Below are 144,179 nucleotides of genomic sequence, written 5' to 3'. Positions count from 1 at the left end.
AGACTTGCAAGGCCCGGGTCAGAGGTGGCTTTGGCTTCCGGCCGGGGTGGCACGCGTACTGTTGATTCTGGCAGGCTTGCCTCTGTTGTCTTTTGGCCACAGTTACAGCAGCGTTGTAACTGTGAGTGTTGAGTCTGACACTTGTAGTCCTACAGGGATGCTTCCCTGGTATTTCTAGGGTTAGGGTTTTGAGATGCCAGAATGTCCTGGCTGAACGTTGATGGTGGGTGAGGCATGTGGGGGCCTTCTCTGGGAATGCTGGCTTTTCTGTATGAGGGTGCCCCCCCCTCCACCCTCCAGTCTGAGAACCATACTGCCCATCACCCCTTGAAGTTCTTGGACTCCTTTCTCAGCGTTCTCCAAAGATGGTGTTAATTCGATAGCCCTTTTGAGGTCTAGGGTGCGTTCTTCCACAATTATTTTTGTATTGCGACATTATTGATCCCACACACTAGCCAGACGCGTCGTATCTCAGTCAGGGATGGGCCAAACTCACAGTATTCGGCCAGCTTCCTTAATCTAGTCAGGAATTCTGTCATGGGTTCCCAAGGGGTCCTCCCAGCCGTGTTGAATCAGTAACCAGGGGGGATTTTGGACAGTTTTGGGTCAGAATGGTTCTTTATCTATAAGCGCACTGAAGGTTTCGGTGTCAGGGGCTGCAGATAAGTTAAACTCTTAATGCTGAATGTGGGGACCCCGCATGCTGTCAAAAGGATTGTTTCATGAAGTTAAACTCTTAATGCTGAATGTGGGGACCCCGCATGCTGTCAAAAGGATTGTTTCATGTCTGTCATCCCCTTCTGTTGCTGTTGGCGTGAAAGAAGTAGCGAATGTGTTCAGCATACTGTGGCCAGTCCTCCACATCCGTATCCCAAACAAGGGCATTGCCAGGTTTTTCTTTTTGCTTGGTTCCTTACTGGAGTTGTCATCGGGGAGTTTCGAAAAGGCCGCTCAGAATGCCATGCTTGATCCTCAGCGCCAATGTAATAATTCCAGGAGGCACGGAGTGAAAGGTCAAATTGGTTTATTTCAAACAGAAAATAAGGTCGCTACCACGGCACACAGGACAAATGTGCCAACCCAGGACTATCGGGAATTGCCGGTCCGGGGCTGGGAGCTACATTTAAAGGTCCCATTAACAAAGCCACATCCTGCCCGCTCGCCATGGGATCTGTATTCGAAGAAGTCCATGTGAGATTAATCAGTGATTCCCCATAATCACGAATAACATTTGTATTGGCAGCACGGTGGTACAGTGGTTAGCCCTGCTGCCTCAGCGTGACAGGGTCCCGGGTTCAATTGTGGCCTCGGGTGACTGTGGATTCTTCATGTTCTCCCTGTGTCTGCGTAGGTTTCCTCCGAGTGCTCCGGTTTCCTCCCACTATCCAAATAATAATCTTTATTATTGTCACAAGTAGGTTTACATTAACACTGTAATGAAGTTACCGTGAAAAGCCCCTGGTCGCCACACTCCGGCACCTGTTCGGGTACATTGAGGGAGAATTCAGAATGTCCAATTCACCGAACAGCACGTCTTTCGGGACTTGTGGGAGGAAATCGGAGCACCCGGAGGAAACCCACGCAGACACGGGCAGAACGTGCAGACTCTGCACAGACAGTGACCCGAGCCGGGAATTGAACCCGGGGACCCTGGAGCTGTGAAGCGACAGTGCTAACCACTGTGCTACCGTGCCGCCCATCAAAGATGTGCATGTGAGGTGGATTGGCTATGCCAAATTGCCCCTTAGTGTCGGAAAGTGGTGTTATGGGGATAGGGCAGAGGAGTGGGCCTCGGTAGGGTGCTCTTTCAGAGGGTCGGTGCAGACTCGATGGGCTGAATGGCCTCCTTCTGCACTGTGGTGATGCTATGATCCTGTGCTTCTTTTGGTCATAATGCCACGTATGGAGTGTGCATCAACACAGATGGCGTTGGCACCACGGAAAGGCTGCTCGTGGGTCAAACAGCTGCTGTGAACAATAATAATGGGCAATCAGGATAATGTGGTCACGTCAGGAGCAGACTTGCTTTCAGGATGTGACGTGCTGCAGGGTGCAGAGCTGGCCCAATGCGAGCAGGGAGGAGGAGGGGGTGATAGACTGACTGAGAGGTGGAGGAGAGTGAAGCATGCGGCTGTGTGCTGTGGAGTTGCTGCTGGCTGCTGCAAGCGGAATGCTGAGTGCCCAGAGCTATAGCTCCAGGGGGCTGGCAGGAGGTGCGGGCAGTGCGCCTCCCAGGGCCGCTGCAGGTGAGCATGTTGAAGGCTGCAATGGGCAGATTGCAGCCCTGTCTGGGCATCTCTTCCGCTTTGACTGGTGCACAGCTTCCCCTCTGCAGCAACTCTTCGTCCAAATTTACATTTTAAATCGAGCACTTAACCTAACCGACCACCCCTCTTTCTTTATATATATCTGTCCCCAATGAATTATTCTGGATGAGTTTGCCAACTTTCAAACTTGGGTTTTGAACTTTGTGGAGCTCCTTTTGCAGCCTGCGTTGTTTACTTTCACTTTCTCCCTTCGCCCACTGTCGTGCCTTTCGCTAAACTTAAAAAATAGATGTGAGTGACTTGGAAAGAAATGACTTTGCGCCAGTGTGGTGACTTTCACAGGGGTGGTGGGATGTGCCTCCCCTCGCCCCCAAGCGGCTCCGCCAATCTGCCCGAAACTCTCCCAGGGGGACAGCTGACCAGTTGCCAGCAGGGCTTTGTGTCGGTGTCTCTGAAATTGACCGGGCCGGCACAGAACGCTCCGGAAGTTTGAGGGTAGATTGTGTTGGACGCGAATTGAGTTTTTTTTTGCGACTTTTGCCTGCTGGTTTTAAAATGTTGGCCCCCACCCACAAACCTGGTCGTGATCGAAATTGTCGGGAGGGTGGTGTGGGGATTGTTTACTTTTTGCTGATTGGGCTGGTTTGTGGGGAGATTGAGTTTATCATAGTTTCCCAGATACCAGAAAGCAGGTTTTAAAGTTTTTTTTTGCATGTTCAATTTGGAATTACTATGCATAAGTGCAACTATTAAATGGCTCAGTGTAGTGTGTCATTTCTGCGATTTAAAATTAGGGTGCAGATGTTGGACTTGTCATTTAGTAAAATGCTTTTTTCTGTGTACCCTGTTTTGAGTAAAACTGCAACTTTTCATTGTGTAGTGAGATCTCTTGCACACACCTGAGAGGGCAGGTGTGTGACAATGCACTGTGTATACTGGGCTCAGCGTGACACTGCACTCTGTATACTGGGCTCAGTGTGACACTGCACTCTGTATACTGGGCTCAGTGTGACACTGCACCCTGTATACTGGGCTCAGTGTGACACTGCACCCTGTATACTGGGCTCAGTGTGACACTGCACTCTGTATACTGGGCTCAGTGTGACACTGCACTCTGTATACTGGGCTCAGTGTGGCACTGCACTCTGTATACTGGGCTCAGTGTGGCACTGCACTCTGTATACTGGGCTCAGTGTAACACTGCACTGTGCATACTGGGCTCAGTGTAACACTGCACTGTGCATACTGGGCTCAGTGTGACACTGCACTCTGTATACTGGGCTCAGTGTGACACTGCACTCTGTATACTGGGCTCAGTGTGACACTGCACTCTGTATACAGGACTCAGGTGACACTGCACTCTGTATACTGGGCTCAGTGTGGCACTGCGCTCTGTATACTGGACTCAGTGTGACACTGCGCTCTGTATACTGGGCTCAGTGTGACACTGCGCCCTGTGTATACTGGGCTCAGTGTGACACTGCACTCTGTATACTGGGGTCAGTGTGACACTTCACTCTGTATACTGGGGTCAGTGTGACACTGCACTCTGTATACTGGGCTCAGTGTGACACTGCACTGTGTATACTGCGCTCAGTGTGACACTGCGCTCTGTGTATACTGGGCTTAGTGTGACACTGTACTCTGTATACTGGGCTCAGTGTGACACTGCACTCTGTATACTGGGCTCAGTGTGACACTGCACTCTGTATACTGGGCTCAGTGTGACACTGCACTCTGTATACTGGGCTCAGTGTGACACTGCACTCTGTATACTGGGTTCAGTGTAACACTGCACTGTGCATACTGGGCTCAGTGTGACACTGCACTCTGTATACTGGGCTCAGTGTGGCACTGCACTCTGTATACTGGGGTCAGTGCGACACTGCGCTCTGTATACTGGGCTCAGTGTGACACTGCGCCCTGTGTATACTGGGCTCAGTGTGACACTGCGCTCTGTGTATACTAGGCTTAGTGTGACACTGTACTCTGTATACTGGGCTTAGTGTGACACTGTACTCTGTATACTGGGCTCAGTGTGACACTGCACTCTGTATACTGGGCTCAGTGTGACACTGCACTCTGTATACTGGGCTCAGTGTGACACTGCACTCTGTATACTGGGCTCAGTGTGACACTGCACTCTGTATACTGGGCTCAGTGTGACACTGCACTCTGTATACTGGGCTCAGTGTGACACTGCACTCTGTATACTGGGCTCAGTGTGACACTGCACTCTGTATACTGGGCTCAGTGTGACACTGCACTCTGTATACTGGGATCAGTGTGACACTGCACTCTGTATACTGGGATCAGTGTGACACTGCACTCTGTATACTGGGCTCAGTGTGACACTGCACTCTGTATACAGGACTCAGCGTGATACTGCACTCTGTATACAGGACTCAGGGAGGCACTGTACTCTGTATACTGGGTTCAGTGTGACACTGCACTCTGTATACTGGGCTCAGTGTGACACTGCACTCTGTATACTGGGCTCAGTGTGGCACTGCGCTCTGTATACTGGGTTCAGTGTGACACTGCACTCTGTGTATTCTGGGCTCAGTGTATCACTGCACTCTGTACACTGCGCTCAGTGTGGCACTGCACTCTGTATACTGGGCTCAGTGTGACACTGCACTCTGTATACTGGGCTCAGTGTGACACTGCACTCTGTATACTGGGCTCAGTGTGACACTGCACTCTGTATACTGGGCTCAGTGTGACACTGCACTCTGTATACTGGGCTCAGTGTGACACTGCACTCTGTATACTGGGCTCAGTGTGACACTGCACTCTGTATACTGGGCTCAGTGTGACACTGCACTCTGTATACTGGGCTCAGTGTGACACTGCACTCTGTATACTGGGCTCAGTGTGACACTGCACTCTGTATACTGGGCTCAGTGTGACACTGCAATCTGTATACTGGGCTCAGTGTGACACTGCACTCTGTATACAGGACTCAGCGTGATACTGCACTCTGTATACAGGACTCAGGGAGGCACTGCACTGTGTATACTGGGCTCAGTGTGACACTGCACTCTGTATACTGGGGTCAGTGCGACACTGCGCTCTGTATACTGGGCTCAGTGTGACACTGCGCCCTGTGTATACTGGGCTCAGTGTGACACTGCGCTCTGTGTATACTAGGCTTAGTGTGACACTGTACTCTGTATACTGGGCTTAGTGTGACACTGTACTCTGTATACTGGGCTCAGTGTGACACTGCACTCTGTATACTGGGCTCAGTGTGACACTGCACTCTGTATACTGGGCTCAGTGTGACACTGCACTCTGTATACTGGGCTCAGTGTGACACTGCACTCTGTATACTGGGCTCAGTGTGACACTGCACTCTGTATACTGGGCTCAGTGTGACACTGCACTCTGTATACTGGGCTCAGTGTGACACTGCACTCTGTATACTGGGCTCAGTGTGACACTGCACTCTGTATACTGGGATCAGTGTGACACTGCACTCTGTATACTGGGATCAGTGTGACACTGCACTCTGTATACTGGGCTCAGTGTGACACTGCACTCTGTATACAGGACTCAGCGTGATACTGCACTCTGTATACAGGACTCAGGGAGGCACTGTACTCTGTATACTGGGTTCAGTGTGACACTGCACTCTGTATACTGGGCTCAGTGTGACACTGCACTCTGTATACTGGGCTCAGTGTGGCACTGCGCTCTGTATACTGGGTTCAGTGTGACACTGCACTCTGTGTATTCTGGGCTCAGTGTATCACTGCACTCTGTACACTGCGCTCAGTGTGGCACTGCACTCTGTATACTGGGCTCAGTGTGACACTGCACTCTGTATACTGGGCTCAGTGTGACACTGCACTCTGTATACTGGGCTCAGTGTGACACTGCACTCTGTATACTGGGCTCAGTGTGACACTGCACTCTGTATACTGGGCTCAGTGTGACACTGCACTCTGTATACTGGGCTCAGTGTGACACTGCACTCTGTATACTGGGCTCAGTGTGACACTGCACTCTGTATACTGGGCTCAGTGTGACACTGCACTCTGTATACTGGGCTCAGTGTGACACTGCACTCTGTATACTGGGCTCAGTGTGACACTGCAATCTGTATACTGGGCTCAGTGTGACACTGCACTCTGTATACAGGACTCAGCGTGATACTGCACTCTGTATACAGGACTCAGGGAGGCACTGCACTGTGTATACTGGGCTCAGTGTGACACTGCACTCTGTATACTGGGCTCAGTGTGACACTGCACTCTGTATACTGGGCTCAGTGTGATACTGCACTCTGTATACAGGACTCAGGGAGGCACTGCACTGTGTATACTGGGCTCAGTGTGACACTGCACTCTGTACACTGGGCTCAGTGTGACACTGCACTCTGTATACTGGGCTCAGTGTGACACTGCACTCTGTATACTGGGCTCAGTGTGACACTGCACTCTGTATACTGGGCTCAGTGTGACACTGCACTCTGTATACTGGGCTCAGTGTGACACTGCACTCTGTATACTGGGCTCAGTGTGACACTGCACTCTGTATACAGGACTCAGCGTGATACTGCACTCTGTATACAGGACTCAGGGAGGCACTGCACTGTGTATACTGGGCTCAGTGTGACACTGCACTCTGTATACTGGGCTCAGTGTGGCACTGCGCTCTGTATACTGGGCTCAGTGTGACACTGCACTGTGTATACTGGGCTCAGTGTGACACTGCACTCTGTATACTGGGCTCAGTGTGACACTGTGCTCTGTGTATACTGGGCTCAGTGTGACACTGTGCTCTGTGTATACGGGGCTCAGTGTGACACTGCGCTCTGTGTATACGGGGCTCAATGTGACACTGCGCTCTGTGTATACTGGGCTCAGTGTGACACTGCGCTCTGTGTATGCTGGGCTCAGTGTGACACTGCGCTCTGTGTATACTGTGCTCCGTGTGACACTGCGCTCTGTGTATACTGGGCTCAGTGTGACACTGCGCTCTGTGTATGCTGGGCTCAGTGTGACACTGCGCTCTGTGGGTACTGAGGTGTTGACCTAATGTAATTTTGATTTTGAATTCTGTCTGTGTAGGTTACATTAAAATTCCTCTCTTGGAGCCAGTTTCTGTTCTATTGGAGCCTAACGAATGTAAACGCATCGTGGTGACAAACATAAGTAGCCAGACTGCCTTTGTGATTGCCCAAGTATACACTCATATGCAGGATGTGATGGTGTCCCTCTCTCCGGTAAGAAACCATTTCTCCCAAAGGATTACCTTCATCAGTTCTTTTTGACAGGTGTTCAAACCAATCGCAGGTCGGTGTGACGTGAAGTATCTGCTGTTTTATAAACCTTTGACTTCACTTTTTAGGGGCACAGTGAAACAAAATGTTTTATGATCCGATTCTGATTCTTGAGTGAATATTTGGAAAGTGTGTGGGAGATCATCTATTGAGGGCAAACTCAATTTCCGTCTTGAATTTGTGAATTGCGTGGGTTTCCACCGGGTGCTCCGGTTCCCTCCCACAGTCCAGAGACGTGCAGGTTAGGTGGATTGGCCATGCTAAATTGTCCCTTAGTCTCCAAATAGGGTGCTTTCTCCAAGGGCTGGTGCAGACGCGATGGGCTGAATGGCCTCCTTCTGCAATGTAAATTCTATGATTCTATGAAGACTGAGGCACTCTGCTGGCTTTATGATGAAACTCAAGTAAAAGTGGAAATTTTGAGCCAGTTGGAATCTAAGCCAACTTGTTCAGGTCGGATTCAGGTCTACACCATGCAAGAGTTCTCTGAACATGTGGAAATCATTCAAATTACTAATCGACGCATTCTGAAGGTTTTTGTTTGATTGTTATCCAGATTTGAAGGCTGGCGACAGTTTGAATTGCATATTGTATTGAAGATTCAAGTTTAAGAATATTTGAATTTAATAGTGGTAGTTAATGGGGTTGTGAATCCTCTGTCACTAAATTGACATTTTAGACAGGCATGCAATGTCTATCTACCAGTTCTGCATTCTCAGGGAGTTGACTTGTTTCCTTTTATGTCTCAGTCCTTTCCTGCAGATGCATCATATACAAGTCCGAGTGCTGGTGTAGTGCTCACGTTGACGCCAGCCACTTTCTTCATTCGAGCTGGAGAAGAAATGGTGTCGGCAGTTCTGTTTGCTCTCTCCTACACCGCTCTAGGTATGTGAGCTGGTGCAGCTATCTTGCCTTCGTTATGGAAAACTGTAGTTCAAGACCGTCCCAAGCCATCGTGAGTGCGTCATGTACAACCATGGAGTTACGGGCTCCATGTGGAACATTGCTAAGAGCAGCGCTTTCTGAATATTCAGAATCGGACAAAATGGAGAGTAAGAAATAGAGGGGGAGGAATTTGTCTCCTGACCTTTTTTGTTTTGAGTTTGGAGAAATGGGTCACCAGCATTCAAAGGTTAGATAGCTGAGGGTTTGGCCACTTGTCAAGCTGTTCAAGACTGTCCACTGGGCTACCTTGCCACTCCCTCCCGCTCACAAGTTGGCTGGTCGGAACCAGCTGATTTTCTTCCCTCTTGGACTGACAGGCAGGTTGGAGCAGATCAGTTGTCCATGCCCGGCGGTGTTTCAACGGTGTCTGAGGTAATGATTCTGCGAACTTGCATTCAGCAGCTTGAATCACCACAAAAGCCTTGCACCCAGACCAAAACCCTTCAAAGGAACCATTGTCTCTCAACTGCTCCTTACAGCCTATTCCAGTGCAAAACCTCCCAGCATTTTACAATATTCGAAGCACAATATAAATGCAAGTCGAAAAGAAGCAGAAGTGTCACCTATTGAATAGCATATTTAATCTGGGCGACTAAGGAGGGGGAAAAAATGTCATAAGGAGCAAACCTCCCAATTGTCTATTACTCACAGCAGCGCATCATCGTAATTACCAGCTGATGAATGCCTCTTAAATCCATCCCCTTGCCAGATCAGTCTGTTTGTGAAGCCAATGCCATTTTGCTTCATGAAGAAGATTGGGTGCTAATTAAAACCGTGTTGACATTCTTGTGATGTCAGCTCCCAATCTCCATTTATTAGGGTTTCCAGTCAGCATGCTTTCCACCTTTCATCAGCTCTGGAGTTTTCAGTGTGAAAGGGGCAATAATTCCATGTTTAACCTCTAACCCTGTTCGTTGGGGGAAAATGGCAGCCATGGTCTGGAATTGGCTGTAAATTTATTTTACAGTTTATGCGCGTCAGTTTTATCACTGGTCTCCCTTGTGCAGCTGCTTGAGCAAAGATTGTGGAAGAGGACTTGGAGGATATTGGCTGGGTTCAACAGTAGGTGTCACGGTGAGGCTACCTGTGCTGTTATTTATTAGACGGTTGGACAGCAACTTCCAGTAACTGCATATTCACAGTTAAAAGCAGAATTCAGCAGGTTGTTGTCCGAATGTCCTGCCCCTCCAAAAACTGCAAGACTGGTGTCTCACCTTCTCAAAAATGAGTACTTGTCAGAAAACGTTCAGACTTATCCATTCCAGCTTAAGTACGCTTTAAAAAGTTGTCAACTTTTAATTAGTGCCAACGACCTCCCAGGCACGGACACCCTTTGAGTGGAGTCTCGATCCTTCAAATTTTAATTATTTATGAAGATTAAGTTTGTTACCTTTTTATTAATCTCTTTGATACAATCTGTCCCTCGCTTTATTTCACTTTCTGTACTTCAATTGGGGCAGCACAGTAGCATAGTGGTTATCACAGTTGACTCTTCATTTTCACAGCTCCAGGGTCCCAGGTTCGATTCCCGGCTGGGTCACTGTCTGTGCGGAGTCGGCACGTTCTCCCCATGTCTGCGTGGATTTCCTCCGGGTGCTCCGGTTTCCTCCCACAGTCCAAAGATGTGTGGATTAGGTAGATTGGCCATGCTAAATTGCCCTTAGTGCCCAAGAATGTTAATTGGGGTTACTCGGTAAGGGGAGGAGGAGGTGTGTGCTTGAGTGGGGTGCTCTTTCCAAGGGCCGGTGCAGACCCGATGGGCCGAATGGCCTCCTTCTGCACTGTAAATTCTATGATTTGGCATTGAATTCATTATTAACATTTCTATTGCTCTTTTCTCTTTCCCTTCCCCATCTGTGGTAACTAATGGATGGTGCCTTGCAGGGTTTATAGGTTTGACCGTGCTACAACAGTTTATTGATGGATAATGAGGCATAGTGTCTTGCCTATAATTAGCGTTCAGATCTCATACTGTGCAAATCAGGAATCTCTGAATTTCCCGCCGTTTTTGTGTCCCTCCCAGGTCTTGCTCCATCCTAGCCCTCCTGCATCCACTTCTGTGCCTTTAAGTCTGCTGAAAGTTCTTCACACTTCCTGCTCCATTGTTAGCAACTGAACCTTTAGAGAACATGCTTTCACTCTGTCAGTCACTCTGCAATGCAACATTGAACCTCCTTCAACCAACATTTTACACAATATTTTGGTCACCTTTAATTTCCTCAGTACATTGGGATGTTTTGCTACATTTAAGGCACAGTATAAATGTAAACATTTTTTTTGTCTTGCACATTCCAATGCAAGCTACTTACCAATCTACTGTTGACATTTGATGGTAGATTGAAGCGTCTTTTTGCATTTTAACCTCAAATGGAAATGCCTGCAATCTGATGAACTGCACAGTGAGGTTAAATAGGGCATTGGTTTAATTGTAAATGTGAAACACTGTAAGTAGCTCTTTATACATCCTTGACTAAAGCCACTGGAAAGCACACTTGAATAAGGTGTGTAATGGGTGGTCAATGTGCTATTGGCTGTTTGCACCATACCACAGTTTAATTTAATCCCCAGTGTTGGGATTATAACTTAAAAATGTAATATTCAACAAATATTCTATTCACATAATATTTATTATTTTCCCCTCTTCCGTCAGATCCTATACCTGGTGCCTGCAACACAGAGTTTTCCCTCGAAAATGATCCAAATTTGCATTTGACGTACGATAGATATGAAACTGCTGTTACGTTTGCACCAGCTAACCTGGGCACAGTGAGGTAAGTCAGCAAGTAGCAAGATACTGAAAATGTGTCGACTGAAAATGACCCTTTTCTGATTTTTGGCTGAATAATAGGAAGTCGAGAGTAATAGTCAATGGATATTTTTCAGGCGAGGTATTACGATCCCAGACCAGACCCCAACAGTGGCTAGAATACTGGACCGAAACCCTAATATTTTAAATTATTTTGTAAGACTGTACGGAAAGAATACTTCACTCCAGGAGTGATTGCACGTAGAAATAGGGGGCGGGATTCTCCAATAATGGGGCTATAGAACATCGAACAGCACTGTACAGGCCCTTCGGCCCACGATGTTGTTGTGCCAACCATTTATCCTCATCTAAGGTCAACCTAACCTCCACCCCTTCAATTTACTGCTGTCCATGTGCCTGTCTAAGAGTCGCTTAAATGTCCCTAATGACTCTGACTCCACCACCTCTGCTGGCAGTGCATTCCACACACCCACCACTCTCTGTGTAAAGAACCAACCTCTGACATCTCCCCTATACCTTCCTCCAATCACCTTAAAACTATGTCCCCTCGTGACAGCCATTTCCGCCCTGGGGAAAGGTCTCTGGCTATCCACTCTATCCATGCCTCTCAGCACCTTGTACACCTCTATCAAGTCACCTCTCTGCCTTCTTCGCTCCAGTGAGAAAAGCCCTAGCTCCCTCAATCCTTCTCAAACCAGCCAGGGGCGGTTTAGCACACTGGGCTAAATCGCAAGCAGGCCAGCAGCACGGTTCAATTCCCGTACCAGCCTCTCCGAACAGGCGCCGGAATGTGGCGAGTAGGGGCTTTTCACAGTAACTTCATTGAAGCCTACTTGTGACAATAAGCGATTTTCATTTCATTTCATCCTCAGCTGAAATATTATGTACAGTTCTGGGTGCAATGCCATAGGAAGGATGTGAGCGCATGGAGGAGAGTCTGGAAGAGGTTCACAAGAATGGTTCCAGGGATGAGAAACTATGAGGATAGATTGGAGAGGCTGGGACTGTTCTCCTTGGAGCGGAGAATTTATAGAAATGTTCAAAATCATAAGCGGCTGGACAGAGTAGATGGGGAGTAACTGTTTCTGCTCGTAAAAGGATCAAGAACGAGAGAGCACAGATTTAATGACTTGCAAACTAAACAAATGTGATGTGAGAATAAATGTTTTCACAACGAGTGGTTCGGGTGTGGAATGCGCTGCCTGGGAGCGGAGGCAGGTTCAATCGAGGCCTGCAAGAGGGCATTAGATGATTGTTTCGGTCCATTAATGGGATGTGGGTGTCGCTGGCCCGCCCCTAATTACCCTTGAACTAAGTGACTTTGTGGAACATTTCAGCGGGCATTTAAGAGTCAACCACATTGCTCTGGGTTTGGAGTCACATGCAGGTCAGACCAGGTAAGGATGGCAGATTTCTTTCCCCGAAGAACATTCGTGGATCAGATGGGTTTTTAATGACACTCGCCAATGGTTTCACGGTCATTTTATTGTTTCATTTGAATTCAAATTTCACCATCTGTCCTGGGAGGATTGGAACCCAGGTCCCCAGAGCATTACCAGGATCTCTGGATTATTAGTCCAGCAACAATACCGCTACAAGGGCACGGGGAAAAGCCAGGGGAATGGAGCTAAGTCATGTGACGTTTGGAGAGCCGATGCAGACACGGTGGGCTAACTGGCGTCCTTCAGCACTAATGATTCTGTGACATTGAAAAGGTGATGGTGAACCACTGCCTTGAGCTGCTGCAGTTTGTTTTGTGAATTTACTCCACAATCATTTTGGGTAGGGGTGGAAGGACTTTGACACATTGACAACGAAGGGATGTTTATGTCTGCCCAGGTCCGGATAGTCTGAGTTGGAAGTGATGGAATTCCCAGGCATCTGCTGCCTTTGTCCCTCTAGGTGATAGAGGTTAATACATTTACCAGTTGTTCATTCGGGGAAATGATGAGGCTGAAGCCAGTGATTATGTTAATTCATAGTGAGAGGAATGGAGTTCCATTGTTTCCTGGCTAGCGACTTCAAAGTAGGAGGGACAAAAATCCTTCAAAAGGATAACACTTAGAAGCCTCCCAGGTAGTCTGTCCCATTCTGAACAGGAGAGTACACCAGTGACGTTCTCCCCTCAGGATCACATGATGTCTCTTCCTGGTGAGACTGGCGGCGCTGACTGCCCCTGCCACCTCCTCCCAGACGATGTTCAGGAGGACCGGCTTGAGTCTGCAGCCCACCCTGGGGAAGAGGATGTCCCTCCTCTGCTCATTGACATTGAGCAGTGGGTCCACTTCAGACTCCCGAAATCGTTGGCAGGAGGTTTTCTCTCAGCCATCGTGATCGCTGCAGTGAGTGTGTCATAAGCGGAGCACTTAAAAGCAACTCCCGTCTGACAGGCTCTTCAACGCTAATTCCGGCCCCAGCGGTTACACCGCCCGCTGGGCTGGGAATTGCTTCAGTTTCTCACCGGGAGAGCGCTGGCCCGTTTGCATGTCCTGAATCGAGGAACGAATAGCGCCCCCCAATGGAAACATGAATCACACGCTTTTCAGTTCTGACGCGAACTGAGCCTCCGAAACAGAGAATCCAGCCTTAATTTTCAAGTATTCGAAACAGTGGACGAGATTGTCTTTTTGGGAGACTGGAGACCATGTTTTCCCACCGGATGAGAATTGCTACCAATTTACGTTCCCCCTAGGAGTGCAAATCAGGAAGCAATTCAGTATCCCTTGCGGCTGGTCAACCCACCCACCCATCCCCAGGAAAATGACCCCTGTCTGGAAGCTGGAGAGCAGCCCAGGCAGAGGCAGTGACAGAAACTCCAGTTGTCATTAAGATCCATTAGCATCCTCCCGCTGGCATGTGGCGCAAACTGATCCAGCTGCCAGTGGCAGGGGATGGAATGGGGGGGGGCAGAAATTAGCGATCGGTGTAGCGCCTGTCGCAAACCTTGATTTCAGCCGGATGCCCGATTGCGATCCAAGTTGTCGGTCGTGGGGCAGAGAATCCAGCCCAATGTTTCTGAAACCAATACTGCCAGCTTAATATTCATGTGTATATATATATATATTTTCTTGCATCTGATAGACAATTGGCACCTCCTGCTTGTGATGTTAAGACAGATGTCCACACCCGATGGAGACTGACCTATGATATTTACCAGTATTTTCTACCTGAGAGTGACCTCACCATGGAAAGTCTATCAAAAGGAATGAATAAAATGTCATCTGTACAAGAAATCGAAAGGAATGGAATAAAGGTAATTCAATATATCATTTATGTACGGTAAAATAATTCTCCCGGTTTACAACTTTTAACTTGGCTGAAATCCACCTGTGACACAAGATAGTTGTTACTTTTGAGCTCAAGGTATCCAAATTTATTTTTGCTTCAGTAAGTTGTCGCTTTAGTAAGTTTTTTTACTATCGCAACTTGAACTGCGCCCCATCTTGTTTGTGGATTGTTGCTGTGTGAAAATTAACTGTTTGCAGGCAATATTTCAAAAACGAAGTATTTGACTGAAAAGTACTTGGGAACATTCCGAGGATATATCAGGTGCTCTATAAATTCAAGGTATTTGCTGGTGGAAAGAGTGGCAGAAAAAATGAATGTGATGAAGTGATTCATTTTGGCCTGAAGAACAAGGAGAGACAGCCTAAGAGTACAGTTTGCCAAGTGATGAAGGAGCAGAGCCACAAATCATTGAAGGGATCAGGGCAGATTGAGAAAGAGTTAATAAAGATTGATGGATCCTGCCCGTGATTAACAGGGAGATGGAGGACAAAAGCAAGGAATTTCTGATAAACCTGTCGAAAACACTGACTTGGGTCCTCGGCTGCAGTATCGCAGAATGGTGCTGAAGTTATTTGAGGGGGAAAGTGCAATAAAGCATGGTTCTAGGAATAAGAAACTCTTTTCATTCATTCAAGAGATGTGAGCTTCGCTAGCTAGCCCAGCATTTACGGTCCATCCGTAATTGCCCTTGAGAAGATGGCGATGAGCTACTTTCTTGAACCGCTGCAGTACACGTGGTATAGCTACATGCGCAGTGCTGTTAAGAGAGGCAGTTCCAGGACTTTGAGCTGGTGACAATGAAGGAACAAGAATATAGTTCCAAATCGAGATGGTGTGTGGCTTGGGAGAGGAAATTGTAGGTGGTGAGGTTCTCCTGTATCTGCTGCTCCTGTCCTTTGTAGGTGGTACGGTTTGTAGGTTTGCAAGATGAAGTCGAAAGAGCCTTGGTGAGTTGTTGGTCTGCAGCTTGTAGATGGCAAACTGCTGCTACTATGTACCACAAAGGGAGTGAATGCTTAAGGCAGTGGAAGGGTGCTCATCAATTCTGCTAGTTGGCTGTGAACGGTCTGTATCTTAAGTGTTGTTGGAGCTGCACTGCTCCAGGCAAGTGGAGAGTATTCCATCACCCTCCTGATTTGTGCCTTGTAGATGGTGGACAGGCTTTGGGGCATCAGGTGGTGAGACTTCCCAGCCTGACCTGCTCTTGTAGCCATGGTATTCGTCTGACTAGTCCAGTTCACTTTCGGGTCAATGGAAACAACAGTGATGTTGATACTGGAGGATTCAGTGATGGTAATGCCGTTGAATGTCACGAGGCGATGGCTAGATTCTCTCTTGTTGGAGATGGTCATTGGCTGGCACCAATGCAACTTGCCACTTGTCAGCCCAAGCCTGAATGTTGTCCAAACAGCATGTGGGTATGGACTGCTCCAATATGAATTGCTGCGAATGGTGCTGAATATTGCGCACTCATCAGCGAACATGTCCACTTCTCACCATATGATGGAGGAAGGTCATTAATGAAACAGTTGAAGATGGTTTGGTCTAGGACAATATCCTGAAGAACTCCTGCAGAGATACTGTGGAGCTGTCTGACCTTTAACCGCCACAACCATCTTTCTTTGTGCCAGGTATGACTCAAACCAGCAGAGATTTTTCCTCCGGATTCCCATTGATTCCAGTTTAGCTAGGGCGTGCCATACTCGGTCTAAAGCTGCCTTGATGTCAAGGGCAGTCACCTTCAACTCACCTCTGACATTCAGCTCATTTGTGCATGTTTGAACCAAGGCTGTAATGAGGTCAGGATCTGAACCCAGGCAGAACCCAAATTGAGCGTCAGTCCACAGTTTATTACTAACTACCACTTGATAGCACTCTCCATGACCCCTTCCCTATGTTGATAATTGAGAGTGGACAAACGATGCAGCAATTGACTGGTTTGGATTTCTCCTTTTTGTATATAGGATGCACCTGGATAATTTTCCACATTGTTGGCTCGATACCAGTGTTGTAACTGTTCTGGAACAGTTTGGCTAGGGGCTGGGCAGCTACTGGAGCACAACTCTTCAAGTACTGTTGTTGGGGCACATTAACTTTGCAGAATCCAGTGCCTTCAGTCATTTTGTGGTATTATGTGGAGTGAATCGAAATAGCCTCAGAGTGGCACCTTTGCCTCCTGAGATGGAGGAGATGGATCATCCACTTGCACCTCTAGCTGAAGGGTTGTTGCAAATGATTCAGCCATTATCTTTTCTACAGACATGCTGGGCTCCTCCATCATTGAGGATGGGGATATTTGTGGAGTTCCCCTGCCAGTGAGTTGTTGAATTATCCACCACCATTCACAAATGGATGTGGCAGGGTTACAGAGCTTAGATCTGATCTGTTGGTAGTGTAATTGCTTAGCTCTGTTTATTACTTGTGTTTATGCTGTTGTCATGCAAGTAAACTTAGGGTGTTGTTTCTGATAAGGCAGCACGGTAGCACAGTGGTTGTGCCAGGGTCCCAGGTTCGATTCCCGGCTTGGGTTACTGTCGGTGCGGAGTCTGCACGTTCTCCCCGTGTCTGCGTGGGTTTTCCTCCGGATGCTACGGTTTCCCCCCACAAGTCCCGAAAGATATGCTTGTTAGGTAATTTGGACATTCTAAATTCTCCCTCCGTGTACCCGAACAGGTGCTGGAATGTGGCGACTAGGGGATTTTCACAGTAACTTCATTGCAGTGTTAATGTAAGCCTACTTGTGACAATAAAGATATGATTATTATTATAATTAGCACTAAGTGCAGTTGACACAAACCATCAATGTTAAATGCAGTTTTGTGAGACCAGATAAGGAAAGTCTCTTAATAGTAACTTAGCTTGTTGGTATATTTGCAGACTTAAGGTACTTGCTCTTACTACAACAGATCACCACAAGAAATTCGTTCCAGCAGTCAATAACCTATGGAAACTCTTATATTGGCACTGGTGTGATATACAATGTTATTGTCAGGGACCCTCATTTGAAAACCTCTGCGTCTTATGCTCCTGTATCCACATATGCCTGCAGTTTGTCTTCTGAAGGATACCCGTGTAAGAACTCAGGTAAGGGAAATACATAAGTTAAAATGTAACTTCACATATGTTACCATTGTCGCCATTTTAGCAAATCTAGTCTATGGATTGTGCAAGAACAACAAATGAAAAGCTGAATTGGTGGGAAAGTTTGAATCAGTAAAATGTCCGGGGATATGTTGTCTGATCGCCCAGTCAGCGAAGCAGATGTATGAGATCGGGACCCCAGAGGGATGAAAGTTATTTTTACTTTGGCAGGATTTGACAGTTGTATCATTTTGTTTGCAAATGTCAACCACGACGTTGTCAGGAGATATTCTTGTTTTTGTACATCACCCATAACCTTAGTACAATTTTGAAAACAGCTGATAACAGATGAACTTCAATTTTTTTTTTCTCCAACCACCCCCCACCCCAGGACTTTGAATTTCAGCCAATGTCATTGTGAATTGACCAGTTTCAAATCTTACATCCTTTTAAAAAATAAATAAATTTGAGTACCCAATTCTTTTTTTCCCCAACTAAGGGGCAATGTAGCGTGGCCACTCCACCTACCCTGCACATCTTTTTGGGTTGTGGGGTGAGACCCACGCAGACACGGGGAGAATGTGCGAACTCCACACAGACTGTGACCTAAGGCCGGGATCGAACCCAGGTCCTCAGCGCCGTGAGGCAGCAGTGCTAACCGCTGTCAAGTCTTGCATCCTGACCGATGTTACAGGCACTGACATTTCCTGATCAATTATATTCTTTTGACTTTTTTGGGGACTTAAACAGTTTGGAGACCGGTTCAACTGAAGCCTTCAAAATAGACAGGGTAGAGTCTAATTTATTTATTTATTTTTTAATTTGACATCTGTGATATAAAGATTGTGTTGTGTTTGTTTTAGCAAAAGTCTGTAATATCCAAGTGAGTGCAACAAAATGAATTCTATCAAATGATTTTTTTCTTTACCATAAATTTGAATGACATTTTTTGCCCTTTTTAATGTGACCATGGTTAATGAGATTCTAGTTCTTTCATAAACACGTTCAAGCTCATCCTTTTTTCAACAGTTTCCAGAAATACTGAGGTTGAAATTTGGCACCGCCACAAGCTGAAACATTGGGTCACTGGAGGGCGGTTTTAACAGCAGTGGACAAGAATCTGTAGAATTAACATTGGTGGATACGCATAATCTCAGCGTTTCGTCTCCCATGTGGTTATAGTAATTCATAGAATTTACAGTGGAGAAGGAGGCCATTTGGCCCATCGAGTCTGCACCACCTCTTGGAAAAAGCACCCTACCCAACCACACACTTCCACCCTATCCCCATAACCCAGTAACCCCACCCAACACTAAGGGCAATTTTGGACACTAAGGGCAATTTAGCATGGCCAATCCATCTAACCGGCACGTCTTTGGACTGTGGGAGAAAACCGGAGCACCCGGAGGAAACCCACGCACACACTGGGAGAGCGTGCAGACTCCACACAGACAGTGACCCAAGCCGGGAATCAAACCGGGGACCCTGGAGCTGTGAAGCAATTGTGCTAACCACTGTGCTACCGTGCTGCCCAATAGCATTTGGAAAAATCTAAAGCTAAATAAATTGTAACATTTGGCAGTCTATCCTTAGAATCTATGGGATAGAATTAGATTTATGTAGGTGTATGCAATGCCTACGTAATAGTTAAACCGGCCAATTTAAATTGGAAGTATAAAATGAGGGAGCATGGCAAAGTTAATTTTGCCTGTAAGATTGCTGTGCTATTTTGTTTGTCACAGCCAATCTATCTATTCAGCTGCCTGCACTTTTCTCCACATCCCTTGATCTCCTGGCTTGCCAAGTAAATACCAGCCTCCTCTTTATTTTTAGGCACCCTGTTAATGAGACCTCTGATTTTCCAAGACATCGTGTTTCACAATATCTCACCCTTTCAGTATGAAGGGAGGTTTTTTTTGCATTCCTTCGTACCTGTCAGACATGCAAATGTACGAATTAGGAGCAGGGGTAGGCACTTAGTCCTTCGAGCCTGGTCAACCAGTCAATAAGATCATGCCTGATCCGATTGCAACCTCCAATCCATATTCCTGATGCCCCCCACCCCTCCGAAAAGCTTTCACCCCCATTGGGTCGGATTGGTTTATTGTCACGTGTACAGAGGTCCAGTGAAAAGTATTTTTCTGCGAGCAGCTCAACAGATCATTTAGTACATGAAAAGAAAATGCATAATAGGGCAACAAAGGTACACAATGTAAATACATAGACACCGGCATCAGGTGGAGCATACAGGGGTGCAGTATTAATCAGATCAGTCCATAAGCGGGTCATTTAGGAGTCTGGTGACAGTGGGGAAGAAGCTGTTTTTGAGTCTGTTTGTGCGTGTTCTCAGACTTCTGTATCTCCTGCCCGATGGAAGAAGTTGGAAGAGTGAGTAAGCTGGGTGGGAGGGTCTTTGATTATGCTGCCCGCTTTCCCCAGGCAGCAGGAGGTGTAGATGGAGTCAATGGATGGGAGGCAGGTTCGTGTGATGGACTGGGCGGTGTTCACGACTCTCTGAAGTTTCTTGCGGTCCTGGGCCGAACAGTTGCCATACCAGGCTGTGATACAGCCAGATAGGATGCTTTCTATAGTGCATCTGTAAAAGTTGGTAAGAGTTAATGTAGAGTTTTAAAAAAAATTAAAAAAATTTGGAGTACCCAATTTTCTTTTTCCAATTAAGGGGCAATTTAGTGTGGCCAATCCACCTAACCTACGCATCTTTGGGTCGTGGGGGTGAAACCCACACAGGCATGGGGAGAATGTGAAAACTCCACACGGACAGTGACCCAGGGCTGGGATACGAACCCGGTCCTCAGCGCCGCAGTCCCAGTGCTAACCACTGCGCCACATGCTGCCCCTTCTTGGTGGTAGAGTTGACGTGGGTGGACCAGGACAGATTTTTGGAGATGTGTACCCCTAGGAATTTGAAACTGCTAACCATCTCCACCTCGACCCCGGTGATGCTGACAGGGGTGTGTGCCATACTTTGCTTCCTGAAGTCCGTGACCAGCTCTTTAGTTTTGCTGACATTGAGGGATAGATTGTTGTCGCTGCACCACTCCACTAGGTTCTCTATCTCCTTCGTGTATTATGACTCATCCTTGTTCGAGATCTGACCAACTATGGCTGTGTCGTCAGAAACATATAGATGGAATTGGACCCAATTTTGCCATGCAATTGTGTGTGTACAGGGAGTAGAGGAGGGGGCTAAGTATGCAGCCTTGTGGGGCCCCAGTATTGATGACTATTGTGGAGGAGGTGTTGTTGTTTATTCTTACAGATTGTGGCCTATGGGTCAGAAGGTCGAGGATCCAGTTGTAGAGGGAGGAGCCAAGTCCTAGGTTTTGGAGCTTTGATATGGGTTTGACTGGGATTGCGGTGTTGAAGGCAGAGCTGTAGTCAATAAATGGGAAATCCAGAATCTATCTAGCTCTGTTTCCACTGCCTTTTCAGGAAGAGTGCCTTCAAATGTCTTTTTAAGGTGCAGTTCCAAAGCTTCACGAGCCTCTGGCAAGAAAAAAATCTCCATCCCTGTCTTGAAAGAGCAACCCCTGAAAGAGCAACCCCTTTTTTTTAAACAAGTGAATCCTCGTTTTCGATCCTACAAGAGGAAACTGCCTCTCCACATCCACTGTCGAGACCCCCTCCGGATCTTTATAGATCTCAGTTAATTCACCTCGTGCGCTTCTAAACTCTAGTGGATACAAGCCTAACCGGACCTTTCCTCATAAGACAGTTCTCCCATTTTAGGTATTTGTCCAGTAAACTCTCTCTGAACGGCTTCGAAGGCATTTACGTCTGTTGTTAAATAAGGAGGCCAATATTGTACACTCTACGCCAAATGTGGTCTTACCAATGCCCTGTACAACTGAAACATAACCTCCCTCCTCTTGTATTCCAGACCCCTCACAATAAATGGTAACTTTCTATTAGCTTTCCTAATTATTACTTGCTGCACCTGCATACCAGCCGTTTGTGATTCGAGCACAAAGGCATTTATGTTATGGGTGAGGTGTTTTCAGAACCCCAAAATGTATCATGGGAGTTCAACCAACCTCTCCCTTTAATGGATTGTTGCTTTTGAAGCACGCGGCTTGTTCTCCAGGTGTGGTATTACAATTATGGACACGTGGGTTTTTAAACACAGAACAATGTTTATTGCATGAACTCAACTTAACCTCTTAAATAAACATTGGATCTCTTAACACCCCTTACTTCAAAGACAACCCCAAAAATATTCCAACACTAAATAGTCCTTCAGTTATCCCTTTCAACATCCATGAGACTTAACACCTTTAAACAGAAAAACATCAGGTTAAAGGCTTTACTATTATGAGTTTAAATCACCCAAATGATCCAGAGATAGTCTTTCATGGCAGAGATCACAGCAAATCCAGCTCACTGCAAACACAGACACTCCCCAAGGTCTTTTCCTCAAAAATGAAAACTACAAAATGGCTGAACTGTGCTCAGCTCCACCCACTCTCTGACATCACTGTTTTCTTAAAGGTACATTGCTTAAACATCCATTTCTTAAAGGTACACTCACATGACACTTGGATACCTCTGAAACTCGGAGCTCTGCAGTCTCTCACCATTTGGATAATGTGCTTCTTTATTCTTGCTAAAATGACAGTTGTACATTTACCCACATTATCCGTCAATTGCCAGAACTTTGCCCATTCACTTAACTTATCAATGTCACTTTGTAGCCTCCTTGTGTCCTCTTCAACACTTCTATCCTACCTATCTTTGTGTCCAGTAAGCAGTCTTACAACACCAGGTTAAAGTCCAACAGGTTTATTTGGAATCAGTAGCTTTCAGAGTGTAGCTCCTTCATCAGGCTACGCTCCAAAAGCTAATGATTACAAATAAACCTGTTGGACTGTAATCTGGTGTTGTACGATTTCTTACTGTGCCCACCCCCAGACCAACGCTGGCATCTCCACATCATGGGTTGGATTCTCCACACCCCGACGCCGAAATCACATTCGACGACAGGGCGGAGAATCTGTTTTCCCGTACGAAATCAGGACCGTCGCCTGCTCCGCGATTCTCCACCGTCCCCTGAAAAGGGCCGTACTCGCCGAGTATCCACCGCCCCAGGCCATTGCTCTACGACACCTGCCTGCTAGCCCCCTGCAAGGCTGTGAATCTGTGGCCTTTTGATGCCAGTTTTCCTGGTGTAAAAGACCAGTTTTCACGACGGCGTGGGGACATAATCCCCAAAACAGAAAATCCAGCCCATATCTTTGCGTCATCAGCAAATTTAGCAACCAGAACTTCTTTCCCTTCATCCAAGTCAATTATATAAAGTGAAAAAGGCACTGATCCCTGTAGCAGATCACTTGTTACATCCAGCCAACCAGAAAAAAGACCCAATGATGGCTACCCTCTATTTCCTGTTATCTAGCCAATCATCTATCCACGCCAATAACCCCCATAACATAAGCTTTTGATTCCGCAGTAATCTTTGTTGGATATTATAAGTGCCTTCCGGAAATCGAAGTACAGTAAATTCAGTAGTTCCTTTATATTCACAGCGCTTACCCACCGGTTTCCTTATAGGTTAGATGGGGTTGCCGGGTTACGGGGATAGGGTGGAGGTGTGGGTTTGGGTAGGTGCTGTTTCCAGGCCAGTGCAGACTCGATGGGCTGACTGGCCTCCTTCTACACTGTAAATTCTATGATTCTATGTTTCCCTTTAAAGAACTCCAATAAATTAATTAACTAGTTAGTGATGATTTCCCTTTCACGAAATCATGTTGACTCTGCCCGATTGCATTACAAGTGCCCTGTGATAACATCTTTAATAATAGTTTCTTAACATTTACCCAATGATAGATGCTAAACTACCTGCCTGTAGTTTCCTGATTTCTGTCTGCCTTTTTGAATAAAAGAGTTATTTCGCTATTTTCCAATCTAATGGAACCTACCCTGAATCGAGGGAACTTGGAAAATTAAAACTAACACATCAACTATTTTGTGAGCTGTTTCTTTCGAGACCTGAGGAGGAAGTCCCCCCAAACTCGGGGATTTGTCAGCCCGTAACTCCCAACAGTTTGCTCAATATCTCTTATCTGGTCGCTCTCATTTTCCTGAGTTCTTCCCACCTTTCTATTTCCAGAAACAGCTGTAAAATCAGGAAAGTTATTTGAGTTCTAAAATACCAGTTCAGACCATCGGCAATTTCCTTATTTTCTATTATTCATTCCCCAGACTCACTTTCTATAGGATCAGCTTTATTGATGCTTTTCTTATTTAAACATCCATAGAAACTCTAGCTAGTGTTCTTTATTTTTGTAACTAGCTTTTTCTCAATCTCCAGTTTTTCCATGTTTGCTAATCTTTTTGTCATTCTTTTCTCTTCTTTATGTTCTGTCCAGTTTTCTTACCTTGTTTTGATAAGAGAATTAATCATGTCAATTTTCTATGTTGTTCAGGCTGATTTAATAACTTATCCCTCACTGTACCAAACTCCCTTGTAATAATCGTACACCGCTATGTTCAGCAAGCTACTGTTTCACTTGTAATAATATAACATATTGCCCTGTTCTCGCCCACAAAGAATTATTAAAGCTGTCTATGCAAAGAGTAAGGGATGACAAAATGTTTTCATTCTGAGGAGAATGTTATAGAGTATGATTTGTCAATGGAAGCACATTTTTGATATGTGGCAGTATTAACAAAGATGTCAAATTGCCACTTCAGTGGTGAAGAAAATCTATTGGTATCAGTTTCATTTTTCGTTTTGATGTTGAACAGAATCCCCCCCCCATAGTGAAAGATTTTTAGTGATAAACAGGTTCCATCCAAAACACATGATTTATTTTCTGTTTTACAGATAAAAATGTTGTCTACATAAAGGTTTTGTGCACAGTAATTGGAGTCTATGGCTTAATTCTCTGTTTGATTGGGCATAGAATCTTTGAAGCAGGTAATGTGTTTAAAAATGTCTCAAGAGACTCCTTCCAATTGGATTTCATTTTGCAATGTGTAAAATGATGTTCTTGCTTCTTCGAATCATGTTGCTTCCTCCCTCCCTTATGATAAAAACTCCTTTAGATTTTCAGCAGTGGAATTGGTTTCAGGAAGCGTTTCCCGAGGGATTTAAATATAAAAGAGGGTGGATACTAAATACTCTCTGAGCAAGCAGTCTCTCGCGCTCTGGTTCACTTGCCTCCTCGCTCCCCCCTTGCTCCGAGGGCTAAGAAAGGATTTTCTGTATGTATCACTTTTATGTTGAATTCTGAGTTCAGATTTTAAAAACAAAACTACAAATACTGAGTTCCAGGAGTAATTAATCCACTAGCTTTTAAAAAGAAGGGTTAAAAAAAAAAATCAATGCTACATGTCGCGCGCACAGTCCTCGATACAGAATGATTGCCGACTGGATGATAGAGTTGCTGTCTCCTCTTAGCATTTATTTTGTATTGTTTCTCCTGCACTTGCTATTCAATAAATGTTTAGGCCCCACAACCTAGTTTTGATAGCATTGCACACTGGATTTGACTGTGCACTTTGCAGAATCTCAGATTACAGGTTTTGTGATATTATGGTTACCATCAATGGAGAATACTTACTCTACCAGATTGGGGACGTGATCTACCGGCCGCGTTACGCCCCAACTAGAGCGCGATGCAGCCGGTAGATGCCGGGAGAAACCCCCGGGAGGTTTCCCGGCAGCCAGTATGTCTTGAGAGATGTATCCAGACCAGGATCTGGATCCCATCCTTAATGGTGCACCTAAATCGGTTTTGAATGCACTGAGGCATGCTCACCCGGCACCTAGCGATCTCCCCAGGGAGCCCCAGCCTGGCACCGTTCAGTACTGATCCACGCACTGGACCAGCCGGAACGGCACCCAGCCATATCCCAGGCATTCAGAGGCCCCTGGGTGGTCAGGGCACGGTCCACTCGGTAATAGGAAAGGCAAATAGAATACGGTCCTTATTTTAAAAGAAATGGAGTATAAAAATAGGGAAGTCTTGCCAAAGGTATTAAAGGCACAAGTTAGACCACACTTGGAATGCTGTGAGTACCTTGGCCTTGCCACCTCGGCGGGGTGTCATCACTTGGGGGAGGGCAGGGTTTAGCGTAATGCCCATGTGTGTCAGGGGGTGACATTGCCCATGGATGAGGGTGTGGGGGATCACGAGCCCCCTTCGAGATCGGGGCACCCTTTCAAAATGGTGGCCCGATCTCTGAGGAGTCGGTCTGGACAGCAAGTTCAGCTTCCCAGTGATGGAAATAATTCTAAATGAGGGCTAACCTGGAGAGAAACTCCCCAAGGCCCCAGAAAGTGACTAATTGTGGTTAGGTAGCGGTGGGGAACTCGCTGAAAGAGCTGGTGGGAAATTCCCAGCAAAACCCGCCACAAATGACACTTAGAAAGTTTCCGTTAGATCGCTCCCTAGATTTGTAAAGCAGACTAACCTGTTTTGTTTTTCCAACTGTTTTTATAGAATTTCTGTTCTTTGGATTCTTGATCTTTGGATTTATGAGCTTTGTGTTGGTAACACGATTCTCTGCACTCAACTTCATTCGTAAGTGTGGATTAGGAAATTTGACATGCAGAATATTCTTTAGTTTCCTGTTTCTTCAACTAAATCCTTGTCTGCACCTCGGCCTTTTCAATGTTTTTAAAGCATTTTTGCTATCTATAGGATGTGCTCTTATAATCACACTGGTTAGCTCAACTAAAATTTTAATTGCGCCCTTGGAAAGGTACTAAATAACCAAGGGGCAAAGGGAGGGAAGGCAATAAAGACAATAACTATCATGAGAGAAACAGTACTAGGGGAAACTAATAGGTTTAAAGGCTGATAGGTCCCCTGTGCCTGATGGGTTGCATCCCAGGATATTAAAGGAAGTAGCTACAGAAATGGTGGATTCATTGGTATGAATCTGTGAATCTTCCAAGAATCCTTAAATTCTGGAAAAGCCCCAGATGATTGCAAAATTGTTATTGCAACACCTTTTCTCCAAAAAAAGGAGGACGGCAAACAAAAAACAGTAACTGTAGGCCAGTTAGCTGAACTTGTGTCATTGGGAAAATGTTAAGAGTCCATTATAAAGGATCTAATAGCAAAGCATTTAGAGATGCATAATATAATCAAGCAGAGTCAGCATGGCTTCATGAAGGGGAAATCGTGCCTGACAAATTTATTAGAATTCTTTGGGGTGGTAATGAGCAGGGTAGATAAAGGGGAACCAGTGGATGCAATATATTGGGATTTTCCAAAAAGCGTGCAATAAGATACTGCAGAAAAGGCGACTTAATAGATGAGAGCCCATGACAAAGGATTTGCTAATTGATCGAAGAGTTGGAATAGAGGGGTGTTTTCAGGCCCTGTACCGAGTGGAATGCCACGGATCAGTGCTGGGGCGGCAATTATTTGCAGTATTATTAATGACTTGGACGAGGGAGGTGAATGCACTATTGCCAGGTTTGCAGAGGAGACAGAAATAGGTGTAAAGGCAAGTGGTAAGGATGGCAGACTCTACAGAGATATAGACAGGTTAAGTGAGTGGGCAGAAACTTGGCAGATGGAATATAATAAAGGGAAATGTGAAGTAATGCACTTGGTAGGAAGAATAAAGAAGCTAAATATTATGTCAGTGGAGAATTATGTCAGAAAACTGCACCACAGAGATATGGTTGTCCTTGTCCTTGTCCTACAAAAAGCTAGCATGTATGTCCACTCGGTAATAGGAAAAGCAAATAGAATACGGTCCTTATTTTAAAAGAAATGGAGTATAAAAATAGGGAAGTCTTGCCAAAGGTATTCAAGGCACAAGTTAGACCACACTTGGAATGCTGTGAACAGTTTTGGTACCTTTTTTCTAAGGAAGATGTACTGCCATTGGAGGCAATCCAGAGAAGGTTCACCAGGCTGATCCCGGTATGGAGAGATTTTATCATGAGGAGAGGTTGAGCAGGTTAGGCCTATACTCATTGGGGTTTAGAAGAATGAGAGGCGACCTTATTGAGACACATCGGATTCTCAGGGGGCTTGACAGGGTAGATGCTGAGAGGTTGTTTCCCCTTGTGGGATAGTCTAGGATCAGGGGGCACAATCTGAGTAAGGGGTCACCCACGTAAGATGGAGATGAGGAGGAATTTCAGGAAGAGAATTGAGGGTTATGGGGATGAGATGGGAAAGTGGAGTCGAGGACCAGCCGTGATCTCATTGAATGGCGGAACAGACTCAATGGGCCTACTTCAGCTCCTACATCTCATGGTATTGCAACAAATTTTATCAGATTGCTCAAGAGAATGCGGCAGCTTTGTAAAGTGTAATTAAAGTGTCAATGAACTGACGCCCATGATAGGAAAGATGATATTAAATGTTATTAACATGCATGTTTTATTCTGTGTCTGGATATTTCTACTGCTTTTTGTGATACAAATATGTGTCACCCCTTGATTTGTCAAACTGTTAACAGGGATCTTTTCATAATACAGTTAATGAATGAATGGCCAGATCCATTCTGCAAACAAGTATTCGTGCGTCTACCAAGTAAAGTAAAGTCATCATAGTCCCAGATGACCACTGGCTGCTTTCCCCTTCCAGTGGGAGAGCTGGCTGGTGATGAGGATCACCACACCTCAGGCGAGGGGCAAAGTTGCGAAGACGGGGCCTTCATGAATAACCTCAGCCAATATGGAAATTGAACCCGCTTTGTTGGCCTCACTCTGCATCATGAACCAGCTGTCCAGCCAACTGAGCTATATCATTGAAATACGTGCAGTTGTGACCTGTATTTACCGACTCAATTTACTGGACTTGACTTCGAATTGGTTTTCTTTTTATTCTCATGGAATGCGAGGGTCCATGGCAAGGTCAGCATTTGTTGCCCAACCTGAATTGACATGTAGTGAACACCCTCCTTAAACTGCAGTGCTTCACCCGGCGCAGGTGTACACCCAGTGCTGAGGGAATGGAGATCTAGGATTCTGACCCATCAAAAATGAAGGGGGAAGCAATATCGTTCCAAGTCAGGATGATGTGTGGCTCGAGCTGAATTGGCAGGTGGTGGTGTTGCTGTGCATCTACTCCCCTTGTCTGAGATGAGTTGCTGCAGTGCATCTTGTAGATGGTACATGCTGCTGCAACTAAGTCGGAAGCTCTTCTGTAAACTTCATAGAGCATTGAGAATCTTCTCCGAACCAGAGTAACAAGATCAATGTAATATTACCCTAAAATGAGAAGATTGTGCAAAACAAGTGCACCGTTAAATATCTGTTGATGTTCTAAATTTACACGATGATTATCCGAAAGACTAATTGTGGACCTCATTAAAGGCCTTCCTGTTATGCCAGCTCCATGAAATAATTTGATCAGTTTCACACATGCTATTTCTTCCCCCTCCCCCTCCAGATCGGTTAACCATTACAGTAGCAGCAGGTCTGCTAGGTGGGGTGATCGTGACACTGATTCGGTGTATTTTGGGTATTCCTGTACCCTGTGTAGCATTCGTGGGAATGGTGCTGGGATTTTTGGTGGCAGCAATCGTTTTTTTTACTCCCCTTGGTAAGTCAAAGGAGAAAATCGTTATACCCGTTGGTTTTGTAGAAATAATTGTGTAGCTCCTCATTTATTTCTCGACAATCGTGAACTGGATATTCAGGATATTTGACGTTTAGGAAGGAAAGGAGGTGGAGTCACGCTGGTAATAAGGGACGGGATCAGTGCAGTCGTGAGTGAGGATCTCCGATCAGAAGAACAAGGCGTGGAATCTGTTTGGAGATGGAGTGAAAGCAGCAAAGGGCAGTGGACATTAGTTGGAGCGGTTTATAGGCCACCAAATAATAATGTTAAGGTGGGACATAATATTAATCAGGAGATGAGAAAAGCATGGGCAATACATGTCGTAGGTGACACCAATCTGCTGATGGACCGAGTTGAGATGGATGAAATGCACCAATTAATAAAATTATATTCTGAAAATATGAACAAGAAAGTGGTGACTATCTGTCACTAATGATATGCATGAGAACAGAGGCTTTGCTGTTTCAATGGAATAAATGCTGCCAAATGCAATTATGGCATCCCTACAGTACAGAAGGAGGCCACCCGGCCCATCGGGACCTGGGTTCAATTCCAGCCTCGGGTCACTGTCTGTGTGAAGTTTACACTTTCTCGCCGTGTGTGTGTGGGTTTCCTCCGGGTGCTCCAGTTTCCTCCCACAGTCCATAGATGTGCAGGTTAGGTGGATTAGCCACGCTAAATTGCCCCTTACTGTCTCGGGATCTGTAGGTTAGGTTAAGAAGTTGCGGGGGTTTGACGGGGATTTGTTCCACATTGACGTTGAACTTGCAGCCCACTTGTGTCGAAATTGGTGCCAATTTGTGCTAATCATATGTTTGAGCTTGCAAGATTAGATGCCAGGTTTAGAGGCTGGGTGGCAAGGGGATGGAAGGAATGAGGGGTTTGTTTCTGGAGGGACGCTTTGCGAAGTTAGAGGTTCTGTCAGAGAAGTTTGGGCTTTTGCAGTCAGAACATTTTAGGTATCGGCGGGTTTGGGACTTTGCGAGGAAGGTCTTCACATCTTTCCCAGTCGTGCCCCCATCGTTGCTGTTGGAAGGGGTGCTGTCACTTGCCAGGATGGAGGAGGGGAGTATTTCGGGAATTCACGGGAAGATCCTGGCAGAGGATGCTGTAACCCTGGAGGGGATGAAAGCCAAGTGGGAGGAGGCGTTGGGGGCGGTACAGGAGGAGGGGGTGTGGTGTAAAGTCTTGTGAAGGGTGAATGCCACTTTGTCGTGTGCGGGACTTGGGCTTTTACAGTTGAAGGGGCTACACCGGGGGCATTTAACAAGGTCTAGCATGAGTTCCCTGTTTTAAGGGAGTGGAGTAAAGGTGTGAGCACTGTGGGCGGGGCCAGCAAACCCTGTGTATATGTTCAGGTCGTGTCCTGAGCTTGAGATTTGGGTCTCCTTCTTCAGCACCACGTCTGAGATTCTACAAATTAAATTGGAGCCAGTCCCTTCGGGGCCATATTTGAGGTGTTGGGACTGCCGGAGCTGTGAATGGGTGCCGGGGGTGAATGTCTTATCCTGAGCTCTCGCAGGCGGGTTGTGCTGGAATGGAGATCAGCATCTCCACCCAATGCCTCATGGCTGGGAGATCTTATAGAGTTTTGAGAAAATGAAGTACACCATTAATGATGCAATTGAGGAGCTCTACAAAAGTTATCACTGTTTATTTTATACTTTAAAGAGCTTGTCACCATCAGCTGTTGGGAGGGGGGTAGAGTTCTGAGGGGTGTGGGTATAATTGTTTTTGATTTGTTTTCCTGTTTGATTGTTTTGTGCTCATCAGAAAATGTTCAATATAAATATATTTTTCAAAGGTTAGTGACCTTTTTCTATTCCTTCCAAACAGCAAATTTTACGATATTTCGTAATGACATCAACTTCTGGATTATTTTTTGCTGTGTGATGCTGGTCGTCCCCACGGTTCTGATTCTGCGTCCCAGGGCAGTAAGTACCTACAATTCAAATTGTGATGCTTATAAGGGTAGATATTCAGCACCAGCAGTGGGATAACCACTTGGGGAGGGGGGTCAAATAAGGTGCCCGTTTCCAACTTTTCTCCTCGCTCAAATCAGGCATGGATTCAGCTTCTGTCATTTTCTATAAATATAAAGTATATTATATATAAAGTATATTAAGTATAAAGTCTGCCTTTTTTTGTCATGTTCACTGAAATGCAAAAGCACTTCCAATGTATTAAAGTGAGCCCTATGCCTCTTTGGGTAGATGTACAACAGTCCAAGTACTGCAAGGGCAGTCACTGAACCAGCATGAATCCCTTCATCAAAAGTGGATTCTGGGTCAATGTTCCAGCGGGTTTGATGGAAAGTGCCATTCTCAATGTCCCCTGACTTACAGGCTTCGAATGGTTTGTGCCATTGTGCTCTTACCTAGGCGGAGATCGGCAGCTAGTCCTCCTGAGATGCTGTAATTGCTGTATTTGTGCATTAATCTCAATTAAAACATTTATCTCAATTTAGATGGGGTTAATGGGTTGTGGGGAGAGGGTGGAGGTGTGTGGAGGTAGGGTGCTCTTTCCAAGAGTCAGTACAGACTCGATGGGCCGAATGGCCTCTTTCTGCACTTTAAATTCTATACACTCGCTGCAAAACATTAGGATAGTTAATCGTGAAAGTATATTTTGAGGAGATATTTGTGTTCCCGCAATGACAATCGACCTTTCTGCCCAGAAACTGAACAATTTAAGACAGTGGAGCCTCATTTGTATGGGTGCTAAATTGTGCGAGGATTTAAAAACTTTCCTAGCTCTTATTATTTTCCGAGTTCTTTCTCATTCTCCCCTTTTTATATTTCTTTTGCTACCTGGTTTGACCCTCATCTGTTCCCATCACTTTCTCAATCCTTAACTCTAATTTGTTAAGGAAATTGCCTCTGAGGGTGGTGGTAGTGGATCGGGTTATTCACTAATCTTCTAGATGCCCCGTTGGAATTCCAACATCTTGAGGTGGAGACTGAGGGAAACCGTCCTAACTGTTGAGGTGCCCCAGTCCAGCAAATACTGGGCCTATTAACTGGTCATACTATCGCATGGCAATCTTCGAGACCTCTGCATGCAAACTGGCTGCTGCATCTGCCTGCAAAACCGTGATTTGTGTTTCAACATTGCCTGCCAAATATCTTGAGGATGTCCAAGATGTTCTAAAGTTCAGTACTTTTACATTTTTCTTCTTGATTGGTGTTGGTGTACAAGCTGTTGATTGAGGTTACAATTTGCCTAATGTACACAATCATCAACCAATAAATACTAGGATTTTTCCTTTTTGTCTGAAACCTCGAAGGTTCTTCTGCTACTCCTTCACATGTAGTCAGCACATGCATGGTCATTGATTTCAGAAACATTAATGATACCAAGACTGTTTATTTTGCAGAATAAGTATTACATATATTGCTTTTAATAGTGTTATGTTTTTTTTAATAGTTGAACATCATCACGTGTGCACTGGTGGGCTCTTATGCTGTAATTGTTGCTATTGGCGTATATGTCTACACCAGCCTGACTTACATAGTTCTAAATGTCATCAAACGAACAATACACCCAGATTTTGCAAAGGTGGAAAGTGACGCTCCTTTCCAGCGTACAGGTAGGTATTGAGTGAAACCATCATCTTGGGGTCGAAGAACAAATGAGTATGCTTCTGTTTGGGTAGATATGAATACAAATTAATTGCCTCTTTTTTTAACTAGGGTTAGTTATTTAGATCATTGATCAATTGGCTGAAGTCTGCTTACTTCCATAAATTAATAAGTGGTGTCAGTATTTTCTGATACTTTAAATTCTGAGCATGCTGTTGATCATTGCAATGTAACTTTGTTAAGAAGTTTGGTGCTGTAGTTACATGAATGGTAATAGGACGATGTATTTGTATATTTGGCTAATTGCTTAAGCAAGCACACTTTTGCTTATGCATTTTTGTCCGTATAATGAACGCCACCGGTGGTTGTTAAACTATGTTGATATTTAAGTTTTAATTATTTCTTCTCCAGATTTCATCTTGACGTCAATATGGGCCATGCTGTTTGTTAGTGGTGTATCATTGCAGTTTATTTTGGAAAGAAATAGATTACCTTTTCCACCCTGTCCATATGATAACTGGAGGAGGAGGAGGAACACAACGTATGGAGAACGAACTCCTCTGTTACGGCCGCCTGATATATGACTATATTTACAACCTTTGGCTTTTTATGTGCGTATTTACTCTTTGTCCGTATGTTGATCCTACAGTGATGCTGCGGTGTCCTGCACTAATTATTCTTCAAAATGGAGAATTGCATTGCCCTTGGATCTTTTGAGTTTTTTAAGTCGGAATGTCCTTTCAAGTCTGTGGAAATAATCAATTTTAGATTAATTTGTATTGAATATTCCCCTGTCACTTTGACCAATTTTGTAATGGATCCAAATGGCATTTGACTTGATACCAGGTTATATATCCATTTGCTCACTCTTGTGTCACCCATGCGACCCTTGGCTGCATATTTTACATGTGGCATTTCAGGAGCGCGTCTGAATAGCTTCATTATAGCTATTCGACATCTGACCATCAAAGGTGTGTGAATGCTCCCGTCTGGAAATAGGGGGGGGGAAGAAAAATTCCGTCAGTTCCTAGCACTGCATGTGAAAATGACCACTGATATTTAAATGTTTTAGCTGAATTCAAAGCTTTGAGAAGAATTTCCCAGTGTATATGGAGTATTTAAAAAGGAAGTAATTATTGAATAAAATGAGAATCCGTGTTTCCTAGCTGTATTTTAATGTTTTAACATTTCAAATAAATGGAAAGAGATGGTCTTTTTTGTAACTAACATTAGCACAATGTTAACAAAGTTTACACATTTATAGTTTTTCACATAGCTATCCTAAAATGTAACTGAATTGTTCTGAATATAAATGCATCTTCTTTCCACTTTACATCTGAATTGTACAGCTTCGTACTATATTGTGGTCTTTTATAGAATTCTAATGGAAAATAACAATTGTGAAATATTACATTTTCATTGGATTTGATTATGGTTGTTCAAAGTGCCAAACAGAAAACCACAGTTCAAGACAAATATCTTTTAATGGCTTGTCTTTCATATTGGACTTTACTGCAACACTTTCAGTTCTGAATTTGCAGATATCTGTTGTGGTTGAGTGTTTACAGGTTCAATCTCTGCCAGGTGCTGACTTAATAGATCACTATTGGGCAGCACGGTGGCGCAGTGGTTAGCATTGCTGCCTCACGCGCTGAGGTGCCAGGTTCGATCCCGGCCCTGGGTCACTGTCCGTGTGGAGTTTGCACATTCTCCCCGTGTTTGCGTGGGTCTCACTCCCACGACCCAAAGATGTGCAGGGTAGGTGGATTGGCCACGCTAAATTGCCCCTTAATTGGAAACAATGAATTGGGTACTCTAAATTATTTTATTTTTTTGAATGAATAGATCACTATTAGAATGATGAAGGAATAAGTTAGTTTGGATAATGGGTGGGAATATTATTTGTGCTTTCTAAGTTACTTACTATTCAGCAATCAATAATTTGGAGGGACCTATTTTAACCTAATTGTTCGACTAGATCTTGCACAAGACCCTTTATAGAAGACGGGCACCAATCACTTCCACCCACTCCTTTGGACTTTGTTGCAGAAGTAAAAGGGAATGTTTAATCCACTGTGTAACCCAGTTCCGCATCATTTTTATTAATATATCTTGACGCAAGGAATTATTTCTGTCCTGTTTGAGAGAGATGAAATGTTAATACACATCTTGAATGTGAAATGGCTGTTGTCAGGGTGGGAGACTAGGCAGATTTCAAGTTACTGTGTTAATCTGAATGGTCTGAGAACGTCTTTCCTCCATACCCCAAGACAATAATATTTGGTGGCCTAATAGAGATGAGACCTTCTGCAAACATTCACACCAAACCTGAATGTCTCCTCACTGTGACAATAATGTTAATTTGCTCTTAATTTTGTTTGCATTGAATTCAGAGAATGCTCTTCTAGGCATGGTTAAGTTTTCATTTGACGTTTAGAAATTGTGCAAATTAATTCCTTTGCCCTTTTTCGAAATGGTTTATTTTTTTCTGAACCTCTTTGTTGTTTTGAAGCAATTTATGCCATTAACAAAAACTAGTAAAGAACTCAAATAACTAAGTCTGTGGACATTCCTCACGGCATTTATATATGTAGGAGTAGGCCACTCTCTCCCTCCATGTTCTAATATTGAAATAGATTGTGGCTGATCTGTACCTTGAAGTTATGGGCCTATCGTTTGTTCTGTATCATTCCACCAACTTCCTCAACAGATAACCTCTAGATTTTTTGATTTGTAAGTACTTTTGTCATTGCATCGATTAGAAAAAACAATGGATTGATCCCATCTTGAGCCTTTGTGGTGGTTGATTTTTAAAACGACAAAGTTGAAATGATTTATCTTGATTCTACTGAGGAGGTGCTGCCTCACCGCTCATTCCTCATGGGCACTGTCCCATTGTATAAGTCTGTTTGACAGGTGGGTGCATGCACATTCTGCAGCCCAGACAGTCTCATTGAATGGTTGGGGGGAGAAACACTTCAAAACACGAACTCTGGAAATGAAATCCGAAATTGCTGGACATGCATGTTGGCCTCAAAAGGTATTTTTTAAAAACTTAATGCGTAGGAGGTTCTGCATCTGACAAGTTATGCTGGCTTTTCTGTTTCTGTTCTGTTCAAACTTCTAGAAATTGGGTTTTCAATTAAAAGCACCACAATTGGCGTAAAATTGTTAGCAATGTTTTACACTTGAGTAAATTGATCAAGCAAATTATATAAGTAGAATAAAGCAGAACTTGATGCATGCAGTATTGCACACTTTAAATTTTATTCGTCATTTGCAATGGTTTTTGTACATTTCAAGGGATCTTTATGAACACAACCTTTTGAGTGCTTGTTATTGACTGTACAGATGAAACTAATATAAAACTTAAAATATGGTCACCGAACAGGTACATATGTTCATGTATGTTGATGCAAGTCTGCTTTTACATTTCTATCTTGCCAATAGCTACGGTGTTTTTATTTTCTGTATAGAAATTAATTTGGCCTGAAGTCCGAGAGGTATTTTGTTGACTTGTAAATCGCATGTACTTTTAATTATTCAAATTAAAGTTTCTATTTCTAATAAATGCTAGTATTTTAATTTAATTCTTCCGTTTGAAAGCTGGTTAACAAATTTATGCATATCCAGCTTTGCTGTCATATTGGGCCAGAATTTTCTGGAAAAAGGATGAGATCATTGCACGTTAAAGCGTATCAGCCAGCAGGCTGAGGAGATGATGAGTTGCGAATCTCCAAAACTTGCTAGCTGATTTATCCCACTCCACCATTTACTTTTCACCAACAAATCCCAGCTATGCTATTTTTTAAAAGACTTTTTCGGGATTTGCCCTCTTGCCAATTAAGTTTGAACAAAGAACAAAGAAATGTACAGCACAGGAACAGGCCCTTCGGCCCTCCAAGCCCGTGCCGACCATGCTGCCCGACTAAACTACAATCTTCTACACTTCCTGGGTCCGTATCCCTCTATTCCCATCCTATTCATGTATTTGTCAAGATGCCCCTTAAATGTCACTATCGGCCCTGCTTCCACCACCTCCTCCGGTAGCGAGTTCCAGGCACCCACTACCCTCTGCGTAAAAAACTTGCCTCGTACATCTACTCTAAACCTTGCCCCTCTCACCTTAAACCTATGCCCCCTAGTAATTGACCCCTCTACCCTGGGGAAAAGCCTCTGACTATCCACTCTGTCTATGCCCCTCATAATTTTGTATACCTCTATCAGGTCTCCCCTCAACCTTCTTCGTTCCAGTGAGAACAAACCGAGTTTATTCAACCACTCCTCATAGCTAATGCCCTCCATACCAGGCAACATTCTGGTAAATCTGTTCTGCACCCTCTCTAAAGCGTCCACATCCTTCTGGTAGTGTGGCGACCAGAATTGAACACTATACTCCAAGTGTGGCCTAACTAAGGTTCTATACAGCTGCAACATGACTTGCCAATTCTTACTTGCCAAATTTGGTGCAAACTCTAGTCATAGGGTAAGCACCCTTTAAATGACATTGTTAATGACTAATCAACTTCTGTTATCCAGGAAGTGAATATTTTAAACATTGGGTCTCGTTGCTACAGGAAGTCAATTGTTGACATTTTCACCCACCCAAAAGTGGCCTTTTCTTTCTCTTCTGTCTTTTCTCTTTATCAATCATCATCACTTTTTCATTCCATCACTTTACTTGATTTGATTCTAACTTGTCCATTTTAATTTACCACCCGAGTCATTCCTCTTTATTTATTTATCAATCTTTCTTTCTTTCCTCAACAAATGGGATTTAAAGAAACTTGCCACCCTGTCACCAATTTGCACTTTCAGCAAATTGGGTTGCAGCTTGTTTTTTTTAGCTGAAGTTAGCGGGAAAAGCAAATAACACATGCCAGGCCCAAATTCAGCAAGTTCTGGCCATTAAATCACACTTGAGAAGAATTAAGCTTTTGAATTAATTTTTATTTCTGTTACAGCAGGACAAGGGCAGCATGGTAGCACAGTGGTTATCACTGTTGCTTCACAGCTCCAGGGTCCCAGGTTCGATTCACGACTTCGGTCATTGTCTGTCTGGAGTCTGCACCTTCTCCCCGTGTCTGCGTGGGTTTTCTCCGGGTGCTCCGGTTCCCTCCCACAAATCCCCCCCCAAATACTTGCTGTTAGGTGAATTGGACATTCTAAATTCTCCCTCTGTGTACACGAACAGGTGCCGGAATGTGGCAACTCGGGGATTTTCACAGTAACTTGCTAGCTGTAACTTACATTACAGTGTTAATGTAAGCCTACTTGTGACAATAAAGATTATTATTAAAGCTGGTCCATCCTCGCCTATCTTTTCAAGTAATGATGCTCTCATCCTCATCATACATCTGACTTGCGCTGACTAGGTAGTGGACAGATTTTGAGGAGGCAGGAGGTGAGTTGTTTGTCTCGGGGGTTTCCTAGTCTCTGACCTGCCCTTGTAGGATTGGGGTGACCAGAACTAGGGGTCACAGTTTGAGGATATTGGGTAGACCATTTAGGACAGAGCTGAGGAGAAATCTCTTCACCCAGAGAGTGGTGAACCTATGGAATTAGTTACCACAGAAAGTAGTTGAGGCCAAATCATGGTATGTTTTCAAGAAGTGGGTAGACTGAGAACTAGAGGCGAATAGGATCAAAGGATATGGGGGGGGGGGGGGCGGGAGGTGGATGAAGCTATTGAATTGGATGATTAGCCATGATCATAATGAATGGCGGAGCAGGCTCGAAGGGCCGAACGGCCTCCCCCGTCCCTTTTCTCTATAATGACCTGCTCACTTCTGACAATGAGACTGCCAGATGCAATTAACATACAACACGATTAGTATGAAATGAAATGAAAATCGCTTATTGTCACAAGTAGGCTTCAAATGAAGTTACTGTGAAAAGCCCCTAGTCGCCACATTCCGGCGCCTGTTCGGGGAGGCTGGTACGGAGGCTGGTATGATCTGTAGATTTAATTTTGGTGAGTGGGAGAGTGATTTTTTTTTAAAAATCCATTATTGCACCACCCTTTCGCCCACCCATCAGAAGCTAAAATCCAAGACAAAGTGCGGAAAGAATATTTTTGTTAGTTGCAAATATCACTCCTAAGGTACGTGACCAGTCATCCCAGCTCCAGTCTCTGCCCATATCACAAACTCCCAAGTAATAAATATAAGCTGGAGGACGCTATATGACCTGCCACATCATGGTTAAACCGCCACATCCACTGTACTTTATTGTCCTGTCTCCAAATCCCTTGATATCCGTCATGGTGTCAAAAAAAAATTACTGATCTATATGAACAACATTGTAGCACTAAATTGGCAAACTGTCATTAAAATCCACAAGACAAACTTCTGGAAAATAGAAATGATTCAACAAGCTAGTGATAATTAAATCGTGTAGAGCAGATTAGCAAGCTCATAAACTGGGTTTGCTCTATTTTAAGTCCAGTGTTTTATTCTGATGTGCGGTGGCCAAGTTTGGTTCCGTTCTTGGGAATAGTGTTCTTCAAATTGCTGACCCATCTCGCACTCATTCAAACTACACTTGGATATTTAACAAAATTAAATTTGAAAAACATGAACTTGATGCGCAATGATTTATTGTGATTAGCCAGCAAAGTAGAAATAAGCTGGGAAAAACTTTTTATTGATTTATTTGGAATTTTCTAAAATATAAAGCATGATGATCGAACAGTGAATGAAATGAAATGAAAATCACTTATTGTCACAAGTAGGCTTCAAATGAAGTTACTGTGAAAAGCCCCTACTCGCCACATTCCGGCACCTGTTCGGGGAGGCTGTTACGGGAATCGAACCGTGCTGCTCGCCTGCCTTGGTCTGCTTCCAAAGCCAGCGATTTAGCCCTGTGCTAAACAGCCCCAGTCAGGCCTCCTGATTGAAATTTGTACAGGCACCAACTCTGGAAGTGCAGCGTCACAAGTTTGCAATTAGTGCTCAGAAACTGTGCCAAGTCTCCCACATGCAACGGGAAAAAATGTACTTGCATAAAAATCAATCTTGTTTCATTTTGTGAGCAGTACGTGTATCGAATTTTACATGTCTGGAAATCATTCATAATAGGTATATTTTGCTGCCATTACTGTATGCGTGAGCTAGTTTGTTCCGCATTACAGAATAAGTTGAATAACCTTTTTTTAAAAAAGTATTTTTAACATTTAAAGTACCCAATTAAGGGGCAAATTAGCATAGCCAATCCATCTTCCCTGCACATCTTTGCATTTTGGGGGCGGAACCCATGCAAACACGGGGAGAATGTGCAAACTTCACACGGACAGTGACCCAGAGCCGGGATTGAACCTGGTCCTTGGTGCCGTGAGGCAGCAGTGCTTACCACTGCACCACCGCGCTGCCCCTAAAGTTGAATAACCTTGAAACAAGTATTAATGATGCATGGACTTTACAATAGATGCTGTTTTTTATAATTTCAGATTTGTCTGAAATCCTTCCCAACGCGACTTATTTCAGAGAATGCTAATGTTGTTTTCATGCCATTGAAAGCTGTGGTCAATGTCACAAGACATGCTGTACAACAATAAGTGTTCACCATTTCCCACTGTCAGTGACTTTTCTGATGTGTTTGGCATCTTCAAACATTCTTTCCTTCACCAAATTTGTCTCTACAGTCTACTTCTGTGGCACGCCCCTCTTCTGGTTCCACTCAAAACCAATCAGAAAGAACACATTGAAGTGATTTATTGAAATTTGCCTGCACAATAATCCCATCTGCTGAGTTTTGATCATTTTTATTTGTTACTCCTGGGTGACATCATTTGGATAGTCAATGGACTTGTTTCCACTTAATTTGCTAAGGATACTCCGCTACAATTCTTTACCACCTCAAGAGGTCTATTGACTGTTCCTATATTTTGCTCTTCCAGCCTAACTGTTAATAATGATCTTTATTAGTGTCACAAGTAGGCTTTCATTAACACTGCAATGAAGTTACTCTGAAAATCCCCTAGTTTTCCAAATTTATTATGTGTGTAAGAAGTCCATACTCCTATTTATTCTTATGGAGGGTTCTTGACTTTAGGATATTATAAAGGATAAAATCACAGACACGGTTTGGCTCAACCTCAAACCTCTTGTTTATTGAAAACTCCTAATGCCCTAATACAAAGAGCACTAAACTGGTGAATTTGATAATACACTATACTTAATTAGTTAGTTTAATTTAAATCCTCCCACAATTTGACTTTGGCTTCCACACAAGCACAGGTCACCTCAATTGTAGACAGCATGGTAGCACAGAGGTTAGCACAGTTGCTTCACAGCTCCAATGTCCCAGGTTTGATTCCCGGCTTGGGTCACTGTCTGTGTGGAGTCTGCATGTTCTCCCTGTGTCGGCGTGGGTTTCCTCCGGGTGCTCCGGTTTCCTCCCACAGTCCAATGATGTGCAGGTTAGGTGGAGTGGCCATGCTAAATTGCCCTTAGTGTCCAAAAAGGTTGGTGCGGTTATTGGGTTACGGGGATAACGGGGACAGGGTGGAGACATGGGTCTGTAGGGTGCTCTTTCCAAGGGCTGATGGGCCGAATGGCCCCCTTCTGCACTGTCAATTCTATGATTTATTGGGAAGCCTCTACTTAAAAACCATCAGCAAAAATGCCACGTTTCTGCCCAAACGTGTCTCAATTCAAACCCAAATACCCCCAGGATTTGGTTGTCACCTTTAGGTTACTTCAAAATCCTCATCCCCAATCCTCATCCCCAATACTCCCCAGATTTGGCTGAAAACGTACAATTAGGTTGGTCCTTCCAGCATTAATTGTGGGCCTGCAAGCCAGGTTGACCATTCCTGACCCCTGTCCTGTACTCCAGCGCCAGGCCCTTCAATCTTGACCTTTTTATGAAGATTCTTATTGGAAATCATAAACACATTTCCCGAAGCCACCCTACTGGATAGTCAGTGATTAGCAACTTTCAATCTTTTTACATCCAAACAGACTCATTCAGCACCATAACCAAAAACAATAGACTCCATTAAAGTGAAGTCTCTCTGGCCCCAAAGCTGATCTGCATGTACAAGTTCCCCTCCTTCCTCGACCACTCTGAATGCTGTTAGTGTGATAGCTGTTGTCCTCAGTTTATTAGCTTCAAAAGAAGACTGGCTGATGGACAAAACACAGAGGATCGGGATAAATTGGTCTTTTTCTGGAAGGCAAGGTGTATCTGGTGGGGTGCCACAGGGTTCGCTCCTTTGGCCCCAACTATTTACAATCTATATTAACAACTTTGATACCGGGATAGAAGGTTCTGTAGCTAAATTTGCAGTTAACATTAAAATATGTGGCACATGAAGTTGTAACGAGGAAATAAGAACCTTACAAAATGGATGTAGATGGGTTAGGAGAGTGGACCAAAATGTGACAGATGGAGTTTAATGTGGATAACTGTGAGGTCATGCATTTTGGATGGAAAAATGCAAAGGCAACTTATTATCTAAACTGGGAGAGACTTCAGGGTGCTCCGGGCAGAGGGATTTAGGTGTCCGGGTGCATGAGTAGCAGAAAAATAGGTGTGCAGGTACAGCTGGTAATAAAGAAAGCGAACGGAATGTTGACATCTATAGCTAAAGGAATAGAGTATAAAGATAAGGAAGTGTTGGTCAGGAAGGCACTGTGAGACCACACCTGGAGTATTGTACACCGTTTAGGTGCCCATATTTGAGGAAAGATGTAGTGGCATTGGAGGCGGTTCAGAGGAGGTTCACTAGATTGATTCCGGAGATGAGGGATTGTCTTTCGAAGAGATATTCAGCAGTTTAGGCCTATATTCTCTTAGAGTTTAGAAAAGATTAAATTGAGATATACAAGATGATAGAAGGTATGGATAAAGTGGACGTGGAGCGGATGCTTCCTCTTGTGGGGTATTCTAGAACGAGAGATCATAGTCTCAGGATAAAAGGTAGAAAATTTAAAACCGAGATGAGGAGAAACTGCTTCTCCAAAAGGGTTATGAATCTGTGGAATTTGCTATCTCAGAGTACCGTGGATGCTGGGACAGTGAGTAAATTTAAGGAGGAATAAGACAGATTTTTAATTTAGTAATGGGTTGAAGGGTTACGGAGAACGGGCAAGATGGTAGTTTAAGGCCATGATAAGATCAACCATGAGCGTATTCAACGTTGGATCAGCCTTAAGAGGCTAAATTGACGACTCCTGCTCTTCCAGCTCTTGGTTGGTAGCCCTGTAGATAACAGAACCTCAAGCACAAATCTGGTGTTCTTGATTAATAAAGGGATTTTTTGATTAATAAGCGAATCAAGGGTTATTGGGAGAAGGCAGAAGAGTGGGGATGAGGAACATATCAGCCTTGATCAAATGGCAGAGCAGACTCGATGGGCTGAATGGCCTAATTCTGCTCCTATATCTTATGGTCTTAATTGGGCTATCTGATGGCAGCTATCTTGTGCCACTGTTGTGATGATGTCACATTTTTAGTCCTGTAATAGTGTCAGTTCTGCTTCAATGTTGGAAAGTTTGAAATTAACCCTTTGTAGTATAGCTTGCCTCTGTGTATTTGTGCTGAGAATTTATTTACAGTATGTGTGTCCCTAGTGGTTTTTTTCATATTTCACAAAGCCCAGTGAGAGGAGATTCTGAACCTACATAGTTTGTTTATAATCTGTATGTTCATTGACCTTCAATGTGTCATCATCAAGAATCTTAACAATGGTCACTTAAGATTCTCATGTGTAAAAGCACCACCCTACATGTACAGAGACATGCAGATGAGAAGGTGCCTCGTTTTGTTTGTGTACTAATTACGGTATTCTAATTGGCTTCAGCACCACTGGATTAGGAAGTCAGCCAAGTTTCCCATTGCTGCTTGTTCTCAAGTTACTCTTGTTTGAATGTGCATCTGTTTGAGCAAGATATTGTACATGTTCTCTATGTCACTGAATCACTTAATGTCTTGGCCATTATAATCAGATCATCTGAGGACTTCTGGAATCCATGGAACTGAACCCATGAATGTGCCCTCTGGAGTGGAGGGAAGATGAAGAAAAAAAAAAAAGCAACAGGCTAAATAGGTTGATGCAGAGAAATACATTTATACTTTCTTATGCAAATCGATATGTGTACTCTAGGGCCATGTGCATTTGAGAGTAAGGTTATGGTTTACTGGGCAGTGGCATTTCCCCTGCTCCTATATGCTTCTGACATAAGATGTCGAAGCAAAAGTAGGCCATTCGACCCATCGAGTCTGCTCCGCCATTCAATGAGATCATGGCTGCTCTGACGTAATCCTCAATTCCACTTTCCCACCTTATCCCCATAACCCTTGATTCCCTCACTGATTAAAAATCTGTCTCTCTCAGCCTTGAACATATAACGGCCCAGCCTCTACAGCTCTCCACGGTAAAAAATTCCACAGATTCACTACCCTCTGAGAGAAGAAATTCCTCCTCATCTCTGACTTAAATGGGGGACCCTTTACTCTGAGATTAGTTTCCTGATACTTTTTAAAATCTTGTATTGGGTATTATGTTTATTTTCTCCTCTTCCCAGCAGCCCCCCCCCCCCCCCCTCCACCTTTGCTCCTTGTTTATTTCATGTATTTGGAATGCCATTAGAGTCTTCTACCGTGAATATTAACACCAAGTATTTATTTAACTCCTCTGACATTTTCTCGTTCACCATTATTATTTCCACAAACTCATTCTCTAAGGGAGCTATGCACACTTTGGCCTCTCTCTTCCATTTTATCTATTTAAAGAAGCTCTTACTCTCTGTTTTTATATTGCTTGCTACTTTACCCTCAAAGTTTATCTTCTTCCTCCTTATTATTTTTCAATCATCTTTTCTTGGATTTTACAGCATTCCTATTCCTCTGGCTAACCATTGCCACATTATATGTTTTTTCTTTCAGTTTAATACTATTGTTCACTTCCTTGGTTAACTATAGTTGATCTTTGCCCTTCCTCAAATCCATTTTCCTCACTGGGAAATATCTTTGTTGTGAGCTCCGGTTTCCTCCCGCAAGTTCTGAAAGATGTGCTTGTTAGGTGAATTGGATTTTCTGAGTTCTCCCTCTGTGAACCCGAACAGGCGTTGGAGTGTGGCGACTGGGGGATTTTCACAGTAACTTCATTGCAGTGTTAATGTAAGAGATATTCAGCAGCTTAGGCCTATATTATTATTATTATTTTCATAAACGTCTGCCATTGCTGATCAACAGTCTTTTCTTCAAAACTCCTTTCCCAGTCCACTCCAGCCAACTCTGCCCTCATTCCTTTGTAATGAATCCTATTTCAGTTTAAGGCAGTTGTTTCTGACCCAAGTTTCTCACTCTCAAGTTGAATGCTAAATTCTACCATATTATGGTTACTGTTGCCTATGGGATATTTAAGTCTGAGATTTTTCACTAAACCAGCCTCATTACATATTTCCTGATTCAAAACCGCCTGATCCCTGGTTTGATCCGCAACAGATACTCATGGACAAAGACGAGAGTGGTCCTAAAGGAAGAGTGCTAAATTGGGGAAAGGCCAAGTATAGCAAAATTCGGCAGGAGCTGGGGAATGTGGATTGGGAGCAGCTGTTTAAGGGTAAATCCACATTTGAAATGTGGGAGTCTTTTAAGGAAAGGTTGATTAGAGTGCAGGACAGACATGTCCCTGTGAAAATGAGGGATAGAAATGGCAAGATTAGGGAACCATGGATGACGGATGGAATTGTGAGACTAGCTAAGATGAAAAAGGAAGCATACATAAGGTCTCGGCGACTTAAAACTGATGAAGCTTTGGAGGAATATCGGGAAAGTAGGACAAATCTCAAACGAGCAATAAAGAGGGCTAAAAGGGGTCATGAAATATCTTTGGTTAACAGGGTTAAGGAAAATCCCAAAGCCTTTTATTCGTATATAAGGTGCACGAGGGTAACTAGAGAAAGGATTCACCCACTCAAAGACAAAAGAGGGAATTTATGCGTGGAGTCAGAGGAAATGGGTGAGATTCTTAATGAGTACTTTGCATCGGTATTCACCAAGGAGAGGGACATGACGGATGTTGAGGCTAGGAATGGATGTTTAAATACTCTAGGTCAAGTTGGAATAAAGAAGGGGGAAGTTTTGGGTATTCTAAAAGGCATTAAGGTGGACAAGTCCCCAGGTCCGGATGGGATCTATCCCAGGTTACTAAGGGAAGCGAGGGACGAAGTAGCTGGGGCCTTAACAGATATCTTTGCAGCATCCTTGAGCACGGGTGAGGTCCCGGAGGGCTGGAGAATTGCTCATGTTGTCCCTTTGTTTAAGAAGGGTAGCAGGGATAATCCAGGGGATTATAGACCTGTGAGCTTGACTTCAGTGGTAGGCAAACTGTTGGAGAAGGTACTGAGGGATAAGATCTATTCACATTTGGAAGAAAATAGACTTATCAATGATAGGCAGCATGGTTTTGTGCAGGGAAGATCATGTCTTACAAACCTAATAGAATTCTTTGAGGAAGTGACAAAGGTAATTGATGAGGGAAGGGCTGTAGATGTCATACACATGGACTTCAGTAAGGCGTTTGGTAAAGTTTCCCATGGCAGGTTGATGGAAAAAGTGAAGTTGTATGGGGTTCAGGGTGTACTAGCTAGATGGATAAAGGACTGTCTGGGCAACAGGAGACAGAGAGTAGTGGTGGAAGGGAGTGTCTCAAAATGGAGAAAGGTGACTAGTGGTGTTCCACAGGGATCCGTGCTCGGACCACTGTTGTTTGTGATATACATAAATGATCTGGACGAAGGTATAGGTGGTCTGATTAGCAACTTTGCAGATGATACTAAGATTGGTGGAGTTGCAGATAGCGAGGAGGGCTGTCAGAGAATACAGCAAAATATAGATAGATTGGAGAGTTGGGCAGAGAAATGGCAGATGGAGTTCAATCCAGGCAACTGCGAGGTGATGCATTTTGGAAGATCTAATTCAAGAGCGGACTATACGGTCAATGGAAGAGTCCTGGGGAAAATTGATGTACAGAGAGATCTGGGAGTTCAGGTCCATTGTACCCTGAAGGTGTCAACGCAGGTCAATAGAGTGGTCAAGAAGGCATACAGCATGCTTGCCTTCAATGGATGGGGCATTGAGTACAAGAGTCGGCAGGTCATGTTACAGTTGTATAGGACTTTGGTTAGGCCACATTTGGAATACTGCATGCAGTTCTGGTCACCACGTTACCAAAAGGATGTGGATGCTTTAGAGAGGGTGCAGAGGAGGTTCACCAGGATATTGCCTGGTATGGATGGTGTTAGCTATGAAGAAAGGGTGAGTAGATTAGGATTGTTTTCATTGGAAAGACAGAGGTTGAGGGGGGACCTGATTGAGGTCTACAAAATTGAGAGGTATGGACAGGGTGGATAGCAACAAGCTTTTTCCAAGAGTGGGGGTGTCAATTGCAAGGGGTCACGATTTCAAGGTGAGAGGGGGAAAGTTTCAGGGAAATGTGTGTGAACTTTTTTTTACGCAGAGGGTGGTGGGTGCCTGGAATGCTTTGCCAGCGGAGGTGGTAGAGGCGGGCACAATAGCATCATTTAAGATGCATCTAGACAGATATATGAATGGGCTGGGAACAGAGGGAAGTAGATCCTTGGAAGGATCTGGATCTGCACAGGCTGGGAGGGCCGAAGGGCCTGTTCCTGTGCTGTGATTTTCTTTGTTCTTTGTTCTTTATTAGACTCTTCTAGAAAACTGTCCCGAATATACTCTGTGAATTCTTCCTCATGGCTATCTCTCATAATTTGATTTTCCCAATCCACATGAAGATTAAATTCACCAATGATTAATGTGCAGCCTTTTTTACATGCCCTCATTATCCCTTGATTTATTCTCTATCCTACAGTATAACTACTGTTCGCTGCTTATAGACTACTCCCACCAGTGTCTTCTTCCTCTTGTTAGTTCAACCCATATTTATTCTATGGATTCGGAGACTTAAACAGCCTACAACAGGTCCTTAAAATATTGAGGAAATACAATGAGTCGCGCCTTCACAAGATCCTCTAAATCCAATGGCAAAAATGCAATCCAATGGCAACCTCTTTTTCCAGGTCATCATGCACAGCATCACGGTGCTGATCACTGTGAAAGAGCTCCCCTGGATGGCACGTGTTCACATGCCTGACCTCCTGAAACAACTGTTTTACTTGGAACTAGTGCATGCAAGGGTTCCTCAGCCAGACAACAGAAACGCTTTCTGGATGTCTTCAAAACATTTCTGAAGATCAAACATTCCTGTTGATTCATGGGAGTCCCTCGTATGTCACTGACCAAAATGGAAAAGGTTTATTTGGGAAGGCACTGAATACATTGCGAGCCTTCATCAGGAGCACCAGCAGGAAAGTTGAGGCATCAGAGAGCACATAAACCTGCAAACAATTCATCCGCCTGACCCTTCAAACATCACATTCCCCACATGTGACCGAGTCTGCGGATTCTACAGAATTCTCAGCCATCTCAGCACCAATGTAGCGTGGAAGGAACTCCTCTTCCATCACATGGGATTGCCTAAAAAAGATGATATGTGTTTGATGCACTCTATAAACAAATGTGTTTCATTGTTGTACTGTTTATCTTATATTTTCAACTTTAACTATATTGTAAAGATCGAAAGGGTTGATTGTCCCCTTCCGCAATTTCTGAATCACACGATCATTTAAAAAAAGACACAGTATGTAGTAGCATGACAATATTATGTGTTGGAGCTAGTTTCCTGCATTTTAAAATAATCAAATAAATCATTGAGCAAGGAAAACTGTGTTGGGCCTTTGCTCATGCTGGCCGATCCTGTGTTGAGGATCAGAAGCTATTTTACAATGTGGAACAATTCAGACCGCTTCTGTTTCCATAGAATCCCTACAGTGCAGGAGGAGGCCATTTGGCCCATCAAGTCTCAGAATGAGCACTCTACCTTGGCCCAATCCCCTGCCTATTCCTGTAACCCCGCACATTGATCATGGCCAATCCACCCAACCTGCAATTTAGCGTGGCAATTCCCACCACATCTCTGGACTGTGGGAGGAAACCGGAGCACCCGGAGGAAACCCACACAGACATGGGGAGAAAGTGCAAACTCCACACAGACAGTCACCCAAGGTCGGAATTGAACCCGGGTCACTGGTGCTGTAGTAGTGCTAACAACTGTGTTACCGTGCCACCTCATGGTTCTGTTGGCAAGGTCCAGAAAGGAACTGCAACAAGTGGGAGCCATATCCATCAAGCATAACCCTTAAAAGTTCCTTACAGAGAGCAAACACTAATGTTCAGGGGCTGTTTAGCACAGGGCTAAATCGCTGGCTTTGAATGCAGACCAAGGCAGGCCAGCAGCACAGTTCAATTCCCGTAACAGCCTCCCCGAACAGGCGCCGGAATGTGGCGACTAGGGGCCTTTCACAGTAACTTCATTGAAGCCTACTTGTGACAAGCGATTTTCATTTCATTTTCGGACACTTTTTTCTACTGGCATTAATCACAAGATTATACTGATCCTTGTTTTAGTCCCTACCTCGTGGTAGAAAGGAAACGGTTTAGAGATGTCTGGAGCTCCGCAGTGTCGGTTTCCCAAGGAAGAATGAATGTGAGATTGTGGGAGTACGTCTTGATTTCAACAAAGTGAAGATGTAAAATTTGAGGAATCTGGAGATAGGATGGTGTATAGGTGAACAAAACTACCGATTGGCAGGACTCACCAGAGATCTACATTCCAGAAAAGGATGTGGGGTCTAGTAGAGATCCAATCAATACATTTAATATACTTGCATTAACCCGGTGATGGAAAAGAGTGAAAATATTTCAGAATGTTTTTCTTAAAGAGCATTCGTAAGCTCTTAGGGTGTGTGTAGAAGTTAATATTTGGTGGTTATTTCGACAATGATATTGATTAAAATATGGAATAGAGAGTAATTGAGGCGGGTAATGTTCATCACTCATAGAGATGTTGTGGGACATAATATGGAATTTTGTAATAACTAGTTTACGAAGGTCACACTTTTTCTGCGATCAATTTAAAGCATTGTGTGATAACTGTAAGAAAATCAGCCTGCTTGCCGAATAAGAATCGATATGCAGCAATGCAAGAGTTTTGTTTGCAATATTAGTTTAGAGTTAAAATGTGTAACTCTTTCAGTCGAATGACATCGAAACTTGATTTTTTTTAAAAACTGATATGAAGAGCAGCTCATGTTTCATTTTCCCTCTGCAATGGTTTGCCGTTTGAGCTAGTGTCAGGCTGGGCCACCAGGCGGAGATGTGGATCAGATTGAGTCAGTTCTCAATCAACCAATGTCACTCTTGATGATTGGTGCTGCAACATGTTTGATCTGAAGGTGGCATTTTAAAGTTTGAGACCCTGCATTGGAAGGCAACAACAACAAAAAAAAACAATCACCTTTTCACAATGAAAAGAAAATGGGCTGATCTGTTCGGCCCCCAGATGTGTTTTCCTTTAAATGCCAAACCGTGTTCAAATCAGCGCGTTGGTCTCAAGGGGAATCATGTTGTATATCTGAAAACTATAATTAAGACAAGGGGGGAGTTGCAACGCCGCCTGTATAATGCGCTATATTGCGGAATGACCGTCTTACCTTTGCAAAAGGCGTGTTTGGTCTTGATTTGTTTTTAAGGGAAGGATAGAGAGGTTGCACTGGAGCCTTTCTGTCTGGTCAATGAATTAACAGCCTCAATGCAGGGGGAGAAAGAAAGCCAGATACATTCAAGGCTAAGAATGAATGCTCTGTTTTTTTAGCTTTGTGTCAGCAGTGGGGGTGGAGGGGGGCGGGGCGGGGGAGGAGGGGGGACACATGAGATCTGGAGGAAAACTGGTCAATTTTTTAATAAACTCCAAGCTCCGTGAGGCAGCGACACTGCCTGAAAACCTGTGGCGAGATGATCGAATCTCTGATGCCGTTTCCATAGCATCCGCGACTCAAGAAGGAGCCTGGTGACGGTGAGGGATTTGCTGCGATCCGGTCAAATCCCAGAGAAAGTTAGCGTACACCCACACACACACACACACCCACGCATACCCTCTGGCTCCACCGCACTTTCAGTTGCGCGCCGCCACTGTCCAAGGTGCTGAAAATGCCCCACTCGCCCGTGTAAACTTACTGCAATCATCGATTGTGCCCTCCCCCGCCCCACTTTGTCTTATTTGTCCATTGCTGGCGGCTGCAGAATAAAAAAAAGTCATGCGAATTTCTAGACTTTAATAGCCGAGATCTTCATCTGAGGATTTAACAAAAGAGATTTACAGCAGCATTATATTCCTGAAGCAGGATTCTCTAAAACATCATGGCTGTTCCTGAACCTTCAGTGGTTGGACGCGGGCAGCGGGATAAGACTTTCCCATTTCCTCTTTGAACTTGGAATCAGCAGCGGTAGATGAGTTCTCATGTCGGAGTTCCACGCTCCACTCTAGCTGGAGAGCGCCATATCATCCCAGCGAATTAATTCGAATGAACAGTCATTATCTCTGGCATGAGACCTTCATAAGAGAATATACTTGAGCACCTTCTGGGATGGATACTGTGAAGGAGCGGGTTTTTACTCCCAGCAAGGAGGGACTCAAAAAATTTGCCGGAAAATCTCTGGGCCACCTGTACAGGTAAGATTCTTAACAATACGTGCCAATCTGTTAATCGTTTTTTTTTTGGTGAAAAGGTTTGAAGGTCCCCTGGATTAATATCGCGGTGCAAAAGAGTTTCTGAGTCATTTTTCTTGGAATCGTTGTGAAATGCAAATATTTGCGATAGATATATGGAATTATTAATAAGGTAGAAAAATCTCAAATGCTTATATTGATCTAATTCACGCCCTATAGATGTACAGATTTGACATTTCCCCACTCGGCAATCTTTCTCTCTCATTTCCTTCTTCCTCACCTATTTAGCTCTTCTCCTCTAATAAGACTCAGACATTCGTTTAAATATGGCTGCTGACAATTTTGCCCCTTTAATCGCGATCGCTGCTCTGTTGATCAGGGGCTGCTACAATGCGAAACGTTGTTTTTTTAAAAAGGATTTGCCACGGGTTATGGTTGAAACTGCCGTAATTTGGGAGTTTTCCTTCGGTGCGGGAAAAAAACACACTTTCTGGCATTATTTTTTCCTGATGTGGAGTATGTGTCTCTGCTCACTCTCCACCTTAGGAATCAGCCACCGAACGTGTAAATATTTAATATCAGAGGAGATGTCTGTGTCTGCATTTGGCGCGTTTTTTGTGTGTGGTGTAAACCGCAGAGTTACACACATATCGACCTGTTTAATAACATATACACAAGTGTCCCCTTCCATCAAAACACAATTATACAATGCATATTGTCAGATCGAGGATTATTTTGATGTAGACCTTTGTGACATAACTAACCAAAGCTTTCCATAAAGCAACTAAAGTCCATTCAGTGCAGACGCTAAATCGCCTTGTACAATATGCATAAGTGCAGAGACTTGAATACATTCATTTAAAAAATAAATATTGGGTGAATAAATGTACCGCATTTCAAATACTTCCGTCCTAGACTGGCGCACCCATCCGTTATTTCTTTCTGCTTTATATTTCGTTTCACACTCAAACATCTAACCTTACTTTAATTGAAATCAGATTTGACCATACTTCGGCCAATGAGTCAACTGATGGACAACAAATTAAATATTAAAAATTCAGTTGTGTTATTTTGGGGCTAAAGCTTCTACTCGCTCTAGTTAAACAGAGCCACAGCTTTTAATGCCTAGGAAGTCAACATTTTAATTTGCTATTGTTGCTGCGGTGTTAAATGTTAGCTACATTTTAACCAGTAATATTATTCCCTCTTTAATGCAACAAACATAGATCAGAGTTTACGAATTGTATTTTTCTGCTCTCGTCTTATTAAAGTGGATCAAGATCTACTTTATTCCAGATTAGTTTTCATCCATGAATTTATATCCATTCTGGCAGTGTTATAACATGTTCACTCTTCACTAAAGGAAGGCGTTTACTTGAGAAATATATATTTCAAAAGGGTTGGACTGAAATATGCCCACAATAACATAAACTTTTCATTCTTAACTGGGCGTTTATTAAAACAAACAATCCCAATATGTACCTATCTTTATCCATATATTGTTTTCTAGACTTATGATTGTCCAATTATTAGACTGACATATTGTAGGCGAACACATTACTCTCGCCTGGATGTATATTTTAAGGATACTTAACAGCAACAAAATAATTATCTATAAAACGACCCATGCCAATGTACCCAGACTGCAGATTGCAAAACCGCAAAGGTAGCTGAGCAGAGGGATGGATGTGAGTTTATGGAATTTCGCAAATGTAAGATGCACACGGTAATTAAAGGAAGGTTTCGAATCGGGCGAATGTGATTTTTTTTTTGTTCCCTGGTGCAGAGTCCTCGAGAGGAGGCAGCAACCTGGAGAAAACATCGAGCTGACGGAAGATGGAAGGGTGCAGAATGTGCGCCCGAACAAGCCGCCGCTCTGCGATTGTACCTGCTTCGGGCTACCCCGCAGGTACATCATCGCCATCATGAGTGGCCTGGGCTTTTGTATCTCCTTCGGGATCAGGTGTAATCTTGGCGTAGCCATCGTGGACATGGTCAACAATAGCACCATCCATCACGGGAATTCAATTATCAAGAAGGTGAGGACTCGGGCACGCCCTTTGCCTAGGCAGTTACAATCCAACTCAATCAACTCAATCCCAAAGCAACAAGGGTTCACTCTGTAATCTTCTATAACCAGTCTAGTCCTTTGGGTCCCAGAGCTGTGAAAAGTAAAATATTGGAGAAAAGGTTTACGAGCACAATTTTCGTGTCTTGTATTTTGGATTTGCTCCATTTCAAAGAAAGGACGCTGAATGTAGAACTTGCCAAAATGATGATATGTCGGCCCAATTTAGCCCCCTTGCGGTAAATTGAACAGGTCCCAAATCACAGAGTCAATTCGACCCGAAGGTTGCAACACTCGTTCGATCATTCGGTAACGACTGCATCTCTGTTTGTGAATATAAATTGAGGGATTTATCCCAGTGTAATTATGGTATAATCTGACTCCCACTCCCCTTTTCTCTCTCTCTCTCTCGCGCGCAAGAAAGCGACGTTCAACTGGGATCCGGAGACGGTGGGGATGATCCACGGTTCTTTTTTCTGGGGATATATCGTCACTCAGATCCCTGGAGGTTACATAGCGTCCAGGTTGGCAGCCAACAGGTAAACTCGCTCACCTGAATTAATTTGCTGCATTTCGGCCTGCCAGTGATCTCTCACGTATAGTCCATCCTGACTTCAAACCCTACATGATCGCTGATTTTAAACTAAGCATCTCGAATTATTCGAGGCAAGTTGTTAGACACAAAGGGTTGAACGGAGGATGTGTTCAATTTAAATGCTATTTAACAAATAACTGGCGGAAAGCTGTGTAATTGCAACATCCTGGACCTTCCTTATATTAAACAGTTTCCCTATTTAACGAACTAATGTCGGTCATTGGTGATATTTGCTTTTTAAAAAATATTTCCAGCACAGCTTATTGGCAAAAAGAATCGAATTAGCTTTCAAAACGTTTTATAATCCTATAATGGAATAACACAATTATCCAATACAATCTTATTCTTAGGAAGTGAGGTTAAATGTAGTTTGTCTTCCAAAATCCTATTATATGTGTTTGGGCTCTTTTCCGTGTGCAGAAAGTGAATAATTGAAGCCAATTGTGTCAATATATTTTGAATGAAAGGAATAGTCCATTATTGCGGCCGATTAGCGTTTAACGAAACGCACTTTGATTTAAGAGTGTGAAGGTGGGTGTGAAGGGACGTGTAAAATTCCAAATGTTGTTCCAAACAGAGAGCCGAGTTCGGGAGCAGGTTGTGGGCGATTGCGTTTCTATGGTGCTTGCTAATGTTTCGGTACACAGGGGGATTCCAGCCAACCTGTTAATTAGATCCCCTGAGATTCAAACCTAGTTCATCTCGATCCGAGTCACGCACTGTGTGCCGACTGGAACCGTGGGCCCGTTGATTCCCTCTAAGGCAGCAAGCAAGCGTGCCCATCCTAACTGTAACCGCACATCCCAGTCCCCAGGGGTGCCAAATATTCTACAACCCAGCTGCAGAGGAACGTGTTCGGTGTCAATGTTGCAGACTGCACCATGATTGGAACAACATTGCGCCAAGACCACCCCCCCACCCCCTCTCTCCCCCACCAGATAATAATTATCTGAGAAAGATCAAGCGGTTTTCAAGCTGTTGTGAGTTCAAAGCGATGGTGAGGTGGCCGCATTTCCACAAGTTGCACCATCCACTGTGTCAGGACAAGTCCCCTCTGCACTGACTCAATTCCCTAAAAGGCCTTGTCTCATATCTCCCCCGCCCCCCCCCCCATACACACACACATACACTCCCCACCCACCCAATAACAGGAGACTGGATTCCCAAACCGCAGTCTGTACTGCAGGGTCCTTTTTTTAAAAAAAACGTGAGCCTGCAATTACACTTCGTGACAACACAACCCATGAGGACTGAGTTTTTCATTGAGTCGAGCATGTCCCGCGTCCTGTACATTGCAAGGACAATCATAGAAACGGCGTCTGAATTACAAATAGGAGATTATGGGGATATAACAATATCGGCGGATCCTTGTGAAAGCGCTCGTCTCAAAAGTCGTTAACTTATCCAACGATATTTAAGAATTTCTTAAGATTGAGGCTCTAATAACGGCTTGATATCGTCCAACAGCACCCCCCCCCCCCCCCACTCCCCAATTTTCTCCGAATGAATGTCCAGGAGAACGTCCTGTGTTGGTCTGTCACCTTTGTCACTCCTCCCCCAAGCTCACAATTACATTGACTATATTTTTACACATAGAGCCGGCTTCACATTCTGAATAGGTGTGTGTGTGTGTGTGTGTGCATGTTTGACAGGTCCATTTAACTTCGATTCTAACTTACCGGCCCTCCCGCCAGGATCCAATGTCTCAATACTGCATACGGCCGGGAGGACCTCTGTACATATCAGAGCGGATGTTCGGTGTCGTGAGAACTCGGGAACTTGGGGAGATCCCTTTGTAACAAATAGTTCAATCAGGAGGTCGGGTGGAAGAACGGCTAAGTCCCAAGTCATCTTGTGGACAGTTTGTTTTCCACCTCAACAGAAACTGTTGGGAGGAGGAAGATAGGGATTGGTGTATGATTCAACGAGAGTTAGAATCTCATGTTTTCGATAACACCATCTTCGGGCAGAATCGGGGCAGTAAGGTATCAGAAGAACGCTTTTCGTGTCCATTATCTGTTAGGGGGTTAGGTTCAGGGACTATTATTCACTGTTCTGGGTTTTTATTTTTTTTGGGGGGGGGGGGGGGGCATGAGATTTCTCAGTTAGTCTCGGTTTGCAGGAACTCTGCAGACTGCGAAAGATGTCTTAGCCTGTCCCCGCGGCAAACTGTTAATCAGATGATGCCCGTCGAGACTCACAACAAGAGTAGCGATGAGTTGAAGGACGAAAGCAAGCTTCCTGGTGGTATTGTGGGCAGGGACTCGTCATAACCTAGACCAGGAGTTTGCAATGGACCACGGTGATGCTGGTCATGATGTGCAAGCTCTTGTTGGCCACGTTCGCGCCAGACCAGACGATGGGGATTATTGACAGGCGCCAGACTCTGTTACAGAAAACAGCGGTGTGCGAAAACAGATTTGCTAACTATTCGCCCGCCTCACCCCTCGCCCCCCCCCCCCCCCGCCCCCGCCCCCGCCCCCGCTGCCGTCTGCACGATTCTCAATCTGTGAAATTGTCTACAAATAACAACAGCCAACAAATGATAGTTGCCTTGCAGCTTTCCAATGCCCTTCTCTGCAATCCGATAGGAATTGAGAAGCGTATCACCCGAGAGAGCATCTTATCTATTGAGATGAACTAACCCCAGACTGTAAGCGACAAACTTCCATTGTATCCTCACAATGAATCACATTTGAATTTACAGTAAATTCAAAGTAAACTTGGGAGAATGTTTCAACCGGAGCAACATTCACAAACCCTCGTACCCACATCACTTTGTCCCGCCGCAGAGAAATTTCACACAAAGCAAATGCGTCAATCATGAAGATTTAGTAATCTGTCGCCTTGTGGTCATGGCGAGTTGTTACCCAAACGTTTTATTGGAGCATGTAAAAAGGATACATATATCTTGGTTTTATCAAGAATTACTAAACTTTATATTTGGCAGTTGCCAAAGTGTAATCAATTAGAATATAACATCAGCAACGCAACAGACCTACTATTCGATCTCAGTCATTGGCCAAGTAAGATTCAATTTAGGAAAACACAGTTTGAAAAATATATTTGAGAATATCGAAATGGCAAACGCCTTTTGTTTAGATTTGTCCCGGTTGAGCCAAATGATTGTCTCCATTGACTATGGGATGTCTCGCTGCCATGTCCTGTTTTTGCAGTATGGGTTGTTGGTCAGATTAGGTGACAATATTAACCTGCAGAGAGAAAAAAAATACCAAGTGGAATAAATTGCGCTTTAAAAATGTGATCCTTACTACGCGTGTCCACCTTCCGTCTGTTTACAACACGATAAAGGCACGTTGATTGTGATGTTTAAATGCGTACATAATGCATTAGTATTAATGAGATGTTCAAATTTCAAATCAATCATTTCCCCAACAGGCAGAACCTATTTTTCCTGTAAACTTACATTGGCCACTTCCAGGTGAATTTCACCGGTGTGCTAACAATCCTAAAAATGGAATCTTACTGAGTTCATTGACGAGCCATTGGCATGGTGTCATCTTCTTCCTCTTGCGTACCTTCAGGTATGGAATTTCCCCAAGAGGAATGTTTTGATTCGGCTTAAAAGTCAATATTCCCGCCTTTCAACCTCTTCAATCCCATAATGACCCTTCTCCTTGGTGACGTCATCCATGATGCAATGCATCGTCGTCCAATCACAACCCCCCAAGGAGCCGCTTCCGGTTTACCAGTGGGTAAAGAGTGCATCTCACTTCCGCCTCCGGGTTGCTCAGAAGTGAACAGGAGCAGCCCTGGGTAACTGAGCAAAGCAGAGAGGTTATCAGGAATCCGGGTAGCAGGCTTCCTGCTTCATGCCTTTCCTCGCAAGAAATCTCCCTCCATCTGGAGATGGCAAAGTGCATGCACTGTGTAGGAACAAGCGCCCATGAGCAATGCCGGGGAGGAAAATCCACCTGTGCAAAATAGTCCCATTGGATGGACAAGGGCAACTTTTGAAGAAATAACCTGTGCTCTCAACTTTAACCAATTCCCCAAAAGGTCATTCCATGAACTGCCATGCCTCGGATCAGAAGCTCAGCATTTAAAACTTAAATCATTCCATCAAATCTGATTCGGAACACAATAAAGTGTATTCATAGCTAGAACTCCGTTATTGTATTTGACTTCTGAATTAATTATATGGAGGATGATGGATAATATGAGGTCAGCAGCAGACTGTAATCGAAATTGAAAGTTCCAACTGACATTAACCGCGGACCAACAGTTGAGTTAGTTATTCCTGTCGCCGGGAATATGAAACAGCATTTCCACCCGGAAATCATTCCAATGATGCCTATCTTTTTTGTCTGTTTCTTAAAAATGGTCTGCACCTTTAATGGGTTTTTTTTTGTGCTTGGGTTGAGTTTCTCACGGTAGAATTTCAGTGAGGTCATTCCGTGCACTTGTATGATGAGTTCTTAAGACATTAATAAATGTTACATAATGATGTAATTATTTGTAATAACCCATTGGTAACTCGGAATTAACAGAGCTAGCATAGTATGACATGCGCAGAACGCCACTGTGATACATCACATTAACTATAAGATTTGGGGTGGGAGATATAGGAGGGATGTCCGAGGTAGGTTCTTTACTCAGAGAGTGGTTAGGGTGTGGAATGGACTGCCTGCTGTGATAGCGGAGTCGGACACTTTAGGAACTTTCAAGCAGTTATCGGATAGGCACATGGAGCACACCAGAATGACAGGGAGTGGGATAGATTGATCTTGGTTTCGGACAATGCTCGGCACAACATCGAGGGCCGAAGGGCCTGTTCTGTGCTGTACTGTTCTATGTTCTATTACATTGAGATAATGTGTGATACATTAAAGAGGTGAAAGGGCAGGTTAAAAGGTTTGTCTTGTGTGAGCTTCTCTGAAAATAGCTGCTGAATGCTGTTTTCCAATGGGCAGTTTTAAGAAACACAACGTTTTAGTGGAAATTGTCATAAAACACAAGCCACACTCTTCAAGCAGTTAAGGAGCTAAGGGATTGGCATAAATGATGGAAACGTCATTCAGCCAGTTGTAGAGCGTGCACTATTTATTGACATAAGTTTCATGCAAGTATGTGGAATTGCAATATGCTAACAAGGCCTTTAGTAAGATTTCCCTGCCCCACTTCTGGACCATGTGGTTGAATAAGCTAAACCCCAGATGACGTATTGCTCCTTGAAAACTGACACATCACAATTGCATTGATCGTTTTGTAAAATTGAGGGATTGTTTCTGGAGAAAGAAAAGCCAGTATCTACTAACCATTCTCTGGCAACACCTACTCACGATCCTCCATCACTGCCGTGGCCCAATACCATTAGTAAACAACGGTGTGCTTTGATTTGCTACTTTTTTCTAAACCAAAGCACAGCCTTAATTCAATGTGATAAGAATATATTTGAGATATTTAGGTAAATAACAAAATAACTTCTTGAAGTATAACTCAAATGTTTCATTATGCTTTAGAATTAACTTCATATATCTAAATAATTATCTATCTATCATGGTAGCGCACTGGCTAGCATGTTGCTTCACAATGCCAGGGTCCCAGGGTCGAATCCTGCTTGGGTCACTGTCTGTGCAGAGTCTGCACGTTCGCCCCGTGTCTGCGTGGGTTTCTTCCGGGTGCTCCGGTTTCCTCCCACAAGTCCTGAAAGACATGCTGTTAGGTGAATTGGACATTCTGAATTCTCGCTCTGTGTACCCGAACAGGCACCAGAGTGTGGCGAGTAGGGGCTTTTGGCATTGCAGTGTTAATGTAAGCCTACTTGTGACAATAATAAAGATTATTATTATTGTTAAATTAGAAGCCTATTTCTGCAAATACAAAATCTTCTGTGAAAGAGTGAGCAAGTGTGTGGGGGAATTGATAAATGAATGAAGAATGCAAACAAATGCATAAAATAGGAAGATGCACATCATTGTTTAGGTGGAAACTTCAGATCTGCAGGTATGAAGTGAAGAGAGAACAAAACACTTGGAACCTGAAATTATACTGAAATAATAGCCATGAATGCATATATCTTTATTGAAACAGAGGCATTAAACCATTCAGAACCAATTAACAACTCCATTCAAAAAGTGTTGGGAGAAATTTAAGATAGATGCATTGAACCAGTGTGCTTACCGTCCAATTTTGTAGTGTATAGCATCATTTAGGTTTCTAAATCTTTCCTGACATATATGCAGTCTTCAACAGACAACATGCCAGCATACAACACAGATACACACAATCTCACAGATGCACACAAAACACATGCTTGTATACTTGACTTGTTAGAAATGTATAATTTAGAAGAATTTAGGAGAATGAGAGGGGATCTGATCGCGGTATATAAAATACTAAAAGGGATTGATAAAGTAAACACAGACCAAAAGTTCCCCCTTGTGGGGCAATCTAGAATGAGAGGTCACAGATATAGTCACTAGTTCAAGGAGCAATTAGAAATGCTTCTACAGTTAGCGGCACCCACATCCGATGAAAGAATAAAAAATAAAGAGTGGGTCAGAGGCTGGGAACTCTGCAGTGAGTTACTCATTCTCATTCCCCAAAGTTGGTCCATCTTCTACAAGGCTACAGATGTGTGTGATGGAGTACTCTCCAACTACCTGAATGAGAACACTTGAGTTCAACACCATCCAGGGCAAAGCAGATCACTTGATCAACACCCTATTCATCCCAGTGAACATTCAATCCCTCTACCATCGATGCAAAGCGGCAACAGTGATTTGATTTCATTTGATTTATTGTCACATGTACCAAAGTACAGTGAAAAGTATTTTTCTGCGGCTGAGAGAACGTGCACAGTACGAACATAGTAGACAAAAAGAAGAATCAAAAGAGCACATTGACAAATGGTACATTGACAAACAGTGATTGGTTACAGTGCGGAACAAGGGGCCAAACAAAGCAAATACATGAGCAAGAGCAGCAAATGGCGTCGTGAATAGTGTTCTTACAGGGAACAGATCAGTCCGAGGGGGAGCCGTTGAGGAGTCTTGTAGCTGTGGGGGAGAAGCTGTTCCTATGGCTGGATGTGTGAGTCTTCAGACTTCTGTACCTTCTGCCTGATGGAAGGGTCTGGAAGAAGGCAATGCCTGGGTGGGAGGGGACTCTGATAATGCTGTCTGCCTTCCTGAGGTAGTGGGAGGTGTACACAGAATCAATGTGGGGGTGGCAAGCTTGTGTGATGCGTTGGGCTGAGTTCACCACACTCTGCAGTTTCTTGTTATCTTGGGCTAAGCAGTTACCATACCGAGCTGTGATGCAGCCGGATAGGATGCTCTCTGTGTCACATCTGTGCGCACCATCTACAGACGCAGCAACTCTCCAACCTCCGTCCACAGCATCTCCCAATCCCATGCGTTCTATCACCTAAAAAACGAATTAGGCAAGCTGCTTCCCGGGAAGGCCATCTTTCCACAATGAATATATAACACCACAGTGACGTGCTAATTCCATATTAGCATAATTACTGAAAAAGAACAAATTTGCAGTAATCCCGATTATTAGATTCTCATTTAGTAATTTCATTTTCATTTAATCAAGCATCACTTCCCTCATTCGGAATAGTTATACTCTTAGCTTGTCTTCCCTGTTCTAAAAAACGAATTAGGCAAGCTGCTTCCCGGGAAGGCCATCTTTCCACAATGAATATAAAAGACTATAACACCACAGTGACGTGCTAATTCCATATTAGCATAATTACTGAAAAAGAACAAATTTGCAGTAATCCCGATTATTAGATTCTCATTTAGTAATTTCATTTTCATTTAATCAAGCATCACTTCCCTCATTCGGAATAGTTATACTCTTAGCTTGTCTTCCCTGTTCTTCAGGGGCTGTTTAGCACAGGGCTAAAGAGCTGGCTTTGAAAGCAGACCAAGGCAAGCCAGCAGCACGGTTCAATGCCGGAATGTGGCGACTAGGGGCTTTTCACAGTAACTTCATTTGAAGCCTACTTGTGACAATAAGCGATTTTCATTTCATTTCCTACTTCTTCATATGCCTTTGCTATATTTTCTGATGTCGGTATTCCTCACTAAAGTAAATAGGCCTCCCATCCATCCCCAACTCTAAAGCTATTCCACACCTGCGACCGCGATGTTGGTGACAAATTGCAACGGCCGTTTCCCCCCTCCTGATGTCACAAACCATCAGCGCATCTTTCATCTCGATTCACTTCGGAAATCCAATAAAGATGAAATGAAAATGCTGAGGGGGTAATTAAGTTAGTGTCAGCTTCGCAGTCGTTTTGTTAGACGGCAGGAATAAAATGTGCAGTTCAGGTGGAGGTTCCCAAACGTACAATTACGGAGGTGCTGACTTGTCTTCAGACCGTCTGCTCCAATCTTGTGGCATTGGAGGCACTCATCACAGTCCCAGGATGCCCAATCCGTCTTCTCTTCGAACAAAGATAAGAGGCTGGCTCCCGCAGCCGACATCGAATCCATTTACCTGCCCACCTAGCTACCGTGTTCCCCATGGCTTGAGTTCGGCTTGCCTTGAGGGAGGATTCCCTCTGACAGTGGCTGCAGTGAGGGTCATCATTGTTGCACAGTGCGGTGGAAATGACAGGCAGTTCGTGATCGCCTCCCAGTGACTACACAACAGAAACGGAATAATGCAGAGTGCTGCAGCAAAGAGAAAGGCACCGGAAAATTAGATCCAATAGACATGATTAATCCGTTAAAAAAATCAACACAATTGGAAAAGAACGAAAATAATCAATTTTGCAAATTGAAATTGAAATATCTTTGTTTAAAATTCAACGATTTTGACAAGATAGCTCCTTTAAAATAGTTTAAAATGTTGATAATGCACGCCAAAAAGTTAACTTTTTAACAAGGTTTATCAGGTTTTCAAAATAGTTCACTTTATTAAAAACAAAACTTAAATCCATTTTAATTCCTTGTTGGTGTGGGCTAGGTCATTAACTCTTTATGAATCGAGAGCAGCTCACCTTATGCCTGGAAATAATGGTGTAAATGTTTCAAGTGTAATTGATTGGTAATTAACGGGCAATTAGGCTGGTTCCATTCTGACGGAGTAGGTTAGTTGGGCTCACTGCGGGGGACAAGGGATAAGAAATATGTCCCCGCCTGGAGTTGCAGTGTTCCCCCCCCCCCCCCATCCAATAGCTCAATGCGTCGCCGTTGTATTGGGCCGCACAAAATCGGCCCTCTACAATTTGAGTCAACATACTTTATATTGGATTGGGGCTCAGGTGCATTGCTATTTCATTCCTGGCATCGCTCAATTGTTTACTCGTATACCTTTGTGCCAGTCTGCTAACCAAGAGTATCCCCGGGGCATAAAAATGTTTCCGCAATGTCGAGGACAGATCTTCAGTAGTCCAGCAACAGCATTTCCATTTCTGGTGTTTTATGACACGCTATTCCCCGTTACAGAGATGTGCAATAGCGGTGCTAAGGGAGGCTTCCAGTCATTGCGCGCATTGTACAGTCTGTGGACAATCATTGCGATTCAGTCTCTTTATTAGAAAGAATGATTCTCAGTTTTCGATGGCATTTTGTGTTGAGTAACTGATCGCCGATTGGTTCTTTATGTGCAAACTTTAATTATCATGAACATAAGTTACAAACCAGTTTTAATAAATCATTTATGTGAAGGACCGATGGTACTTATTCAATTAATAATAATTGTTATTACTTTTTATTCAATTGGGTGACAGTAGAGGTTTTATCAGCCATTTTCAGTAGTTAAAGGACATAGAATCTATGATTCTAAATAGGTAAACCTGGAAAATCATGTTCAACAGTAAATTGTCACTGCACTAAGATTGTATCCTTCAACAAAAATCTTATTGCACACAATTTCACAAGGAGAAAATATGCATATATATTCCAATAATTTCATCAATTCGTTTCTCCATTCATTTAGAACCTAGGTCATATGGACAGGCTGCTCAAATATCAGTACATTCCAGCACCTCATTGAGCTAGAGTGTGTGGAAGACCGTACAATTCCAACGGATTTTTTTTAGCAAAACCATTGCAAATCCAGGCTCGTTTCTCACAACCATCTCAATGTTTTCGCATGGTTGGTAAGCGCGCGACTGTTTGCAGAAGTGAGCGGAGAGGCAGTCTGACTTCCGTCCAACTGATGCGGTACTCCTCTGGCCATCCACCGATGCTAAAGCCTGAGCGAGCAACAATGAAAAGGGAAGTTGGTTAAAAAAAACTTAGCTGTGTAGTAATAATACATTTTGCGTTTGATCTACAGTGGCAATAATTTCAAACGCTGGAAGAATGTTTGCATCGGGTCTGATATGAGCTCGGTATCAAACTGTGTAGTAATAATACATGTTACCAATTCCGACACTATGTTAGACACAGAGTGCACTGGATCGATTGTTCGAATTCTCTATACCTGACAGTTTTTTCATAGAAACTGAGCTCAGTTTGACTCTTTTGACATGTGAACGTCACCAGGTCACATGGGGATGGGAATATATTTGTTATATTTAGAAAAAAAAAGGGTTAGAACACCGCAGCATCACTGGACCCGTTTAGATGGAAAGGTGGCTGTGCCAAATTACCAGTGAACGTGATATGATTTACGCACATTGCATATTTAGTCATTGGTGCAAAGGCTTACTGACCACAGCAAAGCATTTGCATAATTATTGGATATTTCAAAATTGCATTCATCAATGAGATTGGACTGCGGGTGATATGGGACAGGAGGCAATTTCCTTGTCTGCAGAATATAGATTCCATGTCAAAAATCGTTTTCCAGATTTCTAGTGGTCCCGGTATTTTGCTTATGTGAACACATGCAAAATAACTGTGAATCAAAAATGATTTTTAAAAGATTATGTTACATCAGCCGTGAGGGAACAGTTCAGTTTCCCTTCTCGACTTAAGAATTCAGAGGAGAGCTTGAAAACAGGTTGTCTGAATTTACCAGGGTAACATGCTGTAGTAACTCGGGAGGCTCGCTCTCCCCCACGGGCTGTAATCTGCCTCAAAGCAATCGAGGCGAAATCGTTTCACTCGTCCGTTTGTTTTATCCGATTGTCGTCACTCCACCTGGGTTAGTAAGAATGTAGTTCTCGCTCAAGGAGGCTGGCAGTCAGGGTGTGGAAACAGCTTCCTGCAAGTCTCCAGTTGCTGTCGTTGAAGGTTTGATGTGGACAGGCGGAGGAACACATTAAAATATGTGCCTCAACACATTTCATTACACCTGGCCTAAATCTCATAAAATAAGCAATGTGTGAAATGTAGTCAGGACAATCTACCCTCTCCCCCTTCCTCCACGCCATCTCTCTAACCTGTCTGTCCCCTTGACGATTTCATTTCTAGATTATGAATTGGCTTATTCACAAACTAAACCCCTGAACTAACCATTCAATCTAACCCGACCCAATTCTAACCAGGGTTGTACAGTTAAATATATTCAAACTACAGCACTGAATATCGAAATCAGAGAATGGATACGGACGTAAGAAGGCCATTCACTCCATTGTGTCTGTGCTGGCTCTCTGTATAATAATGATAATCTTTATTAGTGTCACAAGTAGGCTTACATTAACATTGTATTGAAGGCCACATCCCCTCCTTCCCCTGCAGCCTAGCACGTTTATCATTTTATTTCAGTTCATGATATAGGTAATGCTAAGACCCCAGTTGGTGTCATAACAGGCTGTTTAGCACAGGGCTAAATCGCTGGCTTTGCAAGCAGACCAAGGCAGGCCAGCAGCACGGTTCGATTCCCGTAACAGCCTCCCCGAACAGGTGCCGGAATGTGGTGACTAGGGGCTTTTCACAGTAATTTCATTTGAAGCCCACTTGTGACAATAAGCAATTTTCTTTTCATTTCAACTGCGCAAGAAGAGCCCAGAATGGAACACTGGCTCAAAGGGCCGTAACATTTACTTTTTAAATTTTATTCAACATGAAAAATATGGATTAAATATGGATATTTACTCCCCCCCCTCAGTTTACCAATTACACATTAATTTAAAGATTAACATGGATTACAGAGTACACCTGAAGCTGCATGATCTCATTAACACACAAAGTCCTCTTTAAGCAGACAAGTCAATTGTGGTTAAATACACACACTGCACTCTCAACCCAAGTTAGTGTCTGTGGATTATTCCTCAGAATCCCCCCAGATGATTGTCATGTGGGAGTTTGCAAACTTCACTCAACCCAAAAAACACTTTAAATTTTGCATTGGCAATAATGCTTTCCATCAGTTGTTTGCATTCCAAACTCCAGACCAGGTTATCCAAATGACCTCATTAAACAAAGCTTCCGCTCCATTTTTAACCTTGAATCCAGTCCAGGATTTAAAAACAATATTTTACAGGTTGTGAGCGTCACTGGTTAGGCCAGGATTTATTGCCCATCCCTAGTTGCCCTTCAGAAGGTGGTGGTGAGTTGCCTTCTTGAACCACTGCAGTCCTTGAGGTGTAGGTACACCCACTTTATCCCTTTAAAATGTCTTTGTCTTGACTGCGGCTCAAGATGTAAACAATTGCTTCAATTCCCCAGCTTTTTCCCCATAGCTACAAGACTCCTCAACGACTCCCCCTCGGACTGATCTGTTCCCTGTAAGAACACTATTCACGATGCCCTATGCTGCTCTTGCTCATTTATTTGCTTTGTTTGGTCCCTTGTCCCGCACTGTAACCAATCACTGTTTGTCGATGTGCCATTTGTCAATGTTCTCTGTTGATTATTCTTTTGCCTACTATGCACGTATTGTGTACGTTCCCTCGGCTGCTGAAAAATACTTTAAACTGTACTTCGGTACATGTAACAATAAATCAAATCAAATCAATCAAATAAAAAATCAATTCTCGATTCCCAGACTGGATTAAAATGCCATCAACAGTTTCATGTACCTCTAAAGCCTGCTGCCCCACTTTAAATCTAGTTACAGCAATTGTCTCTTTAACTCATAACACTTTGTTTAACCTTCCTTGAATTCTTCTGAACAATACCTTGGTCTCTTCACTTCAGTTTTAAGACATTCTTTCCATCCAAATTGCCTGATTATCATGTTAGGCTACCAGTCCAAACTCCACCATTTGTTAGAATACCAGACGAGAACCCCAAATATATTTTTTAAATTTGTAAAATTTTGAGGAAAAGGATACTTTTCCCCAGGTGTAATTATTCTGACCAATGGGCATTTTTTAATATTAGAACAAACTTTAATTTAAACATCGAATTAGCCACATTAACGTCACAGAAATAACTTTCCAATTATCAGTTAAACAGTTCTTCAAGACAAGGAAAAACCTAAACTTACTGTCTATAGCTGCTACGAACTCCAATTAAGTTGCCCAACATGGTTCAAATTTAATTTATAAATAAAGTTAACAAAACAAGTTTATTTGCTGAGCTGTGTAGAAATGTTCAGAGAGCGTTCCTTCCAAGAACTGACTCAGTACACCTCTGCTTAACCTAACAGCATTTGACAAAACTGCTGTTCAACTTAAAATCCTTCTGTTTCGTCAGACCCAAATCCCATGGCACACTGCAAAACTACAGACCGGCTTGGCTCCTCCTATTACTGCTAATAACAATGATCTTTATTAGTGCCACAGGTAGGCTTACATTAACACTGCAATGAAGTTACTGTGAAAAGCCCCTAGTAAAGTCTTCATCAGCTTCCTCTTTGCATGGACAGTTGACAGAAATGTCAATCACCTGCCACTCAATTCTGATTGACCAATAAGCATTGAGGCTGTAATGTGTTATTCTCGATAACATTATTGATAGAGTAAAGCCCACCTGTCTCTCAATTCATCTTTAGTGTGTTTCATGCAAAAGCTTTGTTCAAATACATAGTGCACAGTTAAAATACATGTCAGTAGCACAGATTAGACATCTAGAATCTTTGAGTTTCTTCTCTCTGCACCTGAGGTTTTTTTAAGAATATCGGCACGCCATGTGTTCGAAACCAATCCAATTTGCATTTCAGATAATGAGATTGTTTATATAATATGAAGGATTTACTCAAAGAGTTTTCTTTTGGGGAAAGGGGTTGGGATTTAGAATAAAGTATTCACCGGTGGTCACAGCTGTGGCGAGGTTGGATCAGAATCACCTGTTGGAGCTTGGCACAGATTTGAAATGGATGTTTGCAGCTCTGCTTTTAATTAAGCACGGGTTTTCAGTGGTGATCTGAGCCTTGCAAACAGTTCGACTCTGAATCCTTCCCCATCAGAAACACAGCACTCAAATCTACATGGTCAAACCAAATCAAGGGAAGGTGGTGGCATAGTGGTATTGTCCCAGGACTAATAATCTAGATACCCAGGATAATGATCTGGGGACCCAGGTTCAAATCCTACCATGACAGGTGGTGGAATTTAAACTCAATTTAAACTCAATTAACTATCTGGAATTAAAAGTCTAATGATGACCGTGAAACCATTGTCAAAAAAAAATGTCTGGTTCAATAATGTCCTTTAGGAAGGAAATCTGCAGTCCTTACATGGTCTGGCCTACTACATGTGACTCCAGACCAACAGCAATGAAATGACCCAGCAAGCCACTCAGTTGTATTCAACTGGGACAAAAAGACAAAAAAGAAATGAAGACAGACAGACCACCCGGCAGCGATCAAGGCACCGGAAATGACGATGGCAAACCCAGCCCAGCCCTGACTACCCTGCAAAGTGCTCCTTACTAACATCTGGGGGCTTATGCCAAATTTGGGAGAGCTGTCCCACAGACTAGTCAAGCACCAGCCTTACACAGTCATACTCACAGAATCATACCTTACAGATAATATCCCAGACAGCACCATCACCATTTCTGGGTATGTCCTGCTCACCGGCAGGAGAGACCCAGCAGAGGTGGCGGCATAGAGTCGGAAGGGAGGGAATTGCCCTGGGAGTCCTCAACATCGACTCTGCACCCCATGAAATCTCATGGCTTCAGGTTAAACATGGACAAGGAAACCTGCTGATGAATCAGTACTCCTCCATGTTGAACACCACTTGGAGGAAGCACTGAGGGTGGCAAGGGTGCAGAATATACTCTGGGTGGGGGACTTCAATGAGCATCACCAAGAGTGGCTCGGTAGTACCACCACCAACCGAGTTGGCCGGGGCCTAAAGGACATAGCTGCTAGACTGGGACTGCAGCAGGTGGTGAGGGAACCAAGAAGAGGGAAAAACATACTTCACCTTATCCTCACCAATCTGCCTGCTGCATGACAGTATCGGTGGAAGTGACCACCGCACTGTCCTTGTGGAGACAAAGTCCTATCTTCACATTGAGGATACCCTCTATCGTGTTGTGTCGCACTACCACTGTGCTAAATGGGATAGACTTTGAACAGATCTAGCAACTCAAGACTGGGAGTCTATGAGGTGCTGTGGGCCATCATCAGCAGCAGAATTGTATTCAACCACAATAACCTCATGTAACCTCATGGCCCGGCATATCCCCAACTCTACAATTTCCACCAAGCCAGGGGATCAACTCTGGTTCAATGAAGAGTGCAGAAGAGCATGCTGGGGGCAACATCAGACATACCATAAAATGAGGTGTCGACCTGGTGAAGCTACAACACAGGACGACCTGTGTGGCAACAGCATAAATAGCAAGTAATAGACAGAGCTAAGCGATTCCACAACCAACGCATCAGATCTAAACTCTGCAGTCCTGCTACATCCAGCCGTGAATGGTGGTGTACTATTAATCAACTCAGGGAGATGAAGGCTCTACAAATGTCCCCATCCGCAATGATGGAGGAGCCCAGCGCATGTGTGCAAAAGACAAGGCTAAGGCATTCGCAACAATCTTCAGCCAGAAGTGCCGAGTGCATGATACATCTCGGCCTCCTCCGGAGATCCCCAGCATCACAGACGTCAGTCTTCAGCCAATTCGATTCACTCCACGTGATATCAATAAAATTTTTTTAAAATATCTATTTATTAAAGTTTTTTAACACAATTTTTCTCCCTTACAAACAATAACCCCCCCCCCCCCCCCCCCCCGGTAACAAAAAAAAACCGAGAAATCGCGCAGAGCAAGATATATACATGGCAAAATGATATATTTATACAACTTTGTACACTGGCCCTCACCCGTACGTGCCAGTTTCCCCAATCCTTCATTTTATCTCTTGCTCATCCACCCTCCCAGGCAGTCCCCCCTTTGCCCCCCCACCCCCCCTCCCAGGACGTCCCCCCCCCCCCCCCCAAGGTTGCTGCAGCTGACCGACCTTCCTCTAACGCTCCGCGAGATAGTCTAGGAACGGTTGCCACCGCCTGTAGAACCCCTGCGCAGACCCTCTCAAGGCGAACTTAATCCTCTCCAACTTTATGAACCCAGCCATATCATTTATCCAGGCCTCCAGGCTGGAGGGCTTCGCCTCCTTCCACATTGGCAAGATCCTTCGCCGGGCTACGAGGGACGCAAAGGCCAGAATACGTGATATCAATAAATGGCTGAAGGCACTGGATACTGCAAAGGCTATGGGCCCTGATAATATCTCGGCAATAGTACTGAAGACTTGTGCTCCAGAACTTGCCACACCCCTAGCCAAGCTGTTTCAGCGCAGCTACAACACTGGCATCTACCCGGCAACGTGGAAAATTGCCCAGATGTGTCCTGTACACAAGAAATAGGACAAATGTAACCCAGCCAATTACTGCCCTATCAGTCTACTCTCCATCATCAGCAAAGTGATGGAAGGAATCATCAACAGTGCTATCAAGCGGCACTTACTTGCCAATAACCTGCTCATGGACGCTCAGTTTGGGTTCCGCCAGGGTGACTCAGCTCCTGACTTCATTACAGCCTTGGTTCAAAATTGGACAAAAGTGCTGACTGTCAGAGGTGAGGGGAGAACGACAGCCCTTGTCATCAAGACATCATTTGACCAAGTGTGGCATCAAGGAGCCTGAGCTAAACTGGAGTCAATGGGAATCAGGGGGAAATCTCTCCGCTGATTGGGATCATACTTGGCACAAAGGAAGATGGTTGTGGTGGTTGGAGGTCAATCATCTCAGCTCCAGGACATCACTGAAGGAATTCTTCAGCGTAATGTCTGTCCTCGGCCCAACCATCCTCAGCTGCTTCATCAATGACCTGCCTTCCATCATAAGGTCAGAAGTGGGGATATTTGCGGATGACTGCACAATGTTCAGCACTATTCGCAACTCCTCAGATTACTCCTCCCTCCAAATGCAGCAAGACTTGGACAATATCCAGGCTTAGGCTGACAGGTTACATTCATGCCACACAAGTGCCAGGCAATGACCATCCTCTACAATAGAGGATCTAACCATTGCCCCTTGACATTTAATGGCATTACCATCTCTGAATCCCCCACAATCAACATCCTGAGGGTTACCATTGAGCAGAAACTGGACTAGAAACATTAATACTGTGGCTAGCAGGGCAGGTCAAAGGCTAGGAATTCTACGGCGAGTAACTCACCTCCTGACCTCCCTAAAGCCTGTCAATTAACCAAAAGGCACAAGTCAGGAGTGTAATGGAATACTCTCCACTTGCCTGGATGAGTGCAGCTCCAACAACACCCAAGAAGCTCGGCATCATCCAGGACAAAGCAGCCCGCTTGATGGCTCCTCCTTCCACAAAACTTCAAACCCTCCACCACCGATGAACAGTGGCAGCCGTGTGTACCATCTACAAGATGCACTGCAGTAACTTGTCAAGGTTCCTTCGACAGCACCTTCCAAACCCACGACCACCACAATCTAGAAGGACAAGAGCAGCAGATACCTGGGATCCCCACCGCCTGGAGGTTCCCCTCCAAGTCACTCACCACCCTGACTTGGAAATATATCACCGTTCCTTCGCTGTCACTGGGACAAATTCCTGGAACTCCCTCCCTAACAACACAGTGGGTGTATCTACACCTCAAGGTCTGCAGCGGTTCAAGAAGGCAACTCACCACCACCTTCTGAAGGGCAAGTAGGGATGGGCAATAAATGCTGGCCTAACCAGCAACGCGCACATCCCGTAAATGAATAAAAAATTCAAATGAAAAGCAATTGAATTGTTATTATGAAATAATTACTCTGACATTTAGTCATTAATTATTGTGACAGTTATTAGTTGAACAGTAACCCAGACAACATATGTAGGCATCAATGTTACACCTTTAAAATATATGTTTAATCATTCCTGCATCCAAGGCCAACATTTATTGCCCATCTCCAATTACCCTTGAGAAGGTGATGAGCTGCCTTCTTGAGCCACTATAGTCCATGTGCTGTTAGGGCAAGTGTTCCAGGATTGTGACCCAGCAACAGTCAAGGAACGGTGATGAGGTTCCAAGGCAGGATGCTGTATGACCTGGAGAGAAACCTGCTGGTGGTGCTGCTCCGATTCTTCCACAGTCAAGGGCGAGGGTTTGGAAGGTGCTCTCAAAGGTGCCTTTGTGATGCAAACTTCTATATGGTATGCACTGCTGCCACTGTGCACCTGTGGTGGAATGAGTTAATGTTTGAGGTGGCGAACAAGGCACAGGTCTTCAGCACTACAGCTGGATGTTGTCGGGGCCCAGAATCTTGTCTGTACCCAGCACCTTCAGCTATTTCTTGATCTTACATGGAAGGAATTGAATTGCATGAAGAATGGCATCCACGATATAGGGACCTCAAGAGAAGGTCAAAATGGATCATCTACCCAGGTTAGGTTGATGGCAGCTTTAATGGGGGATTTTTGTGGGAGAGAAAAGAGATCTCTAAAATAAAATGGGTCGACGCAAGTCACCAATAACCAAAAAGTAATGCCTGCTCCAAGAAATTGCTGGAGGTCCTAGAAGAGGGACATGATGAGTTGTAAGAAATATGGAAAACCATTTTTTCTCCAACTCCGTTGAAATGATTCAAATGCATTATAAAGATATTATAAAGATTGTTATTTAACAAAAGAAAGGATAAATGGTTGATGATATTGTGAAATATGCACAGGTGGCAGGCATTGTTTGATTAAGGACTAAGAGCACTTGAATCAAAGGGATGATTGGGACTATGAGGCAGAGGTCCTGTGAATAAATCTACCAACAAGGAAATATGTCTTGTTTCATGGATGGTTTGCTTTGCAACAATGGTAGATACAAGATATTACTACAAATAAAGTGTCGTACCCCAACATTTCTGCATGGAATCGCCACTCTTTTCAAACCTTAAAATGTTGTCATCGTTGAACCAAGTAGAACTTTCTTATTCCTTGACCTTACTTCAATCCTTATTATTGACTGAATCTCAATCACATTTAAACCAATCCATTCCACACACCGTGAATGTTGCAGCCACTGTCCAATATTGCTCAATTAAATGAATCTGCGACCAGTACACATTACCAGACTGAAGATTCTTGTGTCCAGTACAATTTCCTCAGACTGATCAATATCATCATCTTCCACTTCTGAACCTTGTGCGTCACCTTGAAACCCCGTTGTCCTAATCTTGACAATTTACTGCATGATGATATTTCAAATCACATCTGAAACAGCTGTTAAAAACACCTGTACTCCTGGTGTTCATTCATCTGTTTTTATTACTCCATTCTTGTCATCTGTCAGAACTGTCATAACGGCCTCCAGCCTCATTTCTTTTGTCTGTGATTCTTCTGTTGTTTTGACTCCTTCACCCCATACCCGAAGACATGAAATGTCAGGAGCATTGACTCCTCCATCTTTTGCGACGCTGCCGAAACGTCTAATTTGTACCACCAAGGCTCCTGGAAGTGACTACCTTCCTGGGAATATCTATTAGAGCCTGAGTCATCTGATCCAAAAGCGTGTTTCATATTGAGAATTTAACTCCAGTTAAGGCCAGGAGCCTATCGATATGTGACACTTCAACACAATCCAATAAATTGAAAGCAAGTTCTGAGCCAGGAATTTCCAAATGGAATTACTGCAATCATGTATCTCGTCTGTTTAATCCCATGATATATTCCTCTGTGAAATACCCATCCACCTGTCTAAATCTATCAAAGTTTCACTTTGCCTCATCGGCACTGGCACCATCTTTCTTATAAATTTTATCCTCGAAATTTAATAAAATACACAATCTTCATCAGTATCCAATTGGCGAGCAGCTAGTTTTTAGAATGAATTTGCTGTGGATTCTGCATTTGTAAGGCCATATCTTGTCTTTCCTTTGGTAAAGCTGTGATCTGTGTCCACATATTCACTCCATTTTTCTACAGGGGAGTGGTGGGATATAAGGTCTGAATCATGGATCATTGGAGGGTAATCGTGCCCTGACATTTTACACTTGGGTTCTGCCATTCTTCTCAAAGTAAGAAGTCTCACAACACCAGGTTAAAGTCCAACAGGTTTGTTTCGAATCACTAGCTTTCGGAGCGCTGCTCCTTCCTCAGGTGAATGGAAGGTGAATTCACCTGAGGAAGGAGCAGCACTCCCAAAGCTAGTGATTCGAAACAAACTTGTTGGACTTTAAGCTGGTGTTGTAAAACTTCTTACTGTGCTCACCCCAGTCCAACGCCGGCATCTCCACATCATTCTTCTCAAAGGTAATTCTGTTCACAATCTACTGTTGGAACAAAAAATGATTTAGTTTCTGATATTCACCTTTCGGTAACTATCCTTTGCAGATCCAAGACAGATGGCGAAGCACATGACAAGACACAGGTGTTTTTATTGATAATAGGTTTATTTGCAGGAGACAACATAACATGGCGACATGGTAGCACAATAGTTAACACTGCTGCCTCATGGCGCCAGGCACCCGGGTTCGATTCTGGCCTTGGATGACTGTCTGTGTGGAGTTTGCACTTTCTCCCGCATCTGCGTGGATTTCCTCCGGGTGCTCCAGTTTCCACCCACAGTCCAAAGATGCGTAAGTTTGTTGGATTGACCATGATCAGTGCATGTGGTTATGGGGATAGAGCAGGGGCCAAGTGCTCTTTTGATGGGTCAGTCCAGACTCGATGTCCCGAATGGCCTCCTTCATCATTGGAGGCATTCTATAGATTCTATGGAGATTTCTGCCTCCTATGAACTTTGTGTCCAGGCCCTCCTCCTTATTCCTACTTTTGAATAAATCAGGTAATCACGTCCCTTTTTATTAGTGCTCTCAGTCCTTGAACAAACCATGTCCATCACCTATGTATCATCAACTAACCATTTATAATTTGAACTTGTATATCATAGAATCAAAGAATTTACAGTGCAGGAGGCCATTCAGCCCATCGAGTCTGCACCAGCCCTTGGAAAGAGCACCCTACTCAAGCCCACACCTCCACCCTATCCACGTAACCCAATAACCCCAACTAACCTTTTTTCTGGACACTAAGAGCAATTTAGCATGGCCAATCCACCTAACCTGCACATCTTTGTACTTGTGGGAGGAAACCGGAGCACCCGGAGGAAACCACGCAGACACGGGGAGAACATGCAGACTCCGCACAGACAGTGACCCAAGCTGGATTCAACCCAGGTCCCTGGCACTGTGAACCAACAGTGCTAACCACTGTGCTACCCTGCCACCCCCCATATAGATTGTGATAAGAAACCTACCTGGTGAGAAAGGCAGTAAATTTATTGAATGTGTTCAGAATTGTTTTGTTGCGATATTGGGCTTGATCCTCTGGTCACCAGATAGTCAGGGGCCTGGGCAGGATTCTCTGGCCTCCCAGCCACGTGTTTCTTAACGAAAGGAGACGGCGCACCATTCGTTGGCGCAGGACTCTCTTCTCCCACCGCTGCCAAGGGAAATTCCCATTGAAGCTACCCCCACGCTTCTGAGAAACCCATAGTTTGGGGGGGGCGGGGGGGAGAGAATCTCATCACCAGCGAATGTTCAAAGAAATCTGGCGCAGATGTATTTTGGAAGATGCGCTAAGGGACCCCTTGGAAGTTTCAATGCATGGAATCCGCGGGAATTGCCCAGGACGTTTAAACTTCCAATGGTTTCCAAAGACGCTTTGCACCATTTTTAGTCTATATTACGGCAGCTGGTGTCTTTATACAAACGTGTGGGACTTCTGAGCTTATTCTCTGCAATGCTCCGTTTGAGGTTTGCTACACTGAGCTGGTCCTGTAGGATCCTCCCTTGGAAGATTAGCCAAAAATATTGCTTTTTTATTGACCAATCAGGGTTGGTATGTGGATTTACAGTCCTGAGCGGAATATGCCCTAGAATCAGCAAGGATCAGTGTCACATTAGATTTAACAATGAGTAATGATCTAGATTTAGTTAATACCCTAATGGTGCATGAACATTTATCTAATAGTAATTACCACTATAATCCAGCTCAACTCAGTATTTATAAGAGAGAAATGCAAAATAAGATATGAAGATTCTAGATTTTCTAAGTTAACTTCACTGTGATGAAATAGAGACTGTGCATACTATGCAAATCTGTTAAGAACATAAGAACTAGGAGCAGGAGTAGGCCATCTGGCCCCTCGAGCCTGCTCCACCATTCAATGAGATCATGGCTGATCTTTTGTGGACTCAGCTCCACTTTCCGGCCCGAACACCATAACCCTTAATCCCTTTATTCTTCAATATTACAGGAAATCATGAGGCGGCATTCAAAAATTAATCTGAGTGAGACAGAAACAATTCAACCCCTGAGGGGTAAAAACTCTGCTTGTCAAAAGAAAATGCCATGGACAGAATGAAACTAAAAGGTCCAAAAATACAACAAAAAAACAGCATACATCCTGGAAACTTGCAAAGCCCACACAATTTCTTTGAACCTTTTTTAACATTTGGAAAAACTGTATTTGCATGAGCAATGTCAGCCCTTTGGAAACTGATCATGGTGATACAAATCAAAATAAGGAAATAGCAGACAGTTGAACTTGTGTCAGAGGAAGGGGATAGCATGATGGACTTCTCAATGAAACCAACATTGAATCAGGAACTCAACAAAATTAATGTACGCAAAATCACAATAATGGAAGGAAGCGATGGCATTGAAGACCAGGAGTAGGTCAGTCATGTACTGAATGAGTGGCAGAACAGACGCCAGGGGTTAAATGACCTATATCTGATCCTGTGTTCAAATGGATTGCACTCACAGGGTGTAAAGGATGTAAGTGAGAACATTGCAGATACCCTAACTATAAATTACCAAAGTTCTCTTGATTCAGGAAAATTGCTCATGTCACTTCACTATTCAAGAAACGTGAGTGGGAAAACCAGGAAATTATGACCAGTCAGCCTGACAGCTGCTGTCTGGAAATTGCTAGTCTATAATTAAGGCTAATGTGAATGAACGCTTTGAAACACATTGAAAATGATCAGTGAGAGCCCGTATGGATTTGTAAAGGGTTGTTGTCAGACCTGCAAAACGTGAATAGTGGCTGCCTCGCTTCATCACTTGTGAAGGACACGACCTGCCTGGCAAACCTGAGTGGAGGTCTTTGAAAAGATGAGTAAAGTAGTGGACACAGGAACGCCTATGGATATTGTTAAGATGGACTTCCAGAATGCATTTGATAAAGGACCTCGTCAGAGATTGTCAGCTAAAGTTTAAGCTTGTGGAATTGAAGGCAAATTAGTAACCTAGTTAGGAAATTCTTTGAGTGAGTGGAAGGAGTCAGAGAGTAGGAATAATAGACAAGTACACAGGTGGGCAGGAAGTGACCAATAGTGTCCTGCAAGGGTCTAAGTTAAGGTTTCAACTATTCACCATTTACTAACAACATAGGTATGGGATTGAAAGCCACATACCCAAGTTTGCTGATGGCACAATGAGAGGTGGCATTGTACACAGTTTAGACGGGGGTATCAAAATTACGAACAGATACTTGTGGATTAAGTGGTATTAAAATATAGAAAGTCATCTTCAATGTAGGCAAAAGTAAGGTCATCCAATTTGGACATAAACTGGGTAGAACGGCGTACTTTCTAAATGATGAAAATCTAGAACCAGTGGAGGTCCGTAGAGAGTTTGGAGTTCGCGGGCTGAATTTTATCAGCCCTTTGGAGAGGCACTGGAAGATGGGAAGGATGGTAAAATTGTGGCGGAAGGCATCAGGTGGGAAGCCTGATATATTCCGCCATTAAAGTGAGAAAGGTAGCAGCTTGGCTACCCACAGATTGGAAGCATGTGGCCTAATGATTGATTGATTGCTTGATTGATTGATATTTATTGTCACATGCACCGAAGTACAGTGAAAAGTATTTTTCTGCGGCCAAGGGAAAGTGTACAGTACGTACATAGTATACAAAAGAATAATCAACAGAGAACATTGACAGTGATACTTCAACAAATAGTGATTGGTTACATAAGAACATAAGAACTATGAGCAGGAGTAGGCCATCTGGCCCCTCGAGCCTGCTCCACCATTCGATGAGATCATGGCTGATCTTTTGTGGACTCAGCTCCACTTTCCGGCACAAACACCATAACCCTTAATCCCTTTATTCTTCAAAAAACTATCTATCTTTATCTTAAAAACATTTAATGAAGGAGCCTCTACTGCTTCACTGCGCAAGGAATTCCATAGATTCACAACCCTTTGGGTGAAGAAGTTCCTCCTAAACTCAGTCCTAAATCTACTTCCCCTTATTTTGAGGCTATGCCCCCTAGTTCTGCTTTCACCAACCAGTGGAAACAACCTGCCCGCATCTATCCCATCTATTCCCTTCATAATCTTATATGTTTCTATAAGATCCCCCCTCATCCTTCTAAATTCCAACGAGTACAGTCCCAGTCTACTCAACCTCTCCTCATAATCCAACACCTTCAGCTCTGGGATTAACCTAGTGAATCCCCTCTGCACACCCTCCAGTGCTAGTACGTCCTTTCTCAAGTAAGGAGACCAAAACTGAACACAATACTTCAGGTGTGGCCTCACTAACACCTTATACAATTGCAGCATAACCTCCCTAGTCTTAAACTCCATCCCTCTAGCAATGAAGGACAAAATTCCATTTGCCTTCTTAATCACCTGTTGCACCTGTAAACCAACTTTTTGCGACCCATGCACTAGCACACCCAGGTCTCTCTGCACAGCAGCATGTTTTAATATTTTATCATTTAAATAATAATCCCTTTTGCTGTTATTCCTACCAAAATGGATAACCTCACATTTGTCAACATTGTATTCCATCTGCCAGATCCTAGCCCATTCACTTAGCCTATCCAAATCCCTTTGCAGACTTCCAGTATCCTCTGCACTTTTTGCTTTACCACTTATCTTAGTGTCGTCTGCAAACTTGGACACATTGCCCTTGGTCCCCAACTCCAAATCATCCATGTAAATTGTGAACAGTTGTGGGCCCAACACTGATCCCTGAGGGACACCACTAGCTACTGATTGCCAACCAGAGAAACACCCATTAATCCCCACTCTTTGCTTTCTATTAATTAACCAATCCTCTATCCATGCTACTACTTTCCCCTTAATGCCATGCATCTTTATCTTATGCAGCAACCTTTTGTGTGGCACCTTGTCAAAGGCTTTCTGGAAATCCAGATATACCACATCCATTGGCTCCCCGTTATCTACCGCACTGTTAATGTCCTCAAAATATTCCACTAAATTAGTTAGGCACGACCTGCCCTTTATGAACCCACGCTGCGTCTGCCCAATGGGACAATTTCCATCCAGAAGCCTCGCTATTTCTTCCTTGATGATAGATTCCAGCATCTTCCCTACTACCGAAGTTAAGCTCACTGGCCTATAATTACCCGCTTTCTGCCTACCTCCTTTTTTAAACAGTGGTGTCACGTTTGCTAATTTCCAATTCGTCAGAACAAAGTGCGGAACAAGGCCAAACAAGAGCAGCATAGGGCATCGTGAATAGTGTTCTTACAGGTAACAGATCAGTCATAGAGGGAGTCGTTGAGGAGTCTTGTAGCTGTGGGGAAGAAGCTGTTCCTATGTCTGGATATGCGGGTCTTCAGACTTCTGTACCTTCTGCCTGATGGAAGGGCCTGGAAGAGGGCAAAGTCTGGGTGTGAGAGGTCTCTGACAATGCTGTGAGCCATTCTGAGGCAGCGGGAGGTGTATACAGAATCAATGGGAGAATGGCAAGTTTGTGTGATGCGTTGGGCTGAGTTCACCACACTCTGCAGTTTCTTGCGATCTTGGGCCGAGCAGTTGCCATACCAGGCTGTGATGCAGCCGGATAGGCTGCTCTCTATGGCACATCTGTAGAAGTTTGTGAGAGTCGATGCAGACATGCTGAATTTCTTTAGCTTCTGTAGGAAGTAGAGACGTTGTTGGGCTTTCTTGACTGTTGCATCAACGTGAGTGGACCAGGACAGACTGTTGGTGATGGTGACCCCCAGGAACTTAAAGCTATCGACCATCTCCAGTTCGGAGCCATTGATGCAGACGGGAGTGTGTGTCGTGCTGCGCTTCCTGAAGTCGATGATCACTTACTTGGTCTTTCTGACATTTGGAGAGAGGTTGTTTTCAGTACAACATGCAACCAAGTGATTTATCTCCCTTCTGTAGTCTGATTCGTCGTTGTTTGAGAGACCGCCCACCACAGTCGTATCATCCGCAAACTTATAGATTGAGTTGGAGTTAAATCTTGCCACACAGTAATGTGTGTACAGGGAGTACAGTAGAGAACTGAGCACACATCCTTGCGGTGCCCCGGTGCTGAGGACTATTGTGGAGGAGGTGTTGTTACCTATCCTGACAAATTGCGGCCTGTTGGTGAGGAAGTCAAGGATCCAGCTGCATAGGGATGGGTCAAGTCCAAGGTTGCAGAGTTTGGTTATTAGTCTTGTCGGGATAATGGTGTTGAAGGCGGAGCTGTAATCTATGAACAGCAGTCTGATATAGGTGTCCTTGTTGTTGAGATGTTCGAGAGTTGATTGTAGGGCCAGAGAGATAGCATCTGCTGTGGACCGGTTGCAGCGATAGGCGAACTATAATAGATCAAGACTATCTGTGAGGCTGGCGTTGATCCATCTCATGACTAGCCACTCAAAGCATTTCGTGATAACAGACATCAGCGCCACCGGTCAGTAGTCATTGAGGCACGCTACCTTGTTTTTCTTTGGTACTGGTATTATGGTGGTCTTCTTGAAGCAGGACCTCGGAGCGGAGAAGTGAGGTGTTGAAGATATCTGCCAGCTGGTCAGCGTAGGCTCTGAGTGCTCGTTCAGGGACTCCGTCGGGGCCCGTCGTTTGCCGCGGGCTTACTTTCAAGAAAGCAGCTCTTACCTCCGAGGCTGTAATAGTGGGTACGACGGCTATTTTATGACCCCAGTGTGATCTCATTGGCATCAGAATGGTCGGGTCATGTGGTATGTCTACCAGATTCATTGAGATGGCCTTCCAGTGGCTTTCATTGGGGGTGAAGTGTTATCTGTAAGAGTGTTTCAAAGCCCTGATGGATAATTTGAAACATTAGTTCTTAGTGGTGTTTTTCTGTTTGGAATAATGTGAGGAACCACATACAACAATTAATTAAGAATATTTATTTGAGTAAAAGAAAAGAAAAAAGACGCAACAAAAGACTAATAAACACTATGACACCCAAGTATATGAATAGCGAAACACTCTGTTTTATCTGAAGTTACCTCCTGTTCCTGTGGTGATATGCATCACTGTAAATACACAAGGGGTTAATGTAAATACACTTAGACTAGATAAACACTAGAGGGAGCACCAGAGACATCATGGCACACAGACATTCAACCAATAGGTCAGTAAGATAGGACAAGACCAATGGGCAGTCAAGACACACACAGAGGTGACACTACCACAAGGGGGCTACCCATATATAAGGACACAGCACACATGCTCAGTCTCTTTCCAGTGGAGACACTTAGTGAGTACAGACAGGGTTGATTGAAGCACATCACACCCACCATGTGGATTGTAGCAGACTGGTTAGTTAGTCTGAGTAGCTATAGCAGGATTAACAGGAGAGTCGAATCCAAGTAGGAGAATTGTTAACAGTTTAATAAATGTGTTAAAGCTATCATTCCCTGAACTCACTGAGATACCACTTTTCACTGAGATGACATTTTTTCCAAGCAACACCTAATTTTAGTAACTCTGTAGGTCAAATCCGTCAACAGTTACCACACAATACTGCTTAGGTGATCAAGTCTGGGAAAGCGTCTCTTCCTGGTTCATTGAGGGCACAAAACTGTGTACTTTAGAGGAGAATATCTGCAATCTGCTGTGGTTCTAAATGTCAAATGGAACTGGCCTCCAGGGCTCAGATCATAGATGGAGCTGGCCTGCCTGACTGTCGGATGACGACTCTAACCTTCTCCCCCAGTGAGGGTGCTCACAGTTATACTGATCAGTCTCTTTGATATTCCTCTCTGTGGATTCTGCTGTCTACCTCACTCAAATTCCTTGCCTTTAGAAGTATAGCCTCACTATTTGCTGGTAAACAATGTTTCAGATATGGCCATTCGCACCTCAATGCCTCTAGTCTCCTGCTAAACCTGTTACTGGGCAAATCGCATCTCATTATTCCTTTAATGTGGAGATGCCGGCATTGGACTGGGGTGAGCACAGTAAGAAGTCTTACAACACCAGGTTAAAGTCCAACAGGTTTGTTTCGATATCACTAGCTTTCGGAGCGCTGCTCCTTCCTCAGGTGAATGAAGAGGTATGTTCCAGAAACATATATACAGACAAATTTAAAGATGCAAGACATTGCTTGGAATGCGAGCATTAGCAGGTGATTACATCTTTACAGATCCAGAGATGGGGTAACCCCAGGTTAAAGAGGTGTGAATTGTGTCAAGCCAGGACAGTTGGTAGGATTTCGCAGGCCAGATGGTGGGGGATGAATGCAATGCGACATGAATCCCAGGTCCCGGTTGAGGCCACACTCACGTGTCTATATATATGTTTCTGGAACATACCCCTTCATTCACCTGAGGAAGGAGCAGCGCTCCGAAAGCTAGTGACATCGAAACATACATTATTCCTTTAGGTGCCTGCTACTGTTGATACTTCTCTGTTACTTTATTTTCATCTCAAGTTCACTGCAAATCTCGTTAACTTTCCACATTCCTGCCCGTGGCTTCATGGCCCACAGAGCAGTCTCGCCAGCAGCAATCATTGCCCCCAAGGCCCCAGTAAGACCGCTGGAAATTTACCATTCTTAATGGCACGCGCACATATTTTTTCTTTTTTGCTGGCCCTTTGAGTATGCCTCAATTTGTCGGCACACACTCCTCCCTGCAGACCACGAGTGGTCACCTCTATCAGCGGCACTGCTAAGACGACAGATTCCCTGGTCCTTTGATGAAGCTGGCAGCCCAGAAAGCCAGGACACCATCTTTAAAGGAGCTGCGTCCAAGTGCAGCTTCTTATTTGGCCTCCATCGGTAAAATTGCCATCACAGGTCTGCTGTTTAACCATGTGGGCTCATGACCTGCATTTGCGGGTAAAAGTCGATGCACAAAGCCTTGGTTAGACCTCACCTGGAGAATTGTGAGTAATTCTGGAAATCACACATTTAGAAAGATATATCAACCTCGGTGTTGACCTAGCAGAACATTATCCAAAGGCTTGAGTTATAAAGAGGGATGAAACAAACTTGGGCTGTGTTCCCAGAATTCAGAATGATTTGATTGACGTTTTGAAGATATTAGGGGGAGACCAGTCGAGAAGGTTGTAAGAAGCTGTTTCTGCCAATTGTGGAGTCTAGGACGAGGAGACATAGAGGGCTGGATTCTCTCACACTGCCCCACCCGCCGCAAGAACACCATGGGCGAGCCGCGTAGAATGGAGAACCCGATCTCGGGCGGGATTCTCCAGTCGCCAGGCGGACACGGCTGGAGAATCCCCCCCATAGTCTAAAAATGAGAGCCAGACCATGTAGAAGTGAAATTAGCAAATAATTCTAAATGAACACATTGTAGAACTTTGGAACTCTCTTCCACGTGTAGCAATTGGTTCCAGATCAACTATTAATTTTAATCTGATATTGACAGAGGGCGGGATTCTGCGGGAATCGGCGGGGCGGGAACCACTCCGGCGTCGGGCCGCCCCAAAGGTGCGGAATCCTCTGCATCTTCAGGGGCTAGGCCGGTGGCAGAGTGGTTTGCGCCCCGCCGGCCGGCGGGGTAGGGGCTTGGCGCCACGCCAACCGGTGTCGAAGGGTCTCTGCCGGCCGGCGTGAGTTGGCGCACGCGCAGGAGCGCCAGCATGTACTGGCGTCATCCCAGCGCATGCGCAGGGTGGGGGTTCATCTCCGCGCTGGCCATCGCGGATCGGTACACCAGCTGGCGCAGAGGAATAGAGTGCCCCCACGGCACAGGCCCGCCCGCGGAGCGGTGGGCTCCGATCAAGTGCCAGGCCACCATGGGGCCCCAAGGACCCTGTAGGCCGCCCGCGGACCAAGGTCCCACCGGCAAATACCTGTCGTAACATACGCCGGCGGGACCCGCCGAAAACGGGCGGCCACTCGGCCCATCACGGGCCGGAGAATCGCCGGGGGGCCGCTGCCAGCGGCTGCCGACTGGCATGGCGCGATTCCCGCTCCCTCCAAATCCCCGGCGCCGGAGAATTTGGCAGCCGGCAGGGGCGGTATTCACGCCACCCCACCTGGCGATTCTCCGACCCGGTGGGGGGTCATAGAATCCCGCCCAGAGATTTTGTTAATCAGGGATGTTCAGCTATATAGATGAGTATATAGAGTTAGGTCACAAATCAGTCACAATCTTGTTAAATGGTAGAACAGGCTCAATGGGTCAAATTACCTCCTCCTGTTCCTGTTAATTTGGCGAGGTTGAAACTTCGGGTGAAAGGAATAATTGGATACTAAATTAAAAATGCCCTGCCCCAGTTTCGGTCTCCAGGTAATTGAAAAAAGGTGCAAGGCCTGAACATATTCCTTTTGTTTGCAGAGAACAGGGCCGGGATTCTCCCCTACCCGGCGGGGCGGGGGGTCCTGGCGGGATGGAGTGGCGGGAACCACTCCGACGTCGGTCCACCCCAAAGGTTTAGGGGCCAATCCCTCACCTTGAGGGGCTAGGCCCGCGCCGGGGTGGTTGGCGCACAGCCGGCGGGAAAGGCCTTTGGCGCCACGTCAGTCGGGGCCAAAGGGACTGCGCCAGGTGGCAGAAGTCCGCGCATGCGCGGGAGTGTCAGCGGCTGCTGTCGTCATCCCGGCGCATGCGCAGGGGGGGTGTCACTTACGCATCGGCCATCGCGGAGGCTGTGGCCGAGGCGGAAGGAAAAGAGTGCCCCCACGGCACAGGCCTGCCCACGGATCGGTGGGCCCCGATTGCGGGCCAGGCCATAGCGGGGGCACCCCCCGGGGCCTGAGCATCCCACGCCCCCCCGCCCAGGAGCCCACCCGCGCCTCCTGTCCCGCCGGTAAGGTAGGTGGTTTGATTCACGCCGGCGGGACTGGCATGACAGCAGCGGGACCTCGGCCCATCGCGGGCCGGAGAATCGCCGGGTGGGCCCGCCGACCAGCGTGGCGCGATTCCCGCCCCCGTTGAATTTTCGGTGCCGGAGAATTCGGCGGCCGGCGGGGGCGGGATTCACGCCGCCCCCCCCCTGGCGATTCCCCGACCAGGCGGGTTTCGGAGAATCCCGTCCCAGGTACTTGTTTATGTTCCTTCCAGAAATATGTCTACAGTTAGATGTGATTCTGCAGATGGGTAATCCTGAGAATGATAATAGCTGCACTAAAACCAATTTACGATAATCAGTCAAGCTCGTAACATGCCTTATTTTTGCTGGCTAGAAGTGACGTGCATTCATTCACAAGGACCCATTCTGTGCAAACAAAAGCAATAAATTCAAGCCGCGCACATTTGTTGAATTATTCAGGAACTTGGGAACATATAGTTCTCTGTTGCTTTCTCCTTGGCAATGCCTCATTCAATCAGCCACCTTTCCAACCAATCTTTTCTCCTGCAGTATCAATGGTCGTGATCATTTGAAACTTTTTATTCTTGCATTTGTCCCAATGAGCGCAAGATAAAAAACTTTAGCAACATGTCTCTTTTTTCAGCAATATTGAAGTCCCGTATTGCCAAGTGACTGTTTATTCACAGTAACCCACAGAATATTGAAACATTTTCAAATCTTACCTAATTACTCTGCCATTCTGGGGGATAAGAGCAGCACTCTTCACCATCCGAAGAGACCCAATGTATTTGTACAATGTGCAAATAGTTCAAGAAAATATTAATCCTGAAGGGGACTGGACATAACCGAGTGAAATATCTTAACCGGAGAGCGTGTCTCAGAGACTAATATTGTGAAAGGATGAATAAACATCTGCAAGGAGAAGGTGTATAATGCAAATATTTCTGCTGCTCTGTTTCAGAGTATTTGGTGCTGCCATCTTTCTCACCTCAACTCTCAATATGCTCATCCCATCTGCAGCTAAAGTGCACTATGGTTTTGTGATGTTCGTCAGGATCCTGCAGGGACTGGTAGAGGTACGTTTGACCCTCCTGGGGTACAGGAGCAATACTCATCATTTCACAGAATCCCACTGGGTGCTCGCATTACAATGCAGTAAACTCTGAAACACGAACACTTCCCTGTGAAATTCTACAGCATGTCCTGTATGCATTATCCAACTAAACTAATGGACACTGCATTCCATGACATTTTTCCCTCTTTACTGATGTTAACCAATCTATTGTGTACTTTCAACCTTTACTATTTTCATTTCTTACAGTTGCAATCTTGCTTTGTAATTTCACCTTTGAATTGTTAATGTTTTATTCCAGGTTACATATTGGTCATGTGTCTGAACTAATTAGAAACCAGTAGTTGTAACCAGCACGCAGATATTGTAATTAGTATTACAATTCATTTGGCTCTAGCAGAATGGTAGGAACACAGATATCTGGTGACACACAGATAGGGATCAAGGTAACCTGGATATCGAGCTGTGTTATTGTTTGGAAATATAACGGTAGCTGAACTGCAAGATACATCCACGCCTCTCAAAATTCTTGAACATTGCTTTTCTCCATTTGGCCTGCATCCATAATTTTCGAAGAATAAACGTATTGATTTTTAGTTGGAGGACTGATAAATCATAGATCTTTCTGCCGCTCTGTGTAAAAACATAACTGATGTTTGTTTGCAGGGAGTCACGTACCCAGCCTGCCATGGCATTTGGAGCAAATGGGCTCCACCATTAGAGAGGAGCAGGTTGGCAACCACCTCATTTTGTGGTAATTAGCATTTTTTTCCCTGTAAGTTATTTGTTTTTTTAAATGCATAAAAAGTTGCAGCGCAATATTTGAATGGGATCCCACTTGCATATTGATTGCACGCTGCTCTTCCTGCAGGTTCATATGCTGGAGCTGTCATCGCAATGCCTTTAGCCGGGATTCTGGTGCAGTACACTGGATGGCCTTCTGTGTTTTATGTCTATGGTAGGTTCTATATGTCAGTGAAACAGCTGCTTTTTGGCCCTGAGTACAAACAGCCAGTACACTTCAATACACAAAAGAACACTTGCTTCTTTTATCAACTTCTGCATTTATGATTATCAATACAAACATTAATACATTGCCGATAGCTTACAGCTTACCGGTCGCAGATTGTTATGAACTTTTATTAAACGAAAAGAAAAATCGATTTATATGGATATAAAAGTACCTTCCTTCTCTCAGAGGGTCTGTGTCCTCTTCCCTGGAAAACCGTGGAGGCTAGATCGCCAAATTTATTTAAGGCTAAGGTCGATAGATATTTGACTGGCAGGGGATTCAAGGGCTATGGGGCGGGGGGGGGGGGGGTTAGTGGGGGAGGGGGGGGGAGGGTGGTGGTGGCATTGATGGGGTGGACAGGAAAGTGGAGTTGAGGCCACAATCCGATCAACCATTGAACGGCGGTGTGGGCCTCAGGGGCCCGTGGGTCGGTTACTGCTCCCGAGTCTGTTTCCCTAGTTCTAAGCTTTCTTCATTAAAACAATGGAAGGGAAATTGGGGCATTTCCATCATGGTTTTACTTTCTGCCAGTCAGTTGAAAGTGACGCCCATCCTCCCTTGAATGTTGTTCAAACTGAAAAAAACTCAAGCATGTAAATCTGAAGTCAGGAGTACCTTGAGGGTAAGTGCTGGCAGTGGGTGATGTTTCCACCCCCAATGTACAATCAGAATATTGTCCTGAGATATTGTTCGAGTGGAGTATTTATTATGCGTATAAATATACTTAGTCATATTTTTGCAATTGGTTTAGATTACATCTTATGGCATCAAGGCCAACATCTGACTAGTACAAAATTATAGGTATGGCAATTTGATATCAAATATAACTTGAATATTGAATTCAGATTCATAAAGAAGGCAAATGGAATGTTGGCCTTCATAGCGAGAGGATTTGAGTACAGGAGCAGGGATGTCTTGCTGCAATTACACAGGGCCTTGGTGAGGCCACACCTGGAATACTGTGTGCAGTTTTGGTCTCTTTGTCTGAGGACGGATGTTCCTGCTCCAGAGGGAGAGCAGCGAAGGTTTACCAGACTGATTCCTGGGATGACGGGACAGACGAATGAGGAGAAATTGAGTCAGCTAGGATTGTGTTCGCTGGATTTCAGAAGAATGAGGGGGGTTCTAATCGAAACCTACAAAATTCTAACAGGACCTGATAGGGTAGCTGAAAGAAGGATGTTCCCGATGGAGGGGGTGTTGAAGACAAGGGGGTCACAGATTGATGACTGAGATGAGGAGAAACCTCTTCACCCAGAGAGTAGTCAGCCTTTGAAATTCGCTACCACAGAAAGCAGTCGAGGCCAAATGTTTTCAAGAAGCAGTTAGCTATAGCACTTGGAGATCAAAGGATATGGGGGGAAGACAAGATCAAGCTATTGAGCTGGATGATCAGCCATGGTCATATTGAATGACAAGCAGGTTCAAAGGGCCGAATGGCCTCCTCCTGCTCCTAATATCTATGTTTACATGATGATAGATTATCACAATTGCAGACACATTAATTAGGTCGTATTATTGTTATGTACTAATAATTTCAATATCTGATATTGACCAGGGTAACAACAAACAGTGAAATTTATAGCTGAGATACAAAATTCTTCTGAGATGTTATGAATGAGCAGTGAGTGACCACATACATATATGGCTCACTTGAGGGACCGCTGGCTAACTAAACCCTCAATCTCAACTTTCACTTGGCACAGCATTCTAAACATCCAACAGACTTGGTCATCGATGCAAAATGCAGTTCATTCCTTTGAAATATGTTTTTGTTTTGCAATAATAGTAATGAGATAAATGCACTGATTTGTTGCTAAAATCATCATCACCTTGACACTGCTCCTGTATTAAGTACATACATTACAAAGACAAACCTTCTTTTAAATAAACAAATGAAAGAAAATTGGTCAGGAGAGTTTTGCAGTTCTGACAGTGGAAAATGGATTAGCATTTACTGTCTCAGAACACAGACAAACATCTTCACTCAACAAGTTCAATATCCTTGAGTACATGCCTGCTGTCCACAACTTTCAACTCTCATGTTGTGTGAGCTACCTTACCAAATGTGTGAGAATTGAGATAATCATAGAATCTGCATGGGTTTCCTCCGGGTGCTCCGGTTTCCTCCCACAGTCCAAAGATGTGCAGGTTAGGTGGATTGGCCATGCTAAATTGCCCTTGGTGTCCAAAAAAGGTTAAGTGGGGTTACGGGAATAGGGTGTAGGTGTGGGTATCGGGTGGAGGTATGGACTTGGGTACGGTGTTCTTTCCAAGGGCCGGTGCAGATTCGATGGGCTGAATGGCCTCCATCTGCACTGTAAATTCTATGATTCTGTGAATCTCTACAGTGCAGAAGGAGGCCATTCAGCCCATCAAGTCTGCACCGATCCTCTGGAATAAAGAGGCCCACTCCCCCGCCCTATCCCCAAACCCCACCTAACCTTCACATCCCTGGACACTCAGGGGCAATTTAGCATGGCCAATCCACCTAACCAGCACATCTTTGGACCATGGGAGGAAACCGGAGCACCCGGGGAGACCCACACAGATATGGGGAGAAAGTGCAAACTCCACACAGATAGACACCCAAGGAATTGTACCCGGAGCCCTGGCACTGTGAGGCAGCAATGTGCCACCCCTATCTACCCTTAAAATATCGAACTCCATTTAGGAGACGATGTTATCCGGCTGGAAGTGAATTGCAACTGATTTGGAAGCAATTCACTATCCTTCACCATGCAAATTTTGCATGGCAAGGATTGGATGTGATTCTACCATTCTGAGCGAGCGGCCTGGTAGTGAGGTCCCGTGGCTGGCTATACACCCCCCCCCCCCCCGGCATTGCAAATCAGCCCCCATCCCCTCCCTGCAACACAAATCAGCCCCTCCCACCCAGATTTTCTGCTCCCCCCTCCCCCCCATGATCCACTCATTAGGGAGACCGGCCCCAGAGACCAGCTAAGTATGGAAACCCTCTAAGAACCTTCAAATATGCACCCCCCTGAAATTGATAGCACTTAACCCTCTCTGAAGTGGTTGATATGTGCAAATATTGTGGTTACAGCACTTGCATGATCGGGGGGGAGGGGGCATTGGACGGCACTCAGATGGACTTTGGGGCAATGCCCTGCAGGAGATAGCCCCTTCACCCACTGCATGGTCCACTACGTCAGGGCCATGCTGGGAAATACTGATAGTAGATCACGCCCACAAGTTCCAGAGGACTGGAGGATCATGTGGGCCTGGAGATTATGGTGCCCGGACCACTAAAAATCGGCATCCTTTCATGGTCAGGGGGTGGAGGGGGGGATGGAGGTAGAACATCGCGAAAGCATCAGCACTGATCCCATTTTCTTCAAGATACCCGATTCACCCCCACATTGAGAACCCCACTACCAACGGCAGGCGGCAGAGACTCCAGGCCATTGAGCGCCTAGCTCTGTACTTGTAGCATTTTCTGTGCTTATTTCAGATGTCCAATTTTCATATTTTCTTTCCATGTTACATGTTTAGTTATATTTACACAAATAAAGTAAAGTTGCTGCTGTCCCAAGAGACCTTAGGCTACTTTCCCCTTTGAGGGGGAGAGCTGACTGGTGGTGATTTAACCTGAGGATCACCACACCTCAGGCGAGGGGTAAGGTAGAGAAGGTGGGGCCTTCACGTATAACCTCAGCTGGTACAAGAATTGAATCCGCGCTGCTGGCCTCGCTCTGCATCACGAACCAGCTGTCCAGCTAACTGAGCTAGACCAGCTCAAATAGCAATCGAATAACATGATCCTAAGCAACCAGCAATTGAGCTAGTAACATTTTATATCATAGCATCCAGCTTCAGATTCTACATAGTTTCATTCATGTTTCTTGCTCTATTTTGTTTTGAACAGGATCATTTGGAATGGTGTGGTATATGTTCTGGATTCTGGTATCTTATGAAAGTCCTGCAGCACATCCAACTATCACAGATGAGGAACGCATCTACATTGAAGAAAGCATTGGTGAAAGTGCCAATCTTATTGGAGGAATAGATGTATGGCCTTTCTATTTATACTTTGTTTTTTTTAGAACATTTCAGTTAATTAAACGCAAACACAGCTCTTGTATGAACTCTAACATGTGCACTAAGCCCTGTGTATGTATAATCATATTTATTGATCATGCATTTATAAGCCCCTTTCAGTCTAAATATGTGTGTGGGCCTGAACTTCCTCAGAGTGGCAATCAGTGTCACATTCCTCCCAGGAGGGATGAAGACAGGGCTAGTGGAGGGAGATCCTGGGTATTAGGGGTTGGGGGAATCCCATTTGGGTGAGGGGAGGGCATGGACATGCTGGGGTGTGTCCTCTGGATGTTTGTACGTGTGGGTGGAGTCCTGTGGGGGATTGGTGTGGGCCTGTGCAATAATTATCCAGAAGTTCGAAGATGTTTTAATTCTTATAACTTTTCTGGGTAACTATTGGCGTACCCTAATTGGAAGTGTCCAAAGTCTGCGATTTAAATTGCCCTGGGGAAGTTTGCACTTCTGGGACCTATTAAGTTTACCCGACTAATGATGGTTGAATGTGCTCGGGAATTCCTTTAGTAATTGCAATTCAAATAGCGCAAGAACAAAAATAAACTTGAATTTACGTCTTCAGCAATCTAACGACAATCAATCTAAATAATTAGATAATCAAATAATCCTTTTGTATTTGAATCGGCTCTCCAAATGAGCACTATGACTTAGTTTTCCCCATACTCCTGCACATTGTTTTTATTCAAGTAATTATCTGACACCCTATTGAAAGCCTTGATTGAACCTGCCTCCATCACACCCCCAGGCAGCTCATTCCAGACCCAAACCACTCATTCTGTGAAAAAGTTTATTCTCACATCACATTTGCTTCTTTAAGTCTTTGCCCTCTCATTTACGAGCGGGAACAGTTTCTCCCCGTCTACTCTGTTCAGCACCCTCATGATTTTGAACATCTCTATCAAATCTCCTCGTAGCCTCCTTCTCTCCAAGGAGAACAGTCCCAACCTCTCCAATCTATCCTCAAAACTGAAGTTTTTCATCCCTGGAACAATTCCTGGAAACCTGTTCCGCACTCTCTCCAGTGCGATCACATCCTTCCGATAGTGTGACGGCCAGAACTGGACACAGTATTGCAGCTGAGGTCTAACTAGTGTTTGTATAAGTTCAGCATAACCTCCTTGCTCTTGTACTCTATTCCCCTACTAATAAAGCGCAGAACACTCTCCACTTGTCCTGCCGCCTTCAATGATCTACGCACATATACACCCAGGCCCCTCTGCTCCAGCACCCATGTAAGAATTTTACCCCTTATTTTATATTGTCTCTCCATGTACTTCCGACCAAATTGCATCACCTGACACCTCTCTGCATTAAACTTCATCTGCCACCTATCTGCCCTCTCCACCAACTTGTCTTTGTCCTTTTCAACTTCTACACTGTCCTCTTCACAGTTTACAATATTTCCAAGTTTTGTGTCATCCACAAACTTTAACATTTCCCCTGCACACCAAGGTCGAGATCATTAATACATATCAGGAAAAGCAAGGGTCCCAATACTGACCTCTGGGGAACGCCACAACAGACCATCCTCCAGTCTGAAAAATGTCCATTGATCATTATTCTCTGCTTCCTATTATTCAGTCAATTTTGTACCTACATCGCTTCTGTCCCTTTTGTTTCATGAGCTGTAACTTTTCTCACAGGTCTGTTGTGCGACAGTTTTGAATGTATTCTGAAAGTCCATCTATAGCACATCAATAGCATTACCCCCAAAGGCGATTTCTGTTACCTCCTCAAAAGATTTCAGCAAAGTTAGTTAAACACGATTTCCCCTTTAGAAATCCATGCTGGTTCTTCCTAATGAACCAACAATTTTCCATGTGACGACTAATTCTAACCTGAATAATTGCTTCTGGAAGCTTGCCCACCACTGGTGTTATACCAACTGGCCTGTATTTGCTGGGGCTATCCTTAAAACCTTTTGTGGACAATTCTTGTAATTCTCCAGTCCTCTGGAACCTCCCCAGAGTCCCTGAGAATACTGGAAACCTATGGCCAGTGACCCTGAAATTTCCATTCTCATTTCCTTCAATATCCTTGGGTGCATCTCATCTGGTCCCGGCACCTTGTCAAATTTCAATACCGACAGCCGATTCAACACTTCCTTCTTTTCAATTCTGAACCTTTCTAGGGACAGAGTTTCCTTGTCTGTCACCACGTACTGGATAGCATCTATCTCCTTGGTAAAGATGGATGCAAAGTATTCATTAAATACCTCAGCCATGCTCCTCCATGTGAAAAATCCCTTTTAGGTCCCTAATCAGCCCTCCTCCTCCTTTTACCACCCTTTTACTATTTAAATACCGATAGCAGACTTTGGGATTCCCCTTTAAGTTGGCTGCCTGTCTTTTCTCGTAATCCCTCTTTGTTTCTTGAATGCGCTGTCTCACCTCCCCTCTGAACCTTCCATATTCTTCTCGGTTCTCAGCTGTATTTTCTACCTGACACTTGTCATAAGCACACTTTTCCTCCCATATCTTAATTGCTATCCTTTTTCGTCCAGGGAGCTCTGGATTTGTTTGCCCTCCCCTCCCCTTTTAAGGAAATATGCCTTGGCTGTGCCCAGGCTATTTTTGTTTTGAATTTTTGAATTGCTCAGCTACAGTTTTTCCCGCCAACCTCTCATTCCAGCCTAATCGGCCCAGCTCCGTTCCTACCCCATTGAAGTCAGCTCGCCCCAGTTAATCATTTTTACTTTGGATTGCCTATTTTCCTTTTCTATCGCCATCCTAAACCTTACAATACAATGATCACTGTCACCTAAATGTTCCCCATTGACACTTGATCTACTTGGCTCACCTCACTTCTAGGAACCAGGTCCAACAGCACATCCTTTCTTATTGGACTGGACACATAAGCCATAGAAGGTTTTCCTGAACACAGTCTGGGAACTCTGCCCCCTCTCTGCCCTTTACACTCTCACTGTCCCAGTTTACATTCAGGTAATTAAAGTTCCCCAGTAGAACCACTCTAATGTTTGCATCGCTCTGTAATTCCCCTGCAGATTTGTTCTTCTACATCCTTCTCACTAGTTGGTGGTCTGTAGTTGCACCCTTTTTGCTCCTTAGCTACAACCAAATTGATTCTGTCCTTGAACCTCTGGGACATTCTCTTTTTAAAAATTCATTTACGGGGTGTGGACGTCGCTTGTTTGGCCAGCATTTATTGTCCATCCCTAGTTCCCCTTCAGAAGGTTCTAGTGAGCTGCCATCTTGAACCGCTGCAATCCCTGAGATGTACGAACACCTACTGTGCTGTTAGGGGGGGAATTCCAAGATTTTGTCCCAGCGACAGTGAAGGAATGGACATATATTTCCAAGTCAGGATAGTGAGTGACTAGGAAGGGAACCTCCAGGTGGTGGGGTTCCCAGGTATCTGTTGCTCTTGTCTTTCTAGCTGGTAGTGGTTGTGAGCTTGGAGGCTGCTGCCGAAGGAGCCTTGGTGAGTTCCCGCAGTGCATCTTGTGGATGGTACACACGGTTGCTATGGTGGAGGGATTGAATGCTGGTGGACGGGATTGAAATCAAGTGGGCTGCTTTGTCCTGGATGGTGTCGAGCTTCATGAGTGTTGTTGGAGCTGCACTCATCCAAGCAAGTGGGGAATATTCTAGTACACTCCTGCCCTGTGCCTTGTATAGAATCATAGAATTTACAGTGCAGAAGGAGGCCATTCGGCCCATCGAGTCTGCACCGGCTCTTGGAAAGAGCACCCTACCCAAGGTCCACACCTCCACCCTATCCCCATAACCCAGTAACCCCACCCAACACTAAGGGCAATTTTGGACATGGCCAATCCACCTAACCCGCACATCTTTGGACTGTGGGAGGAAACCGGAGCACCCGGAGGAAACCCACGCACACACGGGGAGGATGTGCAGACTCCGCACAGACAGTGACCCAAGCCGGAATCGAACCTGGGACCCTGGAGCTGTGAAGCATTTGTGCTATCCACAATGCTACCGTGCTGCCTAGATGTGGTTAGGCTTTGGGGGGAATCAGGGGGTGAGTTGCTCTCTGCAGGATTCCGAGCCTTTGACCTGCTCTGGTAGACACAGTATTTATTTGGATAGTCCAGTTCAGTTTCTGGTCAATGGTAACCCCCCCAGGATATTGGGGGCTTCAGCGATGATAATGCCATTTAATGTCCAGCACTGCAATGTTCTCCTTAACTGCCATTCTTACCATTACCGCCACCTTTCTTCTTTTCCTTCCTTTGTTAGCTTTTCTGAACATCTTTTACCCAGGAATATTTAACACCCAGTCCTGCCCTTCCTTGAGCTGGATCTCTTATCGCCACAAGATTGTATTTCCACAGTGCAATCTGCGCCTCTAATTCCCCAATCTTCTTTCGTATATTTTGTACCTTCACATACATGATTTAAACGTCATTACTTTCTCCCTTACAGCAACTCCATCAATTAACATATTATTCTCTATATGAGTGCTTTCTGTCTCTCCCAGTATTTTGTGTATTCCTCTCTAATATTTCCTCTTTGTTCCCAAATCCCTGCCGAGTTAGTTTAAAACCCTCCTGACGGCACTAGTAAAATGCCCCACACGAGACTCAGCCTCAACTCTGTTCAGGTGCAACTTTACCGTGTTGTAGATGTTTCATCTCCCCCAAAGCCAGTCCTCGTGTCCCAGGAATCTAAAGCCCCCTTTCCTGCACTGCCTTTCCAGCCCCACTTTCACCTGCCTTATCCTCCTATTTCTGTTCTAACTTGCACGTGGCATTAGGAGTAATCCAAAGATTGCAGCACCATCCCCATTCTATCTAAGTGATTGGTACCAATGTGGACCAAGCCCTCTGGCTTTCACCCTCCTCCAGAAGAATGTTCTACAGCCGTTCAGTGACATCCTTGACCCTGGCACCAGGGGGGCCACATACCATCCTGGAGTCACATCTACTGCCACCGAAACGCTGTCTGATCCCCTGTATAACTATTTCTCTTCCCTTCTTCTTCCTCCTCTCCCGTACAGCTGAGCCACTGGTAGTGCCACAACCCTGGCTCTGGTTGTACTCCTCTGACGAGCCAATGCCTTCACCAGCTTCCAAAATGGAAAACCGATTTCCGACCCGGACCCCAAGGGACTCCTGTACTACTTGCCTAATTCACTTGGTTTACCTGGTAGTGCCAATTCTCTCTCTGCTTCCATGCCCTTAAGCTGCAGTGTGACCATCTCTGTAAATGTACCTTCCATGTATCTCTCAATCTCATGGATCTTCCACAGAGACTCCAGCCACCGCTCGAGCTCTGAAACCAGTGCTCAAGATTCTGCAGCTGGCAGCACTTCCAGGGCATATGGTCATCTAGGACACTGGCAGCCTCCATGACTTCACACATATTACAGGACACGCATTCCACCCGACTGAGCTGCCCTTCCATGTCTTAACTTCACTCCTCTTGCATTAACTCTATCCTATTTGGTCACTTGTCTTCCTTTACAATTTTCCCTGAATCCAGACATTAGTTTTTCACGTACTGACCCTCACACTAAACACTTCCCAACCAATCCACTTACCAATTTCCTGGGACATCACAGTTGTCTTTTTATTTCCAGTGCTGCCTCACACAAGCTGAGTTACTCACTAAATAACTCTCCTCTTCTCCTGAAGGGTGAAAAGATTAGAAAAGAAAAAGAAAAAGAGCAGCTCTTTCTCCTAGGCTCCAAATTCTCGCTTTGATCCAAATTCCCACATATTCTCACTCGGACTGTGTCTCCTTCCGAATGATGTCTCCCCCGCTGATCATGCGCCACTTCATTAAACAATGATGAAAGATTATAGGCTCCAGAACGAAATGCTACAAAATATATCTTTCTTATTGAATGCTGGTTATGAAAATAGGCAAAACCTTTTTTGATTTGTCATTCAATAGATGATTTTCTCACATGTAGCCACCTAGGTTTTTCTCAAATTAACTTGGAAATAATAAAATATAAAAATAGTTGAAAAAGCAGTGCTGCCCGGCCATTTGCTGTTAAAACTGGTATCACAGTGCAGACCAGCGGATAATTAAATAGTTACGAACCAATCTTTAAAAATAATAAATCTTTGGGTAAATTGAGTGTTGATTGTTTGACACTTCTATTAACCAACAAATATTTACCATTTTGTTTTACAAAAATAAATTGGTTAAAGATATTAAGGCCTTGACCTGCATGCTATTTCATGGCCAGAACTTCACACTCGATGTGCATGCGCGATTGGGTGATTGGTTGGGGAGTGAGTGGGGGTGCAGGAAGAGGGCGGGTGCTGAGCAAAGTGAGGCTGAGGCTGCGCCTTTCCCTCGAGCTGTCTCGGCGAGCTGCAGTATTGTCCCAACCAAATGGGCAGCACGGTAGCACAGTGGTTAGCACTGCTGCTTCACAGCAACAGGGTCCCAGGTTCAATTCCCGGCTTGGGGCACTGTCTGTGCGGAGCCTCCACGTTCTCCCCGTGCCTGCGTGGGTTTCCTCCGGGCGCTCCGGTTTCCTCCCACAAGTCCCGAAAGATGTGCTGGTTAGGTGAATTGGACACTCTGAATTCTCCCTCAGTGTACCCGAACAGCGACTAGGGGTTTTTCAAAGTAACTTCATTGCAACGTCAAAAGCCTACTTGTGACAATAATAAAAGTTATTAAATGCCACCAACTCTCTCAAAGAACAAAGAACAAAGAAAAGTACAGCACAGAAACAGGCCCTTCGGCCCTCCAAGCCCGTGCCGACCATGCTGCCCGACTAAACTACAATCTACCACACTTCCTGGGTCCGTATCCCTCTATTCCCATCCTATTCATGTATTTGTCAAGATGCCTCTTAAATGTCACTCTCGGTAATGCAACTTCAAGCAACTGACCGCACAACCTGTAACACCTCAACAACCTTCTTTTATCTTGCTCCACCCTGGATCAAGTAACCAGCACTTAATGTCAAATTTTAGTGCATGTAAAATAAAGCTGGCACAGCCGCAGATGACTTCCTTTGAGGGGGAGAGCTGACTGGTGCTGATTTAACCTGAGGATCACCACACCTCAGACGAGGTGCAAAGGTTGAGAAGGTGGAGCCTTGATGAAAACTTAGCCAGTGCAGGAATTGAACCTCCGCTGCTGACCTCGCTCTGCGTCACAAACCAGCTGTCCAGCCATTTGAGCTAAACCGGCCCCCATGTGTAATAAGTTGCAGGTTTTGGAGGACGATCTGGGTTTTCTTCCTCCAGTACTATGGTCGTAATATGATTTTCTGATTTTTTATCACAGTAAATTGATGTTGATTTATAAATGGACCCGATGTAATAAAACTGACTGACGCGCACTCTAATTTAATTAGGTTTGTGCCTTTTTTTATTAGAAATACAAGACACCGTGGAAAAAGTTCTTTACCTCTATGCCAGTCTATGCAATAATTGTGGCAAACTTCTGTAGAAGCTGGACTTTCTACTTGCTGCTGATCAGCCAACCTGCCTATTTCGAAGAAGTGTTTGGATTTGAAATCAGCAAGGTAACTTTCAGGCCAGGGGACTGGGTTTTGGGATATTGCTCCTTGCCATTTGTCTGTCACATGTCCCTACATTACAAAAGTAACAGCATTTCATAATTCCTTCGTTTGGGCTGTGCTGAGGTCAGAAAAGGCAACATTTAAATGTACGTTCTGTCTTTATCGAAAATACATTAATTACTCGGAAGTCAGAAAATCAAGGTGAGGAGTTGGCCATTGGTGCAGACAGAATTCCTGTGCTGCCAAGATTCCATCAGGATTCCAGGAAAACAAAAGGAGCGGGATTCTCCGTTGGCCGATGGCGGAATCGGGAAACGGGATTGGGCGGAGAATAGGTTCCGGCGTCAAAATTGCGGGCGGGCGGGCGGCGATTTGACGCCAAATCGCAATTCTCCGTCATCTCGACAGCGGCGTCAATGCGTGCCAAAATGCAAGTGCAGTAAACTCCGTTTGCATATCATTAGCGGGCCCGACCCGGTATTCTCCGGGGCCTCCACGATTCTCCTCCTCCGGTGGGCTGACTTCCCGGCGGCGCTGTTCACTTGTGCGTTTAGAAATCGTGATACCGGCGTGGGTGGTTGATGAGGGAGAGAGAGAGGCGGTAGAAGACAGAGAGGCGTGACCGTGGGCTGCCGGGCTGGGCTGGCTGGACCGGAGCGGTGTCCAGTCCCGGACCACCATTTCTACAACCGGCAAGACAGCCATCCTGCTGCGGACCCCACTGACCATCCACCTTGGCCCCTGGTTTTGCAGAGTGACGCTGGCTGTATGGGTGCCAAGATTCCAGCCGCCGGTATACCTGGCATCAGGGACTGGGGTACGTAGTCCTTGCACCTGGCTGGGCACGGGGGTAGGCACCATGTTAAAATGTTGGCCTTTCACCCCTGCAGACAATGGATTTGGGGATTTAACCAGCAATGGCGGCCTTCATGCTCGTTGCTGCAGCCCTGGGTGATGCCCTGCGGCTGTACGAGATGGAGCTGCTCAAGGAGGAGGAAGCTGTAGCATCAGAGTGTGGCGCAGAGGAACAGGTGGCAACCGTCCAGGATGGAGAGCCGGACGCCCAACAGGCCGAGGAGGAAGTGGTGCCAAGGAGGCACCACACGAGGCCTCCCGTGTATCGGCAGCGCCTGTCAATCGAGGACCAGCCGGACCGGGCATGGTGTCTGAGCAGGGGGACACTGCAACATATCTTACAGATCATGGCGTGCCTGGCACTGCGGCGGTATAGGGGAGGATACCAACTCCCGGTGGCCGTCAAGGTGATGGCCACCCTGAACGTTTATGCCACGGGGTCCTTCCAGCCGCCGAGTGGGGACCTGTCCAGGGTCTCACAGATCTTGGAGAACAGGTGCATCCACGCTGTCACGGAGGCCCTGTATGCCCAGGCAACTCAATACATCCACTTCAATGTGGACCGAGCCCACCAGGATGCTCGGGCAGTGGGGTTCGCTGCCATCGACGCGCTCCCCCGGGTCCAGGGGATGATTGACAGGATGCGTGATCCCTATAAGCACCTGCAGATGCCAGGCTGCTCTACACAAACTAAAATGGGTTTCTCTCGATAAACGTGCAGCTGATATGTGACTATCAGCCGTGCATCATTCACATCTGTGCCCGATACCCGAGTAGTGTGCACGATGCCTTCATCCTGGCACACTCGACAATTCCTGACATGAACAAGATACCCCCCCTGGCTGGGGGGCTGGTTTCTGGGTGATAGGGGTTATCCACTGCGGTCGTGACTGATGACGCCTCTACGGAGGCCACAGGCCGACGCAGAGACCCGAGACAACAATGCCCTTGCAGTGACCAGGAGCATGATCGAGCGGTGCTTCGGCCTCCTGAAGATGTGGTTCAGGTGCCTGGACCGCTCTGGAAGGGCCCTCCAGTATGACACTGAGAGGGTCGCCAGCATCGTGGCGGCCTGCAGCATCCTCCGCAACATCGCGCAGCAGAGTGCCGATGTGCAGGAGTGGGAGGAGGAATGCCAGGCCGCGCCGATGCGGGAAGGGCAAGGATGGCGGGGCATGGGCCCATGCAGGCATGGGAGGCCGCATGACGTGTGTGCCAGGGGCAACACGCATGGGACGCTCTGATCGTCTCCAGGCGCACCAACTACAGAAGGGGGGGGGGGACTGGCCACAGACACCGCATCCCACCCCCACGTTCCACCCCCCCTGCCCCCGCAACACCTAACTTCTGCCCATGGTAGCACATTCCAGCGCCCACCTGGGTGATCCCTGCAAGTGAGCTGGCCATTCCATCACACGGTCCCATCAATTCCCTAGGACGATGGTGGTGGGGGACAGTCCGCGGGCTTGGGGGTGGGGGTTGGCGGGGAGCCTTTACACCGCACAACATCCACCCATTCCCACCTCCTCCTTTGGCCAACCCAGACCAGCCCACCCTTCACATCCATCTGACAGAGCACCGAGACAGGTTGTTACAGTGGTAACAGCTGTTCAATGTGAATAAATATATACAGGTTTGTGCCTTAGCCTCTATAACTAAACGATGCCCAGCACCCGTGCCAACGTAACTGGTGTGGAACTTTCTGGCCTTACGGCCCCTAATGCTACATCTAGGTGGTTATCCAGATGGTACAGCAAGAGTGGAAGCAGCCTGCTGTGATTCCCGCCTTGCGACCTGGGTCCCCATTGGCAGGCGTCTCCTCGGGCGACCCGGTCTGGATGGGGCCTGGCTGCTGCTCGGGTGTCCCAGGTGGTGTGGTGATGCCCTGTTCCGCCCGCTGCCCACCAGATGCACCAGGGACAGGAGTGGGGAGTCCGAGGTGCTGCAGTGTTCCGGCATCGTCCCTACGGGAGTCACCGGCATGGGCCTCAACACCTCCTCCTCCCTAGGGGTGCCCGATGGCCCCCGGGCTGCTCCATGGGATGGGGGTGCGAGCGGAGCCATCCCCTGAGGCCCCCCTGCCACCTGGCGCTGCCAGTCCTGGAGGCCCGCTCGGGTCTCAATCAGGCTCTCCACGCTCGCAGCCATGGAGCACAGGGAGTGGACTATCCCCGTCTGGGACTGCACCACACAATGCTGCGACTGTACCACCACCTTCTGGGTTTGTGTCAGCCAGTGACTGCACTATCTCCCTCTGGGACTGGGACCTCCCTCTGGGACTGGGACCTCCCTCTGGGACTGGGACCTCCCTCTGGGACTGGGACCTCCCTCTGGGACTGGGACCTCCCTCTGGGACTGGGCCACCTCCCTCTGTGTCTGTGCCACGTCGGCCAGTGCCTGGGCAATGCCGCCCACGTTGCCAGCCACGGCCCGCTGTGACTGGGCCACGCTCAGGAGCCCCGCTGCGATGTCCAGGTGGCTCTGGCACATGGTTGCCTGGGAGATGGCAGCCCTGTCCTGGGCCTCGGCCAGCACCTGCTCAGAATGCCCCAGGCCTTGGACATGCTGATCCACAGCCAAAACCGTCGCCTCCAATGCCTCCAGCACGGACGCCAAACGTGCAGCGTTGGCCTGGGTGGCACGCATTGTCGGCACCACCTCCTGCTCCTGCACACGTTGGACCCCTTCAACTGCACCTGCAGATACGGGATGCTCGCTGACAACCCCTCATGTAGGCCCTGGCTCTGAGACTGCATCTCCACTATTGATGGGCCTGTTGGTTCCAGAAGCCTCAAACCCGTCTGGATGGCAGCTGGACCCTGGGATCGGCCTGCCCTCCGCCTGTCGGCCCCCCTCGGGTGTCCCCACCCCCACCTACTGAACCGGAGCAGCTGTGCGGTGGCAGCAGAGAGTGTCCCAGGAGCCTCTTCACTGAAGTGCCCCACTGAGGTGATCGCCTCTGAGATGGTGGAGGGTGTTGGCGACAGCTGTGATGGAATGTCATTGTCGTCCTCCGGCCCGAGGTCCGGGGTCTCCTGAGTCTCGGGTGGAGGGCTGGTGTCCGAGCTGCTCTCATCGCCGCTCAGCTCACGGGGAGGCTCCGGCTGTGGCACTGGCTGGGGGCGGGGTCACCAGATGGACCCGCCCCATCACCAGCAGGTCCTGTAAGACACGGGATTAGACGGATGATTAGACTGTGGGCCGGTGGGGTGGGGGTGGTGGGGTGGGGGTGGTGAGGGTGGGGATAGTGTAGGGTGAGGGTGGTGTGGGGTGGTATTGGCGTGGTGTGGGGGTGAGGATGGTGTGGGGTTGAGGTTGACAGTGAGGGTTGTGTAGGGTGCGGTTGGGGTGGGGATGGGGTGGGTTGAGGGTGGGGGTGAGGTGGTGCGGGTGTGAGGGTGGGGGTGAGGGTAGTGTAGGGTGCGGGCGGGGTGGGGGTGGTGTGGTTTGACGGTGAGGGTGCTGTAGGGTGCGGATGGGGTGGGGATGGTGTGGGTTGACGGTGAGGGTGCTGTAGGGTGCGGATGGGATGGGGATGGTGTGGGTTGGGGTTGAGGTGGTGTGGGGGTGGGGTGGGGGTGCAGTTGGTTGAGGGTGGGGGTGAGGGTAATGTAGAGTGCGGATGGGATATGGCAGGTGTGGGGTGAGGGTGGGGGTGAGGATGGTGTTGGGTGCGGGGGGGGGGGTGGGGGTGGTGTGGGTTCAGGGTGGGGGTGGTGTAGGGTGCGGGTGTTGTGGGGGTGGTGTGGGTTGAGGTGGGGGTGAGGGTGGTGTAGGGTGCGGGTGGGGTGGGGTGGTGTGGGGGTGAGGGTGGTGAGGGGGTAAGGGTGGGGGTGAGGGTGGGGTGTTGTGGGTTGACAGTGGGGGTGAGGTGGTGTGGGGGTGAGGGTGGGGTGGGGTAGGGTGTGGGTGGGGTGGGGGTGGTTTGGATTGACGGTGGGGGTGAGGTGGTGTGGGGATGAGGGTGGTGAGGGAGTAAGGGTGGGGGTGAGGGTGATGTAGGATGCGGGTGGGGTGGGGGTGGTGTGGGGGTGGTGTGGGTTGATGATGGGGGTGAGGTGGTATGGAGGTGAGGGTGGGGGTGAGGGTGGTGTAGGGTGTGGGTGGGGTGGGGGTGGTGTGGATTGACGGTGGGGGTGAGGGTGGGGGTGAGGGAGTGTAGGGTGCGGGTGGGGGTTGTGTGGGGGTGAGGATGGTGTAGGTGCGGGGTGGGTGGGGGTGGTGTGGGTTCAGGGTGGGGGTGGTGTAGGGTGCGGGAGGTGTAGGGTGCGGGTGTTGTGGGGGTGGTGTGGGTTGAGGTGGGTGTGAGGGTGGTGTAGGGTGCGGGTGGGGTGAGATGGTGTCGGGGTGAGGGTGGGGTTGAGGGTGGTGAGGGGGTAAGGGTGGGGGTGAGGGTGCTGTAGCGTGCGGATGGGCTGGTGTGGGTTGACGGTGGGGGTGAGGTGGTGTGGGGGTAAGGGTGGGGTGGGGGTGGTGTAGGGTGTGAGTGGGATGGGGGTGGTGTGGATTGACGGTGGGGTGAGGTGGTGTGGGGGTGAGGGTGGAGAGGGGGTAAGGGTAGGGGTGAGGGTGGTGTAGGGTGCGGGTGGGGTGGGGGTGGTGTGGGTTGATGGTCGGGGTGAGGTGGTGTGGAGGTGAGGGTGGGGGTGAGGGTGGTGTATGGTGTGGGTGGGGTGGGGGTGGTGTGGATTGACGGTAGGGGTGAGGGTGGGGTGGGGTGGTGTGGGGTGCGGGTGGGATGGGGGTGGTGTGGGTTGTGGATGGGGGTGGTGTGGGTTGAGGGGGGTGATGGTGGTGTGGGGTGCGGGTGTGGTGGGCGTGTTGTGGGTTGAGGGTGAGGGTGGTGTGGGTTGAGGGTGGGGGTGAGGGTGCTGTAGGGTGCGGGTGGGGTGGGAGTGGTGTGGGTTGAGGGTGGGGGTGAGGGTGGTGTGGGGGTGCGGGTGGGGTGGGTGTGGTGTAGGTTGAGGGTGGGGTGGGGGTGGTGTAGGTTGTGTGTGGGGGTGAGGGTGGTGTGGGTTGAGGGGGGTGATTGTGGTGTAGGGTGCAGGTGGGGTGGGTTTGGTGTGGGTTGAGGGTGGGGTGGGGGTGGTGTAGGGTGCGGGTGGAGTGGGGGTGGTGTAGGGTGCGGGTGGGGTGGGGGTGGGGTGGGTTGAAGGGGGTGATGGTGGTGTAGGGTGCGGGTGGGGTGGGAGTGGTGTGGGTTGAGGGTGGGGGTGAGGTGTGGGGGTGAGGGTGGTGTGGGGGTGGTGAGGGGGTGGTGTGGTGTGAGGGTGGGGTTGAGGGTGGTGTGTGTGTGATGTTGATGAGGGGTGACACACCTGTCATGGAGAAACGCAACCATGCGGGACCTCACTTCCTCGCCTGCTGCCAAGCTCCACCTCGGCAACCTCCCTTTCCTCTGGGCTGCCGACTGTCATAATATACACATCAGTATGTGACGGTGCAGAGACAAACACTGACTGACACACTGCAAGACCAATCAGCGCACACAACACAGCAGCCAATCACCAGTTAGGGCACGGTCACTATAAAGACAGAGGGCACTAGTTTTCCCGCTCATTCGGGGTGCAGCCTCTGGGACAGACAGAGCCCGCAGTCAGTAGCACGAACATCCACCATGTGCTAGCAGTATAGGCTGGTCAGGTGAGGCATAGGTCTCCAGTCAATCTAACATAGTGTCGAACCACAGTGCAAGTATGTTTAACAGCTCTTAGTTAAATAAAATAGAGTTGTACTATTACAAGTGTTGGTAGCCTGTCTATGTTACTGCTAAGGTAAACGCAGTCTCCACAGATCCAGAGTACCCAACACATCACCGGCCACGTCCAAAGACATTGCTCTGCCACGGTGAGGGGCCACAGGTCCGGCGGTCCCCCTCCTTTCTTCTCCCGCTCCTCCCGCTCAGGCGGTCGTGTGCGGTGGTGGGGGGAAATAGAAGACGACATTGTTGGACAGTCCTACGCATGAAGCCCAAGGGGTGGGTAGCTGGTGGCCTGAGAGCCAGGGCACCCGGCCACGGCCACTGGTATGGGAACCGGCAGGTGGTGCAGGGCGGGGGTTCGGCTGCTCTCCGGGTAGGGAGGGATGTCGGCTTACGGGTGTGTGGGACGTGGGTTGGCGCCAAGGGCTCAGTGCTGCCTACTCACCCTGGCCACCCTGAGGAGGTTGCGCAGATTTTTACAGCACTGTTGGCCAGTCCGGACAACGTTGCCCACAGCGCTGACCACCTCTGCCGCCTGCAGGGCGGTGGCTGGCAGTCTCCTTCCCAGGCCGGGGTACAGGGTAACCCTCCTCTCCGCCATGGCATTCAGGAGGGTCTCCAGCTCGGCGTCTGGGATGGGGTGTGTGGGGGGTTAAGTGTGTATCTGCGGCTGCAGCTTGTCAGCCTCCCGAGTGTCAATCATGGACCCAGTGAATCCCGCACCGTTTTCCATTGGAATCAATTGTGTTCCACATGGCGCTGGTGCGAGCCCCTTAGCAGTAGCCAGTGCAGAATCGGTCCAGGTGTGGCGCTAGTTTTGCTGTTGTGAAAGTCCACGAATTCCGCATTGGCATCAACACTGAGGGCAAGATTCTCCATTCCCCACTGACGATTTCGTAATCGGCGATTGGGCGGAGAGTCCCTTTTGACGTCGAAATCGGGGGCGGCGCCTGTTCCACCCCCTCCGAAACGGCATCATCACGGCATGCGTTGCGCGCCGGTGGGACGGCCTCAGCGCTTCACCTAAAGGCCCTCCCCCCGATGCTCCATCCACGATGGGCCGGGTTCACGGCGACGCAGTTCACGTCTGGCCCCAGCCACGCGGGAACCCGGTGTGGCGGCTGCAGACTGCGTCCAGCGCCACCACAGTCGGGTGGGAACCGTGCTGCTGGCCGAGGGGGGACTTCCGTGACGGCCGGGGGCACAGGTGAGAGATGGCCAGGTGTGGCCAGGGAGTGGCCAGGGGGACACTATCTGGCAGGTGGGGTCCGCGCACGGCTGGCAACATGTTTTACAGCGCGACCCGTGCAGCCCACCGCCGTGCACATGCGCGGAGCCGGCCATTCTCCGGCTGTTTATTTTGTGGGGGCCGGGTGTTTTACGTGGCCCGGCTGCTAGCCCCTCACCGGTCGCAGCATCTGTGAGGGGGTGGTGCCGATTTTTTCCACGTAAAACGCCACAGATCCTCCGCACTCAGCCTCAGAAACGGAGAATCTCGCCCAAGGTCTTGATGTGGATATTGTCACTGCTTATTCATTGACATAGCTTTTTGATTCACGCCAAATCCTTTTTTCAAAGATTCATTTTTTATGTCATCTTGTTGCTATCAGCTTCTCCATAGAGTGCTCGTCCTGCACTCATGACATCCTGAATTCTAACACATCAGTGAGATGGTCTCAATGTGATTTTTGGAAACTGGTAACACTGGTTATTATTTAGCGACCAGCTCATTATGTTGAATGTTTCAATAGACCCGTGAGCCTTGTAGGAAAACAATTTACAGTGAAATAAATAATTATTGATACACAATTATAAATTTAATTAGAGCAATATAGCTGAGCATTTTTAACTCACATTTAAGTTTGCGCGACTTTTCGATTCCCCCACACCTGAAGCAAGCACAGATATTCACTCATCGCTTCGGCTGAACGTACTGCGTCTCATAAATCTCCAGAGGATTCCTGTACAGACAGCCAGCAAGTGCCATACACCTCAGAGTTCATCCACCTTTCACCTTCTCTCCTTTTTCTCTCCAGCAGTTGGTGAAGTTAGAGAGTGTTCACTTTTAAACCTGTGAAATAACTTTTTATTTGTCTCTTTCTATTCTTCTTTGGCACTGCATTGTGGGATCCAACTGGCGGTTTAAGCATATCATTTTTGTATATTCATTTGTGATAGCCTTATTGCTATCTCTTAGCCATTTTGGACTTGATATTGAATAGTGTTTCCCGAACTGCTTCAACTTATGTCTTTCTCTGCTCAGGATAAGGCAGAATGGTCACACATGGACTGTTTTGCTTAGTTGACTGGACAGCTGGTTCGTGATGCAGAGCGAGGCCAGCGGCTCGGTTCCGAATCCCTGTACCAGCTGAGGTTATTCATGAAGGCCCCGCCTCCTCAACCTTACCCCTTCACTTGAGGTGCGACGATCCTCAGGTTAAATCACCATCAGTCAGCTCTCCCCCTCAAAGGGGAAAGCAACCAATGGTCATCTGAGACTAGGGTGACTTTACTTGACAAATCATATTCCTTGTTGCCTTTAACTATTTTATTTTTTCCAGGTGGGAATTCTATCCGCTTTGCCCCATCTTGTCATGACAATTGTGGTTCCCATTGGTGGGCAGATTGCAGACCACCTCAGAAGCAAGAGGATATTGTCAACCACAAATGTCAGGAAGATAATGAACTGTGGAGGTGTGTTACCTTCTTTAGATTTTGTAACAATGCTAATATACTTTTAAGCATATATCATTGAAGCTGTGCCTACAATGTCGTACCTAAATAGTAATTGATCATTCTTGATTCTTGATACTGCTGCAAAAATGATAAAACAGCTTATATTTATATACCTTAGACATAATAAAATATCACAAGAGCATTATGTGGTAAATATGATGCTGAGACACATTTGGAGATATTGGGCTGGATTCTCCGCCCCGCCGTGCCAGGTTTCTGCTTCACCCCGCCGGCGGGCTGCTCCGTTACGCCGGGCGGCAAATGGAGTTTCCCATTGTGGGGCAGTCCTACGCCGTCGGGAAACCCCCGGGCTGCCAGCAAAACAGGGCATCCCGCCGGCGGAGAATCCAGCCCATTACGTTAGACGACCGACAGCTTGGTTAAGTAGTTAGGTCTCAAAAAATGTCTTAAAGGAGGAAGACGAGATAGGGAGGCAGAGGGCATTCCAGAGTTCGGTGCCATGGCAACTAGAAGCGCAGCTACCGATGGAGGAGTGATTAAAATTGGGGAGGTTAGAATCAGAGGAACACAGATCTCTCGGAGGGATGTAGAGATGGAGAAGGCTGCAGAGATAGGGAGGGGTTCGGGGCCTTGGAGGGGTTTGGAAATAAAGATGAGAGTTTTAAAAATCAAGCCATTGCTTGATCATGGGCCAACAGAGATCAGCGAACACAGGGCTGACAGACGAACGGCATTTGGTGCGAATTAGGACTCGGGTAGCAAAGGTATGGATAATATCAGGTTTACGCACGGCAGAATTCGGAAGAGCAGCAAAAGAGCTTTGGAACAGCCAAGTCTCGAGGCAATAAAAGTATGAGTGAGGGTTTCAGCAGCAGATGAGCTGAGACAGGAGCAAAGTTGGGAGATGTTACAGGGGTGGAAATAGCTGAATTTAGTGATGGCACAAATATGTGATTGGATGCTCATCTTGGGGTCAGATATAGAACATAAGAACTAGGAGCAGGAGTAGGCCATCTGGCCCCTCCAGCCTGCTCCACCATTCAATGAGATCATGGCTGATCTTTTGTGGACTCAGCTCCACTTTCCGGCCCGAACACCATAACCCTTAATCCCTTTGTTCTTCAAAAAGGTTGTGACACCAAAGTTGTGAACTGACTGGTTTAATCTCACGCTGTTGCCGATTGGAGTTGGAAAAGATTACATTGCTTGAATAAAATCAAGGGCATGCAGTGAGAATGCTTGCTACTATGGATTTTGAGTTTGGTGTTTAAACACCGGAGTTCAGGCATGCTCCAAGGATGGCAGCACATTTGCATCTAATTCTTACACTCCAGGGTGGCAGAGTGAGACCACAGTGACATCCGCTCTCCTGCTGACTTGGAACTACATCGCATGTCGCTGGGTCAAAATCCTGGAACTCTAACTGCACTGTGGGTATGCCTACACCTCCGGGACTGCAGAAGTTCAAGAAGGCAGGTCTCCCCCACCTTCTCAAGGGCAATGAAAGATAGCCAGTGGTGCCCAAATCCCGCGAATGAATAAATAATAAAAGGAGTGCAATAGTCGCGTTCCATTTTTTTTAATGCAAAAGAGGAACTACAATTAGGAGCAAAGTTAAAGGCCGACAATAAGAGAATAACAATCTCCAGTTCAGAACTGAAGTTTTGAAATTGTCGCTAGCTACAGCAAGGTTCTATCAGGAGCATGATAAAACTGCAAGTATTGGATTTATCTTTGACGCTACTTTCCCAATAGCATTTCGACTTAGCAGAAGCATTCAATATATTGTATAGGGCACCCTTTCCAGACAGAACATCAAAATAATGTGCTGGATGCCTAGTTTATGTATCTCTTATCAAGGGTTTTGGGGAGCCATTTTGTCCAGACCTTTCTTGTTGGAGACGGCACTTCCCTTCGTCCTTACTTTCCTACCTTGAAATTTCCCCAGAGCTGTTCCTACATGAGGTACAACTTCACCAGGTGTGTGATGGAATACCTAAATCGACTGCTCAGAAGGACCTAGTGAAAAGGGACGAAGAAAACAGTATTAGTATGGAACTGACTGTTGGAACAATTGTTAGTTGCCATCTTCAGAGTAAAGCCAATATTGATCATCTCCAACTCCATGAAGGATACTTTCGGTATAGGTGCTAAACGGACATCATCAGCGATGACGCATTGCCTCTACCCAACGCGGCAGTCAGGATGTCTGAACAACCTTGGTGTTCAGGCATGTCTAACATTCACTTACTGAGCTTTGGGTGGCAAGCAGACTTCACTCTCAGCTCGCACGGATATATTTCCAATACTTTTCCCATCACCGAGATTACACTGGCTGGCTAATAGTAACTTGGTATGTTCTTTTCTACAATGTTAGCAGACCTTCACTCCTCCAGCACTACATCTGTAGCTAAAGAGCATTTGGAAACAATGAGTATGGCCTCTGCTATTTCCTGTTTTGTTTCTTTTAATAGCCTGGGATACATTTCATCTGGGCCGGGAAATGTATCTCCTTTCAAAAGTGTGGAACATACTAATACTCTCTTCACAATATATTTATTCTATAGAATAATTGACACTCCTTCTCCTTAACTACAATGTTTGCATTGTCCCTTCCTTTGAGAAGACAGATGCAAATCCTTCATTAAGAACATACCCACTTTCATCGACCTCCACACGCAGGTTTTTGTTGGTCTTTAATGACCCTTAATCTTGCCTTAGTTTTACTTTGCTCTGTCCTTATTTATAAAAAAATCTTTGTGTTTCATTTAATTTTACATGTCATTTCATTCACAGCTCCTCCTTGTTTTCCCATTTTCTCTTCAATTACACCTCAGCACTTTCTAGACTATAACAGTTCTTAGTAAGTGAAATGAGCTTCACTTTCGCAGATGGGTACTTCAAAGCCCACAGCTTTGATTGGCAGCTCCTGAACCACATTAAAGACAGTTAAGTGCTTTTGGCGGATAGAAAGAGGGCGTAAAAGTGCTTAAAGCACTTAACTGGTTTGTTTTACAGCTGGGTATTTTGAGATATTCCAAGGACATGACAAAGTACTGTATGAACGGAAGTTTGTTTCTTTTTCAAGTAATTCATTTTGTATACACTTTTCAGCATGCTGATTTATTGGCTTCATCCCATTCCTGAGCCATTTTCTTTGAGTCCGTATCAGGAACAGAATGTCCATCCAGCCACAAGCAGTGGATAGCTTGTTAATTAAAGGTCATTGAAGGCCAATGATCACAAGTGACTGAACGTTTCCAGCCACTGTGCAGGCCTTGTGGTGTCAAGAGCTTGGCCTCTGCCTTGAGGCAGTCTTCAGGAGATAGACTAGGGGGCCCATTCTCCAGGAAGGGGCCCCCCCAACATCTCCCTAACCATACATGCAGCCACTGGCTCTTCACAAATGTGGTCCATTGTTAGTTTCAAATTTTTTAAAGTTGCCTTAAGACAATTCAAGATCCATGTCTGTAATGGAAGGCTGTAGCTTACATTGAAACATAGAAAATAGAAGCAAAAGGAGGCCATTCAGCCCTGAAGACCTGCTGCACCATTCATTATGAACATGGTTGATCATCCAACTCAATGGCTTAATCCATCTTTCCTCCCATATCCTTTGATTCCCTTTCGCTCTAAGTGCAGTATCTAACTGCTTTTTAAAAACATACTGTTTTGGCCTCAACTACTTCCTGTGGTAACGAATTGTACAGGTCGACCACTCTCTGGGTGAAGAAACATCTCCTCATCTCTGTCTTAAATGGTCTACTCCGTCACCTCAAACTGTGACCCCGGTTTTGTACACCCCCACTATCGGGAACTTCCTTCCAGCATCTACCCTGTCTGTTCCTGTTAGAACTTCATAGGTTTCTATGAGATGCTCCTTAATTCTTCTGAACTCCAGCGAATACAATCCTAACTGACTCAATCTCTCCTCATACATCTGTCCCGTCATCCCAGGAATCATTCTGGTAAACCTTCGCTGCACACCCGCGAGAGCAAGAACATCCTTCCTCAGCTAAAGAGGCCAAAACTGCACACAATATTCCAGGTGTGGCCTCACCAAGACCCTGTATAATTGCAGCAAGGCATCCCTGTTCCTGTACTCGAATCCTCTTGCAATGAAGGCCAACATTCCATTTGCCTTCTTTTCTGCCTGCTGTACCTGCATGCTTACCTTCAGTGACTGGTGTAGGATGACACCCAGGTTCTCCTTGCACATTCTCCTCTCCTAATTTATGGCCACTCCAATAATAATCTGTTGTCCCGTTTTCGCTATCAAAGTGGATAACCTCGCATTTATCCAAATTATACTGCATCTGCCATTCTTTTGCAAACTCTCTCAACTTGTCCAAATCACACTGAAGGATCTCTGCATCCTCCTCACAGCTCACCCTCCCACCCAGCTTTGTGTCATTTGCAAATCTGAGATATTGCATTTTGTTCCGTCATCTAAATCATTAATATATATTGTTATTAGTTGGAGTCCCAGCACGGTAAGCTGCGGTACTCCTCTAGACACTGCCTGCCATCTGGAAAAAGATCTGTTTATTCCTACTCTTTGTTTCCTGTCTGCCAACCAGTTTTCTATCCATCTCAATACACTACCCCAATCCCATGCACTTTAGTTTTACACACAAATCTCTTATGTGGAACTTTGTCGAAAGCCTTCTGAAAGTCTAAATAAAGCACATACTGCCCCATATCAACCCTACCAATTACATACTCAAAGAATTCCAGTAGATTTGTCAGACATGATTTCCCTTTATAAATCAATGCTCACTCCGTCTGATCCTGCCACTATTTTCGAAGTGCACTGCTATAAAATCTTCGATAATGGAATAATGGATTACATAAGAACTAGGAACAGGAGTAGGCCATCTGGCCCCTCGAGCCTGCTCCGCCATTTCATGAGATTGTAGCACCGTCAATATGACGTGAGGCAGATTGAGGTAATGTCAATTGAAGGCTTTATTAAGCAGAACTTTATCCCCAGCAGCGTGGTTACAGAATGCAACTGCTGAGGGAAATGGAGGGAAAAACTGGGTTCTTATACCGGTATTTCTGGGTGGAGTCCAGTAGGTGGCAGATCCTATCAGGACCTGGCATCCCTCCACCAATAGCCTGTCGACACGTGGTGTACCGTATTACCCCTAATACATACCACCACATTCACCCCTTGTTGAAAAAAAACCCGGCGGGATGGTGGTTCGCATGGTGGTAGGGATTTACAGAGTCAGTACTGTGCCGTAACTTTGAACAAAACACAAAATTATCGCTTCAACTGGGCCTACGGGCCAAATAGGGTCGGCATGATGCCATAACTATAACAACACACAATAACTGAAAACGTTGAGAGTTAAAGTGATTCGATGAGCCGTTCCAGACCGTTCCATTCTCCCTTTCTACCTGCCCGTTCCCCCGGGGGTTGTAACTGGTCGTCCTGCTCGAGGCTATGCCCCTGCTGAGCAGGAATTGACGCAGTTCGTCACTCATAAAGGAGGACCCCCTGTCGCTATGGATATAGTCGGGGAAACCGAACAGTGTAAAAATGGTACCGAGGGCTTTAATGACCGTGGACGCGGTCATGTCGGGGCAGGGGATGGCGAAAGGGAAACGGGAGTATTCGTCAATGACGTTCAGGAAGTACGCGTTGCGATCGGTGGAGGGGAGGGGGCCTTTGAAATCCAAACTGAGGCGTTCAAAGGGTCGAGAGGCCTTAACCAGGTGCGCTCTATCTGGCCTGAAAAAGTACGGTTTGCACTCAGCGCAGATCTGGCAGTTTCTGGTGACTGTTCGGACATCCTCGACGGAGTAAGGGAGGTTGCGGGCCTTAAGGAAGTGGTAGAAACGAGTGACCCCCGGGTGGCAGAGGTCCCCGTGGACGGCTTGTAGACGGTCCACTTGTACATTGGCACATGTGATGCGAGATAGGGCATCGGATGGCTCGTTCAGCTTTCCGGGACGATACAAGATCTCATAATTGAAGGTGGAGAGTTCGATCCTCCACCGCAAGATCTTGTCGTTCTTGATCTTGCCCCGCTGTGCATTATCGAACATGAAGGCAACCGACTGTTGGTCAGTGAGGAGAGTGAATCTCCTACCGGCCAGGTGATGCCTCCAGTGTCGCACAGCTTCCACTATTGCTTGTGCCTCCTTTTCCACTGAGGAGTGGTGGATTTCTGAAGTGTGGAGGGTTCGGGAGAAGAAGGCCACGGGTCTGCCAGCTTGGTTGAGGGTGCCGCCAGAGCTACATCCGATGCGTCGCTCTCGACCTGGAAGGGGAGGGACTCGTCGATGGTGCGCATCGTGGCCTTTGCGATATCCGTTTTGATGTGGCTAAAGGCCTGGCGTGCCTCTGTCGTCAGGGGAAAAGTAGTGGACTGGATTAGTGCACGGGCCTTGTCTGCGTACTGGGGGACCCATTGGGCGTAATAAGAAAAGAAGCCCAGGCAACGTTTCAGGGCTTTGGCACAGTGGGGGAGAGGGAACTCCATGAGGGGGCGCATGCGTTCAGGGTCGGGGCCTATCACTCCATTACGCACTACGTAGCCCAGGATGGCTAGACGATCGGTGCGGAACACGCATTTTTCTTTGTTGTAAGTGAGGTTCAGGGCGTGAGCGGTCTGGAGGAATTTTTGGAGATTGGCGTCGTGGTCCTACTGGTCATGGCCGCAGATGGTGACGTTGTCGAGATACGGGAACGTGGCCCGTAAACCGTGCTGGTCAACCATTCGGTCCATCTCTCGTTGGAAGACCGAGACTCCGTTCGTGACGCCGAATGGAACCCTTAAAAAGTGGTATAACCGCCCGTCTTCTTCGAAGGCAGTATAGTTGCGGTCACCGGGACGGATGGGGAGCTGGTGGTAGGCGGACTTGAGGTCCACGGTGGAAAAGACCTTGTACTGTGCAATCCGATTGACCATGTCAGATATGCGGGGGAGAGGGTACGCATCTAGCTGAGTGTACCTGTTGATGGTCTGACTATCGTCGATGACCATCCTCTGCTTCTCCCCGGTCTTAACAACTACCACCTGGGCTCTCCAGGGACTATTGCTGGCCTGGATTATGCCTTCCTTCAGCAGCCTCTGGACTTCGGACCGGATAAATGCTCGGTCCTGGGCGCTGTACCGTCTGCTCCTTGTGGCGACGGGTTTGCAATCCGGGGTGAGGTTTGCAAACAAGGAAGGCGGTTCAACCTTGAGGGTCGCGAGGCCGCAGACAGTCACTGGGGGTATAGGGCCGCCAAATTTAAATGTTAAACTCTGGAGGTTGCATTGGAAGTCCAACCCTAGGAGTGTGGGCGCACAGAGATGGGGGAGGACATACAGCCGGTAATTTCGGAACTCCCTCCCCTGCACCGTTAGGTTAGGGATGCAGAACCCCGTGATCTGAACGGAGTGGGATCCCGCCGCCAGGAAAATTTTCTGGGTGCTTGGACGAATTACGAGGGAACAGCGCCTTACCGTGTCCGGATGAATGAAGCTCTCCGTGCTCCCAGAGTCGATAAGACACGGCGTCTCGTAGCCATTCACTAGGACTGTAGTGGTTGCAGTCTGGAGCGTCTGGGGTCCCGACTGGTCGAGGGTCACCGAAGCCAGACGTGGTTGTTGAAGTTGAGCATCGTAATCAGGCAGTATGTGGCCGTCTGTGTCGGGGTCCTTCAGCCAAGATGGCGGCGTCCACGGATCGAGCGCGGTCGGGGGTGTACAAAATGGCGGCGCCCATCTCTCCCTCGTGGCGTCCGGGGTCCAAAATGGCGGCGTCCGTTGGTCACACGTGGATCGCTGGGGGGGGCTGGGTCTATGGTCCCGTTTCTTCCCCGGAGATAGCGGCGACCCCGCGGGACTTGCACACCGTCGCGTAGTGGCCCTTCTTCCCGCAGCTTTTGCAGATAGCCGCGCGGGCCGGGCATCGCTGCCGAGGGTGTTTCGGCTGGCCGCAAAAATAGCAGCGGGGCCTCCCCGGTTGGTCTAGTGTTTTGGCCGCGCAGGTTTGCGGGGGTGGGGGGGTGTCGGAGAGTCGACCGCAGCGGGGTTCCACGGAGCCCAAGGGACTGTAGTGCGGTCGGGGGCGTAGGCGCGGGCGTTACGCGAGGCCTCATCGAGGGATGTCGCCAGGGCCCGAGCTTCTGTAAGTCCCAGTGATTCTTTCTCCAGAAGCCTCTGGCGGATCTGGGAAGAGGCCAATCCTGCCACATACGCATCGCGGACCAGGAGCTCTGTGTGTTCACTCGCTGTTACCGCCGGGCAGTTGCAGTTTTGACCCAGGATCTGCAGAGCGTTATAAAACTCGTCCAGCGATTCCCCCGGAAATTGCCGTCGTGTGGCGAGCTGGTAGCGAGCAAAAAACTGGTTGGCGGGCCGGATGTAGATATCCTTCAGCGCGGCGATGGCACCGGTGAAACCGTCCTCGTCCTCGATAAGGGAGTAGACGTCAGGACTCACCCTGGAATAGAGGACCTGCATCTTTTGTTCGTCAGTCGGTGTGCCGGGGGCCGTTCGGAGGTTGCCCTCAAAGCATGCCATCCAGTGTTTGAAGATAGAGGCCGAGTTAGCTGCTTGGGGTGCGATGCGCAGGCACTCCGGGGTGATTCGGAGCTCCATGTTCCCACGTCGTTTCCTTCAATTTAAATTCTGCTTAATAAATTGTAGCACCGTCAATATGACGCGAGGCAGGTTGAGGTAATGTCAATTGAAGGCTTTAGTAAGCAGAACTTTAGCCCCAGCAGCGTGGTTACAGAATGCAACTGCTGAGGGAAATGGAGGGAAAAACTGGGTTCTTATACCGGCATTTCTGGGTGGAGTCCAGTAGGTGGCAGATCCTATCAGGACCTGGCATCCCTCCACCAATAACCTGTCGACACATGGTGTACCGTATTACCCCTAATACATACCACCACAGAGATCATGGCTGATCTTTGTGGACTCAGCTCCAGTCTCCGGCCCGTACACCATATCCCCGAATCCCTTTATTCTTTAGAAAGGTATCTATCCTTTTTTTTTTCTAGAATTTTTTCACCACCGCCGTCAGACTTACTGGTCTACAATTCCATGTTGTCTCTCGAGCTCTCTTTTTAAATAGTGGGCACAGTAAGAAGTCTTACAACACTAGATTAAAGTCCGACAGGTTTGTTTTGAATCACGAGCTTTCGGAGCGCAGCTCCTTCTTCAGGTGAGTCACTCAGAGCCAGAGAGCCACAGACAATAACATGTCTGCCATTGGGGTCGGCTAAGATCCTAGCGGTAGAAAACTGAACCCATTTATTAATTAAAATTGCCTCACTATGACCCCTACCATTAAAGCCCGAAAGAAAGTGTTGTTCCACCCAGCCCCTTCCACAGCCGCGTCTGCTCTCTGCCCCGCAAATGTGCCCTCTGCAGAAACAGCACATCGGAATTTAAACTCTTAAGGTGAGTAAATATTCTCCATCTTTTCACTGGGCTATTCAACACTGACATTCCAGGTGACCAAACGAATCGGGGGACTCCCTCTGCCCCTCCCCCCCTCCCCCGCCCTCCTCCTCAATTCGGAGTCATCCATATCCACCAACTGAGATTAGCCAACAGACTCATAAAAGGTACCCAGCAACCAGGCCGAGCCCAGTTGGCTGCCAAGCCAAATCACAAGATAATAATAATCATTGTTATTGTCACAGGTAGGCTTACATTAACACCGCAATGAGGTTACTGTGAAAACCCCGAGTCGCTACACTCCGGCGCCTGTTCGGGTACACAGAGGGAGAATTCAGAATGTCCAAATTACCTAACAAGCAAGTCTTTTGGGACTTGTGGGAGGAAACCGGAGCGCCCGGAGGAAACCCACGCAGACACGGGGAGAACGTGCAGACTCCTCGTAGACAGTGTCCCAAGCCGGGAATCGAACCTGCGACCCTGGAGCTGTGAAGCAACAGTGCTAACCACTGTGCTAACGTGCCACTACAGTGCCACCTAAACAATGAAAAATATGAAGTTCACCATCAGCAAACAACCCCCACCCTTATCCTCCTCCTTGGATAGTAAACGTAAAGTTGGCGTGGACCCAGGTGACCATAGGCTGCTTTCCCCTTTGAGGGGGCGAGCTGACTGGTGGTGATTTAACCTGAGGAGCTGCCTCCGCCATTTTCTCTGCCGATGATCTCTGAGAGGCCTCCGATTCTGTCGACCAGCTTCTACTGTCTACTTTTTTTTACCCCTGATCTTTCTGGGCACTTCACTGATATAGGATCAGTATCCCATTAATTCTGTGGGGTTTTCAAAGAAAACTTTGTAGCTAAGAAAATGGGCAAATAGTGCAGCGCCGAAGCACGTGCATCTCTCCCTCCCTAAATAGCCACTGGAAGTTTCAAATAATTAGAAAAGTTAGCAAGTAAGAAAAAGTATGTTTAAGTTTAAGACATGGCAGATGAGGGCAACTGAGTGGAATGTGTGACCTGTCATATGTGGGAAGTCACGGACCATACCAGCATCCTCGATGACCACAATGCAGGAAGTACTCCCAACTGCAGACATCTGGGGCGAAATTCTCCGGAAATGGAGCGATGTCCGCCGACTGGCGCCCAAAATTGCGCAAATCAGTCGGGCATCGCGCCGCCCCAAAGGTGCGGAATGCAGCCGAGCCCCAACCTTAAGGGGCTAGGCTGGCACCGGACGAATTTCCGCCCTGCCAGCTGGCGGAAAAGGCCTTTGGTGCCCCGCCAGCTGGCGCGGAAATGACATCTCCGGGCGGCGCATGCGCGGGAGCGTTAGTGGCCGCTGATGGCATTCCCGCGCATGCGCAGTGGAGGGAGTCTCTTCCGCCCACGGCAGAAGGGAAAGAGTGCCCCCACGGCACAGGCCCGCCCACGGATCGGTGGGCCCCGATCGCGGGCCAGGCCACCGATCGCGGGCCAGATCGCCCCGCGCCCCCCCCCCCCAGGACCCCGGAGCCCGCCCGCGCCGCCTTGTCCCGCCGGTAAGGTAGGTGGTTTAATCTACACTGGCGGGACAGGCATTTTAGCAGCGGGACTTTGGCCCATCCGGGCCGGAGAATCGCGGGGTGGGGGGGCCCGCCAACTGGCGCGGCGCGATTCCCGCCCCCGCCGAATCTCTGGTGGTGGAGAATTCGGCAACCGGCGGGGGCGGGATTCACACCAGCCCCCGCCGATTCTCCGACCCGGCGGGGGGATCGGAGAATCTCGCCCATGATAACTGGGCTTCGGAGCTGGAGCAGAGGCTGGAGATACTGTGGTGCATTCATGAGGCTGAGAGTTACGTGAATAGCACATTTACCGAGGTCGTAACACTGCAGCTCAAGGGACTGTAAAAAAGAAGAGTGGCCACCAGTCAGTTCAAGAGCGACAGGCAGGTAATGCAGGAGTCCCCTGAGGCCCCACTCTTAAATCGGATTTCCATTTTGGAAGCTTGTTCCTCACGGGAGTGCTGTAAGAGCCCCGTTTCTGGCTCCACAAACGGCCTGACTGTACAGGAGGGGAGGAAGAAGGATGGAGGAGCGATTAGTGATAGGGGATTGTCAACCAGGGGCATTGTCAGGCAGTTCGGTGCCTGCAGACGTGACTCCTGGATGATGTTTTGCCTCCCTGGGGTCAGGAATGTCACTGAACAGCTGCGGGACATCTTAAAGTGGCAGATGGTAAGTCAGAGGTTGTGATGCATGTTGGCTCCAATGATATAGGTAGAATAAAGGATGAGGTGCTGCATCAAGAATTTATTGGATTTGGATTTGGATTTTTGTTTTTGTCACGTGTACCGAGGTACAGTGAAAACTATTTTTCTGCGAGCAGCTCAACAGATCATTAAGTGCATCAAAAGAAAAGGAAATAAAAGAAAATACATAATAGGGCAACACAAGGTATACAATGTAACTACATAACACCAGCAACGGGTGAAGCATACAGGGTGTAGTGTTCATGAGTTCAGTCCATAAGCGGATCATTTAGGAATCTGGTAACAGCGGGGAAGAAGCTATTTTAGAGCCTGTCCGTGCGTGTTCTCAGACTTTTGTATCTCCTGCCCAATGGAAGAAGTTGGAAGAGTGAGTAAGCCGGATGGGAGGGGTCTTTGATTATGCTGCCCGCTTTCCCCAGGCAGCGGGAGGTGTAAATGGAGTCAATGGATGGGAGGCAGGTTCGTGTGATGGATTGGGCGGTGTTCACGACTCTTTGAAGTTTCGTGCCGTCTTGGGCTGAGCAGTTGCCATACCAGGCTGTGATGCAACCAGATAGGATGTTTTCTATGGTGCATCTGTAAAAGTTGGTCAAAGTTAATGTGGACATAATAATATAATATATAATAATCGTTTATTATCACAAGTAGGTTTCAATGAAGTTACTGTGAAAAGCCCCTCGTCGTCACATTCCGATACCTGTTTGGGGAGGCCGGTACGGGAATTGAACCTGCGCTGTTGGCATTGTTCTGCATTGAAAGCCAGCTATTTGGCCCACTGTGCTAAACCAATCCCTCACAAATTTCCTTAGTTTTCTGAGGATGTGTAGGCGTTGTTGTGCTTTCTTGGTGAACATGCTGAATTTCCTTAGTTTCCTGAGGAAGTATCGGTGCTGTTGAGCTTTCTTGGTGGTAGCGTCGACGTGGGTGGACCAGGACAGATTTTTGGAGATGTGTACCCCGAGGAATTTGAACCTGCTAACCATCTTCACCTCGGCCCCGTTGATGCTGACAGGGGTGTGTATGGTACTTTGCCTAGCTCAGGGAGCTAGGCAGCACATTAAAAGTAGAACATCAAAGGTTGTTATCTTTGGATTATTTCTGGGGAAGGTGGGACATGTATAAGTGGGTGGTCTGCATCTGAACCCGAATGGGACCAACATCCTTGCAATGGGTTTGCTAGACCTTTTCGGAGTTTAACGAGTTCAGCAGGGGGAGGGTACACAGAGCGTTTTTACAGTAGGGACACAGTACACTATAGTAAAGGAACCAAGACAGAGGGAATTCAGCCACGTTGAGTTCCAAGCGAGTAAGGCGAGGCTGGGTGACCTCGACTTTAAAAGCGAGGAGTATTATAAGTATGACTGATGAGTTAAGAGCGTGGATTAACACATGGAATTGAGATATTGTTGCCATCACAGAGACATGGTTGAGGGAAGGACAGGACTGACAACTCAACATTCTAGGGTATAAGATCTTCAGGTGAGACAGGGGAGGGTGGAAAGGAGGAGTTGGTGTTGCATTATTAATTAAGGAGACAGTTACGCAGTAAGCAGGGATTATATCTTGGAAGGCTCTTCAAATTAGGTTTATAGAACTTAGGAACAACAAGGGGAATGTTACATTGTTGGGAGTGTATTAAAGGTCCCCAAACAGTCAGTGGAGGAGCAAATATGTGGACAATTCACTTAGATGCGTAAAAATTATAATAATAGGATAATTATATTTGGAGATTTCAACTTCCCCAACATTAATTGGGATAATCATAGTGTAAAGGGTTTAGAGGGGGCATGTTTCTTGAAATATATTCAGGAGAGATTTTTGTATCAATATGTAGAAAGTCCAACATAGGAAGGCGCAGTGCTGGGTCTAATTCTGTGGAGCAAAGCAGGACAGGTGTTCAAGGTGGTGGTGGGGGCACATTTTAGTGATAGCCAACACAACACGGACCAATTTAAGTTTGTTTCTGAAAAGGAAAAAGATGGTCTGCAAAAAAAGGTTTGGATTGGAGGAAGGCAGATTTTATTAAAATAAGGCAGCATCTGGTCAAAGTTGACTGGGAACAGCTTCTTGTGGGAAAATGTACAACAGAGCAGTGGGGGAGGGGTCATTCAAAAAAGAAATGGGGAGAATACATGCCCAACATGTTCCCTTTAATGTAAGAGGAACTAGCCCAGAGACCCCTGGATGTCTAGGAACTTTCAGGACTGGATAAGAAAGAAAAGAGGGGCTTTTAGGAGGTAAAAAAGGGAGCAAATTAGCGGAAACCTCAGTGAATTATAGAAAGTACAGGGGGATTTGAAGAAAGCAACGAGGAAAGCAAAGAGGGTACATGAGGAAGTATTGACAGGTAGGATTACTTAGAATCCCAAGATATTCTGTAAGTGTATTAAGAGGATAAGCAAGGGCAGAGTAGGGTCCATGAGGAACCAAGGGGCCAATCTGTGCGTGAAGCTGGAGGGCATTGGTAGGGTGTTAAACAAGTACTTCACATCTGTCTTCACCCGGGAGAAGGAGGATGTGTGTACAGAATTCGGGGAGAAGAACGGTGAGGTTCTTGAACAGTTTGACACAGGGAGTGAGGTGATATATATAAACAATACAGATGAGAATGTGGGGGGGGGGGGGATGATAAGTAAGTTTGCGGATGACACGAAGAGTGGCAGGGTGGTTAACAGTGAAGAAGAAGGTCTTAGGTTGCAGGAAGATATAGATGGGTTGGTCAGATCAGTGACAGATGGAATTTAACCCTGAAAAGTGCAAGGTGAACAAGACAAGAGAGTTCTAAATGAATTGCAGGTTGCTAGGAAGCTCAGAGGAACAGAATAATTATGGGGTGCCTCTCCACAGATCCCTGAAGGGAGCAGGACAGGTGAATAGGGTAGTTCAGAAGGCATATGGGACATTTGCCTTTATCAGTCGTGGCACAGATTACAATAGCAGGGAGGTTATTTTGGAGCTGTACTAAAGTTTGGTTAGGCCCCAGCTGGAGTACTGTGTACTGTTCTGGTCACCTCACTATAGGAAGGACATTGGGCGGGATTCTCCCCTACCCGGCGGGGCGGGGGGTCCCGGCGGGACGGAGTGGCGTGAACCACTCCGGCGTTGGGCCGCCTAGGGGCTCGGCCCGTCCCGGAGTGGTTGGCGCCCCGCTGGCTGGCATGGAAGGCCTTTGGCACCACACCAGCCGGGGCCGAAGGGACTCCACCTGCCGGCGGCAGTCCGCGCATGCGCGGGAAAGTCAGCGGCTGCTGACATCATCCCCGCGCCTACGTGTCGGCCATGGCGAATGCTGATGGTTGGCGCGTAGGAAAAGAGTGCCTCCACAGTACAGGCCCGCCCGCGGATCGGTGGGCCCCGATCGAGGGCCAGGCCACCGTGGGGGAACCCCCTGGGGCCAGATCGCCCCGAGCCTCCCCAGGACCCCGGAGCCCGCCCGCGCTACCAGGTCCTGTTGTTAAGGAACCTGGTTCAATTTACGCCGGCGCGACCGGCATAGCAGCAGCGGGACTTCGGCCCATTGCGGGCCAGAGAACCGCCGGGGGGGGGGGGGGGGGGGGGGGCCCGCCGACTGGCACGGCGCGATTCCCACACCCGCCGAATCTCCGGTGCCGGAGAATTCGGCGGCCGGCGGGGTCGGGATTCACGCCGCCGCCCCGGCGGGTCGGAGAATCCCGCCCGTGATTGCACTGGAGTGGGTGCGGAGGCGATTGACCAGGATGTTGCCTGGGATGGAGCATTTGAGTTATGAAGAGAGGCTGGATAGGCTGGGGTTGTTTGCTTTAGAGCAGAGAAGGCTGAGAGGTGACCTGATTGAAATGTATAAAATTATGAGGGGTATGGACAGGGTGGATGGGAATCAGCTCGTCCCCTTAATTGAAGGGTCAATAACAAGGAGGGCATCATTTTAAGGTGAGCGGCAGGAAGTTTAGGGAGGATTTGAGGAAAACATTTTTCACCCGGAGGATGGTGGGAGTCTGGAGTGCAGTGCCTGGGAGGGTTGCAGAGGTCGGAATCCTCACAACCTTTAAAAAGCACATGGATGAGCATTTGAAATGTCAGGACAATCCCGGCTATGGGCCAAGTGCTGGAAAGTGGGATTAGTATCGATTTAGTGTAGTTTTGTTGATGCAGACACGATGGGCTGAAGGCCTTTTCTGTAGTGTATGCCTCTGTGGTTCTATGACTCTTAGACCTATTGTTGCTTAATTGGATGTTGAGCTTGGCTTCTGGCCGTTTAACTAGCCATTCCAGGCATGATACATGTCAAGTAACAGTTCTCGAAAGCTGGGAGATTGTGACCTGCATTTGACCCCGATTTTAGGGTGGGGGCCCAACTTCAAAATCCTGCCGCTCATCTGAGGACGTGGGAAACTGTGAGAAGACCACATTTATTGCCTCCTATTAGTTGGCCTGAGGAGATGATGGGCAACCTTCTAGAATTGCTGTGGATCAAGTGGTGATGGTGCTTATACAAAGTGGTGGCTGACAGGCGTTTCCAGGATTGTGACCCAGCTCTGGTGAAGGAACGAAGAATGGTCCAAGTCTGGATGATGGGTGAATTGGTTTGAAACTTGCAGGCGAATGTGTTTCCATCTCACAATCTCCCTCCTCCTTGATGGTAGAGGCCACGAGGCTGTGGATTGTGACTGAAGTGAATGATACGTTTTGCAGGCACAGTGTGCTGTTTGTGGAAGAGACTTATAATGAATTCATGGACAAGGGGCTCCGATCAAGTGAACTGCTTTGCCATGGATGGAGTTGATTTTCTTGTGGTTGTACGCCTCTGGAGAAATAATGATATTCTATTGTTCTTTGACTGAAGCTACAGAAGTACATGTTATTGTTACAAACAGTAGGGAGGCATCTTGACATCAGGAAATAAAGCTATTTGGTACAAGGTATTAATGATTAATGTCATAACCTCAGAATTATGAACAATTCTTCCCTGGAATGTAACTAATGTACTTCATTTTCCTGAAGGCTTTGGGCTGGAAGCAACGTTCCTTCTTGTAGTTGGCTACTCACACACTAAAGGAGTTGCAATTTCCTTCCTTGTCTTGGCTGTTGGATTCAGCGGTTTCGCTATATCAGGTAAGACAGTATTTAAAAATGCCTGATAAAGTTTGCGATTATTATACGAATCAAAGTCAGCCCGACCTTTTCTATCTGCAACAAAAGCGAATTATATTTCAGATTTCTATCATCCGCATTACTTTGATTTTTTTAAAAATTAAACGTATTTTATTACAAACATGTATCAAAACAGGTTACAGCTGTTATGGTCCAGGGTTTAGAGAACCCCAAAGTGTATCATGGAGTTCACCTGACCCACAACTTTTAATAGATTGTGGTATGGGGAGCACACGGCCCACTCTACAGGTGTGGTACAGCAGAAATGGAAAAGTATTTTTTAAAGCAAAACAATGTTTATTCTATGAATTCACGTTAACCTTCTTAAAACAAATAGTGAACATCTTAGCAACCATTAATTCAAATACAACCCCCAAAGAGTACAACACCAAGTAATCCGTAAGCTGTCCTTTTAACATCCAGAAGAACATAAGAACTAGGAACAGGAGTAGGCCATCTGGCCCCTCGAGCCTGCTCCGCCATTCAATGAGATCATGGCTGATCTTTGTGGACTCAGCTCCACTCTCCGGCCCGTACACCATATCCCCGGATCCCTTTATTCTTTAGAAAGGTATCTATCTTTTTCTTAAAGATGTTTAAAGAAGGAGCCTCAACTGCTTCACTGGGCAAGGAATTCCAGAGATTCACAACCCTTTGGGTGAAGAAGTTCCTCCTACACTCCGTCCTAAATCTACTTCCCCTTATTTTGAGGCTATGCCCCCTAGTTCTGCTTTCCCCGACCAGTGGAAACAACCTGCCCGCATCTATCCTATCTATTCCCTTCATAATTTTATATGTTTCAATAAGATCCCCCCGCACCCTTCTAAACTCCAATGAGTACAGTCCCAGTCTACTCAACCTCTCGTCATAATCTAATCCCCTCAACTCTGGGATCAACCTAGTGAATCTCCTCTGCACTCCCTCCAGTACCAATATGTCCTTTCTCAGGTAAGGAGACCAAAACTGAACACAATACTCCAGATGCGGCCTCACCAACACCCTATACAATTGCAGCATAACCTCCCTAGTCTTGAACTCCATCCCTCTGGCAACGAAAGACAAAACTCGATTAGCCTTCTTAATCACCTGTTGCACCTGCACTCCAACCTTTTGCGACTCGTGCACCAGCACACCCAGGTCCCTCTGCACAGCAGCATGTTTTAACATCTTACCGTTTAAATAATAATCCATTCTGCTGTTATTCCTCCCAAAATGGATAACCTCACACTTGGCAACATTGAATTCCATCTGCCAGACCCTAGCCCATTCACCCAACCTATCCAAATCCTTCTGCAGACTTCCGGTATCCTCTGTACTTTTTGCTTTACCACTCATCATAGTGTCGTCTGCAAACTTTGCCACATTGCACTTGGTCCCCAACTCCAAATCATCTATGTAAATTGTGAACAACTGCGGGCCCAACACTGATCCTTGAGGGACCCCACTAGTTACAGGTTGCCAACCAGAGAAACACCCATTTATCCCCACTCTCTGCTTTCTATTAGTTAACCAATCCTCTACCCATGCTACCACTTTACCCTCAATGCCATGCATCTTTAGTTTATGCAGCAACCTTTTGTGTGGCACCTTGTCAAAAGCTTTCTGGAAATCCAGATATACCACATCCATTGGCTCCCCGTTATCTACTGCACTGGTAACGTCCTCAAAAAATTCTACCAAATTAGTCAGACACGACCTACCCTTTGTGAACCCATGCTGCGTCTGCCCAATGGGACAATTTCCCTCCAGGTGCCCCGCTATTTCCTCCTTAATGATAGATTCCAGCATTTTCCCTACAACCGAAGTTAAGCTTACCGGCCTATAGTTACCCGCTTTCTGCCGACCTCCTTTTTTAAACAGTGGTGTCACGTTTGCTACTTTCCAATCCTCTGGGACCACCCCAGAGTCTAGTGAATTTTGATAAATTATCACTAGTGAGTTTACAATTTCCCTAGCCATCTCTTTTAACACTCTGGGATGCATCCCATCAGGGCCAGGAGACTTGTCTACCTTTAGCCCCATTAGCTTGCCCAATACTGCCTCTTTAGTGATTACAATCATCTCAAGGTCCTCACCTATCATATCCTTATTTCCATCCGTCACTGGCATGTTATTTGTGTCCTCCACTGTGAAGACTAACCCAAAAAACCTGTTCAGCTCCTTAGCCATTTCCCCATCTCCTATTATTAAATCTCCCTTCTCATCTTCCAAAGGACCAATATTTACCTTAGCCACTCTTTTTTGTCTTATATATTTGTAGAAGCTTTTACTATCTGCTTTTATGTTCTGAGCCAGTTTACTTTCATAGTCTACCTTACTCTTCTTTATAGCTTTTTTAGTAGCTTTCTGTTGTCCCCTAAAGACTTCCCAGTCCTCTAGTCTCCCACTAATTTTTGCCACTTTGTATGTTTTTTCCTTCAATTTGATACTCTCCCTCACCTCCTGAGATATCCACGGTCGATTTTTCCACTTTCTACCGTCTTTCTTTTTTGTCGGTATGAACCTTTTCTGAACACTGTGTAAGATCGCTCGGAAGGTTCTCCACTGTTCCTCAACTGCTTCACCATGAAGTCTTTGCTCCCAGTCTACCTTTGCTAGTTCTTCTCTCATCCCATTGTAATCGCCTTTGTTTAAGCACAAAACACTAGTGTTTGATTTTACCTTGTCATCCTCCAACTGTATTTTAAATTCCACCATATTGTGGTCGCTCCTTCCAAGAGGATCCCGAACTATGAGATCATTAATCAATCCTGCCTCATTACACAGGACCAGATCTAGGACCGCTTGTTCCCTTGTAGGTTCCATTAAATACTGTTCCAGGAAATTATCCCGGGCACATTCTATAAACTCCTCCTCAAGGCTGCCTTTACCAACCTGGTTAAACCAATCGATATGCAGATTAAAATCTCCCATGATAACCGCTGTACCATTTCTACATGCATCCGTTATTTCTTTGCTTATTGCCTGCCCGACCACCCTGTTACTATTTGGTGGCCTATAGACTACTCCTATCAGTGTCCTTTTCGCCTTATTATTCCTGATTTCCACCCAAATTGATTCAACCTTGTCCTCCATAGCACCAATATTATCCCTTACTATTGCCCAGATGCCATCCTTAAACCACAAAGCTACACCACCGCCCTTACCGTCCATTCTATCCTTTTGTATAGTCTGATACCCTTGGATATTTAACTCCCAGTCATGACCATCTTTTAACCATGTTTCAGTAATGGCCACTAAATCATAGTCATTCACGATGATTTGCGCCATCAACTCATTTACCTTATTTCGTATACTACGAGCATTCAGGTAAAGTACACTTATGCTGTTTTTTATGTCTTTGTTATGAATCCTAACACCTTGATCAGTAACTTTTCGCAATTTATTTTTCCTCTTAACCTTTCTCCTAATTTTCCTTGTCTTTGAACCCATATCTTTACAAAATAACCTGTCACGTAACCTGCTGCCTTGATCTCCATTAACCATTATACTGTCCATAGCTTTACACATCCCTTCCCCCCAACTTGCTAGTTTAAAGTCCTTGTGACCAACCTATCTATCCTATTCGCTAGAACACTGGTCCCAGAATGGTTCAGTTGAAGACCGTCCCAACGCTACAGGTCCCTCCTGCCCCAGTACTGATGCCAATGCCCAATGAAATGGAATCCCTCTTTCCCGCACCATTCCTTTAGCCACGTGTTAACTTCCCTAATTTTCTCAACCCTATGCCAATTGGCACGTGGCTCGGGTAGTAATCCAGAGATTATAACCCTGGAGGACCTGTTCTTTAATTTAGTCCCTCGTGTTTGATAATCCCCAAACAGGTCCTCTTTCCTAGTCTTACCTATGTTGTTAGTCCCAACGTGGACCACAACAACTGGATCCTCCCCCTCCCTCTCCAAAATCCTTTCAAGCCGATCAGAGATGTCCCTCACCCTGGCACCGGGCAGGCAACATACCATGCGGGACTCTCGATCTGGCTTACAAAGAATGCCATCAATCCCCCTAATTATAGAACCCCCTACAACTACCACTTGTCTTTTTGCTCCCCCCTCTTGAATGGCTTCCTGTACCACGGTGCAGTGGTCAGTCAACGCATCCTCCCTACAGCCCTCTTCCACACCCACACAGGGAGCAAGTACCTCATACCTGTTGGACAAGGTCAAGGGCTGAGGCTCCTCAACTCCTAAACTCAGGATCCCCCTACCTGCCTTCCTTGCAGTCACACCACTCTGTCCCTGACCACTGACCGAATTACCAGTACTTATTTTGTGACTGCCTCCTGAAACAAAGCGTCCAGGTAATTTTCCTCCTCCCTGATGTGCCGCAGTGTGTGCAGCTCGGTCTCCAGCTCATCAATTCTGAGCCGAAGTTCCTCGAGCAACCAACACTTGCTGCAGATGTGATCACTGACGATCTCAATGGGATCCACCAGTTCCATCATCATACAGCAAAAGCACATCACCTGTCCAGCCATATTCAACTAGTTAATTAATTTGAATAATTTTTTTTTTTAATAGACCCTCAAGGATTAACCCGAACACCAACAAAAACACAGCCACTCACCCGAACTCAGTCACTCACCTAAACTCAGATGTACTCTGTTCCAATCAGCACTCCGTGACTAAAGGCACTCCTGCCACACCTTTTGTGCACTCACCTCTCCCAGCACTGCCCCGGCTCTCTCTCCTCTCGCGCTGTTTTCGCTGTCCCGGCTCTCTCTCCTCCCGCGCTGTTTTCGCTGTCCCGGCTCTCTCCTCCCGCGCTTTTAAAATCTCCCGGCTCTCTCCTCCCGCGCTGTTTTCGTTGTCCCGGCTCTCTCGTCCCGCGCTGTTTTCGCTGTCCCGGCTCTCTCTCCTCACGCGCTGTTTTCGCTGTCCCGGCTCTCTCTCCTCTCGCGCTATTTTCGCTGTCCCGGCTCTCTCCTCCCGCGCTTTTTAAATCTCCCGGCTCTCTCCTCCCGCGCTGTTTTCGTTGTCCAGGCTCTCTCTCCTCTCGCGCTGTTTTCGCTGTCCCGGCTCTCTCCTCCCGCGCTTTTTAAATCGCCCGGCTCTCTCCTCCCGCGCTGTTTTCGTTATCCCGGCTCTCTCCTCTCGCGCTGTTTTCGTTGTCCCGGCTCTCTCCTCCCGCGCTGTTTTCGTTGTCCCGGCTCTCTCTCCTCTCGCGCTGTTTTCCCTGTCCTGGTTCTCTCCTCCCGCGCTGTTTTCGTTGTCCCGGCTCTCTCCTCCTGCGCTGTTTTCGCTGTCCCGGCTCTCTCTCCTCTCGTGCTGTTTTCGCTGTCCCGGCCCTCTCCTCCCGCGCTGTTTTCGTTGTCCCGGCTCTCTCTCATCTCGCGCTGTTTTCGCTGTCCCGGCTCTCTCCTCCTGCGCTTTTAAAATCTCCCGGCTCTCTCCTCCCGCGCTGTTTTCGCTGTCCCGGCTCTCTCTTCTCTCGCGCTGTTTTCGCTGTCCCGGCTCTCTACTCCCGCGCTTTTTAAATCTCCCGGCTCTCTCCTCCGGCGCTGTTTTCGCTGTCCCGGCTCTCTCTCCTCTCGCGCTGCTTTCGCTGTCCCGGCTCCCTCCTCCCGCGCTTTTTAAATATCCCGGCTCTCTCCTCCCGCGCTGTTTTCGCTGTCCCGGCTCTCTCTCCTCTCGCGCTGTTTTCGCTGAGAAGACTTAAGAAACACATTTTAACAGAAGCACATTAAGTTTACATTCACTACTGAGAACATTTATAATTCTGAATTCACCAAATGATCAAGAGATAGTCTTTTCATGGCAGAGAGATCAGCAGTACACCTGCTCTGTCTGGCTTCAGCTCCAACACTGAAAACAAAACTAAAACACACCCTGCAGCAAACAGCCTAAAACTAAAGTAAAAAGCTGACAGACAGCCCAGCTCCACTCCCCTCTCTGACATCACTGCAGTAGTAAACACCCATTTCTTAAAGGTACTCTCACTACAGATATTTATATACACCCCCATTTATAAACACCCATTTCTTAAAGATACTCTCACATGACACCTCCACCCAAGAAAAATAAAAATAAACCATCAACTTCAAGATGGTTTAATTTTTCACCTTTTCACTATCCTTTAAGAAATGCACACAATAAATATACTTTTTTGTTTCAAAAAAAAACAACACACGCAAACAGATATAATAATATAGTCCATTTTTTTTCGTTCTTCTTCTTCCACGTTGTGTCAAGGGTATCAGAAACTCCCCAATAACTTCCGTTTTCACATCCCGTGGGACTAATCGACCCCGTCCGATTGTATGGCCAAGGAATGTGACTTGGGCCTTTCCAAATTCACTTTTGGCTAGGTTTATCACCAAACCCGCCTCCTGAAGTAGATCGAATAGCTCCATAAGATGTTTTCAATGTTCTGTCCATGTCTGGCCGAAAATGACCAGATCGCACAATTGGGTAATCCTGAAATGATTTTGTTAGTTAACCATTGAAATGTGGCTAGGGCGTTTTTCATGCCAAATGGAATAACTTTGAATTGGTATATACCATCTGGAGTCACAAAAGCTGAAATCTCCTTTCAGATTAAGGTATCTGCCAGTAACCTTTAAGTAAATCCAATTTGGAAATAAAAGCCGATTGTCCCACTTTCTCAATGCAATCCTCCAAACGTGGATAGGATAAGAGTCTGTTCTTGTAACTGCATTAACCGTTCTATAGTCCACACACAACCGTGGGTACCGTCTGGTTTAGGTACCATCACTATGGGTGAGCTCCATTGGCTGCAACCAACTTCAATTATGCCATTTTTAAGCATACTCTCAATCTCTTGGTAACCTGTGCCAATTTGAAAGGGTTGAGTCTGTCTGGATGTTGTTTGATAGGAACAGCATTTCCCACATCTACATCATGTGCAACCATTTTAGTACTTCCCAATTTATTTCCACAAACTTGCCCATGTGATATCAATAACTCTTTCAGGTCAGTTCATTTTTCCTCTGGAAGGTAACTCAACAATTTATCCCAATTTTTAAGAACATCCTCGTTTTCCAATTTAATTTGAGGTATGTCAAATTCACAGTCATCTGAGTTTGATTCGTCACTTTGAGTTAGAATCATAAAAACCTTCTCCTTTTTCTCTCCTTCCCTTTCAAAGTACCTTTTAAGCATATTCACATGACACACTCGGTGAGTCTTCCTTCTATCTGGTGTTTTTACCACGTAATTCACCTCACTTAACTTCCTTTCAATCTGATAAGGTCCGCAAAACCTAGCTTTTAAAGGCTCACCTATCACTGGTAACAACACTAAAACGTTATCTCCACTGGCAAAACTACGAACTTTGGATTTCTTGTCTGCGATCTGTTTAGTGAAGAGTAGTGAAGTGGTAGTAGGAGTAATAGAGAAAATATCTTGTCCAGAAATACGGAAGAGGAATCTGAGTGTATACCAGAGTGTTATTACCATAAAAGTAATGTTTTGATGAGAAAATGGAGACCTTTACATATGCAGGCGGATGAAAAGCTTGATGTCGGAAAACAAGCTTTGATTTATGAACTAATTCATAATCATCTGCCATTTCTGCTGCTAACCTCACAGTTTTAACTATCTGCTCTTCCACATGAGTTCTCACTACATCAGGAATTTAATTTTTAAACTCCCCCAAAAGCATAATTTCTCTGAGTACTTCATACGTTTGGTCTATTTTCAAAGCCCTTATCCACCTCTCTAAGTTACTCTGTTTGAGCCTTTCAAACGTCATGTATGTTTGACGAAATTCTTTCCTTAATGATATAGCTGGTTCGCAGGTGGGAGTGATGCCTACTGTGGTTGATCAGCCAGTGGAAAATCAGACAACTGAAGTGTTGAAGGAAAATTTCCTGGGATTTTTCCGGATTGTGTACTAACAAGGTCACAAAGTCACAGGTTAAGCCAAGAGGAGAAATCAAAGAGTGAAGATGAAGTTGAAGTAACAATTATCAGAAATGATTTTTGATCAGATGGTTGAAAAAGAACTGGAACAGGTGGAGGATGAGGTGGATATTTTTAGTTCAGGAAAATTGGCGGAGTCACAACAGAATCCCCTGCCACTCTGCCGACCCCCTGAGAGCCATCGCCAATGGCTCTATGGCCAGCGTAAACAGCAGCGGTGACAGTGGGCACCCCTGCCTCATACCCCTGTGTAAGTCAAAGCTTTGTGAGTTCATATCATTCGTCCTTACCCTCACCCTTGGTGCCACATACAGCGACCGTACCCATGCCACAAATGTCGGCCTAAACCCAAACCGTCCCAAAACCTTGAACAAGTACCGCCTCTCCACCCGATCAAATGCCTTCTCTGCATCCATGGACACCACCACCTCCGGTACCAGAGCCCCCGACGGATTCATCACCACATTCTTCTTCTGCCACCACCCCGGGGACACACTCCTCCATCCTCCCCGCCAACAACTTAGCCAATACTTTCACATCCGTGTTCAATAGTGATATGGGCCTATACGACCCACATTCCACCGGGTCCTGCTCCTTTAGTGTGATTACTACCTGCGTCATCGTCTCCGGCAACCCCCTCTTCTCCAGTGCTTCATTAAACGCCCCCAACAGATGGGGTCCCAGGTCCGCCGCAAATTCCTCATAAAATTCTGCCAGGTACCCATCCGGCCCAGGGGCCTTCCCCGACCTCATACCCCTGATACTATCCACCACCTCCCTCAGCCCCAGGGGCTCCTCCAACGCCTGCCTCTTTGCTTCCTCCACCTGAGGAAATTCCAGCTTGTCCAGAAACTACTCCATGTCATTACTTCGATTTTGTGAACACAGTTTCTATACTTTACATTTTATTTTGCTCTTTCGGAATACATTGTAGCAGATACCAGGAACTGTGTCACTTATATATCTACATATTGCCCAGTGTCCCTTATCAAAATGCTTAATGGTGTTGCAGAACAGTGGGCGGGGGGTCGGAGAATCGGCGGGGGGCGACGTGAATCCCGCTCCCGCAGGCCGGCAAATTCTCCGGCACCGAAAATTCGGCGGGGGCGGGAATCGCGCAGCGCCGGTCGCCGGGCCCCCCCCCCCGGCAATTCTCCGGCCCGCGATGGGCCAAAGTCCCGCTGCTGTCATGCCAGTCCCGCCGGCATGAATTAAACCACCTACCTTACAGGCGGGACTGGAGGCGCGGGCGGGCTATGGGGTCCTGGGGGGGGGGGGGAGGGTGCAGGGCGGTCTGACCCCAGGGGGTGCCCCTACGGTGGCCTGGCCCACGATCGGGGCCCACCGACCCGCGGGTGGGCCTGTGCCGTTGGGGCACTCTTTTCCTTCCGCCTCGGCCATAGCCTCCGCGATGGCCGATGCGGAAGTGACAGCCCCCCCTGCGCATGCGCGGAGATGACGTCAGCAACCGCTGACGCTCCCGTGCATGCGCGTACTGCCGCCGGCTGGCGCAGTCCCTTTGGCCCCGGCTGGCGTGGTGCCAAAGGCCTTTCCCGCCGGCCGGCGGCGCGCCAACCACTCCGGCGCGGGCCTAGCCCCTCAAGGTGAGGGCTTGGCCCCTAAAGGTGCGGAGAAATCTTCCGCACATTTGGGGCGGCCCGACGCCGGAGTGGTTCCCGCCACTCCATCCCGCCGGGACCCCCGTCCCGCCGGGTAGGGGAGAATCCCGGCCAGTATGTTATTTGCACAAGGAGAATAAGGTCAAGTCGCCTTGGTCCCAGATGGCCACAGGCCGCTTTTCCCTTTAAAGGGGAGAGCTGACCGGTGGTGATTTAACCTGAGGATCACCACACCTCAAGTGAGGGGCAAGTTTGAGAAGACAGGGCTTCACGAATAATCTTAGCCGGTACGGGAATTGAACCCATAATTTGCTCTGCATCATAAACCAGCTGTCGAGCTAACTGAGCTAAACTAGCCACCAAGGCGAGTATTCTTGACTCAGTGACACTCTGCATTGGGCTAACCTCATAAGAGAATGATTAAACTATTATATCACATTGACAGAGAAATATTTTTTCAATACTTATTGTTGTCGTCTGTGTATGATCTAATGTTCATTCATGGTTAATGGGTTTTCATAATGAAATTGAGTCAAATATCAACAAAATGTACCTCTTGTAAGCTTTAAGGTGCAAATGTCTTAACCAGATGCTAGCAATCATCAATGTGAGGTGATCTCTGTTTTGGAGAATGGACACCTTTCTGGTTTGGACACCTATTTTCAATGTTAAGTACTTCCAGGATTAGCTGAGATGAGATTCAGAAGAAAGGACCTTTCACTCTGCCTCAGTAACATGCCTGAGTCAGAAGACCACCAGAGCAACCCAGGCTGAGTTCAGAATCGTTCCATTTTCCACACTAGTCATCCTTACAGCGTCTCATAGCGCTGCTGCCACTGTCGGGTTATCGGAGATGATTTGTATCCATCAAAGTTCACTTTGCAGGATAGCTGGCAAAGAGGGGACAATTTAATTCCATTAATTTTGATAGATTTATACCCAACAGTTGGTTATGGTTACAATGTCGTATTGATTAAAAAAATAAATCCTGTATTTGGGAACAGAGGAACAGGAGTATGCCATTCAGCCCCTCGAGCCTGCTGTGCCATTCAATGGCTGATCTGTGACCTAACTTCATATACGTGCCTTTGGCCCATATCCCTTAATACCCTTGCTTAACGAACATTTATCTATCTCAGATTTAAAATTATCATAGATTATCATAGAATTTACAGTGCAGAAGGAGGCCATTCGGCCCATCGAGTCTGCACCGGCTCTTGGAAAGAGCACCCTACCCAAATTAACAACTGTTCCAGCTTCACCTAGTTTGTGGGAGAGAGTTCAAAATCTCTATGACCCTTTTTGTGAAGAGGTTCTTCCTAACATCCCTCCTGAACGATCTGGCCCTAATTTTTAGACTATGCCCCCCAGATCCAGAATCTCCAACCAGTGGAAACCGTTCATCTTGATCTACCTTGCCATTTCCTATTAATATCTTGAAGACTTCGATCAAATCACCCCCTTAACCTTCTAAATTCTGGGGGAAACAGGCTTCATTTGTCCAATCTCTCCTCTGAAGTCCAGGTATCGTTCTTGTAAAACTACGTTGCACTCCCTCCAAGACCAAAATATCCTTCCTAAGGTGTGGTGCCGAGGTCCGCTCACAGTGACTCCAAGTGGGGTCTAGCCAGGGTTTTGTAAAGCTGCAGCGTAATCCATGTGTTTTTATACTGCAGACCTCTGGATAAAAAGGCCAACATTCCATCAGCCTTCTTGATTAGTTTCTGCACTTGTTTGTGGTACTTTAAAGTCGGTTCTAAATTTTTTTTTGTGACAGCTTATCAAGGAATGTTACATCTGCGCACGGTTGATTTGATTGTTAGTTTAACAACTCATTTAAATGTTCGTGAGAAATGAACGCGTGTTGTCGTGCATGGTGTCGATCCCCAATCCCAACTGTCACAACACTTTCACAAGTCATTTTTTAATTTTCTAACTTAGGTTTCAATGTTAACCATCTGGATATAGCACCAAGATATGCCAGTATTCTCATGGGCATTTCCAATGGTGTAGGAACACTGTCTGGAATGGTCTGCCCGCTGATCGTAGGAGCAATGACAAAAAACAAGGTACAACATCTGTTTCAGCAACAATCACGGAGCACATGGGAATAGATTTTCAACATATAGTCCAGGATTCAAACGTGGAATTGCAGCTCATATTTAGTATAGGATGTCTTAGTGTTTTCTACTTTAATAATTTATGAATCATACAATGCAAATACAGCTCTCCCTATTCATCATAGAATTTACAGTGCAGAAGGAGGCCATTCGGCCCATCGAGTCTGCGCCGGCTCTTTGAAAGAGCACCCTACCCAAGCCGACACCTCCACCCTATCCCCATAACCCAGTAACCCCACCCAACACTAAGGGCAATTTTAGACACAACGGGCAATTTAGCACGGCCAATCCACCTAACCTGCACATCTTTGGACTTGTGGGAGGAAACCGGGGCACCCGGAGGAAACCCACGCAGACACGGGGAGGACGTGCAGACTCCGCACAGACAGTGACCCAAGCCGGGAATCGAACCTGTGACCCTGGAGCTGTGAAGCAATTGTGCTAACCACCATGCTACCGTGCTGCCCATTCTTCCCTGTCCATAACCCCTCTCCCCTCATCCACCCAAATTTTCTTCTACTGCGAAATTTATTTGCAGAACTTTTTTTATGACAGTCCCTACGATGGTTAAAACCGATGGTAACGTTTTGTTCAATAATAACTCTAAATTCTTGCCCAAATTTAGCAGTATCTAGCAGGTGCCATAGATAACATTTAGGGGCAGAATCCCGCCGAAATCAATGGATTATTGAATGGCTCGTCATATTTTAAGGTCCTACCCCCACCATGACGAGACAATAACATTTGGCGCTTGTATTCCCATGATCAGTATATGCGTATGTAAGAGGTGAGTGTTTCCTTGCCCTCAGAATGAATGCCCCACTTAGCCTCTTCCACCACCAAGCGTTTTGTGAGTTCAAAAATAAAGGAGGTTATTTATTATGAAACACTTACCCAGAATTTAACACACCATTTCACTCACTGATCTCACAACTCTCACACACACACACACTGATTCGATACACATGAAGGAAATATACCATTTCAGGTTATAATTACCACAGTCGCTTTTATGGCAGGCCTATAGTTTCTTAGATGAAGTTGATGTTTTAGTTAAAATGAGGGCCTTGCAGAACACAGGATTTCTCAGCAGACTGCAGTGTTTCTTGTCGTTAAAATTCAAGACAATATGTCCTCAGGCGATCTTTAACTGAAATTGGTTGGGAGAGCCCTCCTTCGTATTGGAATTCCCCATTGTCCTTTTAATTACCTTTACTATTTGAAGGCTTGCAACTAAGTTAATGGCTTTTAGTGGAACTCTAGGTCTTCAAATGTCTACTCACCTTGGGTGGAATTTTCGGTGATATTCAGTGCTGGCTGAGCCATGAAAACCGGCGGACAGCTGGCAGGCTGCACAACCGGCTTCTCGTGTCACATTTTGCAGCACACTGTGCCTACATTATCACACTGACTGGATGGAGTCTAATACAGTCGGCAACACCCTTCTTAAAGGGTGCACCGATCAGCGATAAAAGAAATGCATCCCCCCCCCCCATGGATAAGTTGTACCACCCCCCCCCCCCAACATACATAAGGATAACCCCACCTACGCATAAGAGGAGCTCCCGCCCAATGGTGCTCCCCACAGGGGGCAGTGCCAACGTGCCAGGGGACAATGCCTGGGTCTGCGAAGCATGGCCCTCTCCCCCGTGGGGACTTTACATCCTGAGCACCCCTGACGGCTTCCCTGTACCTCGTTCACATTCTGCGAAAGCTATTGTAAACCTCACTGACATGACGTTATGCCGGCAAGGGTGGAATTCCTAATGTGGGGGGAGCAATTTGGCAGGGATCCCCTTAAATTATATTACAATTTATTGATATGCAGTCCCGACCTTCTTGGGTAGGGCAGGCGGGTGGGGGTGGCAGGGAGGTAGTGGTGGTTGAAAGTGGTATTGTCACTGGGATAGTAAACAGGAGACCCAGAGTAATGCTCTGGGGACCCAGTTTCAGATCCTGCCACGGCAAATGGTGGTATTTGAATTTAGTCAGAATCTTGAATGAAGCGTCTAATGGTGACCATTGAAATGATTGTCGTAAAAACCCATCTGGTTCACTGATGTCTTTTACAGAAGGAAATCTGCCGTCCTTACCTGATCTGACCAACATGGGACTCCTCATCCACAGCCGTATGGTTGACTCTTAACTTCCCCCTCAAGGACAATTAGGGATGGCCAATAAATGCTGACCAAGCCAGCTTTGCTTCGGTCCCAGGAAGGAATTTAAAAAATCCATTCATAGCAATTTGTTTGTCAGAAGTTACAAGTGGTGCATTTGTATGGCAGGGTGAGGAAGGGCTGGTTCCCACCACAAGGGTAATTATTATCTTTAGTTGTGATAACTAAGTTACATTGAAACATGGGACTTTGGAGGACAAGTAGGCCATTCGGCCCTACAAGCCTGCTTTGCCATCCTGGAAGATCATATCTGATCAGATTATGGTCTTATCTCCACTTCCCTATCTTCCCCCTGCTCCCCATAACCTTTGACGTCCTTATCTATCAAATATCTGTCGAACTCTGCCTTGAATAAATTCAGTGACAGAACTTCCATTGTTTTTTGTGGAAGAGAATTCTGCATCCGGGCAGCTCTCTCAGTGAAAAGCATTTCTCTTCATCTCCGTCTTAAAAGTGAATCCTCTTATCCTTAAATTGTGTCTCCTGTCTTCCTAGTCTTCCCCACCAGTAAAAACAACTATCTTGGTATCAGGTCCCATCGGGATTTTATGGGTTTGATTCACCAATTTTGAGCCTAAGTGCGGAGGATCTGAGGCGTTTTACTTCAAAATAATTGGCGCTGCCCCTTCACCAATCGTGCGACTGATGCTATGCCGCGTAATACTCCCGGTCCCCACGATAAAAACGCCTGGAGAATGGCCGGGTCCATGGCCGTGCATGTGTACGGCGATGACCTGCAGCGGCCGTGCTGTACAACATGCCACCGGCTGCGTGTGGATCCGCCCTGCCAGAGCGTGTCCCCTGGTCACCCCCTGGCCACCCCCCACCAGTCTCTCCAGCCCTCGCGGAAGCCCCCCCACCGGCCAGCAGCACCCGGCTGTGGCGGCGCTGGTCCTAGTCCGCAGCCAACACGCCGGGTTCCCGACCGCTGCGGCCACATGTCCTCCGTGCGGTCGGGAGCTTGGCCCATCGGGGGGGGGGGGGGGGGGGGGGGCGCATCAGGGGAGGGCCTTCAGGTGGTGTGCTAACACCGTCCCAACGGCTTGCAGCATGCGACGCGATACAAACCCCACGTCAAACAGGTGCCGCCCCTGATTTCGGCGTCAAAAGGGATTCTCCGCCTGATCGCCGATTACGAAATCGACATCGGGGAACGGTGAATCCCGCCCTATATGTTTCAATAGGATCACCTCTCATTCTTCTAAAGTCCAATGGATAGATGCCAAGCCTGCTTAACCTTTCTTCATACGATAACTCCTTCCTCCCAGGAATGAGTTGTTTGAATGGAGGAATGAGTTGTTTGAATGCATTTGAAAAAAATCAACATCTCTTAAAGGTCGACTCCCTTAACTTGAAACTGCGATTTTCAGCAGTGGATGTTTTGTACGCCCTCAAGCCCACACTAATCCGGCAAATTGTCGGCAATACGCAAACTAAGCTCACTGTACATTTTGTTCACAGAGTCAGAACGAGTGGCAGTACGTCTTTCTGATTGCAGCCCTGGTCCACTACGCCGGAGTCATATTCTATGGAATATTTGCGTCTGGTGAAAAACAGCCCTGGGCAGACCCTGAACAAACAAGTGACGAAAAATGTGGTTTTATGCACGAAGATGAACTGGCAGAAGAAACCGGGGACATTTCTCAGAATTATGGGACCGCAAAGTCGTATGGGGCCACCACGTACAGCAATGGCGGCTGGCCAAACGGGTGGGAGAAAAAGGAAGAGTTTATACAGGAGGAAGTTAAAGATTCTTACTACTACAAAGAACATGAAGAAGGGGACTATTCATAACAGGGAGAATATTTTAAAAAGAAAAGTCTGTTCGATATTTTGTAGTGTTTGTGTCCAAGATTCATTGTGATTGTTTGCACAGAAATATGTGGTGTGAGTGTCCACACATGAGGATGGCAATTGTTAACAGTGTACAAATTAACAAACCAGCGTTTGAGTGCAATCTGTACAAAATGGTGGTGTGCGTCATCTCAATCCCAGGCTTTACCATTTTCACAATGATTAATTGGGCTTTTTTTTTGGGGGGGGGGGGACTGCTGGTTTGACCGGTCAACTGCCAGGAGGCTTAGCAGGAAACGAAATGTTCAAGTGGTCAGTCATTCGGGAGAAGAAGGATGTGACGGATTATTGGATCCTGGTTCAAACAAAGGGTTAATTCCAACTTAAGTGCTAAAGGGAGGTTGATGTTGCGAATTGCTCTGTTGAGTTTCGGATATTAAGGTGAAATTTAAAGAGTTCCAGTGAATCCGAGCCAAGGTTTAATGCATATTCAATGGATATTCAGAAACCCGGGACGTGAAGATCTCCCATATGTGATCAGAAAATTAAAAACACAATGGTTGTGCACTTCCCAAAATATGCATTTTTCTTAAATAGACGGTGTTATCTGTAAAATCGCACTGAATTGATACATGTACATCCTGGTTGGGCACTTTTCACTTGACAGCCAAACTGCATGTATCATTATGTCCATCCTGGCTGTGTAGCAAGATTGCCTTCGATTGTCCACTGAACCAAACAATCAGTTTGTACTTTATATCGCCATTACTATGAAAAGAAGTATGCAAGAAAGATTTGCTACAGAGCACATATACTAATAATTTAATGCAAATTATTGATATTCTAGATGAGTAATTAGCTTTTATAACGATAAAAAAAGTCACATATTTAAGAATTATCTACATTTGAATATTGTTAGCACTCCAAAGATAGAGGTTATTTATGAACTATGAAGCATTCAGTGCTTTACAAATTTTATCATATAAAATCTTGAACAGAAATTTACCTTCGCCCCCAGGTGTGGGAATTGCATCAAAACGTTTGAATGAAAAAACAGGAAGAGGAGGCCAGAGTGGCAATCCTCATCGATAACCAAAGGTGGCATGTCTCAAGAGGTTTAGGTGCAGCATCACTCCATGTCGTCATTGGCTACGGCCATTTCCCCTCCACGTTATTGGACCCACCGAGGACGGCAGCATTTGTGTACAAAGCAATAAATCCACACGATATCCCGCAATGTCTTGCATTCTTAAATGTGCTCCACTAATGTAATTTGATATAGCTTTTGGTTGTAGGTAACAATTATGCTGGGTTCAGCTTGAGACAAGCCACACCCTAGATTGAAATTATGCTCCACAGATGATCACAGTCCTACTGATTATTGATACAGTTCCCAAGACGTGTCAACCCATTTGCTGCTATACTGTGCATTTCAGGTGGTGTAGGGGAGGGGGTTGTTTCTCTTTGTTGGCTGTACCGTGATAGTGGATGGAGGCTGTTTTGGTGTCTGTTGTCCCAGTATACAAGTCAAGAATGTCTTCTATTACTCAAGGGGGAAACCTACTTGGCCTGAAGGTGTTGCCCTTACTGTTTGCCTCAAAGTGCTGTGAAATGTGATCATGCCGTTGCTGTGTACTTTGGAAAGATGTGGACTGTGTCACTTTTGTTGCTGCAAAAAGCGTTAATAAAAAGCTTTATCTATACTTTTATACAAAAGTTCAATGTTCTTCAAGCAGGTAGTTTAAATATGTACTCTTTCACTTACCAGAGGCGGCAACAATATCGGACAGCATCAGAGACACCGAGAGCTGGAAGCTCACTGTGAGGGTTTTGACCAGGAGTTTCGGAAGGCTAGTGTCAATAGCTCCGATTGAAAATTGAACACTTTTTGTCAAACCTTTGAACAAGTATGAATAATAATCGCTGGCCACATCTGGACAGTTGTTTTATTACCCCTGAGAATGAGCCTGATTTTGAAGTGTTGTAGGAGATGCAGCATACATACAAACATACAAACAAGGAACAGGAGTAGGCCATTCAGCCTCTCGATCCATTTCCACCAGTTAATAAGATCATAGCTGATCTGAGAGTAACCTCAAATCAGCATCCCGCCCATCCCTGATAACCTGTCATTCCCTTGCTTACCAAGAATCTACCAACTCTGTCCTAAAAATATTCAAAACTCTGCTTCCACTGCCTTTTCTTTGAGTCTTTGAAGCTTTCTTCCTGAAAAGCTGGTGGAAACAGAATATGCTATTACCAAGGCTGCCTACAATGCCACCTAATGTAATATCATCAGCAAATCTGGGCATGGGACTTTCTATGCCCTCCTCCAAGTCATGAAGGAATATTGTGAATAATTGTAACCCCAAACACAGATTTGTGTGGTACACCACTGCCAATTCGAGTAATTACCCATTATCTTCACTCTCTGTTGCCTGCTATTCAACCAATTTCCTAACCATGTCATAATTTGCCCTCAACTCCGTGGGCTTCCACCTTAGTTATAAGATAACAGTCTCTTATGTGGAACTTTATTAAATACCTTCTGGAAGTCCATGTAAATAGCATCCATAGGCTTTCCTCTGTCCATTACCTCAGTCACCTCTTACAAAAATTCAATAAGATTAGTCAGGCATGACCTTCCCTTCACAAATCCATGCTGGCTCTTCCTGATTGACTGAAAAATTTCAGTTACCCCATACCTGATTCTAGACTCCAGCAATATCCCCATTAGGCTAACCGGTCTGCAATTCCCTGGTTTCGCCCTTTCAACTGTCTTAATAGGTGGAGTCACATGTACAATGTTCCAATCCAGAGGGATAACTCCTGATTCCAGGGAACTCAGAAAGATTATAGTTAGGGCATCTACAATGTGCTCCCCTACTCCCATTAACACCTCTGATGGAAAGTCAGATTTGCCACTCTTTAGTTTAATTAATTTCCTAGTTACTGATGCTGGACTTACTTTAATTCTATTAAGTCTCTGTCCTCTATCGACTGTTCATTTTTTCAAGAGTCTCTAAAACCAATCCCCTGAGGCTTTATAAAACAACATAGTTCATTTTTAAATGGCGTCCCAATCTCTCGACTTCCCAATGCAACCCCTAGAATCCACCAATGCCCCAACTCACCTACAAGGTGCGAGGGGCAAGGTTTAGAGGGGACGTACGAGGCAAGTTTTTTACACAGAGGGTAGTGGGTGCCTGGAACTCGCTGCTGGAGGAGGTGGTGGAAGCAGGGACAATAGTGATGTTTAAGGGGCATCTTGACAAATACATGAACAGGATGGGAATAGAGGGAAATGGACCCCGGAAGTGTAGAAGATTTTAGTTTAGACGGGCAGCATGGTCGGCGCAGGCTTGGAGGGCCGAAGGGCCTGTTCCTGTGCTGTACGTTTCTTTGTCCTTTGTTCTTTTATCAAATTCCTCCTGGAACATAATAAGAATATAAGAACTAGGAGCAGGAGTAGGCCATCTGGCCTCTCGAGCCTGCTCCACCATTGAATAAGATCATGGTTGATCTTTTTGTGGACTCATAGAACATAGAACAGTACAGCACAGAACAGGCCC

General features: G+C 46.2%; 2 protein-coding genes across 4 annotated transcripts; both read left to right on the top strand.

Moving 5' to 3' along the window:
* The first annotated feature begins 2,093 nt into the window (after positions 1 to 2,093).
* Positions 2,094 to 36,345, top strand: LOC140384723 (transmembrane 7 superfamily member 3-like). Of its 3 annotated transcripts, XM_072466676.1 has the most exons (12): positions 2,094 to 2,246; positions 7,346 to 7,500; positions 8,307 to 8,442; positions 11,153 to 11,273; positions 14,351 to 14,522; positions 17,464 to 17,641; positions 24,483 to 24,575; positions 26,104 to 26,184; positions 29,023 to 29,175; positions 31,030 to 31,127; positions 32,620 to 32,782; positions 33,186 to 36,345. In XM_072466676.1, the coding sequence occupies exons 1-12, from the start codon at positions 2,126 to 2,128 to the stop codon at positions 33,356 to 33,358; spliced, it is 1,644 nt and encodes a 547-aa protein (XP_072322777.1). In that variant the 5' UTR covers positions 2,094 to 2,125; the 3' UTR covers positions 33,359 to 36,345. The 3 variants fall into 3 exon arrangements, with proteins under 3 accessions (XP_072322777.1, XP_072322778.1, XP_072322779.1); XM_072466677.1 differs by lacking the exon at positions 29,023 to 29,175; XM_072466678.1 differs by lacking the exons at positions 24,483 to 24,575; positions 26,104 to 26,184; positions 29,023 to 29,175.
* A 14,255-nt stretch (positions 36,346 to 50,600) lies between these two features.
* On the top strand, positions 50,601 to 142,310 carry slc17a6a (solute carrier family 17 member 6a). The gene is made up of 12 exons (XM_072466675.1): positions 50,601 to 51,375; positions 53,159 to 53,411; positions 53,861 to 53,979; positions 86,293 to 86,407; positions 87,070 to 87,157; positions 87,275 to 87,361; positions 91,305 to 91,447; positions 98,822 to 98,971; positions 108,086 to 108,218; positions 124,865 to 124,975; positions 136,458 to 136,585; positions 140,275 to 142,310. Exons 1-12 carry the CDS (start codon positions 51,290 to 51,292, stop codon positions 140,605 to 140,607), a joined length of 1,746 nt encoding a protein of 581 aa, XP_072322776.1. The 5' UTR covers positions 50,601 to 51,289; the 3' UTR covers positions 140,608 to 142,310.
* The last annotated feature ends 1,869 nt before the right edge of the window (positions 142,311 to 144,179 follow it).

Source organism: Scyliorhinus torazame, chromosome 10 (genome assembly GCF_047496885.1).
Source record: "Scyliorhinus torazame isolate Kashiwa2021f chromosome 10, sScyTor2.1, whole genome shotgun sequence".
NCBI lineage: Eukaryota > Metazoa > Chordata > Chondrichthyes > Carcharhiniformes > Scyliorhinidae > Scyliorhinus > Scyliorhinus torazame.
Note: the sequence above shows the minus strand (reverse complement) of the source record. Positions and strands in the feature narration are given on the sequence as shown.

What these genes read in the sequence shown, in the direction of transcription:
- LOC140384723 (XM_072466676.1), top strand. Translation starts at nt 2,126, where the DNA reads ATGCGGCTGTGTGCTGTGGAGTTGCTGCTGGCTGCTGCAAGCGGAATG. An exon ending in CGTTTTTTTTACTCCCCTTG is followed by an intron (nt 29,176 to 31,029) that starts GTAAGTCAAAGG and finishes CCTTCCAAACAG; the next exon opens with CAAATTTTACGATATTTCGT. An exon ending in CGCTCCTTTCCAGCGTACAG is followed by an intron (nt 32,783 to 33,185) that starts GTAGGTATTGAG and finishes TTTCTTCTCCAG; the next exon opens with ATTTCATCTTGACGTCAATA.
- slc17a6a (XM_072466675.1), top strand. Translation starts at nt 51,290, where the DNA reads ATGGATACTGTGAAGGAGCGGGTTTTTACTCCCAGCAAGGAGGGACTC. An exon ending in TCCAGGTTGGCAGCCAACAG is followed by an intron (nt 53,980 to 86,292) that starts GTAAACTCGCTC and finishes GCTCTGTTTCAG; the next exon opens with AGTATTTGGTGCTGCCATCT. An exon ending in TTCTGTGTTTTATGTCTATG is followed by an intron (nt 87,362 to 91,304) that starts GTAGGTTCTATA and finishes TGTTTTGAACAG; the next exon opens with GATCATTTGGAATGGTGTGG.